The sequence below is a fragment of the Jaculus jaculus genome, chromosome 20 (genome assembly GCF_020740685.1).
Source record: "Jaculus jaculus isolate mJacJac1 chromosome 20, mJacJac1.mat.Y.cur, whole genome shotgun sequence".
NCBI classification, from domain to species: Eukaryota; Metazoa; Chordata; class Mammalia; order Rodentia; family Dipodidae; genus Jaculus; species Jaculus jaculus.
In genome coordinates, this window is record NC_059121.1 from 21,736,275 (window position 1) to 21,880,453 (window position 144,179).

Consider the following 144,179-nt stretch of genomic DNA (forward strand, 5'->3'; position numbering starts at 1 on the left):
CCTACACAAGACCATCGTAACAGGAGGAAAAGATCATGACATCAACATAAAAAAGAGAGGTTGATTGAGAGGCTTATGATGGAGAGTGGAGTTCAAAAGGGAAAGTGGGAGATGGAGGGAATTACCATGGTTTATTGTCTATAATTATGGAAATTATCAATTAGAAAAAGCTTTTTTAAAGTATGGGAATGTCTGAAACCATGAGCCAAAATAAATCTTCCCTCCTTATAGTTGTTTGCCTCAGATATTTTGTCACAGGGTCAGAAAGCTAATACCATCTCTATTGATCAAAAGTGTAATTCACAGCCAGTTGTGATGGCACACACCTTTAATCCCAGCACTCAGGAGGCAGAGGTAGGAGGAGGATCACTGTGAGTTCAAGGCCAGCCTGAGACTACATAGTGAATTCCAGGTCAGCCTGGGCTACAAGGAGACCCTACCTTGAAAAATAAACAAACAAAAAAGTGTAAATGAAACTATATATCATGAACCTCAATAACAAGTTTCTTTTATTGTGTGTGTGTGTGTGTGTGTGTGTGTGTGTGTGTGTGTATGGGTGTTAATATGCCACTGCACGCATGTGGACCTCAATGTGGCTGTCTTCTCCTGCCTTCTTTGAGACAGGTCCTCTTATTCTGCCACTGTGTGCTGCAGACTAGCTAGTCGTGAGCTCCTGGGTTCTATTGGATCTCCCAGAGGTGCACTGCGGTTACAGACATGTGCACAAATTCCATGTGGCTCTATGTGAGTGCTGGAGAGGATTGAATTCAGGCCAGCAAGCTCGTAACCAAGCGCTTTTAACCATTGGTTCATCTCCCCCGCCCCCATGACAAGTTTGAAATAAAGTCTCCACCAAGATATTTTGAGATTGCAAAGCACTAGTTAGCTATTAACCTTTGTTTAAACAGAGTTTAAATTACACACTTAGATCAAATATGTGTCAATTACCATACAATTTAAATTAAATATACATATCTTGGCCTTATAAAGTTGAGTGTGCTTAGTCAGGGGGTAAAATAATATATAGTATTAAAATTTTTGCTTTAATAGGTCCAAGATCTTGTGACTTTGTAACTTGATGTTCCTTCAAAAAATTTATAGATTTTGAAAGTTTGAAGGAGAGAACTATATTTGTTCACTTAAGTTGTAGCTATCTGTGTTATAAGAGGGGGTCTGTCTCTGAAATTTTATGAGTAATGTTAATTACCAATTGAGTTAATGTACTTTTAATTAACTCAACAAGAATAAGTTACTGCAAAGGCAGATCCTTCAAAAATAAGTAACCAATATAATTGTTTTCATTTTTTTTTCCAAATGGATAAGTGACTCCAGTCATTTTTTTAAACCATGAAGACATTTCAGTTTTCCATAATAGCACTTTATATATGTTATTGTCTTTTAAATCTCACAACCCTATGAGATGACCACTTTACACTCTATAATCACAGTAATTTATTTAGCATCACATAGATAGAAGTTTGCCACTTAAGCTTCACCACTGCCTATTCACTTTCCACCAGAGTGCTTGAATACAGTGCTCAGGAGGCCCTGGTCTATTCTGGATAAAATGTTGAGCTTTGGGGCTAGAGAGATGGCTTAGCAATCAAGGCACTCACTTGCAAAGTCTAATAACCTGAGTTCGATTCCCCAGTACCAAAGTAAAGCCAAATGCTCACAGTAGCACAGATATCTAGAGTTCTTTTGCAACAGCTAGAGGCCACAGAATGCCCATTCTCTCTCTTCTTCCCTCCTTCTCTTTCTCTCTCTACTTGCAAATAAACACTTTTTTTTTTTTGGCAGGGGGTTTTCAAGGTAGGGTCTTGCTCTAGTCCAGACTGACCAGGAATTCACTATGTAGTCTCAGGGTGGCCTTGAACTCACAGCTATTCTCCTTCCTCTGCCTCCCAAGTGCTGGAATTAAAGGCATGTTCCACCATGCCCGGCTTAATTTTTTGTTTTTTAAGAGTTGAGCTTCCTAAAAATCTGTCAGTTCATCTTTGGTTGACTTCACAATCAGAAAAAAAAATAATAAAAATATTAAAAATAAAGCATTGTACCTGAAATTCTCAAATGTATGATGTTCTCTTGCTTGTGTTGGAAAATTTCAAGGACTTCAGAAAGTTCTTGATGTAGAATTACTCCAAGGACCAATGGTTACTTGAGTACTAATGTCACTTGGTCAGCGAGCAAATTATCAGCTTAGGAACAGAAGGTCCCTGGGAGATGTTTCGCTCCTTTGTCATCTCCTTTGTGCCCCTATCTGTAATGAGCTGTAGGAACTTGGAATAGACACAAACGACAAGGTTCCTGCCTTGCTGACGCTTCCTCTCCAGTGGAGTTGTATGTGCGTTTGGGTGTAGCCGGAAGTGGATCTTGACTGAAGGATTCATTTAGTTATGGATGAAACAACTTGACGTTGCCACATCCTCCAATCCTGTGACTGCAGACTGGTCTCATTGCACATAGAATAGACCAGTTTGCACCTGGTCACACTGGTGTGAAAAGTCACATGCACACATACACACCAAACTAGTGTTAACTATGTCATATTTTAATGCCACTCCACTATAAACATGTAGTATAAATTATAAATATCTGAGTAAAGAAAGTAAGCATTTGTTCATTTTTAAAACCTGTTCATTTCCATCATTTCAACTTTTACGGTTTTATTGTTTATATTCAGGTTTATTGAAGTATGATTTGCATACATATGGCCTCTTTAAAAAATATTTTATAAATGTTTTTTATTCATTTATTTGAAAAATGAGGGAAATAGGGGTGGCAGGGCCTCTAGCCACTGCAAACAAACTTCAGATAGATGCACATGCCACTTTGTGCATCTGGCTTTACGTGGGTACTGGGGAACTGAAACTGGATCATTAGGTTTTGTAGGCAAGTGCCTTAACCACTGAGTAATCTCTCCAGCCCACCGTTCACAAGTACTGATGATCGGAACATAGGTGTATCTTTCTGTGGCCCATCCCACAAACCATGTAGCCTACTTGCTTCATAAAACATAGCTGGAAACTCCAGGCGATGAGTTGGAGAACCATCAGTCTAACCCCAGACATTACTCTTCTCACGGGTCTCTGACCTCTATTGCCTCTTGCATGTCAACAGCGTTTCAGCAATGCAGGAGGTCAATCCAGCCATTGCTATTCCAGCTCACTGGAGTGTGGACTGCCTTCCTGTCTTGCCCACACCTGTGTGTTCAGTGCCTCTGGAAATGACCAGAGCTCAGTCGACCACATTGATGAATGCGAGGTCAGATCGTCGGGAGGGAAACTCACCTGAAACCTTCATTGTTCTCTCGTTTGGGTTAAGTGACAGCCTCTCCTGTCAGTCGAGTGGGCTCAAGCCATCTCTCCTTAGCTGAGGATCTGCTACTAAAATTAAACGATTTCTTCCCCATTCTGCTCTCAGCCCCCTCCTCTCAGTTTGACGTCCATGGCTGATGCAAGAATCTCGTGCTGGGAAAATTAATAGATTTACCGAAGGAGTAGATTTTGAGTTGTGATTCACGAGACACATGTTCTGCATTTGTTTTTAAATAAAATGAACGCAGAAGATTTTGAAGGAAGGGATAATGTGGGAAAGGAGCATGAGTAATAGCATTCTTGAATTATGAACTATTAGTGGGTAGTGATACCCAAATACTTGAGCCTTGAAACACCATTGAGTGTGGCAGTTTTGTACAGCAAGCAACAGTATTGTTCAGTGAGACCAGTGGGAAATAAATGATGCACACCTAGAATATATGAGATAAGGGATAAGAAGAGAATTCTTTTATAGAAGGACCCAAAAGTCTAAATCAAATCATTCCAGGTCAAAAATAAACGTAGGTGGTAGGAATGTAGCAAGGTGGAGGAGCACGTCCTATCATATATGAAGCCCTGGGTTCAATCCCACCACCTCCCCCCAAAAGAAACGTAGCTTTATGCAGATAAAGTGTTTCACACATTTATGTCCACACTCATACCGTTAAAAAGACAGCAGTTTTACTATTACCGGTAACATTTATGATAGCATCTACTATATGCCTTTTGGATGCATAGCCAAAAGACTTCTTGGAGTTGTAATGTCGAGCTTGGCTTATTTGAATTGAACAATAAGAGTTTTATTATAAATATAAAATAATTGATACTTGTTATGATAAGCCCACCCCCCCACTGCAGAGATTAATAAGAAAGAAGTCACAAATCTCCTATTGTACTTGCAATTTCGTGAGAGGAATAAGTACAAGCATTTAGATTTACAGAACTGCCTGCAGTTCCAATAAAAATGCGAATGAAATGCGTAAGATGTTCCATTTTGCAGCAGACCAGTGCCATCCCCTCCCGAGACATGTGTAGAGGCTTATTTCCCTCAGGTTTTTAAACCTAGAATAGCAGGTTCCTACCATTTATTCAGCCAACTCTCACGTGATACATTTTTCAGGTTTGGGGACACTTCACACAATACACTTGAGCCTTGAAACGCAGCTGTCAAATGCCACCATCCCCCCACCCCTCACTCCAGCCTCCCAGTCAGGAGAGAAGCCCGATGACGAGACAGAGTGGCAAAAGCGCATAATGACTCCACAGGGCACCTGGCCCGCAGCGTCCTGCTATGATTTTTACCGTCGAGGTGGCACTCTGCTCACATGACCTTAAATGCAGTTCTCACTCCCCCAAGAGCACAGTGAACAGCGATCTGCATTGGCAGTTTCGCACATGCTCCGTGTGGTCCTGTGAATCCTCACTTGCCCATTGAGATCTCCCCGGGTCTAAAGCGCCCTTCCAAAGCTGCCGAAGCTTCCTGACCTGCAGCGCTGCCCTGGCCCCGATCCAAAGCAAGCACCCTAGCAGCGCTGTTTGTGAAGGCTTGGGCTGTTTTGTCCCTCTGTTTGGGGTTGGAGGGTATGTAATACACACGAGAGAGGATGCTGAATGGGGCTGTGACAGTGACCCCCACCTCACAGGTGTCCCTACGGGAAGGCTGTCTCCCCTTGTCCGTCAGTGGCCTTCACAGCAACCTGCAGATGGTAAACGATGAGACAGGCTAACATGGATTTCAACGCCTCTTCTGTGTTTGATCAGCAAAAAGGTAAAATTCTGCTTTAAAAATCTGTCCTTTGGGCTCTGAGCATTGTTTGTCCAACAGAAGAGATGTACAGTTGTAAGGAGGCGTGTATATGTGTGTGTGTGCATGCGTGTGTGTGTGTGTGTGTGTGTGTGTGTGTGTGTGTGTGTGTGTGTAGGAAGTGGAAACAAACCTAGAAGACAAATCTTTTCTGAATGTTCACTTCAAATTTGATAAGCTTTTGGAAAAAAATAAGCTTATGGCTTCCTGCCTTGTTGAAGTATTTCTACTCCCATAAATGTTAAAATTGAGCTTAAAGCGCATTGGTTACTTTAACTGCAATCATCTTTATTCTGTTTTGTGGGTTTTTTTTTTTTTAGAAAATATATATTAGAGGCAGTAATACACAAAGAATATATCCTGTGTGTCTTTTTCAGTCTGTAAATCCAATATTTCATTGCTATGGCTTCACAAGTGGCTCAGACTTCCCTTCAGAGAGAGCAAGAGAGACGTTGCCCATATATATGTCTGCCTGACATCATATCTCATTCACAATTGTGCAGTGACTTAGTGCTACATTATTATTCACAATGACAGAGGATTATCTTTCTCATACATCATTTCCAAAATGGAAGGAATTTTCTAGATGTCGAGTCTGCTGTAAAATGAACTTACACTTATGATAATAAGCAAGTCCACAGCCTGGCCATCTAGGCATGCACATTTTTGCATATGCAGTGTGGGCACTACCTGTGTTTGGAATCTGTATAGATTATACATTCATCTATGCATGGACAGGAAGCTTCCATTCTTTAAATGTCAAAAGTAGCTTTCGAATATTAAAACAAAACCCTCCTGTTTTCTACTACGTTAAGATTCTTCAGCACCGTGCGTTCCTCTAGTGATTTCACTTGTTTTGGTTACCGCATGAAATGGTGGCTTGTAAAAACCTCATTATGAAAATACATTTCTCCTTTCTTTTTCCCTTTTCTGCTTAAGGCTGGTGTTTGCTTCCCCTGGGTCTACATCTGGCTGCCTGGCCAGATGATTCTCTAGTCCCATGGGATTCTCAAATGATAACTTAGAATTGAGAGTTCCAAGCTAGCTAATGTGCACAGGTAGAGAGTGTTGTCTTCTGATCTCTATTCATTTTGAACTGTGTGTGTGTGTGTGTGTGTGTGTGTGTGTGTGTGTGTGTGTGTATGCCTCTGGAACCTGCTAGTTCATATTGCATCCTGGTACACACACCATAGGAAAGAGGTCTAGTACATCTCCACCCACCCACTTTTCTCTCTGTGCATTTTGTACCACTGAAGGCAACCAGCAAAAGTAAAAAAGAAAAAGAAAAAAAATCTGCTTACAACCAAAGCTCTCACACTGGCTTAAAACACACACACACACACACACACACATACACCCCACTGTGAGCCATGTAATCAGAGAGAGGCACAATGGATTTATTTAGTTTTGAGGATGAACTTGAAGGAATAAGGGCTAATTGCAGAGGAACCAGCCCTTTGAAACAAAGTCATCTCTCCCAACAGGACATCTTCTAACAGGAATAGTAAGTTCAAAACATAGGTAAAACATCAATTCAGAATATTTCTTTATTTTAGTTTTTCGAGGTAGGGTCTCACTCTAGCCTAGGCTGACCTGGAATTCATTATATAGCCTCAAACTCCCAGCGATCCTCCTACCTTTGCTTCCCAAGGAATATTTAGTTTTACACGCCCTCTATGGGAGCAATTCCTCCACCCTCAGCCAGATTCTCCCCATAAATATGAACCCTCTCATTACTTTCCTTACATTTCTCACCCCTTTCTTTCTGGAGGTGCTGACATGATGGAATTAGCAGTGCTTTTAAATCTTACTGGCATAGCTCAGAACGGCCAGTTGGCCACTTGGTTAGCTGTGTGATTGTGGCAAGATACCTAACTGCTCTGGGCCTTCGTGGCCTCTGCAGTAAAGTGAAGAAAATAATACTACTCTAGAGCTGGGTGACTGTTGAATACCTAAAATAACATATAGGAAGTAACTGCCCCATTGTCTGATGTGCAATAAATGTGTTCAGTCTGTGACTGCTGCTGTTATCATTACCACCTTGGGCTGGGAATCACTCAAGAGCAAAAGATTACTTACCTCTGAGTCTCCAGGTTCAACTTAGTAGTCATTGGGTCAAGAGGGAGCTTAGTGACTACTGGGCCACTACTTATTTTATTCAGAACCCTAGAGTACTGTTCAGAGCTTTCTCTGGAGTGATAATTAACAAAACGATACTTGGATACTTATAGTAGCCTATTAATCCTTGATATTTCTTTTTCTTTCTTGCTTTCTTTTTCTTTTCTTTCTTTTTTTGTTTCTGAGATAGGGTCTCACTCCAGCCCAGGCTGACTTGACACTCAATCCTGTAGTCCCAGGATGGTTTTGAACTCACAGTGATCCTCCTACCCCCTACCTCCCAAGTGCTGGAATTAAAGGTGTACGCCACCAAGCTCAGCTCCTATTTCTTTTTTTTAAAGCTTTTTTATTATTTTTATTTGAGAGAGACAGAATGAATGAATGAATGAGTGAATGAATTTGGGCATGCCAGGGCCTCCTGCCACTGCAAAAGAGCTCCATTCACGAGCCACTTTGTGCATTTGGCTTTATGTGGGGCCTAGGGAATCAAACCCAGGCCATCAGGCTTTGTGAGAAAGCACCTTTAACGACTGAGCCATCTCTCCAGCCCTTTCCTGTTTCTTAAATGCACAGAAGATTGTGCGTTTTAAAAGCGTAATAGATTTCAAGGATTGCGTAGTTCGGTAGACCACGGGGAAAATGATGCTTTCTGGAAAAGCTGCTGGAGGCTCTTCCAGAGCCAGTGGTACAGGGCCGCAGGCAGATGTCGAGAGAGACATTGCTTCTGGAAGAGGCTTACATGTCAGGCTGGCCAGTGGTTCTAGAACTTGACCACTCAAGGAATTGGCTGGAGGGATTTTGGACATACTGGGGCCTTGATAGCAACCATGGAGATTCCAATTTGATAGACATGTCGTATGGCCTGGCAAAGGCCGCCCGCCCCCCCCCCCCCCAGGATACCAGAATGTTCCAGTTTGAAGAAAAATTGAAAACCAGGTCTTCAGCTTATCCTCTCCACCAACATGGCAAGTGGATTAACTAAGGCAGTGGGGTTCCAGGGCAGCCGTGTTAATAATCTCACTCCATGAGTCACTAGCAGAAGGCATCAAGACCTGGGTGTGCTCTACCCAGACCACAGGACAGTTGGAAACTCCCTGCTTATGGGGAATCTCTGGCCTTATGCTCAGGGTGTGTAAAGGCTAGAACTGGGCTCATGGTTGTCTCCAGAATGGGATTGCAATGTTGATGCAGGATGACCTACCCGGTCCTAACAAGGTCGACCCTTCCCACTGCACTTTTCTGCATTTCTCTTTAGCTAGAAGTATCAAGACATCCACCCACCAGGGTCCTGCTGACAGGTGGATGTTTGCCCAAGTCATATGTCAGCCCTCCGTGGCTGCCTGAGCATGGACCGGCTGATCGGCCTCTTCTAGCTTCCATCTCCTTTCTGGTCCTCTGTGGATGATCTTGTATATCCACAGGGTCACTGGGGTGCTTTAGGATCAGGTTATGGGACTGACCCAGGCTCTGGCTTGCTCCATACACTTAGGAGGGAGGAGAAGCAGCTCAGCAGCGTTCTCTTTCCCCTGTCTTGTGCTTTCGGCTCTCACCATAGCAACAGCTCTCTGGTCCCACGTGCCCCTCCTGGCTGTCTTTCTCCTCTCAAAGCCCACACGCAGGAAAAGAGCCGTAGTAAAACCATTCACTACAGAACACCCAGGTTCCCGCTCAAGTCGACATGTTACATAACGGAAGGGATTTGCATCTCCAGCACTGCCACAAAGTTGTGAGAAGAAAAGGTTTGCTGAGGGCTGGAGAGCTGGCTTAGCGGCTAAGGCACTTGCCTGCCAAGCCTAAGGACCCAGGTTCGATTCTCCAGGTCCCACGTAGCCCAGTTGCACATGGTGGCGCCTGCATCTGGAGTCCAACTGCAGTGGCTAGAGGCCCTGGCGCACCCATTTTCACTCTCTCCCTCCCTCTAATAAGTAAATAAATAAATAGAAAAAATAAGAAAAAGTTTGCTGAATCTGAAGGAATTTCGGGCCTGAGAGAGAACCAAGCTGGCCCCCCTGGGGTCTCTCTCAGGACTCTATGTAGTGAAGAGTGAGGACCCCAGGCCACTTCTGTGAGGAAATGGGTCGAGCGAGTGTGGGCAGTGTTTTTCTGGCACCCAGAAGACCACCATCTCCTCACACCTCCTCCTTGGGGAGTAAAGTCATTGCCAGGAGAATGGGAGGGAAAGCTAGGGGTCTTTCTGCCCACGTTAGTACAGGGTTCTAATGTCACAGGGCTGCCGTAGCAAATCACCACCAGCCTAAAAATAACAGGAAGGTACTCCCTCGAAGTTGTTCAGGCCAGAAGGCGAAAGACAAGATGTCAGCAGTAGTGTGCTTCTTCTAGAACATTTGGGGAAGAACCATTCTCTCTCCTTCCAGTTTCAGAGACCCATGGCCCCATCACTCCTCTCTCTTCCTCCCTCTGTACCATGTGCACGTGCTTAGGCTGTATGCACATCTCACACGCCTCTGCCCGAAGCACATCAGGGTAAACACCTCAGGAACTTTGGTTTAACCCTAGCTCTTCCTGTATTCTTCTTTTTTTTTTTCCCCCGGTGGGTCTATAAATCCAGAGTCACAAGTTCTAGGAGTCAGGACATGAACATATCTTTAGGTCTACCACTCAATCCACTATATGAAATGGGAAGTTAAGTCTTTGGAAGCATATAACCTCACGACAAGATTTCTGGTTAAAAAAAAAAAAATCCACTTTCATTCAAGCTACAAGGAAAGTTGGCATACAAGGGCAGGGACATCTATTTAATGCCAACTCTGAGCAAGTTTTGTACACAGAAAACCATAAACCGTGATGAGGGGGCTGGAGAGATGGCTTTCTGGTTAAGACACTTGCCTGCGAAGTCTCAGGACGGGTGTTTGACTCTCCAGATCCCACATGAGCCAGAAGCACAAAGGTGAGGCAAACGCAAGGTCATACATGCCCACTAAGTGGTGCAAGTGTCTGGAGGTCGATTGCAGTGGCTGAGGCTCTGGCGTGTCCAATTCTCTCTCTCTAAAATAAAGAAAAAACATAAACATTTAAAAAAAAAAACATAATGAGAAGAGTTAGTGACTACTGGGCAGTCAGTGGAGCCAACCTCTTATGCTAAGAATAATATTTAGACTAACTCACAGACTCCTAACATCAACCCCAGTATTATTATTATTATTATCTCATTTTTCACAGACGTTCAGAAAGTACATGGCTTACTCAGCATGGCCACAAAGTAATATGGCAAAGCTAAGATCCCAGTCTAACTCAGTGTGGCTTCAAACTACATGTTTCTTCTGTCTTCTTCTTCTTTCTTGAACAACTATAACATTGAATGAAAAATTAAGGCGTGGAAGCTTGAGAGATGACTCAGCAGTGAGGGCACCCTGCCTGCAAAGCATAATGCCTGACCTGGGTTCAGTTCCCCAGCATCCATGTAAAGACAGATGCACAAAGTGGCCCATGCATCTGGAGTTGGTTTACAGTGGTTGGAGGCTCTGATGCACCCATTCATTCCCTCCCTCTTCTCCCCCCCCTCCTTATAAATAAATAAAACTAGTTTTAAAGAAAATCAAATTGATCTGGGGCTGAGGAGATGGCTTAGTCAGAAAAGGGCTTGCTGTGTAAAGCATGATGACCCAGAGTTCAGATTTCCAAGCGTGGTGGTCAGCTTGTGACCCCAGCACACTGGAGGTAGAATAAATGGATCACCTGACATCAACCTCTGGCCTCCACATGCATGTGTGAACATGTCTGCACACACACACACACATGCACATCAAATTAATAAACACTTTTGTTCACAATCAAGCTGTTATCCCACTGTGCTTTTAGATTAAAAAGATAGTTTTAGGACTGGAGAAATGGCTTAGTGGTTAAGGTGTTTGCCTGTGAATCCAAAGGATCCAGGTTCAATTCCCCAGGACCCATGTAAGTCAGATGCATCAGGTGGCACATGCATCTGGAGTTCACTTGCAGTGGCTAAAGACTCTGGTGTGCCCTTTCTCTCTCTGTGTCTTTCTTCTCTCCCTCTCTCTCTCTCTCTCTCTCTCTCTCTCTCTCTCTCTCTCTCTTTCTCTCTCCTTGCAAATAAAGAAACTTAAAAACATATTTTATGTATTTATTAGAGAGGGAGAGAGACAGAATGAAGCAGACAGCAAAAGAGAGACTATGTGCCCACCAGGGCCTCCAGCAACTGCAAACGAGTTCAAGATGCTTGGGCCACTTTGTGCATCTGGCTTAACTGGGTACCGGGGAGCCAAACCCAGGCCATCAGGTTTTGTAGGCAAGGGCCTTTAACTGCTGAGCCATCTCTCCATCTCATGTTTTTAGATTTTTTTTTTTTTCTCCTAGCTTCCCCACACAGATGTGCTGGTTCTCGTTTTAAATGAGAATGCTAAGCAGATTCGTACTTTGCTGGAAAAGCAAAGTTAAAATGGCAGGATAACAACCCAGGCATCTTCAGAAGTGGGATAAGCACATTCGAAAGGGGTTGTAGGACAAGAGTGAGGGACAGATTGGCAGAGGAGACAGGAAGGAAAGGGGCTGATGTGGGCTCTGTCAGGGCTTTGAATGGGAGTCAGCAATAAAACCCGACCGCAGAGAATCCCGAAACTGGTTTTCAGGCTGACAATGCAGCTGAGCAAACGCAAATCCACTGGATTAATCTTTGTACTGGTGTTCTCTGAGGAGGTGCTCAACCTTTCTCTTCTTTTGGTTAAGAAGGAAGAGGGGGTGCCGGAGAGATGGCTTAGAGGTTAAGCCCTTGCCGGTGAAGCCTAAGGACCCTGGTTCGAGGCCCCAGAACCCATGTTAGCCAGATGCACAAGGGGGCACAAGCATCTGGAGTTCGTTTGCAGTGGCTGGAGGCCCTGGCGCTCCCATTCTCTCTCTCATTCTCTCTCTTTCTCTCTCTCTCTCTCTCTGCCTCTTTCTCTCTCTGTCGCTCTCAAATAAATAAATAAAAATAAACCAAAAAAAATTTTTTTTAAAAAGGAAAAGGGGTCAGCTGTGGTGGATGATGCCTTTAATCCCATCAATGGTGAGGTAGAGGTAGGAGGATCACCGTGAGTTCGAGGCCAGCCTAAGACTACACAGTGAATTCCAGGTCAGCCTGAGCTACAGAGTGAGACCCTACCTGGGGGCAAACAGTTGCGATCTGTTACCTCTCTTAGTCTCAGCCTGTTCTAGGACCAAGATGGTTCTATTGTTATCCATAGTGCATGGTGTCCCAACTGCAACAGCCCAGCCAAGACTCTCCACTTGTATTAATAGTTACAAGGAAAACTCACCTTGGTTCATTACCAGCCACTGTGGCAAGCTCTACATTCCGGTGACCTCACTCAGTCCTTTCCACAACCTCAGACTGGGTAAGACTCCAGTTTTGGTTTGTGTGAAGGTTGTAAGGCTTGCTCAAGTCACCCAGGGTAAGGGGCAAAGCTGCCACATGAACCCAGACTTCGAGTCCCCCCGTGTCTCCTCACAAGTTACTCTTTCTCTATTCTAGTTTATCAAGCCTTTCTTCCATGACAAGGAAGAGAAAAGATGAGGCAGCTAGAGTTCTTAGCTGAGATTCCCTGATTCCCTCTGTCGTTTACTGGAACTGAGCCCAGGCCTGGGGAATCTCTGTGCAAGGACTAAAGGCAAAAGAGATGTCAGCTCCCCCGAGACAGCCTGACCCCTTCCAGGGTGCCAGTGGTTGGTTTCCAAGGCAGCCTGCCTGAGGAACAAAAGAATTGGCTAGTCCTCGGAGCAGGGGAGAGGCAGCGGGACTCAAAGGGTGAGATGGTTCTGGAATGTGACCTGTGCAGCTGATGTGGTGGGAACCAGGGAGTTGCAAGGCCCAGGGTTTGGCTTCCATCACAGAAGCCTCTGAGGGCCCTTTCTGATCATCCTCCTAACTTGGTCCATTTGTTCTGTGTAGGAACAAGTTTATGCCCCCCTCACCACCACCAGAGGCAGTTCAGAGTTCTGATGCAGTCAACAAGTCCTCAAGAAACAGCAGCAGATAAAAATAAAATAAAATAAAATAAAACAAAACAAAATAAAATAAAATAAAGCCGGGTGTGGTGGCGCACGTCTTTAAATCCCAGCACTCGGGAGGCAGAGGTAGAAGGATCGCTGTGAGTTCGAGGCCACACCCTCCTTCTTTACATGTAAGGACTGGAAAATAGAGGGGTTCCCCCTGGCAGGGTGCCGTGGACTGTAGGGCTCCTGGGACTAAACCAAAGGCTCCAATTCCAGCGGTGCGCCCCACTGTGTGACGAGTTATTTAACATCTCTGTTCCTTGTTTTCCTCACCTCGTAAGTGAAGACTGACTTGATTAATACGTGCAACCTACCTGGAACTGAACCTGGTTCACACAGAAAGTGCTGGTGTGGGTTACAGGCAGTTATAAGGATTGCTGTCATAGCCTTGTAAGCTTTTTAGAAAGATTTGATAAGGTAATAATGCATGCTAACTGCCTGGAGGCAGGCTGGCCCATAGTAACGACTTCAACAGTGCTAGTGACCTACCAGGGACTTACCTAAGGTCATTTGAGCAAACCCTCTCCCCAGGTCATGGGGAATCACCTCCCTTTCTTGTTTATATTTATTTTTATTTATTTATTTCAGAGCGACAGAGAGAGAAAGAGGCAAAGAGAGAGAGAGAGAGAGAGAGAATGGGCACACAAGGGCCTCCAGCCACTGCAAACGAACTCCAGATGCATGCGCCCCCTTGTGCATCTGGCTAACATGGGTCCTGGGGAATGGAGCCTCGAACCGGGGTCCTTAGGCTTCACAGGCAAGCCCTTAACCACTAAGCCATCTCTCCCGCCCTCACCTCCCTTTCTTCAAAACCATCTCTTCCTCTGTAATAGGTTCACAACAGAGCTCCCCTTTCCACTTAGAAGAAGCAGAAACCCACAGCAGAAGGAACTCAATCTTCCAGGGGAGCCCACAGACCTTGGGGTGTCAGGCATTCCTGTTCTAGCCCTGGTCTTCTCTCTCCGAGTCAAAAATGCCTTCTGAATAGCAAGCTTCCCTCTTCTCGGAAGTTCACCTCGCTCGTGGCTTCAACCTTCCGTGTGGCTGTCACCCAGCACTCTTGTTTCTATGCTGCCCTGACAATGTTTGTTTTTGCTCTTGAGATGGTAACATAGTCATGCCCTTGAAAAAAATTTATTTATTTATTTATTTATCTATTTATTTATTTTGAGAGAGAGTGAGAGCGCAAGAGAGGCAGATAGAGAGAAAGAGAATGGGCATGTCAGGGCCTCCAGCCATTGCAAATGAACTCCAGACACATGCGCCCCCTTATGCATCTGGCTTGGGTGGGTCCTGGGGAACTGAACCAGAGTCCTTAGGCTTTGCAGGCAAATGCCTTAACTGCTAAGCCATTTCCCCAGCTCCGCTTTTAATATATAAAAATAATGTATATTCCCCTCACTTTAGCCATATAGTTCCCGATTTCTGAAAAGGAACCAGACCCTGACCCACCCTTTCAAAATGATTTTAAATATAGATATGCAAATACTAAAATATACATTTTTCTTCATTAAAACATATAGTTATCCATTTATTTTTACAAAGGAAAATTAGCAACTTCTTCCCACAAATTTTAGAAACTTGACTGAAATGATATTAAACATAAATGGAGCTGGTAACAATTAACATTTCCTTCTACAATTTGGTCTTCCTCTCTCAGAATAAAGTGTATGTTCCTATAAATTCAACTCTTCTGATATATCCCCCAATAATGTTCAATAGTCTTTCTCATTTGTATCATGAATACTGTAATGTATTATTTCTGAGTTTTTATTGTAATGAGTTATATTATTTAATCTACTTTTATACTTTTATTTTTATTTATTTATTTATTTATTTTGGTTTTTCGAGGTAAGAGGTAGGGTCTCACTCTGGCTCAGGCTGACCTGGAATTCACTATGTAGTCTCAGGGTGCCCTCAAACTCATAGCGATCCTCCTACCTCTGCCTCCCGAGTGCTGGGATTAAAGGCATGCACCACCACGCCCGGCTTACTTTTATACTTTTAAAGAATATTTTATTAATTTATTTATTTGCAAGGAGAGGTGAGGGTGTGGAGAGAGTGGGTACACCAAGGCCTCCAGCCTCTGCAAACAAACTTCCAATGCATGCATCACTTTGTGCATCTGGTTTTACGTGGGTGCTGGGGAATTGAACCTGGGTTGTTAGGCTTTTACAGGCAGGCGCCTTAAGCACTGAGTCATCTCTCCAGCCCCACTTTTATATTTTAGAAATTTGCTGAGATTAGATTGTATACATCCTGTGGGTTTCGTAGTTAATTCCCTCTGACTGCCTGATGGACTGATGCAGTGGCCCTTCCTGCTCCCTAGGGTGTTGGCTGCAGGTGCTCAATGGAACCCCAGAATCTTGGCGTCCTTGTACATGCTGTTTCCTCCTACATGCGCATGCACACCTCTGACCAGGTTTAGTTTATAAAGTGGGTACAGCAAGGGATACCAACAATAACCAAGGATAAAAGAGAACAATAATTATAACATGCTGTAAGCTGGGCACGGCGGCTTATGCCTGTAATCCTAGCACTTGGGAGTCTGAAGCAGGAGGACTGTGAGTTTGAAGCCAGCCTGTGCTATATAGTAAGTTCCAGGTCAGCCTGGGATGCATAGTGAAGCCCTGTCTCAAAAACAAAAACAAGGGCTGGAGAGATGGCTTAGCGGTTAAGCGCTTGCCTGTGAAGCCTAAGGACCCCGGTTCGAGGCTCGGTTCCCCAGGTCCCACGTTAGCCAGATGCACAAGGGGGCGCATGCGTCTGGAGTTCGTTTGCAGAGGCTGGAGGCCCTGGCGCGCCCATTCTCTCTCTCTCCCTCTATCTGTCTTTCTCTCTGTGCCTGTCGCTCTCAAATAAATAAATAAAAACAACAACAAAAACAAAAACTACATATGTGTGTGTGTGTGTGTGTGTGTGTGTGTGTGTGTGTGTATGTGTATGTATAGGTATAGATATAGATGATATAAATATAGATATAGATATAGATATAGATATAGATGTAGATGTAGATGTAGATGTAGATGTAGATGTAGATGTAGATGTAGATGTAGATGTAGATCTAGATATAGACATAGACATAGACATAGACATAGACATAGATATAGATATAGATATAGATATAGACATAGACATAGACATAGACATAGGTATAGACGTAGACGTAGACGTAGGCATAGGCGTAGGCGTAGGCGTAGACGTAGACGTAGACGTAGACATAAGTATAGGTATAGGTATAGATATAGTTATAGACATAGACATAGATATAGATATAGGTATAGGTATAGGTGTAGATGTAGATGTAGATGTAGATGTAGATGTAGATGTAGATGTAGATATAGACATAGACATAGACATAGACATAGACATAGACATAGACATAGACATAGACATAGATAGATATAGATATAGATAGATATAGATAGATATAGATATAGACATAGACATAGACATAGGTATAGATATAGATATAGATATAGATATAGATATAGACATAGACATAGACATAGACATAGGTATAGATATAGATATAGATATAGATATAGACATAGACATAGGTATAGATATAGATATAGATATAGATATAGATATAGATATAGATATAGATATAGATATAGATATAGATATAGATATAGACATAGATATAGTAATGATGTAGAACCTTTATGCTACGGCCGCAAGCTTTAAACTCCGTGCTTGGCATGATCAACTCTCTACAGTTTTGCTTCCAACTGTGGGCTAATATACGAAGTATACTTTCGCTGCAGTGAGTACAAACACTAGTAATCGCAGTGAAGTCCCTTGTGGAAGGAGAGATTCATCCAGGGGAGGGACACGAGGTGGGGAGATGAGGCAGGGACGAGAGATCTGATGACGACACCAGTGTGAGCTAGACTCATACTGGGCCTCGGAGGGAGATTCCAGTCCCTTTCCTCGGCGTCTGTAATGACATTTCAATCCCCAGAAGGAACACGGAGCGTGGGAAATTTGGGATTTGCATCACTAGCTTGGTCAATTGGCCTGGCCCCGCTGTCAGGTGCCACCCCAAGCTTCAAGCTGCAGACCCGAGGCCACTGTCCTAGCTCCTGAATGTTCCGCCCACCACCGGCAGTTGCTTTTGTCAGGTACTTTGTTACAGTGACAAAGGAAAACAAAAACAGTAGTTACCTTCTCATCGCTGGGGCAAAACACTCAACCAGAAGCAGCTTATGGGAGGAAAGGGTTTGTTTTGGCTTACCGTCACAAACGGAAGTTTAACCGTGGTGGGGAAGGTTCAGCAGGAGCAGACAGCTGGGCACCGCATCTTGTCATATCAGCAGGGAGGAAGCAGTACAGTGAGCTATGAACAGGCAGAGTCTGGACATAGAAACCTCCAAGCCTGGGCGCGGTGACACACACCCCAAAGGCTCCACCCACTGGGGATTAAATACAAGGCTTAATCAGAAGCACCTGAGGATATAGGGGGGCACTCCACATTCGAACCATCCCAGTGACTTGCACAGCATCTTCAGGAGAGCACCCTTCTCCAAGACTGTCCACGCCCGTGTCATTGTTCATGTCCAACAAGTGATTCATAATTTGGCTCTCCACGTATTTTAGGTAGACGCCTAACATATCAATCAGAAAAGGAAACTTAGGGGATCCGCATTCTACTCAATGCAAGGGTCTCTTCCAGAGCACACTCAGTGGAGTTAGAGAGGTGGTTCAGTGGATAAAGTGCTTGCCACACATGTTTGAGGACATGAGTTCAAATCCCCAGCTGCGCTGGCCTGCCCGTAATGCCAAACCTTTGGAGATGGAGAGAGGGGATCTCTAGGACAAGGGGTTAGCAAGACTCATCACATCAGAGCGATCTGGGGTCAAGTGAGAGACCCTGCTCCCGTCCATAAAGAGGAGGGCGATTGAGGAACATCAACCTCTGCCTTCATGTACATGTGACCGTACACGTGGGCACCTACCCACACACCCATACACACACGTACATACACATGTAATTAATTTTTTTATGAGAGAGAGAGAGAGAATGGGCACTCCAGGGTCTCTAGCCACTACAAACAAACTCCAGACCCATGCATCACCTTGTGCATCTGGCTTACATGGGATCTGGGGAATTGATCCTGGGTCCTTAGGCTTTTCAGGGAAGAGCCTGAACCCCTAAGCTCTAACTCCAGCACACACCCAAAAATTTTTTTAAATCAGATCAGCAAGATAAGGGCTGGAGAGATGGCTTATCAGTTAAGGGTTTGCCTGTGAAGCCTAAGGACCCTGGTTCGAGACTCAGTTCCCCAGCACCCACGTAAGCCAGATGCACAAGGGGGTGCACGCATCTGGAGTTAGTATGCAGTGGTTGAGGCCCTGGCGTGCCCATTTTCTCTCTATCTATCTCCCTCTTTCTCTCTTGGTCTGTTACTTTCAAATAAATAAATAAAAATTACCAAAAAAAAAAAACAATTAAAAAAAAAAAACCAGCAAGATAAGCTTGGTGAGAACGTGCTGAAGCAAGGGCAGTGGTGGAGCTTACGAGCTCACAAGGCAGTCTCTCCCACTTCCACACTAAAATCTTATGTAAGACACACAAGTTAGTTCTGGGCTTACAGCAAACAATCCCAAACTCTTCAGTTTCCCCCAAATTTGAAAGCAACTGCCAAGTTTTTTTTTTAAATTTTTATTAACATTTTCCATGATTATAAAATATATCCCATGGTAATTCCCTCCCTCCCCACCCCCACACTTTCCCATTTGAAATTCCATTCTCCATCATATTACCTCCCCATTACAATCATTGTAATTACATATATGCAATATCAACCTATTAAGGATCCTCCTCCCTTCCTTTCTCTACCCTTTATGTCTCCTTTTTAACTTACTGGCCTCTGCTACTAAGTATTTTCCTTCTCACGCAGAAGCCCAATCATCTGTAGCTAAGATCCACATATGAGAGAGAACATGTGGCGCTTGGCTTTCTGGGCCTGGGTTACCTCACTTAGTATAATCCTTTCCAGGGCCATCCATTTTTCTGCAAATTTCATAACTTCATTTTTCTTTACCGCTGAGTAGAACTCCATTGTATAAATGTGCCACATCTTCATTATCCACTCATCAGTTGAGGGACATCTAGGCTGGTTCCATTTCCCAGCTATTATAAATTGAGCAGCAATAAACATGGTTGAGCACGTACTTCTAAGGAAATGAGATGAATCCTCGGATATATGCCTAGGAGTGCTATAGCTGGGTCATATGATAGATCAATCTTTAGCTGTTTTAGGAACCTCCACACTGTTTTCCACAATGGCTGGACCAGATTGCATTCCCACCAGCAGTATAGAAGGGTTCCTCTTTTTCCACATCTCTGTCAACATTTATGATCATTTGTTTTCATGATGGTGGCCAATCTGACAGGAGTGAGATGGAATCTCAATGTAGTTTTAATCTGCATTTCCCTGATGACTAGCAACTGCCAAGTTTAACAGAGTCTGCTCCTTGGCAGATGAGCCACGCCCTGCTTCTTTGTCCACATCTCAGAGTGGACCTTCACAGAGTCCCCAAATACCAAATCCCTGGTTCTCTCGCCTGTCACTTCCAAAAAGTAAAAGGGTAAGAATAGTCATAGAGTTAATTCAGAATAAAGTTAAGGGGTTGGAGGAGGATGGTTGAAAGAATACTTGGTCTACTTATCAGTTTCCAAAACTACCTAGTTCAATCCTTCTTAAATTTATGTATTTACTTATTTACTTGAGAGAAAGAGGCAAATTACTTCGTTAAAATATTTTTTTTAATGTTAGCAATAAACTTCTTTGGATGTGAACTGTCACTTTACCAAACATTGTTAAAGTCATGGGCAAGGCCCCCTGAGGGACTGCAGGAGAAAATGAAAAACTACACATTATCTTGGCTCGCAAAATTTCTACAGTCAGTAAGGCATCCCCAGGGAAGGAAGACCCCGGTGCCTATCCTGTCTATGTGGAAGTAGAGACGTGAGTGACGGCAGTGACGATTATCACCCCCCCGCCAGTCACGGTCACTGTCATCACAACATCAACACATACTGTCAGGTGAAGCTTTCAGCACCTTTCGTGAATCTAATCACCTCTCCCTCAGAACTATGAGAGAGGCTCCATCCTTATCACACTTGAAAAGTGCATGGGCACAGAGAGACGAGGTACTTGGTCTAAGGTCTCCTAGTCAATAGGTAAGTGGCAATGCCAGGATTCACTCGAAACTGGGTCCTAGAGCCCACACGCCTATCATTTATCTACATTGCATTCATATGCCTGTGCCATATGCTTTGTTGATCAAAGTCACACAAGACTGGTTTTGTTTCGCTGCCAGGGATACAGTCAAACTTGCTCCTGCGTGGGCAGAGCCTCAGACTGGCTCTTTTCCTAAATTTTATTTTTATTTATTTATTTGAGGCAGAGAAAGAGAGAGGCAGCTAGAGAACGGGCACGCCAGGGCTTCCAGCCGCTGCAAACAAACTCCAGACACACGCGCCACCTTGTGCATCTGGCTTACGTGGGTCCTGGGGAATGGAACCTGGATCCTTTGGCTTTGCAGGCAAGCGCCTTAACTGCTAAGCCATCTCACCTCTCCAGCCCCCAGACTGGCTCTTAATTTTCCTCAGCAGAACTGGCACCTTCCTGGTTCAAAGCCCAGGTGGAGGGCCGCAGGGATTCTACATCACCAGTGGGTGGCAATGTTGTCACATGGAGCTGTTGTCAGGGTATAATGTAAACTTGGCACTTCCTGTAATATAAAGGGCTCATTTTCTTAAGGATGGATAGCACATTCTGGGTTTTCCCAGGAATGTGATTTCTTTTCTGTCCCACACAATTCAACGTAATTCAATTTGCCTTCCCACTAGGTCATGTTATTCTAAAGGACAGATCCTCCTTTGTGCCCACACTTTTGCCAGTCTATCATAGATGCTGAATAAGTGAGATGACCAGGTACATTTAAGTCCCTCAGGGGGCAGTCAATTCCCCCAGCGAACAATCTAATAAGATCTACAGAGCCCTCTAGAGTTGCCCCGAAAATGAATCCCAACTTCCTGGGTGACCCTGGGATGCATTCAGTCACCCAGGGATCCTCAGAATAGAACCCACCTAAGAAAGTCTTGCCAATCATCTGGCATGAACTTGAAACGGCAATATTCAACATGCTCTTACGCTGACTTGGCCCTTGCACAGAAGGGGCACAGTTCATGCAGAGCACATGTCAAGCTGACTTCTAGGCACCTTCAACAAAAGATGGGTGTGGTCATGGGTGCGGTCAAGGGCTTTCCAGAGAACTCTGCAGTGGCCCAGCAGCACAGCCACGTTTGGAGCTCTGGGAAAGGACCCCACCTGTGTGTAAAATCTGAGAAACTTGATCATCCATACCTTGCTAACATACCTGAAGCCCAGGGTCCACATGAGGCCCTGAGACTTGTCAGACAAGTTATGATACATCCAGAAACCACTTAGCATGGGGCTCATGAAAAATAGAGATGATTTCCAAAATGTCTACCTGTTCTTCCAGTTTTTTAGATTGAAAAAAAAATTAGTGATTCTGGGCTGGAGAGATGGCTTAGCAGTTAAGGTGCTTACCTGTGAAGCCTAAGGACCTAATTCAATTCTATGGAACCCACATAAGCCAGATACACAAGATGGGCACGTGCATCTAGAGTTCATTTGCGGTGGCTAAAGGCCCTGGTGCACCCATCTCTTGTTATCTGCCTCTTCCTCTCTCTGTCTCTGTCTCTCTCTCCCTCTCAAATAAATGAATACAGTTTTTTTAAACTACTAATTTAAGGGCTAGAGAGATGGCTCAGTGGTTAAGGCACTTGCCTGCAAAACCTAAGAACCCAGGTTCAATTCTCCAGGTCCTGTGTAAGCCAGATATGCAAAATGGTGCAAGAGTTCATTTGCAGTGGCTGGAGGCATTGGTGTGCCTATTCTCTCTCTCCTTCTCTCTCCCTGCCTATCTATTTTTCTCTCATAAAGAAATAAATAAGTATGAAGTAGTAATTTAAATTACTTACCTTTTTCTGTCTACTACAATATTTACAAAGACCAGAAATTTTATTGTCATTGATATATGGGGGGGAAGACAGAAAGGGAATGAGTATTGGAGCTCCAGGATCTCCTGCCACTGTAAGTAAACTCCAGATGCATGCACCACTTTGTGCACCTGGCTTTATGTGGGCACTAGGAAATCAAACTCAGGCCATCAGGCTTTGCAAGCAAGCACCTTTAAACTGCTGAGCCATCTCTCCAGCCCCCAAATCAGAATTTGACAACCAATACATTTTTGTGTGTTTTTTTTCCACAATACTACCATATATCAAGTTGTTTTTTTCCTGTTGTATTAGTTTTTAATTTTAATTTTTAATTTTAATTGTATTAGTTTTTAATTTTGCATAGCTATGATGAAATACCTAAAAAGCAAGTTGAAGGGGGGCGGGTTTATTTCGGCTCACACTATCAGAGCGTTCAGCCCCTCGTGGCAGGGAAGGTATGGGGAAGCAGAGACGTTCACATCACATCGGTTAGGTAGCAAGGAAAAGGGACAGGAAGGAATCAGGAACAAGATACCCCAAGGACACACCCCTAGGGATGATGTTCTCCAGGTAGAACCTACCTCCTAAAGTTCTCAGAGCCTCCCACAGTACCCCGACCCACTGGGGCGGGCAAGCCCGCAACACAAGAGCATCTTAAGGAGACATTTAATATCGAAACCAGGGAACCCCAGAGAAGGTCTTGCAAACCATCGTGACAATGATGGAACCATACCGCTCTGGTGCCGTCCTTCAGTACGCTAACGCTCCGCGTGTAGTGAGCCACACACGCCATTCTCAACATTTAAGGGAAAAATAGCTTGGTTAATTAACTCTGATGAGCATGAACAGATATCAATTCATTTTAAAGAATTTGGAAGACATAGAAAGCTCGGGATACTATCCAAAAGATTTGGCTTTATTTTATTTTATTTTTAATGTGTTTATGAGAGAGAAAGAAATGTGCATCTGGTTTACATGGGTCCTGGGGAATTGAACATGGGTCCTTAGGCTTTGCAGGCATGTGCCTTAATGGGTAAGCCATGTCTCCAGCCCTAGATTCGACTCTTCCAAACAAGTTCTGTCCCTTTTCCTTGCTACCTAACCGAGGTGATGTGAACCTCTCTGCTTCCCCATACCCCCCCCTGCTACGAGGGGCCGAACACTCTGATACTGTGAGCCGAAATAAGCCCGCCCCGCTTCAACTTGCTTTTCAGGCATTTCATCGTGTGTGTGTGTGTGTGTGTGTGTGTGTGTGTGTGTGTGTGTGTATTTGCACAAAATACAATCAGCATCTCTTCACATACTCCTTTCCCCCTTTTTCTTTATGTCTCTTTCATTTCTCTACCATCAGTTTCTCTCTCACGACGCGCATGCTCGGTTTTCCTTTTCTGCACCTACCAGGACTCTCTGTTCCACTTTCAGACAGTGTCAGGGCACAGTCAAAACATGCTCAATGGCAACATAAACATAAGACGAGTGTGTGATGACAGATGATAGATAAGAGATGAGAGAAGAGAGTATGCGTGAGTTGTTTATTTAAGCGTTCTGGATGCTCCTGTCTCCATTTTAGACTCTATAAGGACTATCCACCATTCTTTTCTTTGCAACTATTATTTCTTCATCATCTTTTATCATTTCTGCCAAAATTCTCTCTACTTACTTGCTCCAAGGCTACTTGTCCTGATCAGTTCAGGTTGGCCATTTCTACATGACCACTCAGGAAGCCGGCTCATTTCCTGGCGCATTATTTGGCTTAGTAGTGTGTCCCAGGCCGAAAGAACTCAAATTCATTCTAATTAGCCTTGTTGGTCTCCCCCATCTCTTGTGCTTTCCTCTGGGTCGGAATTTCTCCTAAGCACGTTTCCTGAAAGGTCTGCTAGCCAAGACTGGCCATCTTCAATAACAGGATATTCCTTACCTCCAGATGTCCTGGGACATTTTCACAAAGCCCTGCCAATTACTCTCTCCCTCCCTCTCTCTCTCTCTTTCTCTCTTCCTCTCTCCCCCCCCTCATTTACAACTGTTGCAGCTTCACTGAACAATGTAGCCCCAAACATCGCATAAAAGCCCTTTGAAAAACATTTGCATTTAATATAGCAGCAAAAAGAATAGGGAATGAACCAAACCAAGGAAGAAAAAGACTTATTCGAATGAATTTCAGAATTCTTTTTGCCTGGGAGGTTCTTTACTACTAAACCAAAGAATGATTTTGAAACAGGAAATGAAGGCACTTCCTTAGAGGTTGTGTAGAAATGGCCAATCTAAACTGTTGTCAGAGTAAATCACGAGTACATGGAAACTACATTGTTGAACTGAATTGAGATTCCAATAAACAACCACAAAAAAAAAAAAAAAAACACCTGAGGTACCAGAGTTTGAAGACATAATACTATTAAGACATCAATTGCTTCCCAAAGCAGACTACAGATTCAATACAACCACTATCAAAATTCCAATGATGTGGGCTGGAGGGATGGCTTAGCGGTTAAGGCGTTTGCTTGCAAAACCAAAGGACCCAAGTTCAATTCCCCAGGACCCACGTTAGCCAGATGCACAAGGGAGGGCATGTGTCTGGAGTTTGTCTGCAGTGGCTGGAGGCCCTGACATGCCCATTCCCCCACCTCAAGTGAATAAAAATATATTTTAAAAAATGGCTAAAATGGGCTGGAGAGATGGTTCAGTGGTTAAGACGCTTGCCTGCAAAGCCTAATGACCCGGGTTTGATTCCCCAGTACCATGTTAAGCCAGATGCACAGTGGCAAATGCATCTGTAGTTTGTTTGCAGTGGCTGGAGGCCCTAGTGCGTCCATCTCCCCTCCCCACATCTCTTTCTTTCTCTCTCTCTCTCTCTCTCTCTTCTCTGTCTCCCTCTGCTTGCGAATGAATTTAAAAAATGGCTAAAGTGGTAACTTTTTGTTTTGTGTATTTACCATGGTTTTTCTTTTTAAAACCTCTCCCAATGTCTGAAGACTGCTGTTGTGACCTCATGGTGTTAATCTCCAGAGCAAACACATCTGTTCCCTTAAGTTTCTCATGAGACACGAATAAGTCCAGAGATGCCTTACGCTGGTACTGTCAAAATCTTCTCTGGCCCCATATTTACCCATTTATTCCAGAGGCTACAGATCTCAATCTGACATTGATGGTTAGGAGCGGAAGGACCTAGCCCTCCTTCAGTATGGTTGGGAGACAATCCATTGATAATGCAGCCAGAGTTTCCTCTTAGCTTATTAAAATGCCACTAATTCATACAGAGCCAAGGGCCCAGCTAAAACCGTAACTTCTTTCTTAATGTGCCACTGCTAAACCCTGTCAGCAGGGCTCTTTCGCCGACTAAAAGGAAAACCCAACAAACCCACAAGATCACACGCACTGACTGGAGCAAATAAAGGGATTTATCAGCACTTGTCAATGTTCTAGGCATGTGCTGCTGTTCTGGGGGTGTGGCTTGATTCGGTAGTTTATGTGATGTCCGAGGCTCTCAACTATTTCCTTCTCTTCTCCCAGCTCAGTCTTTCCCTCCTTTCTCACACCTCCCCGCTGCTCAGCCAGTCTCTCCACCCAGAAGCTATCAGCCCTGCGCCCAGGTTCATGGGCGGTGGTACTGTTGTCAAGATTTTAAAGGACTTTTTAATTTTTATTTATTTATTTGAGACAGAGAGTGGGAGGGAGAGAGAGAGATTGAGTGAGAATGGGAACTCCAGGGCCTCCAGCCACTGCAAATGAACTGCAGATGCGTGTGCCCCCTTGCACATCTGGCTGACCTGGGGCCTGGAGAATTGAACCAGGGTCCTTAAGCTTTGCAGGCAAGCGCCTTAACTGCTAAGCCGTCTCTCCAGCCCCAAAGTGTTTGTTTTCATTATGGGCTGTAATCGGGTCACAGCCCTGTCTTGGTCGCCTTGGCGAGGATGATGCTAAATGCTGAATCTTTTCATTCTATGTCCCATGTTGCTAAGTGCTCTGGACAGAATCAGTGGCGGCATGAGCCCTTAGGCTGAAGGTAGAGCAGAGATACTTCCCAGGGAAAGACCAGATTGCGTGTAACAGCTGGTTGAGGGGATGTTGCACAACAGAAAGACAGTTTCAGTCACTTCTTGGGGCTCATCCGGGTCTTTCATGGACTCAGATATGTTGTCCTTGGTTTAGTCACTAAGTTCTTGAGATGGAAGAGTTTAGGGCTCCCCATTCTATTGAGTAGTGCAGCGCCCCAGTGTGTGTGCATATTTTATTGCACTCAGTCATGAAGGAAGGAAGGGAGAGATGGAGGGAAGAAGGGAGGGAATCTTCTTTCTAAGGTGCCAACCCCAGCATCACAAAGAACTAGATACCAGGCATATCTTTAAGTCTGGGCCCTGTGTCTTATACCCTGGGGTATTGTGACCAACTTAGCAAAGAGTCCAGGCTCCTGGGAAGGCTTCAGATGGCCCGTGTATTGTGCCTTCTTGGTCTATGTATGCACTGATATGTATAAGTGTATGTCTTCTTTATCATAACCTACTGTAGAGTTTTTACTAGCATCATCAACATCAGCCATTTCTTCTGCATGCCTCAGGATTTGCAATGTTGTCTAAATAAGCTAAAAATTTTTAAAGGAGAAGTCGCAGTAGCAAAATATGTACAGCTTTCACTAAACACCGGGTGTTTCTCATCTCCCCCATAGCAACCCTCTATGATAGATAGTTGTCAGTGCCACCTCCATTTTAATATTTGGTTATTTATTTATTTATTTATTTATGAGAGAGAGAGCAGGGGTGGGTGAGAGAATGGATGTATCAGTGCCTCCAGCCTCTGCAAACCAACTCCAGACACGTGCACCACCTTGTGCATGTGGCTAACGTGAATGCTGGGGAATCAAACCTGGGTCCTTAGGCTTCACAGGCTAGCATCTTTAACTGCTAAGACCTCTCTATGTCCCATCACCTTCATTTTAAAGACAAGGAAACCAAGGCCAGCGAGGGTGTGTTCCACAGTCACACAGCTGCTAAATACAAGCACAGCTTGTCCCTATGTCCACGTCATCTTGCTTGCTCCAGAGTCCTCAAGCTGAGCACACAAGTGGCATTTGACCCGGACACCCCTCACCCCCTGTTCAAATGCACAAGTGAGTCTGCTTTATAACCAGGCACAACAATCGTGGACAACCACTCACTTCAAAAAAAAGCAGCTCTGCCATGAGTGAATCACTTCCAATCAATAAGTGAATCACACAAGTTCATCCTGTAACTCGTTGAACTGGTTAAAAATCATTACTGACTTCTCAGAAATACTGGAACAGAGAAACCAAACTAAAGGGTTAGGACTCATACCAACAAAAGATCAAAGAACTAAGGGGGGTGGGGAACAACTTAGGCATAATGTACACATTAGTGGCAAAACACAAGTTTCCAAAACATCTTACTTATTTTCCCTGAATATTGATTACACTTAGGGGGAGAAAACATGCCTGGGAGAAACGATGCACTCACATGCATGGGGTCACCTGAGTGGCTTCCCAGCTTTCTAGAGCGTCCCTGGAGTCACCTGACCCGCCGTTCAGTTGTCAGCCTTGACAGTGCTATCAGCTGGCCCAATTTGTACACAGAGGTAGCTTCCTAATCCAAAGGCGTGGCACACAGGCGGCTGCCTAACTCAAAGGTGTTGCACATAGTCCTGTTCCTTCTAGAAATACCATCTATGAAGCCCCAGGTGGCTGGAAAGGGAGCACTCTTTCACGAAAGGACAACTTGGAGAGATGAAGCTGGGTTCCAGGAACGAACACCACAGATGAACACTGGTGAAAAGCTCACACCCAGTCCACAGCTAAAGGATAATGGCAGGGACCACTCTCAGGGGAACAGAAGGGTCCTCGACGGAAGAAGGGAGGCTAGACATATCTCCCTACCAGGTCTGCCAGGGCCTCCCATGGGCAGCAAGAGGTCAAGGGTATCCTGGAACACAGATGCTGGCAGACAGAGTTGAGGAGCACAAGGCCTCTTTCGAAAGTGGGTAGACCGAGTCACTGAGAAGTTAAGTACCGTGTTTCAGATCAAAAAGGGAAGAACAGAGCCAGGCGTGGTGGCACACGCCCTTAACCTCAGCCCTCAGGAGGCAGAGGTAACAGGATCGCCATGAGTTTGAGGCCACCCCTAAGACTACATAGTGAATTCTAGGTCAGCCTGGGCCAGAGTGAGACCCCCGCCTCAAACAACCTTTAATCCCTGTCAGTCGGGAAACAGGGGTGGGAGGATCACCATGAGTTCAAGGCCAGCCTGAGACTCCATAGTGAATTCCACATCAGCCTGGGCGATAGCGATACCCTACCTCAAAGAAACAAAAATAAAAGAGTAATAAAATAAAAGGGTAAGGGGGAGGTGGGGCTCAAAATTAAGAGGGGTGCTCTCCTTCCCTTTAACTCTAGTTAATTTTGCAAAACCTGAATGCCTGTAGATAGTAAAGTTTCAAAGGACATCTAATTCCCTGAGACTCCGTTTTTAACCTGTGGTAGCATTTCAAATGGCCCACAGCGGCCTGTCTTTCTCTGGAAGTGGTGAGGGAGCATGCCATGGGGATGCCACCCCCTTCCGCCCGGACCAGCTAGCCAGGGCAGTGTGGGTGGCACTGTTCCTTGGGCCAGATACCCGCACTGACGAGGGTCTGTTTGATTCATGGAGATGACTCATCGGAAGAAGTTGACCTGGCCATGGTTTACCACGCAGCGTCGAACGGGGATGTCGGTGCACTGACTGCCGTGATTCGAGAAGACCCCTCCATCCTGGAATGCTGCGACAGTGAAGGTGACCTCCTTGTGCATGTCCAAACTGTACGCTTTGCCCTTTTACAGGCGGCCTTCTGAGACTGCATAGAGAGATGTATAGACAGTGCAGATATTAATATATATAGATCATATAGGTAGATAGATGATAGATAGGTAGATAGATAAATAAAAATATATGTTATATATATATTTTTTTTTCCACCATGAACAAGTAGAGTTTGCTCTAGGGATATAATTAGTCTGGGTCAATTTTTTTTTGTATATTTATTCTTTTATTTGAGAGCTACAGACAGAAAGAGGCAGGTAGAGAGAGACAGAGAGAGAGAGGGAGAGAATGGGTGCACCAGGGCTTCTAGCCACTGCAAATGTCCAGACACATGCACCCCCTCATGCATCTGGCTAACGTGGGTACTGGGGAATCAAGCCTCGAGCCATGGCCCTTAGGCTTCACAGGCAAGTGCTTAACCACTAAGCCATCTCTCCAGCCCATGGGTCAGTTTTTGAAAGCCAGGATAAGCTACTAAAATTAGCCAGCTAAAGAAGAAATATCATATATTTACATCACTTGGTACTGAAGTAAGCTTTTGATGAATTTTAATATACATGCACAATTTAAAATTCTCAGAAAACAACAATGGATAGAAACTTTCTTTTATAAAATTTTTATTTATTTATTTAATGGAGAGACAGAAAGAGGCAGATAGAGTGAGAGAGAGAATGGGTGTGCCTAGGCTTCGAGCCACTGCACACAAACTCCAGATGCATGCATCATGTGCATCTGGCTTTACATGGGTACTGGGGAATTGAACCCAAGTCATCACACTTTGCAGACAAGTACCTTCAATGCTAAACCATTTTCCAGCCTGAGGAACTTTCTCAATATTATAAGAATATAAAGTCAGATACGATGCTGTGAGCCTGAAGTTACAGCTACCCAGGAGGTTAAGGCAGAAGAGTCACAAGTTCAAGGCTAGGCTGGACAATAGGAACCCTCTTATGTAAAAAATAATACAGGGTTGGCGGGATGGCCAACCCTGGGTTAAGGGTTAAGGTGCTTGCCTGCAAAGCCAAAGGATTTCGGTTCGATTCCCCAGGACCCACGTTAGCCAGACGCATAAGGTGGCACATGTGTCTGGAGCTCGTTTGCAGCGGCATACCCATTCTCTCTGTCTCTCGCCTCCCTCTCTCTGACTATAATAAATAAATATATAAATAAAAAAGATAATGTAAGGATTATCCTTAAAAATGCTGCAGCTAGGAGCTGGGGAGATGGTTCAGTAGGCAAAGTGCTTGCCACACAAGCATGATGGCACACACCTGTAATCCCAGCACTATGGAAGCAGAGACTGGTGAGCCCTAGGTTCACTGAGAGACTTTGGATCAAAAAAATAAATAAATAAATAAATAATCAGGTGGCGAGCCATTGTGGAAGACCTCCAGTGTCAACCTCTGCCCTTCTGATGCCTGCGCACATATATGCATGGGAACCTCTACCACATGCTCCCACACATGCACATGGACGTACATGGACGCACGTGGACACAGGCCGCACACACACATGCATGCAGCTCCCGAGACAGCATGGTACTTAATGAAGAAAGACCGAATGCTTTGACCCTTAGATAAGGAAAAAGACATGACTACCTACGCTCAGTATGGTGCAATGTAAACTCAAGAAACCAAAGGGCAGGGGGAGGCAAGGAAAGCAACACCAAAACAACAACAACAACAAAAAAACCAAACAAACAAAAACCAACTCTGTTCCTCTTTCCATAGCATGATTGTCATCACCAGAACGTGTTCAGCATTTCCTAGAATCAGTGAGGGGTTCAGCAAGGTCACATGGTACAAGATCAACACCAAATCTAAAATACAATACCACTTAAATAAGATAAATAAACTGTATTTACCTGCACTTATCATTCTGTTATTTGTAAAATCTACATATGTAATCTTGCAATTCTTTTCAATCGGCTTCCTTCACTCAAATTTATGTTAAGACATGTGCGCTCACATTCACATAGGAACATGTATGCACTCCCCCACCACACACGTGCTCACGAAAAAAAAAAATGTTGAGATTTATTTAGGTAGGCACAAGTTAGTTTACTTTGGACATTTTAACTGCTCTGTGTACATATGTATTTCCTCGTGTAAATATGACCCAGCTTATGCCTTTCTGTACTGGTATTTACTTACTTCATTTCCTGATAGCTAATTCTTTTTTTTTTTAATACTTTTTTCTACTTTTATTTATTTATTTGAGAGAGAAAGGGAGAAAGAGAGAAAATGGGTATGCCAAGGCCTTCAGCCACTGCAAACAAACTCCAGACACACCTGCTCTTTTGTGCATGTGGCTTATGTGGGTCTTGGGGAACTGAACCTGAGTCCTTTGGCTTTTCAGGCAAGTGCCTTAACCACTAAGCCATCTCTCCTGCTCCCTGGTAGTTTAATTCTTTGTTAATCACCTTTGCATCATTTTGTTCATCAATGTGAAAGTTTCTGAATGACTTGGCCATAGGTAGGAACATCTTGAATTTTGTCAAATGTTGCCAAAATGGTTGTCCTAATTTATACTTCAATACCTCAACCAAAAGTAAAAGACTTTCCTAATACTCAAGGGGCTAAGTTAAGAGCATCAAGGGTTAAAAGTCAGCCAAGGCTTTCGACAGCCCCACAAGGGCATTTCTGTTTCACTCTGGAAGAAAGCACGCTTGAAAACCAAAAAAAAAAAAAAGTGGCACGTGCGTCTGGGGTTCCTCTGCAGCGGATGGAGGCCCCTGGCCTGCCCATTCTCTCTGTCTGTCTCTCTCTGCTTGCAAATAAAATAAAGAAAAATAAAGAAACAACAACAACAAAAATTCAAAGGCTGTGGACTGCACTGATTATGAAAGCAGACAGGTGACTCTTTCGAGTGAGAATCTGTGTACAGCCCAAGGCCAGCAACACCCCCAGCTCTGTCCCCTCCAATAAAAGCATGCTCAATCTGTTGGCCTGGCTGGAGCGCTTTCCAAAGGCAATTCCAGACTCTTTATTTCTCCAGCCAGATCAGGATAAACCTACCTGTTAAGTCCCAAATTATCCATACCCCTGAGGCAGTATTAACGATTCTGAGCATCTGCCCAAAATGTTTTAGTCAACTGACTATTGCAAAATGACAGATAACTGGGAAAATGCCAGAAGAAAGGAGTACATGGCTTTACATAAACACAGCAGCAGTTGCCGTCATCCCTCTTCAGTCCAGCGCAGTTGAACAGGTGGGCTTATGCTGCAAAAAAGGCAAATAATAATAATAATATAATAAATGAGCAGGCAAAAAAATCTGCCCATAAATTTTATAAGTCAAACATTTTAAAGTATTTTATTTTTATTTGTTTATTTGAGAGAGAGAGAAAGGCACACAGAGATAGAGAGAGAGAATGGGCATGGTAGGGCTTCTAGCCACTTGTGAACCCCAGACTCATGTGCCACCTTGTGCATCTGGCTTATGTGGGTCCTGGGGTGTTGAACCTGGGTCCTTTGGCTTTGCAGGCAAACGCCTTAACCGCTAAGCTATCTCTCCAGCCCAGTGAAACATCTTTAAAGGCTGTTGAAATGTCTCATTACAGGATGTACACCCTTGATGCACGCAGTTTCTGGACGCCAAGTGGACACCGTGAAGCTCCTATTAAAGATGGGCGCCAACATTAACACCCAGGATGCATGTGGCCGCACAAGTTTATGCCTGGCAACCTACCTGGTACAAATTTGTGTCTGATAAAGGGGCTCTGGAGCAGGAGGGTGAGAGGCATTATGTGGGTTCCATTCTTAGAAGAGTGTCCTTAGATTAACACCATAAGCCAGGGAGAATAGGATGTGGAGTCTTCACGCAGTCAGCATCAAGGTTTAGCTCACTGCTTAGAGGTGATTTCATGGCTCTCAGCCCATTTTGGGTGCTTTCCAATTTAAGATAGAGGTCCTGTCACCATTAGAGAAACATTCTTTTCTATCTGAATGCCATCAGAATTTCCCTTGGGACATTTTGGACCATTCTGGGTGCTACTGAGAACAGCCTCCATAAATAACTCCGAGGCACAATGCTTTGAGGATCTCGTCAACATCTGCACATTGGGATGAACGGAGTGGAAACTCCATGCTGAGGAATGGCAGGAATGATAGAGCTAGGAAGTTGGGGGAGGGGATATGGGGGGGGCAGAGAATGGGGCCATGCCAGGCCCTTTGGGGCAGAACCAGGCCATGGACTCATGCACTGGTAGTGCTCAAATTAGAAAGTGTCATGTCATTCCTAGAGATTTCAGTTCAATATTACCCAACTTGAGAGCAAGCTTGGTTAAGACTCACTGAAAATCCTCAAACCCTCTTTCTCCTAAACCTTCCTTGTGATGGTCTGGAAAGTCCTAGAGCTTTCTTGAGACCGTATGGAGTAATTCCTAACCACCATGGGGCAGGAGGCTGGGGGTCATTCTTCCTCTCCTGCTACCTGGACCCCACCTCTTCATATTGGATTTTTTTTTTTTTTTTTGCATTTGCTAGTTGACTGTGGCAGATGTGACCAGAAAAGCCCCAACTCAAAGTGCCCCTCTGAAGTAAAACATTTCCTTCCCCAAACATGCCACCCCTTCCTGTAATGATCTACAGAGACTGCAATGGTGTATTGCCCAATTCCCGCAGAGATTCGATTTAGATTTTCACTTTGCCTGCCTTCTTTCTCTAGGACCTAAAGTCAAATGTAGGAAGAACTTTAAAAATATATATTCTTACTTATTCATGTACTTATTTATTTGCAAGCAGAGAGAAAGAGAGAAGTTAGAAAAAATTGGGTGCATCAGGGCTTCCAGCCACTAAAAACAAACTCCAGATGCACGGGCCACTTGGTGCATCTGGCTTCATGTGGGTACTGGGGAATCAAACCCCTGGTCATTAGGCTTTGTGTGCAAGTGCTTTAACCACTGAGAAATTTCTCTAGCCCAAGAAAGAACTTTTTTTTTTTGTGTGTGAGGTAGGGTCTCACTCTAGCCCAGGATGATCTGGGATTCACTATGTAATCTCAGGGTGGCCTCGAACTCACCGCGATCCTCCTACCTCTACCTCCTGGGTGCTGGGATTAAAGGCGTGCGCCACCATGGCTGGCTCCAAAAAAGAACTTTTGAAGTGTGATCCCACAGATGTCCTGTGTCAATATCTCCTACCCTATTTGAAAGACAGGTCCTGAGATATATTTTTCAGACCTCCAAAGTCGGGTACGCTGGAGACTGGATGAAAATGGAGGAGGATGGGGGTTCTTCAGGTTAAAGATACATCCCAAGTAATTTTTGTTGTGGTCTTCAAGTTTGCAGAACGCTGTGTATTAGTTGAGTGCCCATAGCTCAGGCAGATCCTAAGTGCCCGCTGGGTCTCCTTCCTTCTGGGACATCTTCTGATGACTGCTCTCAGTACAGCTTTATTTAGAGTCTGAACTGAGAAAAGAAAATTTGGATGAAGGTGTGGAGGAAGAGTCACTAGACTCTAGAATTTGGTGAAAACAAATTATGCATCTTTGGAAATTCTACAACTCCAATTTTCATTTCTCCTCCTGTGGACTTCTGCTGTGAGAGGGACTGGCCCACGCTGAGTTACAGAGCCGCAACTTGGAGCCTAGAATGTAATATGCTTTTACAGGTAACTCTTGCTGGGAATGCGTTGTCAAGAACTAAGTGAGGGATGTAGCCGAGGTGATGCTTTAAATGAGGTCACCTTTTCCCCCTGTGCCTGGCCTCTCTGTGAGTCCCTAAGGCAGGAGCTCCCCAGGGCTGGACTGAGGATCCCTGGGAGGAGGAGGTGTTCTCGAGATTGCTGTAGGGTCAAAGCAACAAGGACAGAGACACTGGAGAAGAAAAAATAAGTAAGAGGATGGGCTGGAGAGACAGTTTAGCGGTTAAGCACTTGCCTGTGAAGCCTAAGGATCCCAGCTCGAGGTTCGATTCCCCAGGACCCACGTTAGCCAGATGCAAAAGGGGGCGCACGCGTCTGGAGTTCCTTTGCAGTGGCTGGAGGCCCTGGGGGACTCTCTCTCTCTCTCTCTCTCTCTCTCTCTCTCTCTCTCTGTCTGTCTCTCTCTCTCTCTCTGCTTCTCTGTCTGTTGCTCTCAAGTAAATAAATAAAAAATAAACAAAAAAAAATTAAAAAAAAAACAAAACACTTAGAAGCAGTAGCTGGACCCAGTGAAGCCAGATGCACAGTCACACATCTGAAGTTTGTTTGCAGTGCCTGGAGGGCCTGGCACACTCATTTCTCTCCCTCTCTCTCTCTCTCTCTCTCTCTCTCTCTCTCTCTCTCTCTCTATCTTTCTCTCTGTGTCGCTCTCAAATAAATAAACAACCAAACATTTTTAAAAAAAATAAGAGGATGTGCAGCTGGATATGTGATAGCCAAGCCAGGCCAGATGAGGACGGGGCTCTGGGAAAAACAGCAAAGACAAATCTTGAACCGACTCCACCTCCGCCCCAGGAACATGAGCCAGGCCACCGTGGCCCTGTCACATATTCTTGCATCGAATGCTTTCAAATGACAGCAGATTAGATTCTGGGTAGAAACGGAGCCTAAGAAAGTCTCTACCTATTCCAGGAAGGCGACCCGGTCTAACCGAGGAACACTGCAGTTGCATTTCGGTAGCCCTGCCTCTGAGTGGTCAGCCTGCCCTTTTGTGGTTAAACATCCTTAAAGCTGCCATTGCTGATGTTCCCACTGTGTTGGAAACTGAGGCACTGAGGCATTCTCCCACACATACACACACTGGCAAAGGATTTGCATCCTCAAAGGACCTGACATCATCACAATGTCACTTACATTGTATAAGTTTGCCTTCTCTCCCCTCATTGAAGGAAACGCCCTCAAAGGAAGATCCAGTCCACTACGATTTGGAACAGAGAATCACCTTGCCTCATGAATATGCCACTCGGCTCATAAATATTCATAAGCACAAATTCATAAATATTCATAAGCATCCTTCAAAAATCCACAATGCGGAACCAGCTCTACGCTGCTCCTCTGCCTTCCACCTTGGGGCAGCCACACCCATCTTTCTTTTTTGGTACTCTTTCTTTGCTCAGATGTTTTTAATTTTCTAAAACACACACACACACACACTCACGTATATTTATTTATTGACAACTTCTATACTTACAGAGAATAAACCATGATATTTCCCTCCCCGCCCCCACTTTCTCCTTCACAGCTCTGCTCTCCATCATATCCTCTCCCGCTCTGCATTCGGCTCTCTTTCAATTTGATGTCACCGTCTTTTCCTCCTGTTATGAGGTTCTTGTGTAGGTCTTTGCTCGATTTTGCTTCTGCTCAGTCCTGCTTAGATTATGTCTCTTCACTGAATTTATTCCTTCAAGAAGGCAAGGGAGATGGGCGTGGTGGCGCACGCCTTTAATCCCAGCCCTCCCGAGGCAGAGGTAGGAGGATCACCGTGAGTTCAAGGCCAGCCTGAGACTCCATAGTGAATTCCAGGTCAGCCTGGGCTAGAGTAAGACCCTACCTCGAAATACCAAAATAAATAAATAACAAGAAAGATGTTTGCAGCATCCTCAGTATTACTTCCTAACAATGTTTGCATTCCAGTATGACTGAGAAACTTGGCACAAGAGGCACTTAGAAATTAGGGCTCAACTCAGCAGAGCAAATCACTTCACCTCTGAACTTCTCTCCTGTGTGAGGTGTAGTTAAAATAATAACCTACATTTCTCATAAGTGGAGGAGAAACATGTGGCATTAGTTTGCACAGAGTACAACTAAATAACTCATTTGTTGGCTCTGAATGGTGATAAGGATTTCCAATATCTTCAGTAACAGTATTTTTTAAACAATCACAAGTTTATTTATTTGAGAGAGAGAGAGGCAGAAAGAGAGAAAATGGGCACACCAGGGCCTCTATCCGCTGCAAAACAAACTCCAAATGCATGTATCACCTTGTGCATCTGGCTTGCGTGGGCACTGGGTAATCAAACTGGGGACTTTAGGCTTCTCAGGCATAACCATGAACTATCTCTCCCACCCCAGCATGGTTTTGATTTATTTTCTGAAGAAAACAAAATGAAAGCCACACACATACACAGAGTTCCAAGAAATGTTGCAAATTAAAAAAAAAAATGTTTCAAACCTTCCCCCATTAAAAGATCTGCTTCTCAAAAACTGTAAATCTTGGGCAACTCTAAAATTTGGCCAGCATGCCTTTCTTTGGGACTCCAAGTCATATTTTCTCCTTTTAAGCAGAAAACTTGATGAGTTAGACATTGGCAACTAGAACCAGATTTAGTGCATCAACAGACTATGAGTCAACATTGACAAATGCCAAAAAATGCTCCTACTTAGGACTTAGATATTCCTGGCCAATTCCATAGAACCTTACTTGATATTATGGAGTTTGGGGTTTTAGGGTTTTTTTTGGTTATGATTTATTTTGTTTTGTTTGAGACAGAGTCTCATGGAGTCCAGGCTAGCCTTGAACTCACTGCATTGCTGAGGATGCCTTTGCATTCCTGTTCATCCTTCTTCCACCTCCCAATGCTGGGACTACAGGCATGAGTCACAATGCTAGGCTTAACCAATGATTTTCTTTTAAAAAAATGCCAGACATTTTTTAAAAGTCTATTTATATTGTATGTGTGCATGTGTGTGTATGTGTGTGTGAGAGAGAGAGAGAGGGCGGGGAGGGGGCTGATGGAGAGAGGATAAGCATACCAGGGCCTCCAGCCATTGCTAATGAAAATGAACTCCAGAAGCATGTGCCACCTTGTGCATCTGGCTTACGTGGGTACTGGGGAACTGAACCCCGGTCTTTGGGCTTCACATGTTAAGCACCTTAACTGCTAAACCATCTATCCAGCCCTAAAATGTGACACATTTTAAAATTTATTTATTTCTTTATTTGGAAGAAGAGGAAGATAGAGAGATGAGAGGCAGAGAGAAAGGAGACAGAATGGGGCACACCAGGGCCTCCAGCTGCTGCAAACAAACTCCAGATGCGTACACCACTTTGTGCATCTGACTTTACATGGGTACTAGAGAATCAAACCCAGGTTGTTAGCCTTTGCAGACAAGCATCTTAACCACTGAGAAATCTCTCCAGCCCTGAATTTGTTATAACATTTTATTTGTTTATTTGCAAACAGAGAGAGAGAGAGAGAGAGAGAGAGAGAGAGAGAGAGAGAGAGAGGGAGAATGGGCGTGCCAGCACCTCCTGACACTGCAAACAACTGCGAACAAACTCCAGATACATGTGCCACTTTGTGCATTCAGCTTTACATGTGTAGTGGGGAATCGAACCCATGATTTTTTTTTTCAAGTTAGGGTCTCACTCTAACCCAGACTGACCTGAAATTCACTATGTAGTCTCAGGGTGGTCTCAAACTCATGACAATCCTCCTGCGTCTGCCCCACCCACCCAGTGCTGGGATAAAAGACGTGCGCCACCATGCCCGGCTTGGTGTGCTTTTGTTGATAGTTATTTGTTGGCCTCTTTGAAACCAAAGGCTTTATTTTAAAAATACATATTTTGTTTATTTATTTGAGAGAGAGAGAGACAGAGAGCAGAGGAAGAGAAAATGGACCCAGCAGGGCCTCCAGCCACTGCAAACGAACTCCAGGCATCATACGAACATGAACCTAGATGCCGTCTTGTGCATCTGGCTTTACGTGGGATCTGGGGAATCAGCCCCACGTCCTTTGGCCTTGCCAGCAAGCACCTCAACCACTCAGCCATCTCCCCAGCCCTAAGGGTTCTTTTCTTATCATTGTCTTCCTTCCTCAATGCCCGGTGTTAACACTTTGGTTTTTAGTGCATCTAGTATGTCAGACCAGGGAAGGAAGCCTCGCGTCCTCTTTACAGTGGAAAACCTTGAAGCTTAACTCTGTACAAGCAACGCAAGGCAGGAAACAGAGCTCGAAAGTAAACGAGCACCCTCACAATCTTGTTATTAATAGTTTCATGTATTTATTAGTCTAGTTATCGATGGATGAATGACCCATGGGTTTTAAACGGATGTAGGAGGCCTGCTCCATAGCATATGAGCCAAAATTGGGGTTATCATCCACTTTGCGGCAGCTAAAGAGATCTGAAACAGAGAGAGACCTACTGTGACACTTCTCCTCACCTTTACAATTGGGGGAACCAGGGGAATGATGTAGCTGGAGCTGCCGATGAGGGGTTCTGGCGCCTGTGGAATATGGTAATAGCACAAGCAGGATATCAGGGAGGTCACCCAGCTTCGCAATACATCCGTAAGGGCGTGTAGCTTTGCTCTGGGCAGCTTTAGGAAGGTGCAGGTGATACCCACATGTTAGGGATCCAGACTGTCAGCATTGGGATCCTGGTGTTGGATTGGGACACAGGCTATGTGCCTTGGCACAGGGAGCGGGGGGATGACCCTGAGCAGAGTAAACCAGATGCTTTTACCTTTACGGTTCTTAGAACAGGACTTGGAGAAGAGAAGCAGGCCCACTTCTTAGACATAGGGAACAGGCTAAGAATGGGGGTGCTGGGGCTCAGGAACAGCACAGGAACCCAGTTTTTAGAATTAGACCTTGACACCCAAACCAGAGAAGCATGATTTGGAGCTAAGCCACAGACTGAGAGGCCGGAGCTGGTCAACCACCCGTCTAAAGAGAGAAAGAGAGCTACCTCTGGCCCTGGTGCAGTCTGAACATATTGGTCAAATTCCAGTGATTGGTCCTAATATGGGAGGGGGAGGCAAAAGAGACAGTCTGTGTCCAATCTGCATTGGAAGGGTAAAGATCCTCCAGAAAACTTGGGAACTTCAAGCTCCAGAACTTCAGCCCTTGGGCTGGAAAGATGGCTCAACAGTTAAGGTACTTGCTTGCAAAGCCTGATAGCCTGGATTCGATTCCCCAGTACACACATAAAAACAAACACACAATGTGGCACGTGTGTTCCTAGCAGCAGCAAGAGACCCTGGCATACCCTCCCTCTCTTTCTCCCTCCCTCACTCCCCTTGCAAATAAATAGAAATATTTTAAAAATTAAAAAAAGAACGTCAGCTCTTTGGTGGAATGCCTAAGTTGGAGCTATGGTTCTTAACTTAAGTCAAATAAAACTGGCTTTTAGGGCTGGAGAGATGGCTTCGCAGTTAAAGCACTTGTCTGTGAAGACTAAGGACCAAGGTTCTATTCCCCAGGACCCATGTAAGTCAGATACACAAGGTGGTGCATGTGTCTGGAGTTCATTTGCAATGGCTGGAGGGCCTGGTATGCAGTTCTCTCTCTCTCTCTCTCAAATAAAGGAATAAATTTTTTTAAAAAACACAGGCTTTTAGCTAAGCCAATGAAGCAGGGTGAGGGGTGGGGGTTAAAGAAAGCTAATGGGCCTGGGTTAGGTGAGTTTGCGTTATGTAACCATGCGGCTGCTCCTGCCTTTCAGGGCTGGCTCGAAGGCTGTGTGAGCCTGCTCAGAAACGGCGCCAAGCACAATATCCCGGACAAAAACGGTCGTCTGCCACTGCATGCTGCCACTGCAGAGCCGGATGTGAGGTGAGGTTCCTGAGGCTCAATGTGGAAGGGATCCAACTTGCATGAGAAGGGCATCCAACACAGATAAAAACAAAACTTGCTCATTTTGCCTAGCCCACAACCGAATACCCTGAAATAATCTTAAACTCGAATGTTACTATCTTCCTACTTCAGTTTTACCTCCTTTTCTCCTAGTCCTTGATAGAGCAAAGGCAACTCGGAATGCATATATTCATCCAGCCAGTGATTAACTATTTATTGAGTCTTTAACATAGGCCCAGCCGGGGTCTAGTCCCTGGCTGGACCACGGTAAGCAAGACAGAGTCCTTGGGCTTCATAGGTAGATGCCATAGCCGCTGAGCCATCTCTCCACCCCAAGACAGAGACTCTGGTGTACTCGAGCTGGCATCCCAGTGAAAGAGTCAAGTGGTAGTAAACCAAGGAATGAGGTACTTTCCAATAATGGAAAGTGCTCTGCAGGAAATCAAACAGGCTGAAACAATCCCCACTGTTAAGGAAGATTAATGTCTAAACCAGGGGTCTAACTCCTGTCTAAGAGTTGAGAAGAGGCTGAGGTAGAAATCAAATCTCTCTCTCTTTATTTATTTATTTTATTTTGGTTTGTCGAGGTAGGGTTTCACACTAGCCCAGGCTGACCTGGAATTCACTATGTAGTCTCAGGGTGGCCTTGAACTCACGGCGATCCTCCTACCTCTGCCTCCCGAGGGCTGGGATTAAAGGCCTGCGCCACAACGCCCGGCTCTCAAATCTCTCTCTATCTGCCGCTCCCTCGCTTGCTCTCAAATAAATAAAATAAAAAAATCAAGGGAAAAGGAAAAATCAAACATGTGGACGCAGGCAAACTACAGGAAGAAATGTACTCAAAGTGGATGACCAAGGTCCTATGTTTGTAAAACAATTAAGAAACTAAAGAAAACAACTTGCCAAGACCAAGGGCGGCTTCCTCATTCCTTCATCTCCTTTCTTGGAAGGCCTCTTACAGCAGCATTTCCTGCTGTGCACACCGGTGCCTCTTCCTTGGGCCTGTTAAGTCTGCTTTCCATAGCATGCCTCTGGTCAGAACTCAGCATCCCCAGCCCCAGGGGCTGTACATTACCGAGGGCCAGAAGGAAGGTCTATATCCTGTGAAACTGAGGAGAGAAGGCCATAGTCTTTCGGGCTAGGGGGCAACAAGATTTCTTCGTTTTCATCATTTTTATAGAAAGTAAAAGATTTGGGGAATTCCAAGACTGACTGTTCCCCAGGCCTGCCACTGATCATCTTGGACTATATCCAGAAATAACAGAAAAATGGTTCTTAATCAAATCCCAACAAAGCAAGGAAATTGAGAGATAAAACAAGCAGGCTAGACTATTAGAAATCTGTAAACATCGTATGTTAAGGGAATTAGGGAGAGCAAGGATGGAGGAGAGGAGAGGGGAGGAGAGGAGAGAGACTTCATTGGACAACCTTCACAAATATTAGTCACAAAAGCATCCTGGGTTTTTTTTTTCCCAAGAATGGAAGTTTAGAAACCTATATTTAAGAATATTCTGCTTTTATTTATTGTACTTAACTGGCTATATCTGCCTTGCTCAAATCATCTTACAGTCTACTGATTCTTATAGATCAATCTGCTTAAGATATGGTGATTATAGCTGCCGTAGTAAACAAAAACCAAAGCCTCATGTTAAACATTGGAAGTTTTTACTTCTCAGACTTGTCACAGTCTGATGGGCGTAGATGGTCCTGAATGGTGGCTGGGTCCCCCCCACTTGGTGACCATGAGACCCCACCTTCTCCCATCATCCTCTGGGGTCACAGAATACTCCTCCTTCCACTTGCACAGAGGAGTAGAGAGGATGCCCCACTGAGTCCTGCGGAGCCTAAGCCTAACTGCCGCCATTTGCCTCAGTTCTTACTCCACTGATAAGGACCAGTCATTCAACAGATCTGAATAGAATGAATCACGGGAAATACAGTGTCTTGCCAGGAATATATCGGCAGTCAGCGATCCTGATCTGTGAAGAGAAGGTTTGGGTTTTGGTGAGATGATAACTGTCCTTGCCACTAGCCCTTCCTCGGCCCCTGCCAAGTGAATGAAACTTTGACAGACAAAGTCACACTCAAGGCAATCCAACTAAGGAAATGGATGAGGTTCCTCCTCAGAAAGTCTCCCCAGAAATGGGTTGAAAACCAATCCAAATGTTCATCTTTTTCTGTGGACTGACATGCATGTTTCTTTCTTTCTTCCTTCCTCCCTCTCTCCCTCCCTTCCATCCTTCCTTTCTTCCCTTCTTTGTTTCTTTTTTTAAATTTATTTGAGAGCAACAGACAGAAAGAAAAAGAGGCAGAGAGAGAGAAAGAGAGAGAGAGAGAGAATGGGCGTGCCAGGGCCTCCAGCCACTGCAAACGAATTCCAGATGTGTGCGCCCCCTTGTGCATCTGGCTTATGTGGGTCCTGGTGAGTTGAGCCTCAAACCAGGGTCCTTAGACTTCACAGGCAACTGCTTAACCACTAAGCCATCTCTCTAGCCCTATTTTTAAAAATTATTTATTTCAAAGGAGAGAGAGAGAGAGAAAGAGAGAATGGGTGCACCAGGGCCTCTAGCAACTGCAAATGAACTCCAGAACCATGCGCCACTTTGTGCATCTGGCTTTACGCGGGTACCGGGGATTGAACCTGGGTTGTTAGGCTTTACAGGCGAGTGCCTTAACCACTGAGCCATCTCTCCAGCCTGGGCATGCCTATTTTTTATGATGTCCAGCAGAGATCCTGGACACTCTACAATGCTGTCACTGGAACAGCAGAGAGCTGTGGCTTCCTCTCCTCTGGATATTGTACCTAGCGACTCTGTCACCATCCTCTGACAGGTTGAAGTGAGAAAAGGAGATATCCCTCTGCGTGTTAATGACAGTTTTATTAGCTTCAAAGGATACTTGATGTGAAACCATAAAACCCTGCATTAGGTATGACAAAACTACCTTCTTTTAAGGCTCTCAAGCTGCAATTAACTACTCTAAAACTAAATTTATTATTTCTACTGAATGTTCTTCAAAATGAATCCAATTAGGGTTGGAGAGATGGCTTAGTGGTTAAGCGCTTGCCTGTGAAGCCTAAGGATCCCGGTTCGAGGCTCGATTCCCCAGGACCCACGTTAGCCAGATGCACAAGGGGGTGCACGTGTCTGGAATTCATTGCAGTGGCTGGAGGCCCTGGTGCACCCATTCTCTCTCTCTCTCCCTCTCTGCCTCTTTCTCTCTCTGTCTGTCGCTCTCAAATAAATAATGGACAAAAAGATTAATCCCTTAACAGCTCATGTAACAAATAGTTTAATTACTTACAGAGCATCTGGGCAGCAGCCTGCCTTAAAGGATTCCCTATGGGACTATGTTGCCAAATAAAAAAAAAAAAGATATTTTGCAGCTGTTTGATTGCAAAGAAAAAAAAGTATGACCATGGCAGAGTTACATCTGCATGAAATGTTGAAAGCCATGCTCCACCTCAGACTTGGGCTGCAACCATCCGTTTGTTTATCAGACCATGCTTAGAATTGTTTTCTGAGGAGGATAAAAGATGTGGTGTAGCTTATAGGCACTTCCTCATAATGCAGCCATAAAATGGGGAAGGCAGAGACACTCTTTCAATTAGCCATAGGAGCTTGTCTGACCACTCAGCTTTCCCTGTACCCGTTTAGTCTACTTTGAACTTACACTGGCACCGAAGATGACGTTGGTTATGAACATGCCTCTAGCAAAGCCCCAAATGCTTTTTCAGGCATCGCCCTGTTTAATCCCTACCTCTTTTCTATGCAGTGGGTTATACTTTAATCCTCAGTTCATACACGGGGAAACAGGCACAGGGAAAGCCAAGAACAACCTACTACTACATTCATGAAGACAAACTGTCTAATGGATCTGCTGTCTCCCTGAGACCCAATGTGGTGGGCCCTGTAGGAGTTATTTTAATGGTCATATTTTAGCAACAAGCCCTTGGCCTGTGCTGAGAGGCCTTGTGAGAAAAAGCAGCACAAAACTTACTGGCTCACAGTCAAGACATATTTTATTCATTACAGCATCTTAAAAAAAAAATTCTATATAAGAAACCACAGGGAAAAAATTCTACTGAGGGAGAAAATTGCTGTGCTTCTCCTGAGAAAATACCTTGTCTCTTTATGATATGAACGCTGTTATTTGTGTCTGTGTTTCTCATCTTGCGTGCTTAGAAAATTCAAAAACCTAGCAGGAAGCCCACCTCCGACATTCACACAGGACGGACGCTCCCTACGTGTTTTCTTCTTCCTGGTTTTGCTCTTTGGCTCATTTCTTCACTAGCCCTGTTTTAATTGATGTAACCCAAACCCACTGAAATCCTTGTTGGGTCGCCCTCAAGGTGGCCGCAGACAGAATGAACCCGAGTCTGGCTTCACGTGCTACCCAACCTCTTTGTCTTGGGCAAGTTGATAGGACAGGGCTCAGAGAGTTTTCTTTTGTAGAAGGAAGGAGGACATTCAGTAGCCACCTGATAAGAAAACGAGGGGAAGTAGATGAAGAGAATGTCTAGAAAATACTGAACATTGCACTTAATACGTTGTGTTCACAAAGTGAAAGCAGTGATGATAGGAGTAACATTAATGATGGTGGAAGGAAGGAAGAAAGGAAGGAAGGAAGGAAGGAAGGAAGGAAGGAAGGAAGGAAGGAAGGAAGGAAGGAAGGAAGGAAGGAAAGAAAGAAAGAAAGAAAGAAAGAAAGAAAGAAAGAAAGAAAGAAAGAAAGAAAAGAAGGAAGGGAAGGAAGGAAGAAAGGCAGAAGGAAGAAAAGAAGGAAGGGAAGGAGGGAAGAGAAGATAGAAACAAATGCTATGCAGATCACCATTGAAGACTGACACCCTCTTACTGCCATGTCCTCAGTCCCTACGATAGTCTTCACCTTGACCCACGCGGGACAGCACACATCACACACAAACATCTGCAGCCCTGGGCCCACGCAGGCCCTCCATCCCAGCAGCACGCGGTCCCCACTGACTGCAAAGGCCACTGGCTATGAACACCTGTCTGCGAAGACCCAGGGGACTGGGTCGCTTCGAGGCTTCAGACACCGGCAGACGTCCAGCTCCGCCGTCCAGTGCCCCGCCAACTCCCCCGTGTGTTTCTCCTAGTGAGGCAACATCTGGAGGTTCTCTGCCATTCTTCAGCGGCATGCCCAGGCCACCTGGCAGACTTGCGAAAGGAAGTCTGTACCGCCCAAGAAACCTGCTGAACCTTCGGTATCCAAACCAGCTCTGTCCACATGGTGCTGCTGGGTGGAGATTTTGTGGAAGGAAACTGTATAGAAACAAGCCCAGAGAGACCCTGGTATTCACCCTGCAGAAGGTGTAAGGGTTCTCCAGTCAGTTCCCACTGGCATCCTCCATGCAGGGGAACAGAGGCAGATACAGGGGTATGTGGGTGATCCTCATGACCTCGAGGGCTCATGGGTTGACAAAGCCCAGGTTTCATGTCACTAGTCCCCACGCTGCTGTTAAGTCCACTGCTTCTCAGCAAGTTCAAATTGTGCCCTTACCCTTTCGGTTCCCTTTCTTGCACCCTTGCCGGGACACCCAGTGGGCACCCAAATGAAAGAGGGGCCTTGGTAATCAGGACTCCAGGGAGAGACACAGTTCTGTTAGTGTGTGCACTGTGCTTGCTGGTGGCCAGAAGACAAGGGACAGTTTCTCTGACAGCAGCCACAGAGCTCTCAGAAGGCCTTTTGCATGGTCTCCATGGTAACTGGCAGGTATTTTATTATTATTATTATTATCACTATTATTAAATATGGTTTTCTCTTACCAACAACTGCATCTTTTCATCACTTAAGATTTTCCCAGTTTATTTCCTTGGGGCCCCGTTCTCCACTTACTACGGTTCCAATATGAGGCAGACGTTTCCTCATATAGAAAACGCACCCGCATCCTGGCAGTTTCAGTGAATGGAGGGGCACCTGGGGGAATCTTTCTGAGCATCGGGCTAGGAGCCTAAGGGGACCACAAAACAGAGAAGGTTACAGGAATAAGTTGTTCCCAGGATGTTTCTAGCTGAGCCCCATCGCCACCTAAGTTATCCAATAGAGACCAGGGAAGACCCAGGAAAGATAGTAGCATTTTTAAAAAACTAAACATTTTTATAAAAGCTGTTCTATTCTCTTTTTTCTCTCTCCCTCTCCTGCAAACAAATACTCTACTTGCAAATAAATAAATAATTTTAAAAAAATAAGGCTGGAGAACAAAAAATTTTTAAAAAATGAAACAAAAAAAAAGAGAAAATGGGAAAGTGTGGGGGTGGGGAGGGAGGGAATTACCATGGGATATATTTTATAATCATGGAAAATGTTAATAAAAATCAAAAAAAAATAAAAAAGAGAGAGAGAGAGAAATCGAGCTGGAGGGATGGCTCAGTGATTAAGGCACTTGTCTGCAAAGCCTAATGACCTGTGTTTGATTCCCCAGTACTCATGTAAAGACAGATGCACAAAGTGGCACGTGTAGTTTGTTTTCAGTGGCTAGGAGCCCTTGCATGCCCATTTATAGTCTCTCTCTCTTTCTCTCTCTCTCCTTCTCCTTGCAAATAATACATAATTTTTGAAAGAAAAGCTATTCCAAGTGTTTCGTAATGCACAGACCCACTTAAACGTCACAGTAAATCTTTGGGTATTAGGAAGTAGTCAATCAATGAAGGCAAGTGATCTGGCCTCACCCCTCCTCCCTCAGATACGCCCAGTAGGAAGGGAAGGGGGTCCAGCTAATGGCCCCAAAAGATTGCCCTCAAAGCAAAATTTCACAGAGCAGAGAACCATCCAGGTTCACCTAGGTACCCACGATGTGATGTGATCGCCCCATTATAAAACCTGTCCACAGCCCTACTTTGTCTTGGCAGTGGATCGCTGGGGAAGGTCCTGTCTGGCTTACCAGGTGTGTGTGTGTGGGGGGGGGCTCTTTCTGCTCCAGGCTGACAGACTAGAGCCTCAGATCCCACAGCTCACTTCCCATCTTGCCTCCTAACACCCCTTCCGCCTTGAGCCACAGACACCAAAGGGCCCTGGAGATTGAAAGTGGCTACTACTGAGAGTTTGTGACAGAGAGAGAGAGAGAGAGAGAGAGAGAGAGAGGGAGAGAGAAAGTTATTAGCAGCTAAGCCTAGCCCCCATTCACGAGGCAGTCAAAAGGACAATATATCCAGGGGTAAAAATAACTACAAAAACAGGGACAGTGTCGCCCAAATCCAATTATTTTTCATAACAGCTTCCTACCAGACAGATGGATGAGTCTAGAATTCAGAAAGTGTGAAAGAGACACGCTGCTTGCATTCGTAGCCCATGACTTGTAAGCTTGGGAGCCAGGAACTCGCCGCGTTCTCTAACAGTGGGTGCTGCACGCTGCTGCCCGTGTGCCCGGGGCGGCGCAGAAGCTCAGTGAGGTCATAGCAGCGAGGTCTGAATTAAGCCCCAAGCGGAGGTCTGGCTCCCCAAAAGAGAGTGGACAGTTTGGATTTAGACCAGGGCTTCCCAGGTACGTAACACCCACGGCAAATAAGCAGAATTCCATCCCTGGTTAAGCACTCCTTGCACGGCATTTACTCCTGAGCCAATAAGCTTATCCATCTTCGATGCTTAGTGGCAATTTAATACTCCCGGTTCTGGATGCCATCTAAGCCTAGTCACGGTGAAAACTGGATTGGAGGGTGGAACCAAACAATTTGGTTGTTCAAACAATTTTTTTTCCCCAACACTAACCTTTTGCATGTATATGTGCATGTGAAACGTATGTGTGCTGTCTGCATGTATAGACAATCATGTGTGGGTGCGTGCATGGGGGACACGTGTGGGTGCCTGCACGCAGGTGGGGAGGCCAGAGGTCAATGCCAGGTTTCTCCCTCAGTCACTTTCCACCTAGATCTTTCCTTTTATCTTTATTCATTATTTATTTATTTGGTTTTTCGAGGTAGGGTTTCACTCTAGCCCAGGTTCCATCTTATTTTTTGAGATATTGTTTCTCACAGAACATAGAATCCAGCAATTCAGCTAGACTACCAAGCCAGTGAGCTCCAGGCATCTGTGGTATCTTCTCCCCCCCCACCCCCCGCAGATCTGGGATCTCAGCTGTGTGTAATGCCACACCTGACATGTTATGTGGCTACCGGGATTGTGAATTAGGTCCTCCTGCTTGAATAGCAAGCATGACACCCACCGAGCCATCTTCCCAGCTTCCCCCAAATAATTCTGAACTTCCTTCCTGCCTGTGCACACAGAGCGCTCCTCCCACTCTTGATAGAGACCCACTGGCCTCTCATCATACACAGCAATTGTCCGACTCTTGTTTTAATTTTTTTGTTCATTTTTATTTATTTATTTGAGAGTGACAGACAGAGAGAGAAAGAGGCAGATCGAGAGAACAAAAGACAGAGAAAGAGGCAGATAGATAGAGAGAGAGAGAATGGGCGCGCCAGGGCCTCCAGCCACTGCAAACGAACTCCAGATGCGTGCACCCCCTTGTGCATCTGGCTAACATGGGTTCTGGGGAGTCGAGCCTCGAACCAGGGTCCTCAGGCTTCACAGGCAAGCGCTTAACCGCTAAGCCATCTCTCCAGCCTTGTCCTACTCTTGATAGAGACCCACTGATCTCTCACAGTGTTCTTCCTACTCTTTTCATTTTTAATTTTTTTAATTTATTTTTTAATTTACTTATTTGCAAGCAGAGAGAGAGAGAGAGAGAGAGACAGAGAGAGAATGGGCGTGCCAGGGCTTCCAGCCACTGCAAATGAACTCCAGATGCGTGCGCCCACTGTGCATCTGGCTAAAGTGGGTAATGGGGAGTCAAGCCTTGAACCGGGTTCTTTAGGCTTCACAGGCAAGCGCTTAACCTCTAATCTCTCCAGCCCATCTTTCTACTCTTGATTGAGACCCACTGATCTCTCATCAGCACCTTCTCAAGGCTTTCCGAGAACCATTATTTACCTGAAGAAATGCTTTTTGTTATAATGGATTTTTTTCAAATATTTATTTTTATTTACGTATTTATTTGAGGGGTGGGGAAATATAGAGAGACAGAGAATGAGCACTCCAGGGCCTCCAGCCTCTTCAAATGAGCTTCTGACGTATGTGCCACCTTGTGCATCTGCCTTACATGGGTGCCGGGAAATCAAACCTGGGTCCTTTGGCTTTGTTGGCAAGTGCCTTGACCACTAAGCAATCTCTCCAGCCCACAAATGTTTTGTTTTTGTTTTTTTTTAAACTGTAGGAAATGAGTATCTCTCAGATCTGTGGGGGCTGGAGGCACTGCATACGATGCAGTCTCTTGTAGCTTTGAGAATCTCCGTGGTGATTCAGACGCAAAGATCGGACTCAGACTTCTGGGGTTAAGTGTTCTGGAAATAAAACTGTACTTATTCCTAATCTAGCTGTATTGTGCATGATAACTCACTCAGTGCTTCCACTAAGCTGCAATGCAGAACCTTAATCATCCCGTGTCACAGGGAGGGCCGGTGACTTGTCTCGGGCCACACAGCTTGTCAGGGGTAGGGCTAGGGTGTGAACCCATGAAATCTAGCTTCAGAGTCTGAGCCTGGAAATCACTCCTCACACAGTGGGTACTGTTGACCACAGCCACCCGAGTGTGAGACCTTGAGCTTGAGAATCGCTTGTTTCGGTTTCACACTGATTAGTGTCGTCTTACACTTGGGCCATTTGTCAGTTTTACCCAAGAGTGAACAAACCTGTCGACCCTGGCTGTGGTCCATGCGTTCAGAAGGGTTTGAGCGATTGTTGCGTTATCTTCTCATCGGTGGGACAAAGAAACCCAACCAAAACCCCCCGAGAGTAGGAACATTTTCATTTTGGCTTACAGTTTCAAGGGGGAAGCTTCACGACGGAAGGGGACAGCGTGGCACGAGCAGAGACTGGGCACCACCTCTGCCACAGCAGGTAGAAAACAGCAGCAGGAGAGCCAGCCAAACTCTGGCAAGGGGGTGCTGCCTGTACCGCCTCTAGGGCCATCCCCAACAACACACCTCCTCCAGCCCGGCTCCGCCTCCCAGATTGCCACCGGCTGGGGACCAAGCCTTCCAAACACACCTGATTCAAACCACCACGCTCATGTCCCTACAAGGGAGGTGATGTGCATGCACTCTGTAGGTTTTGGCGAAGTAAGTTAAGGACAAACAGAAGGTGACTTTGGTTCTTGAAGAACGTACATAAACTATGGAAATTGAGGGTCTCTCCTTTCTCCTCAGTCCCTCCAGGGGCACTAAGAAGACGAGAAGGTGGGAAAATTAAACATCTGTCCACAGATCTTTCTCTCGGATATATGAAAATGGCCTCATCTTCATTGGGGCCCCTTCAAACGAAGTTGTGTGTTTTTTTAAAAATCTTTTAACATGTATTTTATTTATTTATTTGAGAGAGAGAGGGGGGGGAGAGAGAGAGACAGAGAATGGGCATACCAGGGCCTCCAGCCACTGCAAACCAACTCCAGACACATGTGTCCCCTTGTGCATCTGGCTAACATGGTTGGGAATCGAACCAGGGCCCTTTAGCTTTGCAGGCAAATGCCTTAACCAGTAAGCCATCTCTCCAGCCCCTTTAAAAGTTTATTTATTTATTTAAAAGACAGAGAGAGAGATGGGGCTGGAGAGATGGATTAGTGGTTAAGCGCTTGCCTGTGAAGCCTAAGGTCTCCAGTTAGAGGCTCAATTCCCCAAGACCCACGTTAGCCAGATGCACAAGGGGGCACATGCATCTGGAGATCATTTGCAGTGGCTGGAGGCCCTGGCGTGCCCATGCTCTCTCTCTCTCTATCTTCCTCTTTCTCTCTGTCTGTCGCTCTCAAATAAATAAATAAAAATGAACAAAAGAATTTAAAAAGGGAGAGAGAGCATGGGCACGCCAGGGTCTTCAGCCATTGCCAAGGAACTAATTTATTTATTTATTTGAGAGAGAGAAAGAGAGGAGGAGGTAGAGAGAATGGGAGCCCCAAGGCCTCCAGCCACCGCCAACGAACTCCAGACGCGTGCGCCCCCTTGTGCATCTGGCCTACGTGGGTCCTGGGGAATCGAACCAGGGTCCTTAGCCTTCGTCGGCAAACACCGTAACCACTAAGCCATCTGCCCATCCCTAAGCTGTGATTTTGTATCGATTCCAAGAGCCCGTAACTAGGTGTGCTGTCTCCCTCTCGCCCCTGCCCGCAGGCTCCTCACGGTCCTGCTGCAGCAATCCAACCTGGGCGAGGTGAACCACCAGGACGCCGAGGTGAGTCTGCCTTCCCCAGCCCCGGGGCGGCGGCGCCGCGCACTTGAGGGTGGAAGGGGCATGTGCACACACCATCGTGTCTCCTCTCCACCGAGGAGGAAGCAGAGCATGTATCCGCGTCCCTACCTCCAAAGGGAGGTCCATGTCTCCTCTGTCCATCTCAGGCAGAAATGTGTCCCTCATCATGGGTGTGGGTAGCATCTAAGAGGGAAGGGCTCCGTTGCATTAAGTACTTAAGCGTTGATCATTAAGACTGACACTCTGTGATTTCCCTCTGGATCTTGAGAAATAAATACTGCTCTCTCCTGTCTTCTCAGCTCGCCAAAACTTAGATGAGAAGTGAGGGCTCCAGATGTTCTCTCTCCCTCCCTCCCTCTCTCTCTCTCTCTCTCTCTCTCTCTCTCTAGAAAGAGAACAAAGAGAATAATGCCAGGGTAACTGCTCCAGAGGCCACATTACTAATGACAGCCATCATAATTGTCATTTCCTTCATGTTGCAAAGGCAATAGGAAAGCTTCTAAATTTCAGTCCCCACTCTCATATATATATACATATATATATATATATATATATGTATGTATATATATACACAATTTACTTATTTGTTTATTTGAGAGAGAGAGGAAAACAGTGAGAGAGAGAGAGAATGGGCATACCAAGGCCTCCAGACACTGCAAATGAGCTCCGGATGTATATGCCACTTTGTGCATCTGGCTTTGTTTGGGTACTGGGGAATGGAACCCAGGTCCTTAGGCTTTGCAGGCAAGTACCTTAAGTGCTAAGCCACCTCTCCAGCCCTCAGTCCCCACTTATGAACTTTGTTCCCAAGGGAGGGCAGGTTGGATATTACAGAACTGTCCAGGAGTAGTTTAAGGCCTTGTTATAGCCTCATCCAGCCTTTTTAAATACTGGCTTTGGCCGGGCATGGTGGCACACGCCTTTAATCCCAGCACTCGGGAGGCAGAGGTAGGAGGATCACCGTGAGTTCGAGGCCACCCTGAGACTCCATAGTGAATTCCAGGTCAGCCTGGGCTACAGTGAGACCCTACCTCGAAAAACTAAAAAAAAAAAAAAAAAAATACTAGCTTTCGTTAGCCAACTCGATTTCTATAATGGGCTTCTTAAAACCAATTGAAAGACCTGGGTTTTAATTAAGTTTTCTAAGTATGTGCCTGGCCTGGCCGTACTTCACTAAGACGTGATGTTGAGAAAAACCTAGTGACAGTAAAATCACACTTTCAAAACAAGGCGCTGTGTTCAGGCAATCCACAGGCAGCGGGGCGTGGGTTAGCCCCTTCAAGCTTCCTCCTGGGCTGTGCCCCCTACACTTACCACAGAAGCTTCCTCCTGACCAGAATTTTGACCACACCAAAAAGCCCTTGCTTGACAGGCTGGGTGTGAGATTAGACCGTTCTCAGACTCGGGGGTCATGTGCTGCACCCACTCCCTCACCTTGGGTGGTTGAAAGCCAAACCTCAGAAGACAGGGGATTTCACCGTCTTAAGACTTCTGCTTTCAGAGATGGGGCAGGCACACTGATCACTCTCCGCCCACGTCTGCCCCGAGGAGCAGGGCACTAGAAGTGGCTGCACTTAGGTTGGCAGACTGGCAACGTCTAGACTGCAGGAAAGTTCCCCACCACTTCCTCCACCTCAGCCCCAGCCTCAGGCCCCAAGTGGGCCTTATTTGGACAGCTGGTGATTTGCAGTCCTCCAGCTCTGACTACTCAAAGCTGAACTAACCTCCCCCAGCAAAGGCATCGCTCTCCATGCCTCCCTCCCCAGAAGGCCTAAGGTGGATGAAAGCGAACATTTGAGAGCTGCCATCATATTACCTTCCAGACAATATGCGAGAAATAGTTTTTAAGTTCTTAGCTCTTGCTCGTGGAAACAAAGTGACTTCTGGGAAAAAAATTCTTGCGATCCCATCAACATTTGGACCAACTGAGTTCCAAGCTCAGAGATCAAGGGCTTGGAAAAGTACTTTTGGGGCTGGGAAGATGGCTTAGCGAAGGCGCTTGCCTTCGAAGTCTGAGGACCCATGTTCGACTCTCTAGGTCCCATGTAAGCAAGGTGCACAAAGGTGAGGCAAGCGCAAGGTTGCATATGCCCAATTGGTAGTGCAAGCATCTGGTGTTTGATTGCAGTGGCTGCGGCCTCTCTCTCTCTAAAAGAAAAACAAACAAACAAAAATAAAAAGGTACTTTCCCTGGCCTGGAAAGATGGCTCAGCAGTTAAGGTGCTTGCCTGCATAGCCCGATGACTCAGGTTCACTTCCCCAGAACTCATATAAAGCCAGATGTATAAAGTGGCACATGAATTTGGAGTTTGTTTGCAGTGACTGGAGGCCTTGGCACACCCATTCTTTCTTTGCCTGTTTCTCTCTCTCTCTCTTTTTCTCTCTCTGCTTGCAAATAAATAAATAAAATATTAATTTTAAAAAAGGACCCTTTCTACCCAATGTCACATCTGCTGTCTATTTTACTGTGGGATGTGTCTGTCTATCTAAAGTCACCACCTAATGTTTGCCTATGATTTTTCGCACTGTATACAAATATACACATATATATGGATATATTTATTATTATCATATTATTAATATCTTCATTTTAGTTCAGCATGGTAGTGCACATCTTTAATCGCAGCATTAGGGAGGCAGAGGTAGGAGGATTGCCATGAGTTCAAGGCCAGCCTGAGACTACAGAGTGAATTCCAGGTCAGCCTGGGCTACAGTGAGAACCTACCTGGAAAAACCAGAAAAAAAAAAAAACACCCAGACATATTAATATTGAATAGTCATTCTTTAGTATGCATAGAGATTTGGTTTCAAGAAGCCTCTTGGATACTAAGGTCTAAAGATTCTCAAGTCCCTTATATAAAATGGTTTAGTGTTTGCCAATAACCTGTATTTATCTTCTTGTGCACTTTAAATCATCTCTGAGTGTTATATTACTAGTACTGCATAAGGACTGTGAAAACAGATGTTATACTGCATTGTTGAAAGAACAATGCCAAAATGCCTGCATGTGTTTAGTCTCTCTCTATATATTTTTTCTAAATATTTTCAACTCACTCTGGGTTGAATCTGGAAGCCATAGACATGGGAAGCATGGAAGGAGGAGGGAAATAGAAACACAAAATTTAAAACCCATCTTAGAACTCCTCATAGAAAGTGGACATGATGCTCTTTTACGTCAAGGAAGTGGATGTCACGGTGGAAACTGCCCTGATCGGAGCTCAGTGACATCAGGCAATTCTTCCATACTGTTGGGTCCCATGTAATTCAAATTTGATATCCAACAATTTAAATGTTACAGGTAATGCTAGAAAGTGCTTGACTGCTCCCACCACAGCACCTTTGCCCCCAGGTAACTACTGCCTGATGTGACACAGTCTCAATCTTTCCATATATATTCTTAGAAACCATGAGATATTACATAGAGATGTTGTACTCTATGGATTTTCTTCAACATTCCCTTTTCTGAACTGAAGAATAGATCTTGGGGCTAGAGAGATGGTTCAGCAGCTAAAGCACTTGCCTGCAAAGCCCAATATTCCTAGGTTCAATGCCCCAGTACCCACATAAAGCCAGATGCACCAGGTGGCACATGCATCTGAAGTTCATTTGTAGTGGCTAGAGGCCCTGGCATACCCATTCTCTCCCACCTTCTCTCTAGCTTTCTCTCTCTTCTCTCTCCTCGTAAATAAATAATTGAGTAAAATATATTTTAAAAAGGTCTTGGAACTGTGCCCGTGTTCATAGATATAAATCTGGCTTATTCCATTTACTTATGAGAGAGATTCAGAGAGAAAGAGAGAGAGAGAATGGGTGCGCCAGGGCCTCTAGCTACTGCAAATGAACTCCAGATGCATGTGCCACCTTGTGCATCTGGCTTTATGTGGGTCCTGGGGAATCGAACCTTTGGCTTTACCGGGAAGTGCCTTAGCTGCTAAGCCATATCTTCAGTCCTGACTCATTCCTTTGAATGGCTTCATAGCATTTATTCCACGCTGTGAAAATATCTCATTCCATTTAGTCACTCCCCTCTGAATGAATCATCCGATTGCCGCCCATGTTTTCACTTTCACAAAGATTGATGCTAAGAGCAGTCTTGGACAAGTCCTCTTGAGTATCTTATGCAAGAATTCCTCCTGAAGAATTTCTGGGTAGTAGAGTGTACATTTCTAATATGTGCTGTTCCCTAAAATTACCTACGCCGAGAGGCTAAGTGGTCTTCTCTTCCCACTGTGGCCGGATTGCTTAGTTGCATTCTCCAGTAAATGACATTGTGAGCAGTTCATCCTCTCAAGACCTTTGTCTATCTTCATCATTGTATGTTTTTATTTTTTTAGGTCTTAGGTTTTATTTTTTAGTTGGTGTACCTATTTATTTAGCTATCATTTATCCCAACATTTTAAAATACAATTTGTTTTTGTTGACTACCATTCCCCCTCCTTCCTCCGACCCCCAATCTCCTCCTTAATTCCACCCCTCAGTGTCTTCCCCCTTCTGTTCTTCTTTAAACTTTTTTTTTTTAATTTTCAGGGAGGGAGAGAGAGAGAGAATGGGGGGCACCAGGGCCTCTAGCTGCTGCAAACAAACTCCAGAACCAGGTGCCACTTTGTGCATCTGGCTTTATGTGGGTACTAGGGAATTGAACTAGGGTTGTTAGGCTTTGCAGGCAAGTGCCTCAACCACTGAGCCAGCTCTCCAGCCCCTACTTCTGTTCTTTATGTTTGTTTTTGGTTCTATCCTTATAGTTTCTGTTCACATTTAGCCTCCTGTATAGACATACTTACTATAGAGATTGCAAGCTAAGACCTGCATATCAGAGAGAACATGCAATTTTAGTTTTTCCGAGTTTGAGTCACTTTACTTAATATGATTTCCCCCCTGACATCTTTTGTCCATGAAGTTATTGGGTTATTTGTCATCTTCTTACTGATTTGTAAGAGTTTGTTTTATATTCAGAACAGGGATCCTTTGTTGCTGGACTTTAAATACTTTTTCACAGTTGGTTATTTCTTTTCGAGCTGGTCATGGTGACTGGCACAGAAATTTTTAAGGAGGATGCACTCAAAATCATCACCCTTGGGCTGGAGAGATGGCTTAGCGGTTAAGCACTTGCCAGTGAAGCGTAAGGATCCCGGTTCGAGGCTCAATTTCTCAGGACCCACGTTAGCCAAGGACCCACGTTAGCCAGATGCACAAGGGGACACACTTGTCTGGAGTTCGTTTGCAGTGGCCAGAAGCCCTGGAGCATGTCCATTTTCCTCTCTCTCTCTGTCACTCTCAAATAAATAAATGAAAATAAACCAAAAAAAAAAAAAAAATCATCACCCTTTCCCGCGACTGCTTTTGCTTTTGGTATCTTTATAAAGCATGCTTTCCCTGGCCCCAGAAGTTTAATCACAATATGCTAAATGGTCTCTTAGTTTGCTACATCGTTTTTTAGCTTGTAGTTTCATTTCGGAACTCTTTGTTTTGTTCCAGTGATCTCTGGTTTTCCTGCTCATTTTTACAACCCAGTTTAATTATAAAGCAGTTGACTACCCACTGTCGGAGCGTCCCAGCATGGGGAAGACGGCAGGGGCCAGATGCTCTTTGTCCTTTTATTTTTCAAACCAAGACCTCAGAAGGATCATTGGCAGTAGAGAGAGGTCTGTGTATTGCAGCGACAGGGAGTTGACAAGTTGCTAACATCTGGACTCTCACCTCCTCTGCTCTCATTTTAGCATGGACTCTGGAAGAGCGTAAATCAGAATGTTGGCATCTGGATTCAAACCTTCAGTGCATTTGTGCAGAGAAGCATGATTTTGCATGTTTTTTTTTTTTTTTCTTTTTAGGAGGCATTGCTGGTCCTATGCACATTTTTATATTAGAAAAATTTTATAAGCAGCTGGACCGTCCAAACTCCCATTGTAACAGCTCTCTTAGCCATTAAATACACGTTGCAAAAACAGATGGGAACATTTGGGCAGGAACTCTAGGACCCATTCCACCCGGCCACATTCCTCAGGTAACCAGACAGTGTGCATTGTAAAGGCAAGATCAGAAGAACGCTCCTGACTAAAAATCTTCTCACTTTACACAGAACAAGAGGTACAATAACCAAGTGATTTCATCGTGCATCAGAATTTTATACTAAAACTGAACGTCTTTAAAAAATAAAGTATGGAGACTGGAGAGTTAAGGCCTGCAAAGCCCAATGACCAGGGTTCAATTCCCCAGTTCCCACGTAAAGCCAGATGCATGCATCTGGAGTTGGTTTGCAGTGGCTGGAAACCCTGGTGTGCCCATTCTCTCTCTCTCTCTTTCTCTCCCTCCCGCTCTCTCTCTGCTTGCAAATAAATAAAAAATGAAAAATTAGAATAAGGCAAGGACTGCTTAAGAGCACACATCTCTGTCTCTCCCTCACCCCATAAGTCAGTAAATGCCTCATTCATCTTGACATTCCTGGTGTCTGTCTCAGTAATGGGAACACAGTGAGTAGCAGAAAAGTGTGTACAGATATAAATCATTTCTTTCATTGTCTAGGATGTATATATGTATATATCATATATGCACATGTATGTACACCCATTATAGAGACAGAGAAAATTTAAATTCAAGAAAAAAATCATGTTTGGCTTTTTTTTTTTTTTTTTTTTTTTTTGAGGTAGGGTCTCGCTCTAGCCCAGGCTGACCTGGAATTCACTATGTTGTCTCAGGGTGGCCTCGAACTCACGGCGATCTTCCTACCTCTGTGTCCCGAGTGCTGGGGTTAAAGGCGTGTACCACCATGCCAGGCTTATGTTTGGCTTTTTAGAAAAAGATGTCATATAGGCTCTAAAACAGGAATCCTTACCCATCTGTGTGACATAAACAGTTCCATGTGCTGGCAAAGCCTAAGGCCCTTCTCTCAAAAGTCTATCTGAGGTTATATAAAACAAAGTATATAGGATAACAAAAGAGACCAATTATTATGAAATATAGTTATCAAAATATTTTAAAGGGGCAGAAGAGATTGCTTAGTGGTTAAGGCACTTGCCTGCAAAGCCTAAGGATCCAGGTTCTATTCCCTAGGGCCCACATAAGCCAGATGCACATACATCTGGAATTTGTTTGCAGTTGCTAGGGGCCTTGATGTGTCCATTCTCTGTCTCTGTCTGTCTCATCTCTGTCTCTTTGTCTCTCTCGCTCTCATAAATAAATACATAAATTTTTTAATAAAAGATTACACATTTAAAGAAATTATTTTTAAAATTTTATTTATTTATTTGAAAGCGACAGACACAGAGAGAGAGACAGATAGAGGAAGAGAGAGAGAATGGGCGCGCCAGGGCTTCCACCCTCTGCAAACGAACTCCAGACGCGTGCGCCCCCTTTTGCATCTGGCTAACGTGGGACCTGGGGAACCGAGCCTCGAACCGGGGTCCTTAGGCTTCACAGGCAAGCGCTTAACTGCTAAGCCATCTCTCCAGCCCTAAAGAAATATTTTAAAGAACAATTGTAATAGTAAAATACATGCTTCGTTTATATAGTAAATTAGTTTTGTGGCATTGGGAATTGAGCCTGATCCAAGCAGTCACTCTGCTGAAGAGCTGTCTTCCCTGGGTTGCTTTCAACTTTTATTTTGACACAGAATCTCGCCAAGGTGCTGAGGCTGGCTTTGGTCTAGACTGATCTTGACTTTGCAGTCCTCCTACCTCTACCTCCCACGTATCTGAGATCGCAGGTATTCACCACCAGTGTTAGCATATATAACTTTTTTTAAGTTTTGTTTTAAATTTTATTTATTTATTAGTAAGCACAAAGAGAGATGTAGAGAAAAGAGAGAAGAGAGACAGACCAGTGCCTCTGGCCACTGCAAACGAACTCTAGATGCATGTGCCCCTTGTGCATCTGGCTTATGTGGGTCCTGGGGAATCAAACCTAGGTCCTTTGGCTCTGTAGGCAAATGCCTTAACCTCTAAGCCATCTCTCCAGCCCCATTAAAATTTTTTTATTATTATTAATCAGTTAGTGGGACCAAAAAGTCCTACAATTTCAAAGTAGTGACACATGTGAATAAAAGATTAAAATATCTATAGCCCCTGCTAACGCTGCTAGCAACTCTATCTCGTAACTGAGAAGACAGGCAATGTTTTCAACTAGAAGTGAGTGAAAAACAAAGATCGTAGCTTATTTTTCTGATGCAAGTTCACATGCTTTACAGTTATGTGTGATTGGGGGATGAATCCCATGTAATGTGTTTTTATTTGCAGGGAAAGAGAGAGAGAGAGAGAAACAGAGCCTCTAGCCACTGCAAACAAACTCCAGATGCACGCATCTGTCTTTACGTGGGTCCTGGGGACAGGAACCCAGGTTGTGAGGCTGTGCAGGCACCTCCCCCCGCCCCCCACGCACACACCATGTGAATTTTTGAACGTCACAGGGACAAGCCGAGCATCGGTGAAATCTGACGCTTCAAGAGGGGCGAGGAGCCGTTTTGCCGACCTCCCAGCCACCTGCCATCTCTCTGCCCCTGGTTGTACCCTGACAAACACTACTGTGGCAGCCACATCAATAGTCCCCTCTGTGCCCTTTCATGTCACCTAGAGCTATTTAAGCAGCAATTGTGCAACATGAAAATTGCCTCACACACACACAAAATTGATTTCTGGCTCAGAAAACAAAAAAGTTAACAGTGGGGATTTTTTTTTTTTTTTGGAGGGGGGGAAAGTTCTAAGAAGCTGATAGAACCTGTAAATCGAGCAGAAATCGCAGTGGTACGAGCTTGAGGCTCTGAGTTACTCATCTACGCATTTCCAAAGCAGCCCAGCCATGCACCCGATAGGTATCATGTGCATCGAGTTCTCTTCTGTTTGTTTGCTTGTTTTTTTGTTTTTTTTTCTTTTGGTTTTTTGAGGTAGGGTGGCGCTAGCCTATGCTAACCGGGGATTCACTCTGTAGTCTCAGGACGGCCTTGAACTCATGGTGATCCTCCTTAGTTTGTCCTCCCAAGAGCTGGGATTAAAGGCACGTGCCACCATGCCACCTCATTCTTGAGCAACCTTACAAACACATCTGAAGTCAGTGGAGAGACAGCACTTCCCTTCAGAACATTCTGGAGAGCTTATCTTTCTCACATCGTGGGAATTGCTAGCCACTCTTTGAACCAGTGCTTTTTATGTTTCTTAGAATAAATTTCCATCTGGGTATTTACTGCAACATGTCTGTGATTCCTAGATTTTTTTAGTCCCTAGGCACTTCAAGGGTGACCTGACTAAATACTCAGTGTGACCCAGCTAGCTGCTGGCAGCAAAGACAGACAGATGTCTGTCTCGCATTTAACAAATTCAATACCCCATGTGTTTGTGGGAGCCTTGACAAGCTGCAATTCAGGACTTCTGGTAAACATTTCTTGAACCCGTACTGTGTGCTCAGCGCAATGGGCACCCCACGGTGAATATGACACACACGGTGAACATGCCTGGCTGTGTCTCACAGGTACATTGTGATTCCTGTCACTGCCTAACACAGATTAAAGCTATCAGACCTAAAGCCATCCCTGTACATGGTCACCAGAGTCCCACAGGATTGTCATGCCCACCCACAGGCTCTGCCCAAGCTGGAGGAAGGGGAAAGAAGGCATTGTAGGAAGATGGACTTCAACAGAGCGTTGTGCGAGAAGACCAACTGCTGCCCTTGAGCTGATGTCGAAAGTTTCGGTTTTCATATTAGTAACACTACAGGGGTTTATTTTTATTTCTCATTGGCTCAACTGGAACAAAAACAAACAAACAGCAGGGGATTTCTCTTAATTGAATCTTCACAAGTTGTTTACATGCCAGTACTATTCACAGAAGGTAAGTCAAGTCTTTATATGGGGCCATGAAGAAGATGGTCAATCATTCTAAAGATGCCACCAGCCACACTTTTATGAGGAGCTTAGGGTCATTGTCAAATGCAACAACCAACAATATAAGGTGGCAACCCTTACCCTGGTTGAAAGGCGTCATTCCACACAGTGACACCACCTTCAACATGGCTAACGTCACAAAGAAAATCAGTTTCCAACACCATGAGCTCATTTCCAAATGTAAAGTCGACCAGCATAGTATGTGAGGGAAACATTTTTCCCCAGAACCATAGAAATCTGGATTTGAATCTCAGGCCCACTAAGTACTCAGCCAGTGGCATTAGACAAATCACTTTACCTGCTTATTGGTTTCCTCACCTACAAAATGGTCCTAAAAACTTACCCCTTGGGCTCATTGCAAAGACTCAGAGATAAAATGTATATAAAGTAGAGTTTGTCTTGTCCCACTCCTTTTACTAACGCATGCAAGGATTGGGTTTTCAGGTTGGTGTTTTAGAAGATACAGAAATATTAATTAATTATTAATTTATTATTAATAATTATTCAGAAGATACAGAAGACAAGAATTACCAGTGCATGGGCTGGAGAGATGGCTTAGCGGTTAAGCGCTTGCCTGTGAAGCCTAAGGACCCCGGTTCGAGGCTCGGTTCCCCAGGTCCCACATTAGCCAGATGCACAAGGGGGCGCACGCGTCTGGAGTTCGTTTGCAGAGGCTGGAAACCCTGGCGCGCCCATTCTCTCTCTCTCCCTCTATCTGTCTTTCTCTCTGTGTCTGTCGCTCTCAAATAAATAAATAAAAATTTTTAAAAAAAAATTAAAATTAAAAAAAAAAAAGAATTACCAGTGCATAACCACAGTTTACTCCACAACCACATCTCCACACTGAATTTTCACATCCTCATTTCATGCCTCTACGTATCCCCTGCCATCCACTTCACCTTGGAGTACTAAAGGCAAGGTCCCTAGGAATGCTAACCAACAATTCTATCAGGTGTCAGTTGATGAGTTAGTAATGGCACTCATATTAGACAAGCTCATTTTCTGTAGAGGAGAAGCTATTCTCTGCCTTTTCCTCTCATGTGTATATGAAAAAAGCAAAGACATATTTTTTTTATAAAAGCCAGAAATGCCATCAAGAACAGTGAGACACCATCCGTTCCCTTAATAAGTAATAGTTATGTCCCCTCTACAATGTGCCCGGTGCTGTTCCAGGCAAAAGCCTGTGCTTGTGAAGCTTCTACTCCCACAAGTGAAAAACTGACTCAGGGCCTTTAGCCCTAAATACTGAAATAATGACTGAAACAAATGTGATTGGGAGCTGGAAAAGAAGTAATCAGTATGAAGTGCAACACTTTAAAAAAGAAGAAGAGAAAGAAGAATCTGGACTGGAGAGATGGTTCAGCAGTTAAGGCACTTGCCTGTAAGGCCTGAGGACCCATGTTCGACTCTCCAGATCCCACATAAGCCAGATGCACAAAGGTGAGGCAATCACAAGGTCGCACATGCCCACTAGGTGGTACAACTGGCTGAAACTCAGGAATGCCAATTCTATCTCTAAAATAAAAAATAAAATAATTAAAAAGAAGAATCTGTTTCCTTTGGATTTGTATTTCTGATCTCAGTGGGCCCAGTTGAAAAATGAAGAGAGCCCATTGAAACACATTAAGCTATTCTGTATTTCAAGTAAAAATTCAACTGTTGAAATAAGAGTAATACATTCCAACTCCTAGACCAGTATTGTTTTTTCCCATATGGAACCAATTTTTCAAAATAGCCTCAAGAATATCCCTTGAGACTCAGTGTTATATAGCACATGAAACTTGAACTCTGAAAGCATGCCATAAATTACAGATTTAAGGTACAGAACTTGGGCTAGCAACCCAGGTTCGATTTCCCAGCGCCCACCTAAAGCCAGAAGCACAAGGTGGCGCATATATATATACATGTCTGGAATTTGTTTGCGATGGCCAGAGGCCCTGGCGTGCCTGTTTTCTTTCTCTCTCTCTCTCTATTTGCAAATAAACAAATAATAAAATGTGGAACTGCTTGAGGGAATTTGACATGCTAATCCCAGGGCCCCACAAATCTCACACCCTATGGCGCATACATCTGGAGTTTGTTTGCAGTGGCTGGAGTCTGCGGTGTGCCCATTCTCTCTCTTTCTCTCTCTCTGCAAATAAATCAATCAATAAAAGTATTAGATATAAGAACTCATCTGGCTCTCTGTGTCCATAACTGTTAGCTTTGGCCTGACTAGGCCAAAGCCTGTCTCCTCCACTCAGCTTGTCCCATGCAGCAGAGGTGGCCAAGGCAGCGTCACTTATCCTTATGTCACCTGCAGGGATGGCTGGCGAAAAGTGAAGCTTCAACGCTACACTCTGCAGGTACCTTCATCTCAACTTAATTTGGGTACATTTAAGGTAGAGAGGACTGAGCAAGGAGGAGAGGCCATCTTTCATGAAATGTTCCTGAATACTAACCAGTCCTTTTGGGCCACCATTTCCCAACCCCAAATCACTGACCATTAAATTATACCTTAACTCTATGACCTTAAATTCACAAAGCAACTGGGCTTCATCTGATAGACTCACACAACTCCGTTCTTTCAGCTGTTTAAAATCCTCTCCTGTCAGGCTGGAAAGGTGGTTTAGTAGTTAAGGTGCTTGCTTATGAAGTCTAAGGACTCATGTTTGACTCTCCAGGTCCCACGTAATCAGATGCACAGTGACACAAGCTCGCAAGGTCACACGTGCGTGCAAGGAGGTGCACACATCTGGAGTTCGACTGCAGTGGTTGGGGCACCAATTTTATCTCCCCCTCCCTCTCTCTCTCTCATAAAAGAAAAACAAGGGTAATCTGTTGGGCTTGCCTCAAAAAAAAAAAAAAAAAAATCCTGCACTGTCTTTCCATTGAGTTTAGAATAAAATCTAAATGGTCTATGTAAGGTCAGTAACCTCCCTCATATCTCCAAGATCAGCGGCCATCTCCTTTTGTTTGTTTGTTTGTTTGTTTGTTGAGGTAGGGTTTCACTCTGGCCCACGCTGACCTGGAATTCACTATGTAGTCTCAGGGTGGCCTCGAACTCACAGTGATCCTCCTACCTCTGCCTTCCAAGTGCGCCACCACGCCTGGCCTGTCTCCTTCTTGAACCTTTCCTCCTCTCTTTCTTCACTCATTCAGCTATGCCCACAGTCTTCTTTTGTTCCAGGCACTGGAACAATAGCCGTCAGACCATGTCCCTCCCTTGGTGGGAATTTGCATCCTGCCACGACTCCAATCTCAGAAGCCTTCCTTGGGCGCACTATGGTCTCTGTGGCCTGGTGTTAGCTATCTGCTTCCCCTCAGTCCTTCTCACAAAGAGCCTGTTTAGAACAAGCCTCGCCCCCTTTGTTACTCTCTAACACGGCCGTCTTGTGTACATGACATAGCGTGGAAACCCCTCTGGCTATTCCATGTGTATTACCTCTCTGTTCCTCTACCATGGCGCAGCTCCCATGAGATCACGCTTCTCTTACTCACGTTTATAACCTTCACAAAATTTCACGATATTTATTACTAACCTGACAAAATGGATGGCTTAATGAATGAGCTGCTAAGCAACAAGCAAGCAATGCGGTGACAGCCCCTGGGCTTGGGGAGGACAGGTGTGTCTCATTTTCCTTCCTGGAAGCCTGTGTTCATCCCTGTCCCCCTCTGATCATTATGTTGCAGGGAATGACGCCGCTGCACTGGGCAGCATTCCACAACCGGCCTCAACACACCCAGATGCTGCTGAAGAAAGGGGCAGACCCTACCCTCGTGGACAAGGACTTTAAAACAGCTCTCCACTGGGCAGTGCAAGTGAGTCACTGTCCCTTGACCTGTCTCAAGCTTAAGTGATATAAAGTGGCCTTTATTTATTTTTTTTCTGAGGAGGTCGGCCTCAAAAGATAAAGTTGCCATAGGCATAAGTCTTGATGTTGGTAAGAAAGCTGCATGGTAGGGCTCAGCGATTAAAGACAATTGCTTGCAAAGCCTGGTGGCCTGTACTTGATTCCTGAGTGCCCATGTAAAGCCAGACGCACAAAGTGGTGCATGCATCTAGAGTTTGTTTGCAGTGGCAAGAGGCCCTAGTGCGCCCATTCTCTTTCTCTTTCAAATAAATAAGTAAATAAATATTTTAAAAAGAACTCCAGGGGCTAGAGAGTTGTCTCAGAGGTTAAGATCCCTGCCTGCAAAAGCCTAATGACCCTGGTTGAATCCCTGGTGCCCACATAAAGCCAGATACACAAAGTGGCGCATGCATCTGGAGTTCTTTTGCAGTGGCTAGAGGTCCTGGCGCACCCATTCTTCCCCTCTCTCTTTCCTGCCTCTCTCTGCTTGCAAGTAAACAAGTAAAGAAAAAGAAAAAGAAATCCAGGCTGGAGAGATAGCTTAACAGTGAAGGAGTTTACCTACGAAGACTAAGGACCCAGATTCGATTCCCCAGGACCCACGTAGGCCAGATACACAGACGTCTAGAGTTTGTTTGCAGTGCCTAGAAGACTGGGCATACTCATCCTCTCCCTGCCCGCTCTCTCTCATAAAGAAATGAAATAAAAAATTTTTTTTTAAAGATATCTATGTGACAGAGCAAGTAAGATTGTTTCTGGTCCTCTTCCCTATCCAGAGGAGCCAGTGATGGCAAATCTATCAGTTTGGAGCCGTTGACTTAACACACACATACGCCTGACTCTCGGGGCATTTCAGTGCTTCCTAACTGGCCTACAGTGACCTCCAAGGGTTACTCGGAAAATCCCTTCCAAGTCTTTGAACCTCAACTGTTTGCCTCTTCTATCCTCATCCTCTACTGCACGTTATTGCAGATGCTCCCTGAAAAGAGGGACTTGTGTTCCTCCTTCATCCTCCCAGGAGTTAGTGCAAGGGTTGGTCCACAAAATCAAAGATATCACATAGAGGCCTATTCACTCCGGTGTCCAAGAAAGGTCAAACTGAGAACGAGGTGAGAGACCACAAGCTAACGGGTCTGAAGTGAATTCTGTTTCCAAGGGGGGAAGGGTATGGCTGGCAGATTAACAGAGGGGGTCCCCTAAATTCCATCCCCTAAGGAGAGAAGTAGCAAGCCTCTTAGCGTAGGCTGGCAAGATCAGTCAGGCCTTGAATGCCTACACACAGAACCCCCGCTGTTTATTACCACTGGCCCAGGCTGGACACCCTCTGGAGCCACTGCCAGTACCTTGGTGATGTACCTCTGCCACCCCCAACTGTGGTTTCACCCAGTGTCTTCTTGTGCCCGGCGACGCAGGGGAGGGCACCTGGGGCTTTCAGGGCTGACACAGGTGCCTGAAAACAGAAATGATGTGGAAACTGCTCTGTTTTTGTCCCTTTAAGCTTGGCTTCAACCTCTCTTTGCCAGAGACAATGGGAGAAAAACTTGTTTTTGTCATTTCCACCTGCCTGGGCATCCTCCTAACATACTTTCGGTATTTACTGGCACGGCCCTTCCCCTCCCTGCCATTCTCTGCCCAAGGCACCAAAAAAACTGCCCTCCAGCTAGTCAGGAGCCACCGTGGGGATCACTCCAGCAGCAGGGTCCGCACAAAGACCCTGGATTGGCACCCAGGAAGTGGCCCACGAGTCGTTGGTGCTCAGCTCAGTTGAAGATGGCATCAGGGTCATTTCCTGTATATTCCCCCACATACTTTGATTCCCTTGTTCTGGGATGCAAGTGCCCTTTAAAAACCTCCCCTGGGCATCCATAGACCTCCTATTCTCTGCCTTTCTCCATCCCAGCCCCCAAAAAAATATTAGCCCTTGCAATGGGATCTCCAGCAATGCCTGTAAACTGGCACATCTCCGGACTCCATGCCTGAACTTCTGAGCGTGTGACTCCATGGGGCTGTGACCTCTGTTCTCACCCTCTAAGAGGCAGTTTGGCAAAACCAGAATGAAGGCATTCTCTGGGCTTCACTAACAGACTTGGATTTGAACTAAGGGGAGTCTCCCAGACATGTGTGGCTTTGGGGGACTGAATGATCCACACTGCGCCAGGTCACACAGGCTGAGAAAGACCGATGCAGCACGTTCTCCCTCATACATGGTTGCTATTGATCAGTCCCTTGTACACCACCTAACTCTATCTGGACCTGTAATAAATTATAAAGAACTCATTTGGGCCCCATTATAAAAGCAAAGGGGGTGGGGGGTTGGAGGGATGGCTTAGCGGTTAAGACGTTTGCCTGCAAAGTCAAAGGACCCTGGTTTGATTCCCTAGGACCCACGTTAGCCAGATGCACAAGAGGGCACATGCAACTGAAGTTCGTTTGCAGTGGATGGAGACCCTGATGTGCCCATTATCACTCTCTCCTCTCTCTCTCTCTCTCTCTCTCTCCCTCTTTCTATGTCAAATAAATTAAAGTTAAAAAATAAAGAAAATAAAACAAAGGGGGAGTTGTCAGGCACTGTCAGGCACAGGCTGGAGCCTTCAGGAGAAGGGCCTGAGCTGCCAGGCGTGGCTAAGCCCCCACCTACAGGAGACCACACCCTCTCCAAGCCCCAGACCTGAACATAGGTTTTGCCCAGAGCCCTGTGACCTTTGGCCAGTTGCCTAGGAAACTCCTTATCAGCCAGCACCTTCACACAGCCCAGGCCCCTGAGACCCTAGATCACCTGACCCCCACCTCCCACTCCATTGCCTACACGGTGGGAAGAATCTTCCTAGGCACAGGCTAGCAACATTCAATCCCCTTAGGATCCTCCCCACACACACACCCGCCCTCAAATGCTTATAAAACCCATTTCTCTGACAATAAACTGACAGAGCTCTTCACTGAAACTAAAACAACAACAATAACAACAACAAAAACTAATGGTAATTCCGTAGAACTCTTCCTCCTGGATAGCATTCTATTACTCAACAGGGGGGAGGGGAGACCCAAAGACAAGTAGAAGGTGGAGAAATTATAATCCTTAAACCATGGGCTTTGGCTGGTCAATCCCAGGGCCAGAATTGGGTTTTCCCTCCCGCACCCCACAAAGTAAGCTGTTGGTCCCTAACTTCTTCAGTGGAGGCTTGTCATACTCGTGTCTTGAATATTCTGTCTCTCTAAATAACCATGATGTCGGTCTAGAGCTTTCAATCTGTTGCCTGCAAGAGGATCCTCTGACACACTTTCAAGCAATACTGATGCCCAGGCCCCAACTCTTGGTTTCTCGTTTAGCTGTTCCAGGGTAGGGCTTAGGCATATTTTTTTTAAAAACTTCAAATAAATATTTATTTTTATTTATTTATTTATTTGAGAGAGAGGAAGAGGGAGAGACAGAATGGGCGCACCAAGACCTCCAGCCACTGCAAACAAACTCCAGAAGCATGCGCCACTTTGTGCATCTGGCTTATGTGGGTCCTGGGGAATTGAACCTGGGTCCTATGGCTTTGCAGGCAAGTGTTCTAACCACTAAGCTATCTCTCTAGTCCTAAATTATTTACTTTTATTTTTATTTGTTTATTTGAGAGAATGGGTAAAAGGGAGAGAGAATGGGTATGCCAGGGCCTCTAGCCTCTGCAAATGGACTGGGACCACATGTGCCACCTTGTGCATCTGGCTCATGTGGGTACTTGGGAATTGAACCTGGGTCCTTTAGCTTTGCAGGAAAATGCCTAAACCACTAAGCCATCTCTCCAGCCTAGGCATATTTTTTTTTAAGTTCCTTCCTTGTCACAGGAAATTATAATATACTGTAAGAGTTGAGAACCACTGTGATAAGAGAGGTTTTATTAATGTGTGCCAATACCTTAGCTACTCCTACTTACAATGTTTGCATGTTGGCCATGATGGTACATCAGGAAATGCCATTTATTTGCTCCATAGTTTAATGGCTATTTCTAGAGCATCTACTATGTGTTTTGCACTGGAGATAATGATTAAGGAAAAGTTCAAATCCAGGCTGGAGAGATGGCTTAGCAGTGAGGGAACTTGCCTGCAGAGCCTAAGCACCCAGGTTCGATTCCCAGCACTCCTGTAAGACAAGATGCACACGGTGGCGCATGTGTCTGGAGTTTATTTGCAGTGGCTAGAGGCCCTGGTGCTTCCATTCTCTCTCTCTCTCTCCTCTCTCTCTAATAAATAAATGAATAAAAAAATTTTAATTTAAATCCACAATTGTATCTAACATTGTATGTGTGCTGGTGGTATGTGTGCATTCATTTTTAAAAAATATTTTTATTTATTGTCTTGCAAGCAAAGAGAGATAGAGAGAAAAGAGACACACAGAGAGAAGGGGCACACTAGGGACTCACTCCAGATGCATGCACCACCTTGTGCATCTGGCTTTACAGGGACACTGGGGAATGGAACTCAGGCTGATAAACTTCGCAGGCAAGTGCCTTAGCCACTGAGCCATCTCTCTAGCCCTGGCATTAATTTTTTGTTTGTTTGTTTGTTTGTTTTGAGGAAGGAGACCACAGTTTTCTTCAGTTCCCCATGAGACTGAGTAACTACCCCAAAAGTAAGGTGCACAGGTCTAGAGAACCTTCGATCTTCCTTCCCTGTGGAGTAGTAAAATTCTCAATTTACATTCTTCCCTTTTTGCTGCAAAGAGCAAGGTCAGAAAATATCCCAAAGGTCAGCTGAAATCATCGTTGCCCTTGCCATTTTTAGTCTTCTTGCCCATTTATGTGACACAGAACTGGCATTGTGCTTTAAAGATTCTCACATGAATAAGTCTATTTCCCATTGTCATTTCTTCCTGTGACTCAACTTCCTGTTTTCTGTCTTGGACCATAGGAGATCCAACTGAAAGCTATAATGATTAGAAAGAATAAAGCCTGTGTATTTGATAGAAGCAACCAATGCAGTAATGATTTGAAATACTAGGCCTGAAAGTAAATGAAATCGAGTTTCTGCTCCCACGACCCAGGACCCGACAGACAGCGCATTGACGTTTTCTCACTCCCCCGCCTGCCCAGGGGATGGCATGGCCTGATGGACCAGAGCTGACGTAAGCAAGGGTCTGCACAGGTGTGTCCTCGCGCCTCCGCTGGACCAAAGTGTAGCCCAAGTTTTTCTTTCCAGTTCCTTCAGCTGGCATCCAGTGCAGAAGATTGCCAGATGAATAACTCCAGCTCTGACCTCTCCTAACTCTAAGCCCACATTTCCAGCACTACTGAGGATCTTCCCACAGTTTCCCATTCAAGCCTCTTTTTTTAAAAAATTTTTTATTTATTTATTTGAGAGCGACAGACACAGAGAGAAAGATAGATAGAGGGAGAGAGAGAGAGAGAATGGGCGCGCCAGGGCTTCCAGCCTCTGCAAACGAACTCCAGACGCGTGCGCCCCCTTGTGCATCTGGCCTACGTGGGACCTGGGGAACCGAGCCTCGAACCGGGGTCCTTAGGCTTCACAGGCAAGTGCTTAACCGCTAAGCCATCTCTCCAGCCCCCATTCAAGCCTCTTAACTCCACATGGCTAAGCTCATCTGCGGTGTCGTTTTTCTCTAACAGCTCATCCTCCTAGTAGCCCAAGTCAAAGGGCTTCTTGATCACCCTTCACACCGAGCTGCTCGTGACACCGCTCCATCCTGTCACTCCCAGTCCTGTCTCCCTAGGCCTCTCTCCTCTCTCCCATTCTTTCTCTTCTCACTGTCGAGGTCAGGGAACCCAACAGTGAGGAGGTGAAATCTTCAGATGGGAGTAACGGACATGAGAGTAATGAAGAGGCTATTTAAACACAACCCCAGGGAGAGTGAGAGTAAACTGACATGGAGATATATGAGCTTCAAAAGCCATGGGAGGGCTGCAAAGATGGATTAGTGGTCAAGACGATTGCCTGAGAAGCCTCAGGAACTAGGTTTGACTCTCCAGAACCCATGTAAGCCAGATATACATGGTGGCGCGTGCATCTGGAGTTTGTTTGCAGTGGCTAGAAGTCCTGACACACCCATTCCCTCTCTCATCTCAAGGAAACTAATAAATAAAATATTTTTTTTAAAAGACTAGATCCTTTTTCTACCATGCAGGAGAAGACATGGCGGCAGGAGGTTGCGGCAGCTGTTCACGTCATGTCCGCAGTCAGGAAGCAGAGGAAGATGGAGTCTAGTGCTCAGCTCACTTTCTTCTTTTGAGTCAGCCTGTGGGATGATGCTAAACTGCCCACATTCAGGGTGGGTCTTCCCACCTCAATTAAACACATAGACATACCCAGAGGTGGGCCTCCACAGTGATTCTAAATCCAGTTAACAATGAAATTTAACTATCTCAGTTCACCAGACATATATTAGTACCCAACTAGCTCTATGCTTCCCACTAAACCCCCATTAAAAGTCACTTAAGGGCTGGAGCGATGGCTTAGTGGTTAAGACGTTTCCCTGCAAAGCCAAAGGACCCAGGTTCAATTCCCCAGGACCCACATTAGCCAGATGCACAAGGGGGTGCATGCATCTGGAGTTCGTTTGCAGTGGCTGGAGGCCCTGGTGCACCCATTCTCTCTCTCTCTCTCTCTCTCTCTCTCTCTCTGTCAAATAAATAGATTAATTAAAATAAAATATATTTTAAGTCACTTAAAATAAAAAGGGTTTATAGGGGCTGGAAAGATGGCTTAGCAGCTAAGGTGCTTGCCTGTAAAGCCTGAGGACTTAGGTTCATTTCTCCAGGACCCACGTAAGCCAAATGCACAAGGTGGCACATGCATCTGAAGTTCATTTGCACTGGCTAGAGGCCCTGGTGTACCTATTTTCTCTCTTTCTCTCTCTGAGAAATAAATAAAATATTTTTAAAGGGTTTACAGTCACGAAATTGGAATTTTGTTTTTGATTTTTTTACCAATCTACCTGAAGCAAAATCCTGGGCAAGACTTTGAAGTCAGGCTCTTCCCCAACTCGCTCCCATCACCGGAGGTAAAGATAAAACAGCCAGGACCAGGTTTTTAGAATCCATGACGTCAACACGATGGACAAAAAGCAAGGAAAGTAAATAAAATACAATAAAGCAAAAAAACCGTGGTCCAGTAAGTCTACTGAGTGCAGTGCAGAATCTATCTGGGAGTTCCCCAAGGACAGAAAATATACAGTAGCACTTTTCTGATTTGGTAACAGTCCCACTGTTCTGCCTGTGGCCCATCTGGCCATGGGAATTTAGCAGGTTTCCACTTTCTTTTTCTCCTGTCGTTTCCAGGTCTCTGTGGTCCTCCCTGACCTCTGAGGCCGGAGCCTCCCTTGGCCTGAGACTCAGTACAGAGTGCTAAGAAGTGACCAGAGACCATCATCCCTGGCCTTGAGCTCCTGTTGGGCTCCTTGCATTCTCAGAAGGACACCTACAGCAACCTTCCTAGAAGAGGCCTTTAAGGTGTCTCCTGTATAACTAACTCCCAGAAGGCGGGGCTCCGTTGGCAAGGCTCATGTCGAAGGGTCCAGGCAGCAGTGACTATGAAAATGCAGGATCCTGTTCCTCCCAGACCAAAGCACAGGGCATCTACAGAGTCAATCCTGGCTCAGCAAAGTTCTTAGCTGTGAGCACCTTGGGCAAATTTCCATAGTTCCTCCTCCCCTTCATTCTCTGATCTCTCCACTCAGGAGACGGTCATAATCATTGCTTCCTGGGATGGGTTTATGGAGCGGCCCTCAATGAGGAGGGTCCCTTCGGAGTAGGGAGGACGGAGAGGAGGCTAATGAGGGTACCAACATAGCTGTTTACATGCTATGTATACAACTAATAAAATTTTAAAAAAAAGAAGTGACCAAGCAGGGAATATTCTATCCATCAATGCAACTATCACTATTATTTTGGGGGATGGTTTTGTTATAAAGACAAGGAAAACGTAAGTGTAATGAGCAGGAAAGGAATTGCCTGGAACATTCAAGACAAAAGGTGTTTTGGAAGAGAAGCATAGCATGCAGTGGAATTGTATTAGAGCTTCCAAGGGGCCCTGGGCTGCTGCTACTTCCAAGCGACGCCTGCCAAGGGTCAGGTGAGGAGAAGGGGCAGAGAGGTGAGGAGTAACTTTTTTTTTTCTGTTGTCGGTCATCTAGCCTTAAAGCTCCATCTTCCACAAAGAAGGGAAACAGTAATAGGGCGTTTCACTCCTTGAGTCACGTTGGCAACCTGAATTCCTTTACTCTTCCAGGAAACTGTAAATAAAATAAATATTCACTGAGCTGTCACTTGTTCCTGCTTTCAGTGGCTGGTGCTTTTCAGGAATAGTATGCTGACTGTTTCAGATGTATTTCAGACCCCTTCAAAATGCATTCAGTTATATCAACTGAAAGAATCTTTGAAAAATTGATGAAAGCTGCGGTACATTAACATATCTGACTTACGACAGGCGTGCATAGACCATGGCAATTGATCCAACTAGAAGAAAGTTCTTGTAGAACAAAGGATGGGTGGAGAAAGAGAAAGGATGTTAAGAGGGTATGTGAAAGAAAGAGAGAAAAAAAAGAATTTTGTAGACAAGGTCTGGCTTGCTCTCTGGTTATGTCATTGTATACCCGGTGTCTTGGAGGGCACAGGGTGCTTAGGGAAGAGTGCTCTGTGGTCACCACCTCAGAATTCTCAGTTTGTTTCCTAAGTGAAGTCTTACAGGACAGTGGAGAGTCTGATCACACTGTTTTTGCCTTTCAACCTCCCTAGAACTGATTCTGGGGAGCTTATTCCTCAGCCTCTGCCCATTTTCTGCTGCCTTCTGGCCTGGCAGGGGTCAGGACTTGCCTCTGAGAGAACCAAGCCCAGCAGGTGTCCTGTTGTGGGATCTGCCCGGGCCTGCAAGGTTCTGCGTTCATAGTCAGAATTCCTACCCCAAGGAGCACCAGGCTAAATAGATAATAAAAATCACAGTGTAATAAAATGAAAATTAAACACACACACACAGCAATAGGGACTGAAGAGGTGGCTTAGCAGTTAAGGCACTTGCCTGAAAAGCCTAAGGACCCAGCCAGGTTCAAGTCCCCAGAATCTACATGAGCCAGATGCACAAGGTGGCACATGTGCCTGGAGTTCGTTTGCAGTGGTGAGAGGCCCTAGGTTACCCCTTCATTCTCTCTGTCTCTGTCTCTGTCTCTCTCTCCCTCCATCCATCCCTCTTTGTCTCTGTCTCTAAAATAAAATAAAATAAATAAAATACTAGGACAGGTCGAGTGATCCACCATGATGTGAGGAACAACCATTTTTTTTTCTGCATCTTTGTGTCAGTAATCATCATAGTTAGTGTGTTAATATTAAAATTAGCTATGCCACCTTCTCCATGGTCAACCTTCCTAGCAAAATGGGGAGGCCAAATGAGCAGATAGAGTGAGCAAATTGTAGTCTAGGTAGCTCATCTGTCAGGCTAGCTTTGAGGTTAGTTAACATCTATAGCCAGCCCATCTTCAGCTCACTAGTTATGAAAGACGATTTGGCTCCAATGGGACATACACGCACAAAAAATACCTGCGTAGAATTAAGACAAGTGGAAATTTATTGGAATAATTAAATAAAATTATGGGAGGTCTTTTTTATTTTTCTTTCTTTTTTTTTTTTGGACTGGACTTTTACAACTGGGTCACAACAGAAGGGATTAGAAGTCAAAACAGAGTCATGACACTTAACTTCTACCTCACCAAAGCTAAGTTAAGTTGTTATCTAACCTTAGAAACCAGGAGAGAGAAACCACAGCCAAGTTTCTCACAGGCCAACCCACATGGTAATGAAGTTCTCCTTTAGTTCTTCATCCCTCAGTCTTTTCCAAACATAACCTGGCATATGCAAATAGACCAGTCATCTGTCTTCCCATTGTCTAGTCTCTTTCTCCTCCTTATAAGGAAATTAACTTTGAAATCACCAATCTGTTTCTTTTTTTTATATTTTTATTAATTTTTATTTAAGAGAGAGAGAATATGGGTGTGCCAGGGCCTCCTACCACTGCTAACAAACTCCAGATACATGCACCACTCTGTACATCTGGGTTTACATGGGTCCTCAGGATTTGAACATGGATCGTCAGGTTTTGGAAGCAAGTGCCTTTAATCACTGAGCCATCATCTCTCCAGCCCCACTATGCTTTTTTGTTCTGTGTTTTTGATTTTTTTTTTCCCATCCGTTATCTATCTTTAAAAACAACTTTAGGTTGAACATGAAGGTTCACACACCTATGGTACCAGCAGTCATAGAGGGCAAAGGCAAAGGATTGCCACAAGTTTGTAGCCAGCCTGGTCTACATGGTGAGTTCCAGATCAGCCAAAGCTAGAGTGAAATCCTATCTCAAAAATAAAACCCCCCAAAAAGAACCATTCTTTTTTCTCAGACCACTGAAATACTAATTATGGAATTTAGTGTTGCCTGTAGGATAAAAATACATAAAGCTAATTCAAAACTTTAGTCTGGGGCTGGAGAGATGGCTTAGTGGTTAAGGCGCACCTTCAAAGCCTAAGGACCCATGCTCGAATCTCCAGATCCCACATAAGCCAGACACACAAAGGTGAGGCAAGCACAAGGTCACGCATGCCCACTAGGTGGCGCAATTGTCTAGATCCAATTGCAGTGGCTGAGGCCCCTGTGCACTCTCTTTCCTCTCTTTTTCTCTAAAAATTAAATTAAATTAAATTTTTAAAAGTCTTGAATCTGGGTTTAGTTTGGTTGCATGGTGCTTGCCTAGCGTGTGTGAGACCTTGGCTTTTAATCCCCAGCTATGGGAGAAGAAAAAAATCTAAATTTTCATAACTTTGTCCTTTTAATGATGATTTGTTTAGAGTATGCCCTTCCGAAATCTCTCAACAGGCGTAGACAGGAAAAGCTCTGGAATGTTGGTGATGGACTTTCTCTGCCTCTTTTTCTCCAGAGTGGCAACAGAATGCTGTGTTCCATCATCCTGAGCCACCATCAGGGCCCATCCATAATCAACCAGGACGATGAGAGCGGGAAGACGTGTGTTCACGTCGCAGCAGCCGCAGGGTTCGGTGACATCATCAACGAACTGGCGAAGGTCCCCGAGTGTAACCTGCAGGCTCTGGATGTGGATGACAGGTATCCATGGCAACTGAGAAAATGCTGGGAATGACCCCGTCATCGTCCCCAGAATTTACCTTGAAATAAAGATGCTTAAGGGGCCAGCCTATCTGACTATATGCCTTTTGCTGGTAAAAGGTGTGCTTCACGATAAGAAACATTGCAGTATTTTAGTAAGAGAAGGAAAAGAAACGTTATGGAAAGAAACGCTGTTGACTGCAGGTTTTGTCAGATTTTCCACTGTTCAGTAAGTAGATGCCTCCAGTATTTGCAGAAGGCTTTTCCATAGAATAACTTCCTCCTATAGGCCTTTTTTTTTTTTTTGTTCCTAATGTAACTTCTGTTTTCTTCCTCATGGCTGGGTCAACAAGTTCTTATCAGACAAGGGTATGAGAGAGGTTTGTTGTTGTTGTTGAAAACTAATGGATCTTGTCAGACTTGTTTTGTTTTTGTTCAATGAAAGTGTACTGGCTGGAAAAGGAAGGCCGGGGTCACTAAGGCAGAAAGGCTTATGTCACAGAGCCAGTCAGCACCTCAGGGAAGGGTTGCTCCTACGTCTTCCTAGTTTAGAACTTGACTTTTGTACTGAGCCCAGGGAAATATAACACAAACATCACAACAAATGAAACTATTGAAAAGAAGTATAAGGCTTACACACTGTTTGGGGGTACATCTGTACTGCTTCTATTAACATGCAAAGTGAGCCACCCTGTTTATCATAATTTCAGATGTCTCACTAAAAGGCCCTGATATCTGAAATTCTTTTAACAGAAGGATAAAATTTCTTATGTTCCACCGAGTTCTCAGAAGCTGACGTTGGCTAACCTGATGATTTTGACTAAGTGTCTAAATCATTAAAACTCGATTTTTTTTTTTTCTGGGTTGGAGAGATGACTTAGTAGTTAAGGCACTTGCCTGTGAAGCCAATGGACCCAGGTTCTGTTCCCCAGAACCCAAGTAAGCCAGTTGCACAAGGTGGCACATACATCTGGAGTTTGTTTGCAGTGGCTGGAGGCCCTGACATGCACATTCTCTCTCTTGTTCTCTCTGCCTCTGTCTCTCTCAAATAAATAAATAATTTTTTTTTTAAAAAAATTATACTTTTCCTAAAAGCAAGTATCAAGCCTGAGAAGATAAAATAGGATGTGGGCTGGAGGGATGGCTTAGCAGTTAAGGCGTTTGCCTGCAAAGCCAAAGGACTCAGGTTCGATTCCCCAGGACCCATGTTAGCCAGATGTACAAGGGATTACACACGTCTTGAGTTTGTTTGCAGTGGCTGGAGGCCCTGGTGTGCCCATTCTCTCTCTCCCTCTTTTTCTGTCAAATGAATAAATATTTAAAAAACTGAAGAGAAAAAACAAAAAAGAAAAAAAAGTAGGATGTTAGTAACATGAAATGAAAAAAGATGAATGGTCCATAAGAAGGAGAAACTACCACATTTCAGAAAAGAAAGATGAAAGGAAGTTTCTCTCTCTCAAAATACTGTTAAGAGGGCTGGAGAGATGGCTTAGCCATTCATGAACTTGCCTGCAAACCCTGAGGACTCAGGTTTGTTTCCCCAGGACCCATGTAAGCCAGATGCACAGGTGGCGTATGCATGTGGAGTTCATTTGCAGTGGCAGAAGGCCCTGGCAAGCCCATTCTCTCGCACGCACTCTCTCTCTCATAAATAACAATATAAAAATAAATTTAAAATACAAAATCCTACTAGAAGTATCTCAAAACAAGGGTATTTTCCCACTGTACAGTACCCCATATTTAGCAAAGAATATCAGCTTTCCTGGGCTTCTGGGAAGAAAGCAAAGGTAGGACGCAAAACAATACAGCAAGATGAAATCAGATGAGAGTTTAGAGGGAGGCAGGATTTTAAGGAAGGCTTAGCTCCTGCTCCAAAGCTCACCCCAAGGGTCTCATGCACCAGCCAATTCATTTTGGTGTCGCCATCTTGGTCGATATTTTCTGCCATGGGACATAAAACTATGCTTCCTTCTGGAAACTTTAAGTTTCTGTTCATAATTGAATTGCTCAGAGTTTTCATCGGCTTGAGGCTTGTGCAATCACTCTGACTTCTCTTCCTTTCTTTCCCTCCTTCCTAGATAACTAGTTTTCAAAAGCAAGTTTTTTTGTGGGGAAGAAAGAAAAGTGAAACTGTGATGAGGGAGAGAGAGACTATTACGGCACTGAGCACACCGTGCCGAACAGATGGCCCAGCCGTTAGAGGGACTTGTCAAAGAATATCACAAAGCCAGGCATGGCGGTTCATGCCCATAATCCCCAGCACTTGGAAAGCTGAGGCAGGAGGATTGCTGCAAGGTTGAGGCCAGCCTGGGTAACATAGTTTCAGGCTAGCATGGGCTACAATATGGACTTTATCAAACCAGTCAAAACCGTACCATAGCCAGGCACGGTGGCTCACACTTTTAATCCCAGCACTAGGGAGGGGGGCAGAGGTAGGAAGAACCCTGTGAGTTTGAGACCACCCTGAGACTACATAGTGAATTCCAGGTCAGCCTGGGCCAGAGCAAGACCCTACCTTGAAAATTAAAGATAAAGGCACATCATAAATCTATGACAGTTAAGATCTTGTGGCACTCACCTAAGATTTGTGGCACAAAAATTGCCTAACTCAAAAAACAGCCTGTGTGTTTTACACGGCCCAGATTTCATCATCCGCGAGGTCATAATTCACTTCAATGAGCAGTTCATTTGTCTCCAGGGAAGACAGCCTTTTATCAGGTTCCCCTCCGTGCATGTTTCTGGGAAATCTCTGGGGGATGTTTACATGTTTCATAAACTATTCCTTGGCTAGAGATCACTTGGACGGGTGCTGCGCCCTTGCATCAAATGCCACGTCATCCAGAGACCCCCCCCCCCACGCTGCCCGCTCTTGTCTCTGTGCCATTCCCTGTGCCTCGCAGATCCCAGTCCTCACCTTCAGCTCCCCCACTGTGACAGCTGAGACCCGCGAGCCGTGTTTTCGGAACCATCCCGCCGCTTTGAGATAAGAGAGGCCCTGCCGCTCAGACAGCGTGGAATGGGTGCCCCGTGTTAGTCTTGGTTCCACGCATCAGAGGTTATCTACGTGCGCTTCTTTCATGGCAGAAAAACTGATGTCTTCCACCTATGCTTCTAGACCTCTTCCATAGTGGTAGAGGAATTAAAAGCACTGGTCTGAACACGTATAAGGAAGGATTGATTTCCCAAACCTTCAAAGTGAATTGTCACGTGTTGGTAAGCTCAACTGAAGCAATGCCCAACCCTCCTCCATCGACTGAATGTATTGGCGATATATCTTCTAAACGGGGAAGCATGATCCGCTGTTGCCTCGTCTTGTTTAGAAATAAATATTGTCTGGAGACCTCTCTCCCATAGAACGGAGCACATCGTGTCTGTCCCATTCAGATAGATCGTTGTACTGAAAAAAATAGATGGCCAATCATAAGTCACAAAATCGCTGCCCCACAGCAGCAACATGAGGAGGGTGTGTTTACAGAGGATGCAGTCTGTCACACACAAGGACCAGCAGGCCACACTGAATGTGTGGATACTCTGCACACACTCATGTCCAAGCCCCTTTACAGATGACCCTGACCAAGCTTTCTCTGACCACCCTCAGGTGCTTCCATATCGAACACTGTGGTTCTCTCCAGAGCACCCTTCTCCCCAGGCCTCAGGCTCTATCATAAGGCCTTGCCTACCATGTCCTCCTTACCTCCTCCTGGGCTCACCCACTTCCACACTGAGTCATACGACTGTCATCTTGCTCTTTGTCTTTCTGACCCTACTCACCAGAAGGAAGTCAGGGCCACACAGTGTGATGGGACATTGGCCAAAATGTGACCTATTCAACCTCGAATAAATCCGTAACTAGAATCAAATTCCAGTCCCTTTCTGATCTAGTAGCAATTTCTTTTTTAAAACTTTATTTATTTATTTATTTTATTTATTTGAGAGAGAGATAAAGATGCAGATAGAGGGAGAATGAGTGCACCAGGGCCTTCAAGCCACTGCAAACGAACTCCAGAAGCATGCACCACCTTGTGCATCTGGCTTACGTGGGTCCTGGGAAATCAAACCTGGATCTCGTGGCTTTGCAGGCAAGTGTCTTAACTGCTAAGCTATCCCTCCAGCCATCTAGTAGCAATTTCTAAGCAATTACAAGTCTATACCTTCCAAAAGAAAATAGGCACAGAACAGCATAGATCTATACTTAATGAAGAAGAATTTCTTTAAAGATACTCTGAAACATGCTGGAGAGATGGCTTAGTGGTTAAGGCGCATGCCTGAGAAGCCTAAGGACCAAGGTTCAATTCCCCAGTACCCACGTAAGCCAGATTCACATGGTGGCACATGAGTCTGGAGTTCGTTTGTAGTGGCTAGAGGCCCTGATGCGCCCAATCTCACTATCTCTTTCTCCCTTTCTCTGTCTCTAATAAATAAATAAAAATAAATATTTTTAAAAGATACTCTGAAAAGATGTAGCATGTTAACTCAATATATGTTTCATCTGTGCCTTTGCTTCTCAGACTTATTGCAAAACAAAGGTTTTTTAATTTAATTTAATTTAACTTATTTATTTATTGTTTTTTTGAGGTCAGGTCTACACTAGTTCAGGCTGACCTGGAATTCACTATTTAGTCTCAGGCCGGCCTCAAACTCAAGGCGATCCTCCTACCTATGCCTCCCTAGTGCTGGGATTAAAGGTGTGCACCACCACATCTGGCTAATTTGATTTTCTTTTTATTTTAGAGAGAGTAAGAGAGAAAGAGAGAGAGAGAGAGGGAGAGAATTGATTGGTGCATCAAGGCCTCAGCCACTGCAATTGAACTCCAGACAATTGCATCGCCTAGTGGGCATGTACAACCTTGCACTGTGTGTCTGGCTTACATGGGATCTGTAGAGTCGAACATGGGTCCTTAGGCTTCGCAGGCAAGTACCTTAACAACTAAGCCATCTCTCCAGCCCCAGAACAAAGTTTTGATGTACAGTGGAGTACTTAAGGACGTACTCAGACAGGTTACCAAAATGAGTTGCCCAAATTCACATTTCTACTCACAGAGCTTTAAAAGGTCAGAGTATGCTAGTGCACAGAATTACTTTGTCAGTGGTATGATAAGGAAAGCAACTTCACAAAAAGCAGCCTTCTAGGAATAGTGCTCAGTACTTGGTAGGAGCCATAGATGACCCACGGACTGAAATGCTCTCATTTCCTTCATACATGGACAATAAAAGTGTATCCAAGGGAAAAGGAAAGGTTATTCACAAGGCCAAGAATGAATGTTATGCCACAACCCCGATTTTTGAACATTATAAGTTTTATATTATCTAACCTAATTGCTATTTTTTTTATTTTTTAAATATTTTATTTTTAGTTATTTATTTGAGAGAGAGAAAGAGGAAGTGAGAGAGAGAGAATAGGTGCACCAGGTCCTACAGGCACTGCAAAAGAACTCTGGAAAGGTGCACTTTCCACCATGTGCTTATGTGGGTACTAGGGAATCGAACCTGGGGTCCTTACGCTTCACAAGCAAGCAAGCGCCTTAACTGCTAAGCCACCTCTACAGCTCATTTACTTTAATTTTTAAAATATTTATTTATTTAATTATGTGCAAGGAAAAAGAGAGAATCGACATGCCAGGGCCTCTGACTTGTGCCAACAAACTCCAGATGCATGCACCAAATCAAATCTGGGTCATTAGGCTTTGCATGCAAGCACCTCTCCGGCCCCCCTAATTTCTATTTTAATCATCTCAATAGATTAGTGAGACATTTAAGCCCGGCCCTCTTTGAGCCTCTCCCTCCCACACATTCACTTCCCTTCTCAGTTCTGGAATTTTGACAATACCAAGATATGCAAGATAGACATGTGAATGGCCATCTTATCTTTTCTCTTTGTCATCTCGGGTTTGTGGATGCACAGATGTTCCCATTCTGTGCTTGGGAGCATGGATATCCTGGGCTCCAGGGAGGCCCACCGGCTGGACACACCACACAGGTAGGCCCGGGTTCTCGGTAACGCCACTAAGGAAGATGAACTCTGGTCTCCATTGCTCTTCAGGCCAGTTCTTTTCTTTCTCGTTATTTTATTTATTTAAGAGAGAGGGAGAGAGAATGGGCACTTCAGAGCTTCAGCCACTGCAAATGAACTCCAGACGCATGTGCCACCATGTGCATCTGGCTTACGTGGATCCACGGAATAGAACCTGGGACCTTAGGCTTCCTAGGCAAGTGCCTTAGCCACTAAACTATCTCTTTAGCCCAGTCCAGTTCTTTGTGCACTAACCAACCTCAATTTTCTAAGGGCACCGGGGATCAAAGCCAGGGCCTTGCACATGCTAGGCAATGCTCTACCACCCAGCTACATCTCCAACCCTTGTATCAACCTCATTCACATCCGCCCTGACAGCTGAGGGAAAAATCTCTGTCTAGTTTGGAGAACCAACTCCCTTTATAAGATCAGCTCAATATATATATATATATATATATATATATATATATATATATATATATATATATATATATATATATAAATTTGCTTCTGGTCTGCTCTAAAGTTTGTACTTCGCTTTGCAGGCGAAAAATATTATTTCTCTTATCTACCCTGCCACACCCTAAAGTTGTGTAAAAATCAACTATTGCATTAAAGAGAAGACAGAGATGTAGAAATATATATATATATATATATATATATAGGTCATGATTGCCAAATATTATAGTCATACTAATAAATGGTGTTGGAAAAAGTTTGTCATGTATTAGATTCATACCCCACCCCACTGCACATAAAAAATATGCTTAGACGCATGCACTGGTTTTCTTTTCATTTCTTTATTTAGAGACAGAGGAGCTCATTATGTAGTCCAGGCTGGCCTCAGACTTGCAATCCTGCTGCCTTGGTGTCCTGAATGCTAGCATGACAGTATTAGCCAACACACAGGCCAAGTCTATTTATTTATTTTTTCAACCCAAATAAATCTTGAAGAAAATACTGGTTTTCTTGTTACTTATATCTACTTGAATTTATTTTTGGGGTGTACAAGTCTGTGAGTTTAACAGGCATAGCCTTGCTCAACCAAGTACAGAAATATTCCACTAACTCCACCATTAACTATAGCCAAGCATGTTAAGGCCGGAAACCACTGGTTAGTTCGTCTTTATAGTTTTTTCTTCTCAAGAAGGTCATGCCATTAGGAAGACAGGTTAACTGTCCCTTAACCAAAGAGCTTAGGGTCAGAAGTGTTTTGGATTTCTGAATTTGGGAAGATTCACATATAGGCAATAAGAAATCTTGGAATAAAACCCAGGTTTAAACTCTAAATTTGTTTATTCACACGGCCTGGACATAACTTTGCATGATATTTTTAGTGCACTTGTGTTTTGATTCTGTTCTGTCAAATGGGGGTCAGGCGTCGAGATTTCCACATGTGACATGATGCCAGGGCGCAGAGAGTTTCAGATTGTGGGGCAGTTCAGAGTTTCAGATGAGGGAAACCCCACCTGTGTACACTTTGGAACCTTCTGAGATTGACTTATGTCACTGAGCAGAATGCATTTGAGATTCCGTATTGTTGCGCACGTTGGTAACTTGTTCTTTATGTCACTATATAGACGGACCACGACATAGCCGTTGACCAGTTGAAGGACGCTGGGCTGGTTCCCACTGTGGAGAATTACAGTGGTTCTGCAGTAGACATTTCAGAAAAGATGCTTATGTGATCGTGAGCTTTCCCTTCTCTAAGTACCAAGGGGATTTCTGGCTCAGACAGTTGGGATATGGTTAACTTTAGAAGAGGCCCTCAGGCTGCTTTCCAGACTGGCTGTTCCCATTCTACATTCCCACCAGGGCCGTAGGAGAGTTCTGATCGCCCTCTCTAGCCGTACTGACCTTGAATGTGCTGGATCTCATCCAATCTCGGGAGCTAAGCATGGTTGGGCCTGATTTAGTCCTTGGATGGGAGATCATCTGGGAATACTGGGTGCTGTAGGAAAGTTCTAATTACTCCTTATTTTCACCATCATCTACCACTCTCTTCATTTGCTGTTCTTTTTCTCCTTATTTTGATCATTTTCATAGGCATGCAGGGGTAGCTCCTTGTTTTAATTTGCATTTCCCCACTGAGAATTAAGGTCTCATTCTATAGACAAGTTAGACTGGAACTCACTATGTAGTCGAGTCTGGCCTCAAATTCATAGCAATCCTCCTGCCTCGGGCTCCTGAGTGCTGAGATTATAGGCATATAATTCCCCCGTGCCGGGCTTGACAGGTGCTACTGAACAAATGCCCCTTCATATGTTTCTTTACCGTCTATGCATTTTCTTTGACAATGTGCCTATCTTTATCTTTTGTTATTATTTTTTTCTTTTTTGTATTTTTTTTAAATTTTATTTATTTATTTGAGAGCGACAGACACAGAGAGAAAGACAGATAGAGGGAGAGAGAGAGAATGGGCATGCCAGGGCTTCCAGCCTCTGCAAACGAACTCCAGATGCATGCGCCCCCTTGTGCATCTGGCTAACGTGGGACCTGGGGAACCGAGCCTCGAACCCGGGTCCTTAGGCTTCACAGGCAAGCGCTTAACCACTAGGCCATCTCTCCAGCCCATCTTTGTTGTATTTTTTATGAGAGAGAGAGAGAAAAAAAAATTAGCACACCAGGGCCTTCAGCCACTGCAATTGAACTCCAACTGCGTGCACAATCTTGTGTGCATGTGTGACCTTGCACTTGCATTACTTTGCGTGTCTGGTTTCCATGTGATCTGGAGAGTTGAACATGGGTCCTTGGGCTTCACAAGCAAGTGCCTTAACTGCTAAGGCATCTCTCCAGCCCTCTTGTTATTTAAAAAAAAAATTTTTTGCTTTCTTATTTTTCAACTCCATGAGATTTTATATAATTACAAACCTTTTGCTAGATATATGACTTGCAAGTGTTTATGTTTTCTCCTGGTTTCTGACTTCTGTCTTTTTTTCTTTTTCTATTTATTTTTTTAGGAGACAGGGTATTACTCTAGCCCAGGCTAACCTAGAACCCACTCTATAGTCCCCCGACTGGTATCAAACTCACAGCGATCCTCCTACCTCAGTCTACTAAAATGGGTCAAAAGGTGTGTGTCACCATGCCTGGCTCTGTTTTTAATTTTCTTTAAAAAACACTGGCTTTACAGTTTAACAGGTGTTGAAGTACTGGTGGATATCTGTCTTCTAGTTCATAAGGGACTTTCTACATATAACATCATGAAAGATACAAAAATGAAATGCAATTAAATGATATTGCTTCATATGTATAAATTTGTGAGTTCAAGAAGGCCAGTCTGGGTTACACAATGAGACTCCCCCACACATACACACACACAGAGAGACACACATACACATACACACACAAGATTAAAGGGGGGAAATGGCCAAAGGACTTTAAGAGTAATTTAATTTCAATGGAAAAAAAAATCAATGGCAAATAAAGAAGTCAAACCTTGCTATTTTTTATAATATTTTGTATTTATTTGCAAGCAGAGAAAGTGAAAGAGGAGAGAGAGAGAGAGAGAGAGAGAGAGAGAGAGAATGGGCATGCCAGGACCTTTGGCTGCTACAGAAGAGCTCCAGATGCTTGTGCCACTATGTATCTTATATGGCTTTCCATGGATACTGGGGAAATCTAACCCAGTCCTTAAGCTTTGCAGGGAAGCACCTTAACCGCTGAGCCATCTCTCCAGCCCCCAATCTTACTATTGAATAAAGAAATGCACAGGAAAGTGAGCAAAGTATCATTTTGCCTACCAATCTGGCAACGATTTCTAAAGAGTATTCAAGAGGGAATGGACTGCACTGTGGGAGGCTAGGTTGAGTCTATCTTCCCAGAAGGCAGCTGGGCACTAAGTATAAAGATATAAAACTATTGAAACTCCCCCTTCTAGGAGATTCTCAGGGAGGCCAGACAAGGTGGAAAACAGAGCCCAGAGAGGAAGAGGAAACCCTCCTGTGTATCCCCCATCCTCCCTAATCTGGATCCAAACAGAAAATTCCACGTTGTGAAGCTTCCCACCTCAGCCTGGCCTTGGGAGGGAGCTGGCCCTGGCTAAGCAGCCCCTTCCCACTAAGGAACTCGAAATTTCCCCCGTGTCGTTCCTCCAGGACACCCCTGCACTGGGCTGCAGCCGCAGGAAAGGCAGAATGTGTCCAGTCCCTGCTGGAACTGGGCATGGACAGCAACCTGCGGGACATCAACGAGAGCACGCCGCTGGCCTATGCCCTGTACTGCGGTCACACAGCCTGCGTCAAGCTCCTCTCCCAAGAGAGCAGGTGAGTCTGCCACGAGCCCTGCCTTGCTGTCTTCCCTTCACAGATGTAAATAATTGAATGAGGTCTGGAGGGATGGCTTAGCGGTTAAGCGCTTGCCTGTGAAGCCTAAGGACCCCGGTTTGAGGCTTGGTTCCCCAGGTCCCACGTTAGCCAGATGCACAAGGGGGCGCACGTGTCTGGAGTTCGTTTGCAGAGGCTGGAAGCCCTGGCGCGCCCATTCTCTCTCTCTCCCTCTATCTGTCTTTCTCTCTGTGTCTGTCGCTCTCAAAAAAAAATAAATTAATTAATTTAAAAAAAAAATTGAATGACACTTGCTAAACCACCAGTAGGCAAAAGCCAGCAATAACTTAGTATTATTAGAATCACATGATATAGGCTGAGTTAGATCATTATACAGGTCATTATGTGCTCTCTCTGTCGTCTAACAGAGAATGAAATGGGTCTCCATTACATGGAACAAAAGAACAGCAATAAACAGACTCCGTCTGCCTGTTGCTTGGTGAACATCCATCTCCTTTCCTTTTCTTTCTTCCCTTCATATCATGTCTATTTGATCACCCCTTTTTTTGCCTGAATCAGCAATTCTCAATTTTTTTTCCCCAAACATTGGCCAAAGGACTTTTGACTATGTGAGTTGCATTTGTCAATATTTATGGCATTAAAAATCCTAAATCAAAATTTTTAAAAATAAAATATTTATTTGCTCATTTGTTTCAAGTACTAATAGACCCGTGGCATGCACTTATTAACATAAATACCATATTTTAATTAAAAAATAAATGAGGGGGCTGGAGGGGGATGGCTTAGTGGTTAAGGTGTTTGCCTGCAAAGCCAAAGGACCCAGGTTCAATTCCCCAGGACCCACATAAGCCAGATGCACAAGGGGACACATATGTCTGGAGTTCATTTGCAGTAGCTGGAGGCCCTGGTGCACCCATTCTCTTTCTCTCTCTTTCCCTCTTTCTCTGTCAAATAAAAATAAATAAATAAATAGGGCTTTACCTTCTCTTTAAGCCCATGGGCAAGAGTTCTTCAAGCTTTTCTCTTTCCTCCTCTTGATCAAATAAAGTCTCTTTAAACTTTAAAAAATGAAATACAGCAGAAGTGTTTTTTTGGGGTGGAAGCAGGAGTATTGGGTTTCACATTCAAGTTATCCTTGGCTATGTAGAAAATTTGAGGCCACCCTGGGCTACATGAAATCCTGTCTCAAAAGACTGAACCAAAAACATTAAATAAAAAATAAGTTACTTGAAATCCCAGCACTTGGGAGGCTGAGGGATCATGTATTTGAAACCAGCCTAGATCACATCCATAGAGATACCACCTCAAAAATAAATAAATTAATTGAATGCTTCTATTGCCCAAACAAAAAACTAAATGTAACTTTTTTTTTTTTTTTACATTTTTAGCAAGTCACTTTGGTTATTTGTTTATTTATTTATTTATTTATTTTTGGTTTTTTGAGGTAGGGTCTCACTTTAGCTCAGGCTGACCTGGAATTCTCTATGTTGTCTCAAGGTGGCCTCAATCTCACTGTGATTCTCCTACCTCTGCCTCCTGAGTGCTGGGATTAAAGGTATGCACCACCACGCCCAGCTTATTTATTTATTTTTAAGAAAGAAGAGGAGAGAGAGAGAGAATGGGCATGCCAGGGCCTCCAGCCACTGCAAATGAACTCCAGATGTATGTGCCACCTTGTGCATCTGGCTTACATGAGTCCTAGGGAATCGAACCATGGTCCTTGGCTTTTCAGGCAAGTGCCTTAACCGCTAACCCATCTCTCCAGCACGATCACTCTGATTTTTTTTTTTAGTAAGAGCCTTATAGGTACAGCTAGCTTCCTACATCCTCTTCTGCATTCAACTTGATGTAAAATGATGTTTTGTTGAAGGATTTGAGGACAACCTTCCTTACATAGCTATGTAATTGAAAAAGAGAGGGACATTGCCATAGCCTTTTCAGATCATTGTACTTTAATATAATAGAGTTTTCACCTAGTGAAGTTTTAGCCTCATGAAGCCCCTGCGTGAGCCTTGGAGACACCTCCCCTGGGTTTCAGTGGACCCTGAAGCCTAAGTCACAACCTGCCCCAGGAGGACAGGGCTGTAGAAGACACTGAAGTGGCAGTTAGTAGACAGACACATATTCTGTGCGAAGGAATTTGAGGAAAAGCCAGAAGTTCCCTGGGGTTCTCTCTGAGAGTATTAGAAGCACAGAAGCTGTGTTCCATATTTCGGAAAGTGTACTAAAAGGTGGAAGAATAAAGATGTAACATGTTTAGCAGGGCGTGGTGGTGCAGGCCTTTAACCCCAGCACTCCGGAGGCAGAGGTAGGAGTATTGCCATGAGTTCGAGGCCAGCCTGAGACTCCATAATGAATTCCAGGTCAGCCTGGGCTAGAGTGAAGCCCTACCTCAAAAAACAAAAAACAAAAAAAGAAGATGTAAGATGTTTATTTAAAATATTATTCATGGGCTGGAGAAGCAGCTCAGTGGTTAAGGCGCATATCTGCGAAGCCTAAGGACTCCGGTTCGACACTCCAGGTCCCACATAAGCCAGATGCACAAGGTGGTACATGTGTCTGGAGTTTGTTTGCAGTGGCTGGAGGCCCTGGAGCACCCATTCTCACTCTCCCTCTCTCTGTCTCAAATAAATAAACAAACAAATAAATATAAAATCTTTAAAATAATATTCATAATAATATAGTCATGGAACAAAGACTCCATTACACATGAGGTAATCTATAGAAAAAGAAAAGTTCATTATATGCAACCAAAACCACTGATGATGTTTTTCCAAATCACAGATTGCAATATCTCACTCCAAAAGGCAGGCTCACTCATAGGGCTCCCTGGACATGGGTCAGGCTTCGTCCTTAATGCAGACTGCAGAGAGCGTGAACTCCATTGTGGCCTCAAAAGAGTTCAGTGCTGGGCTGGAGAGATGGCTTAGCAGTTAAGAGCTTGACTGTGAAGCCTAAGGACCCCGGTTTGAGGCTCGGTTCCCCAGGTCCCACGTTAGCCAGATGCACAAGGGGGCGCATGTGTCTGGAGTTTGTTTGCAGAGGCTGGAAGCCCTGGCGCGCCCATTCTCTCTCTCTCCCTCTATCTGTCTTTCTCTCTGTGTCTGTCGCTCTCAAATAAATAAATAAATAAAAAATTAAAAAAAAAAAAAAGAGTTCAGTGCTGCCTTCCAGAGAAGCATGCTAGGAACAGTGCCAGGGGCAAATTCAGGATGAGCCAGCTAGCCAAGCAGCTGCTGACTGACACTGTCCCCTAGAATCTGCTGCCCAGGGCATGACTTCCGCTGCCACACCCAACCTCTGGAACATACACTTCCTTTTCAGCTGGAGACCACACTAAGGCTTCACTCCCTGTTTCCTTTAGTATTATTATTTTTCATTGGCAAATCTAGTAAAGAGTGAAAGAAAAAGAACAGACAGTGGAAAGGAAAGAAATGTAAGAACTCTGGGATCTCACTGAGAGAAAGGCTGAGCCCACGCTCACCACGGTAGCTTCCACTCTTGCCGCCAGCTCCCACCCGTAGACTCCGCCTCTTCACCTGACACCTGTGCCCCATGGGCTGTCACTGGGAAGAGAGAGCAGCCAGTTATTTCTGCTTAATTAATCTCCACGTGAAACTAGATAACCAGGGGGTCAAATAGGAAAGACTCAATTGTAAGCGGGAGTCTTGGGGTTCCTTGCCAATATGCCATTATATATGCCAACGCATCAATAAATTTGGGCTGTCTCCAGATGCTTGCCTTACGAATTGAAATAATTAAAACCCATAGACCAGAGGGTGAGACTTAGACATCATCGGATGGAGAGAAGGAAAGAGAAGAAAGTGCAGACAGCTCCTGCTGTGTGGAGTGCAGGGGGTGTGGTGGAGCCCATGGGAGAATAGGCGTCCTCTCACCCTATCATCCCCAGGCCACTGGGCTGAGTCGAGGGTGTGGGGGAAGGGCTGATGCCTGATGGTTCAGGGGAGAGGTAAGCAGCTACTCATACATTTTTTTAAAAAGACTCCCTTTTTTTTTCTTTTTTTTTTTAAAGGTGTGCACCACCACTACCAGCTGTCAATTTTTTAATATATTTTATTTATTTATTTATTTGAGACAGAGAAAGAGGAAGAGAGAAAGAAAGAGAGAGGGAGAGAACGGGCACGCCAGGGCCTTCAGCCATTGCAAATGAACTTCAGATGCACGTGCCCCCTTGTGCATCTGGTTTACGTGGGTTCTGGAGAATCGAACCAGGATCCTTTGGCTTTGCAGGCAAATGCCTTAACCACTAAGCCATCTCTCCAGCCCTCTTCCTACTTTTCAAAACAAAACTTTAGAGGCTGGAGTGATGGCTTAGTGGTTAAGCACTTGCCTGCGAAGCCTAAGGACCCCAGTTTGAGGCTCAGTTCCCCAGGACCCACGTAAGCCAGATGCACAAGGTGACGCATGCATCTGGAGTTTGCTTGCAGTGGCTGGAGGCCCTGGTGTGCCCATTCTCTCTATATATGCCTCTTTCTCTCTCTATCTGTCACTCTCAAATAAATAAATAAATAAATAAATAAATAAATAAATAAAAATAAACATATTCTTAGAAAAAAAATTATTTATGACAGAGAGAGAGAAAGAGATAGAGAATGGGCACCAGGGCCTCCAGCCACTGAACAAACTCCAGATTCATGCACTAGTTTGGGCATCTGGCTTACATGGGTACTGGGGAATTGAACCTGGGTCCTTACGCTTTGAAAGCAAGCACCTTAACCACTAAGCCATCTCTCCAGGCTCAGATGAGTCAGAGAGAGAGAGTTGATTGATTTGGACTAAGAAGGCTGGCTCAGGAAGAGGCCAGCACACCTGAGTAGGGGTGAGAGAGAACTGGTTGGATTGGCTGGGTCAGGTTCTGCCAAAGCAGCCAGACAGTGTGACATCTCTTCTGGTTCCCTCTTGGGGCCCTCTCCTGAGGAAAATAAAACCACCAGACCGATTCCCCCTCAGACTGATGGAACTGTGCAAAGTGGAGCCAGGAAGTGGTAATGTCAGCCTACAATCATACCACATAGGAGGCGGAGCTGAGGCAGGAAGATTGTGAGCTTCAGGCCAACCTGAGCTAAATAGTGAGACCCTACCTCAAAAGAATAATAATAGTAAGAGCCCAAAAAGCTGTGCTAAGTGAGTGGGGACCTGACCATTGAAAATGCCTCTGCAAGGCAATAATGAAGGGTGGAAGTTCTTGAGAAATAACCTTCACTTGAGAGGACTGTGGGAATACCTACGGATGTTCCCAGACAAGCAAATCAAGTGGGTGGAATAGAGGAGCTGGTGTTTTAATACCATTTCCTTCCGCTTCCTATCCTCATGAAAACATCCTCACTCTTTTCTTTTCCCACAGAGCAGAGCCCACTGGATCCTTTCCTTCCCAAACCAGTCGACTGCCAAAGAAGGAAGGGAGGTTCAACATGCTCAACCAAATCCTCTGTAAAAACAAGAGAGAAGAGCAGAAAGCCCATCCGAAGGATCACGACAGGGACAAAGCCAGTGCGGAGGATGCCTCGGAAGTTGATGACATCATCACCACCCTTGACAGCATCGTGGATACCAAATGCCAAGAACAGCCTGGTAACCAGGTGACTGTGGTTGGCTTTAAGAAGAGGACCTCCGAGAATTCAAAGTATCTCTTGCCAGAAAAGAAACCCTTGGCTCGGAAAGGGCTTCCGCCAATCAGAACCCAGAGCCTCCCACCCATCACCCTAGGCAATAACTTCCTGACGGCCTCCCATGGGACCACTTCCCACGCCAGCTTGAGCCCTAACACTCAACATACTGCCCAGCGATCGCAGAAAAGTCGAAGTGAACAGGATCTGTTAAATAACAGGACTGGCTATCAAATGTCACTAGATAATCCCTGGAAGGGTGACGCTAGTCAGGTGTTCTCCTGCAAAGCTTGGACTGTGTCTTCTTCTGAAAAGCTGCTGGACAGGCTGCTCCCTGGCCGGCCTGGTCACCAAGAGCTCTCGGGGCCACCACATCTTCCTCATCTACACAACCCCTCACCAGGTAATGGCCCTCATTCCTCCTCCTTCATTCCTCATGATCACATTCAGGAAACAGTTCATGCAGGTCTAATATAATAATTGGAAGGTGAGTAGCCTACACAGCAGGGCAATGAAGTGAGTAACTAGGGCCACTTGTTTTTTTGTTTGTTTGTTTGTTTTTTGTCCTGGACTTCACTAGATTGGAGATTTCCAGGCTATGACAGCTCTCTTTTTCCACCTGAGAACATCCGGGTCAGTGTGCTAAATGCCTTCTCATTGTCCCAACAAGTGTCTGTGGTATCTGCCAGCTTGGAACTGGAACCTTAGTAATTCTTCTAATAAGGATTCATAGAACCAAAGTCATGTGGCCAAATCACTATTGAAGAGTTGATTGGTTTGTGTGATTGTCTGTTTTGAAGTCAGCATTCGGGCCCCACCGCAAACCTATTGAACCAAAATCTCGCAGAGGAAGATGGCAGTACTTTGTATCTGTGTAGAAAGATATCACATGTGTGTCTTTATGGGTGAGGTCTCAACATATACCAAAGGATAACATGGAAATCATCCCTCTTGCCTCTTTCTTTATACAAAACTACCAATGTCATTAAGTTTTTGCTCATCCTTCCAATTATATTTTACATACACACACCCCTACATGTTTAACATGAAATCTGTATATGTCCCCAAACTTTATATGCAGATAAACAGACATACATAAATATTCCCTTTTTTATAATTAAATAAATCATGCCAAGTAATTTATTTTTACTTTTTTTAATGTTTTAGTTATTTATTTGAGAGAGAGAATGAGGCAGATGAGAGAGAAAGAGAAAGAGAGAGAATGGGTATGCCAGGGCTTCCAGCTGCTGCAAACAAACTCCAGACGCATGTGCCACCTTGTGCATCTTGCTTATGTGGGGCCTGAGGAATTGAACCTGAGCACTTTGGCTTTGCAGGCAATGGCCTGCTAGGCCATCTCTCCAGCCCTATCTTTTTTTTCTTGGTTTGTTTTTTTAAAACAGGATCTCAGAAGCTTAGACTGGCCTTGAACTTATGTAGCTAAGGATGACCATGAACTCTTTCTGATCCCCCTACCTCCAAGTTCTGGGGCTACAGGAATGTGCCCAGCTTGTAGTTTTACTTTTAAAAATGTGTTTCATAAGTGGTAAGTCCCTCTGGGACTTCAAAACTACTTCCAACATCTATTTAATCAAGTACGGCCTTGGTTTGTTTTTAAATGAACTAATTGTCAATATTTCAAACATATGACATTTTACATAAAAGTTCTGGTATCTCTTGAGAAATTGAGACCCAGATGCTCATGTGACAATACTTGGATGGATCTGAACAATGGTTGTGTCCTTCGATACCACTGTCCCTAGCTCAAAATAATCTAAGCAACTGCTAATCATTGTGACACGACATCAGAGATGGTTTCCACAGCAGAGCTAGGGGAAAGTAAAACTATATTACTCAGCTGTGTGACCTCCAGAATTGGTGATTTTGTTTTTGTTTTGTTCTTTGAAAGACGCTCTCTCCCCCCAACTCTCTCTCTCTCTCTCTCTCTCTCTCTCTCTCTCTCTCTCTCTCTCTCTCTCTCTCACTCTCTCTCTCTCTGTGTGTGTGTGTGTGTGTGTGTGTGTGTATGGCCTTGGAATTCCCTATGTCGTTCAGGAAGGCCTTAAACATAGAAGGAAGGTCTTTCTCTCCTGCCTTGACCTCCTGAGTGCTGGGATTAAATGCATGAGCCACCACACCCGACACAAAATTTGTAAGTTTTAATGCCATTTAAAAGCAAACAAAGGGCTGGAGAGATGGCTCAGTGATTAAGGCGCTTGCCTGTGGAGCCTAAAGGACCCAAGTTTGATTCCCCAATACCCACATAAGCCAGATGCACAAGGTAGCTCAGGCATCTGGAATTTGTTGCAGTGGCTGGAGGCCCTGGCTCACCCATTCTCTCTCCCTCTCTGTTTTTCACTCTCTCTCTTTTCTTCTCCCTGTCTCATAAATAAATAAATAATTTAAAATACTTTAAAAATATTAAAAGCAAAGCCAGGCACGGTGGCACACGCCTTTAATCCCAGTACTTGGGAGGCAGAGGTAGGAGGATCGCCATGAGTTCGAGGCCACCCTGAGACTACATAGTGAATTCCAGGTCACTCTGAGCCAGAGAGAAACCCTACCACGAAAAAGCAATATACATATCAAATAAATCGTTGGGTATGGTAGCATATGCCCACAATCCCAGTGCTCCAAGGTTCAGGGAATTTTGTAGAATAGGGACTGAAGCTCATAAGAGCCATAGGACGGGAGGAGCGCTTCGAAACCCTGTGCTCTGGACGCAAAGTAACCACTGCACTTATGACCTTGCGGTGACGGATAGCCTGCACAAGCTCCGCACCGAAATGCACCTATTAACATTGCGTCATGTGTGACGAAGGAGGGAAAACAAGGGTATCAACATAGAAGAGGGTGCTGGAAAGGTGGTTTACTGGTTAGGGCGTTTGCCTGCAAAGCCTAAGGACCCAGGTTCGATTCCCCAGGACCCACGCAAGCCAGATGCACAAGTGGGCACATGCTTCTGGAGTTCGTTTGCAGTGGCTGGAGGCCCTGACACACCTGTTCTCTCTCTCTCTATCTGCCTCTCTCACAATAAAAATTATAAAACTAAAAATTATTTTTAAAATAGAAGAGGGACTAGTTGGGGGGAAAGAAAAGGGTTTAGTGGATGAGGGACAGAGGAGAGGAGACAAAGGAAGGTTATTGGAGGGGAGTCTGACCAAAATACAGTATGGACATGTATAATTGTCAACAGACACGTTTTAAAGAAATTCAAGAGCCAGTCTCTGTTACATAGTAAGTTCAAGGCCAGCAATAACTACAGGAGCTTGGTGGCTCAGCAAAGTAAAAAAGCACACACAAAGGGCTGGTTAATGTGCATGAGATCGAAGCCAGCTCAGTTTGCTGAATGGTAGTTAGTTATGACGGAAGCCAGGGTTCCATCTGCCCTGGAGACTGAGGTCTTATTCTTTGGATGGTTATGCTCCAGGCCATGGCTCTGAGGTGCTCCAGAGATTAAAACTACATACATGCAAATCAAATCTCCTCTTTTCGCAATGGACCAGCAGGCGTGGTGGCCTTTCAAGCAGGGTTTGCCCTTATTCTTCTCCATGAAAGAGGTCGAGGCATTTGTTCCCCAGACGCGTAGTTACCCCGAGACGTGCCGGCCTGTCTACATGCATGCTGCACAGCCTGGCCTCTGGCTCTGTCTCTGACTCTGTCAATGGCCATCGCAGCAGGAAGAAGGAAGCAGAGGGAGGATGGCTTCCCAACCCCCCTGAATTAGCTCCCAGTAGCAAGTCTGCATCCACAGAGCCCACACTTCTGCCTCCCTGTCATTGGCTAGAACCTTTGCCACATGGTCAGACCACCTGTCCTCAAAGAAGACTGGGAAGGTGGGGAATTGTGGTCTCAACGCTGTGGACATTGCTATGGCCTCAATATTGAATTTACACTTTAAAAAAAAATTATTTAGGACTGGAGAGCTGGCTTAGCAGTTAAGACGCTTGCCTGCGAAGCCTAAGGAGTTGACTCCCCAGGCCCCATGTAAGCCAGATGCACATGGTGACGCATGCGTCTGGAGTTCTTTTTAGTTGCTGGAGGCCCTGATGTACCCATTCTCCCTATATGCCTCTCTCTCTCTCTTTCTTTCTCTTGCTCTCAAGTAAATTTATTTATAAGACAGAAAGACGGAGGGGAGGGACGGAAGGAGTGAGAGAGAATGGGCATACCAGGGCCTCTAGCCACTGCCAATGAACTCCAGATACATACGACAACTTGTGTATCTAACCTTACATGGGCACTGGGAATCGAACCCAGGGCTTAGGCTTTAGAGGCAAGTGCCTTAATTGCTGAGCCATCTCTCCAGCCCTGTATTTCCACTTGTAAGGGAGCAGAAAGTAGAAAACTAGTAGATTGCTGTTGATGGACCATCCCAAATTTTCTTTGTCATTTGAAATAAAAGGACACTTAATACAATTGCACTTTTACTTAGTCCCAAGAAAGTATCCAGAAAAGTCCTGGGACAGCAGAACAGCAGAAAAGAGAAGTGAGAGACTCTAAGGGATTCTTGAGAAATTAAAATGCTTCTATAAAGACATTTATTTTTCAACCAAAACCCACTTCGTGCTAATTGTAGCTAGAGGAGCCATTCAAGGAAACTGAGTCATGGCAACACCAAGAGTCTTAGTCTAAAAATGAGCTTTAAGGAAGATGGACTTCCTGAAATGATTACACAGCTGATTATTTTTAGTGCTGAGGATCAAACTCAGAACCTTGCGACATCTTAAACAAACACTCTACCCATGAGCTGTAGCCCCAGCCACAAACTGGCTTGTAGTCGACTTTCTCCTCATGTTTGGTCTCTTCAAATACAAGGGACCCTTGTTGTCCACTCACCCCTTAAGTGATTGTTGAAGGCTCAGTCACCCTATCCCAGTTCAACTGTGCCAACCGCATGGCTTCCCTCCACTCCACTCTCTCGGAAACTGCACTGCCCACTTTCCTCCTGTGGACCCGGAGGTAGTTTCAGCTGATAGGAAGCGATAAGGCAAGAAGGCAGGAGCAGAAGAACAAAAGGAGGAGAAAACCAGTACTTCTCCATAGCACCCAAGCTTCCTATGGAAAGTAGTAGGCTCCCTCTCCCCCAGCCCTCCCTCCACGGAGCTGAGTCTGCCCAAGTTCTGGGACCTGGTAATATCATCTGGCTTGCTCTTCACCCTGCCTTCTGTTGGGGTTACTCACTTTTCTATAACTCATTTTTCTTTCTTATGTTTATTTGTTTAAGAGAGAGACGGAGAGAGAGAGAAAATGGGCACACCAGGGCCTCCAGCCACTGCAAACAAACTCCAGGGGCATGTGCCACCTGTGCAGCTGACGTACATGGGTCCTGGGGAATTGAACCGGGGTCCTTTGGCTTTGCAGGCACTAATGCCTTAACTGTTAAGTCACCTCACCAGCCCATAACTCAAGTTTATGAATGAAATTTCCCTGGCTTGGAAGACCTAGAGTTCTGTTTTCTTGGACTCTGACTGACAAGGCAAGAAATGTCATCATCTTTCTGGGCCATCATGTTCGTCCCCTCTAGACGTAGTGTTGGGGAATGTTTTGTCTCATTTGGCCCCTTTCTGCTCATAATTCACAAGTTCTGGGGGGGAGGGAATAGTTAAATGATTTAGTCAAAGACTTTAGACCCAGTTGGGGATGTAGTCTGAACTTGAACCCCGAGATGCTACATAGAAAGGTGTCCCCATGGTTTGGCGATCCTCTTTATAAGTACTAAAGCCCAATGTCTTGGTGTATTCCTTACTCTGCAGAATGCTATGCCCACACCCACCCCAGAGCAACCCAAGGAAGGAAAGATTGTATTCCGCTACAGACTTTTTTGTTTTGTTTTGTCTTGGTTTTGGTTTTTTGAGGTAGGGTCTCAGGCTAGCCCAGGCTGACCTGGAATTCACTATGGAGTCTCAGGGTGGCCTTGAACTCACGGTCGCAGGGAAGGCATGGCAACAGGAGCAGGAAGCCTACTGTTCACGCTGTAGCCAGAGTCAGGAAGCAGAGGGCAAACAGGAAGTGGGGCTATAAGCACTCGAGACCCACCTCCAGCCCCCGGGCTGCGCCTCCTGAAGGTCCTACAACCTTCTCAAATAGCACTGCCCACTGGGAACCAAGTGTTCAAACACGTGAGTCCATGGAGACGTGGGACACTTTATACTCAAGCCACGACATTTGGTATGCTTGCTAATTCTTTTGTTTGTTTGTTTTTAAATATTTATTTTTATTTATTTATTTAGAAGAGAGAGAGAGAGAGAGAGAGAGACGGTGGGTGCGCCAAGGCCTCCAGCCACTGTAAACAAACTCCAGACACATGCACCGCCTTCTGCATCTGGTTAACGTGGGTCCTGGGGAATCGAACCTGGGTCCTTTGGCTTTGTAGGCAAGCGCCTTAACCTCTAAGCCATCCCTCCAGCCCACGTTTGCTAATTCTATATCATACATTTTTAAGTCAATTACATAGTCATCTGTCCAATAAACAATTATCCCTACCTTATGGACTTCATTTTTGTGATTTTTTTTTGGGGGGGGGAAGATGAGCTAGGGTCTTACTGTATCCTGGCTGACCTGTAATTCACTATGTAATCTCAGGGTGGCCTCAAACTCAGCAATTCTCCTACCTCTGCCTCCTGAGTGCTGGGATTAAAGGCATGCGCCACCACGCCCAACCAATGATTTTTAAAATTTATTTATTTATTTATTTATTTGAGACAGGGAAAGAGGCAGAGTGAGAGAGAGGGAGAATGGGCACACCAGGGCTTCCAGCCACTACAAATGAACTCCAGATGCATGCGCCACCTTGTGCATCTGGCTAACGTGGGTCCTGGGGAATCGAACCGAGGTCCTTTGGCTTTGCAGACAAGCGCCTTATTAACTGCTAAGCCATCTCTCCAGCCCTGATTTTTTTTTTTTAACTCCATTTGACATGGTTGTTTGCAGAATGACTGAGACTTGTGGGTTATAATGAAAAGGATTTTCAGAAATGGTTAAGGTTGTTCATCTGGGCAGGTTTACATTTATCAGATTTCTACACCGAGCTTCCAGATTTTATCTGCAAAACCTTACTGTGGTGAAGCCATTGGATACACCGTCATCATCTATTGCACCACATCCTTTAACTTGGATGGTCCCTTTATCTTTGGATCTTTCTCCTTTCCTTGCTTGGGTTCGGTAGAAAGGATATGAGCCAAGAGCACTGCTGTGTGAATTCCGGGCAGCTGCTCTCCTATGCTTACTCAGCAGCCCTGCACATGTCATGGGCACAGTGATTACTTAACATTTATTGAAAGCTGTCAGTGAGCTGGATGAGAGATGAGGATGAGGCACTTATCCTAATGAGCTAGAGTTTGGAGGACTTCGTGCAGCACAAGCAGCTTTTAGAGAAGATGGAACACGGGAAGTGCTGCGGCGTTTATTGCTAGCCTGGTTACTTAAAGCCATCAGAGGGGAAAGAAAGAAAGTCCTCTTACTTCCTTTCTCCCTCAAGGAAGAACTTCCTCCTCCTGAACCTTTTAACCGATCCCAGCAACAAGGCGCTCTTTTGGCTTGGTAGGTCGGATCCTGTGACCTCCTTGATTTAAAACCATCAGCAGGGCTGGAGAGATGGCTGAGCAGTTAAGGCGCTTGCCTGCAAAGCCAAAGCATCCAGGTCTGATTCCCTAGTACCCCCACATAAAGCCAGATGCATGAGGTGGCACATGTGTCTGGAGTTCATTTGCAGTGGCTAGAAGCCCTGGCGCACCCATATTTTCTCTCTCTCTCCTTCCCACTCTGCCTCTTTCTCTCTCCCTATCTAAATAAATGAATGAATGAATAAATAAATAAATAAAATATTGAGAAAAAAATCCCAGCAGCTTCACAGCTTCTAGGACAAAATCCAAATTCCTCACAGTGTGGACCAGCCTGCATCAACACTTCTCATCTCGAATCGTTACGTCCCACCCTTCAGCAGTCCCTTGAATGACTCTCAGTTCCTTGAAAGCCTGTTATCATTTCATTGTGTGACATCTTTCCCTGGGTTATTATTTTTGTCTTCTCTTCACTGAGTGTGTGATAGGTTTCTACAATATTTTAAGAGCCAGATCAAGCCAGGCATGCTAGCAGACACCCTGAGCCCAAGCATTTGGAAGGCTGTTACAGTAGTGTCACGTATTGGAGGCCACCCTGGGCTACATAGGAACACCCTGTTTTTAAAAAAGACTCATTTGGGCTGGAGAGATGGCTTAGTGGTTAAGTGCCTGCCTGTAAAGCCTAAGGACCCCGGTTCAAGGCTCGACTCCCAGGATCCACATTAGCCAGATGCACAAGGGGGCGCATGCGTCTGGAGTTCGTTTGCAGTGGCTGGAGGCCCTGGCACGCCCATTCTCTCTCCCTCTCCCTATCTGCCTCTTTCTGTCTCTCTCAAATAAATAAACAAAAATAACAAAAAAAAAATTTTTTTTAAAGACTCATTTATTTATAAGAGTGAGGGAGAGAGATATAGATAGAGAGAGAGAGAGAATGAGAATGGGTGCTCCAAGGGCCTCTAGCTACTGCAAACAAACTCCAGATGGATGTGCCACCATGTGCATCTGGCTTATGTGGGCCCTGGAGAATCGAACCTGGGTCCTTTTGCTTTGCAGGCAAGCATCTTAGCCACTAAGCCATTTCTCCAGCCCGGGAGATCAATAAGGGAAATCCAGGTCAAAACTCACCTTCCTTGTAAAGTCACCATGATACGTGTATGACACGTGGCTTCTCCTTCCTCTTCATTATAATGAGAGTTCATCTTCTCTGGTGTTTCCCATCCAGGTGTACCACAGGAAAGATTGTATCTCCATTATTTATTTATTTATTTATTTATTTATTTATTTAAGAGAGAGAGAGGCAGGTGGAGAGAATAGGCATGCCAGGGCCTCTAGACACTGCAAAGGAATTCCAGGCACACTTACCACCTTATGCATCTGGCTACATGTGGGTCCTAGGGAATTGAACCTGGGTCCTTAGGCTTCACAGGCAAGCACCTTAACCACTAAGCCACCACTGCAGCCCTGTATCGCTATTTTAAGAGATGGAGAGACCAAGGCTCACAGAGGTTAGTTCACCTGCCTAAGGTCACACAGCTAACTGGGAAGTGGTAGAGAAGACGGGCAAGCTAGATCATTGAGACTCAAGACCAGCTCTACCTTCATGGACCCCTGGTTAGAGCAACGAACCTGAAATGACCTCCACAAACTCACATGTTGACGCTGTGTTCCCCATCTTGGAGCACTATTTGGAGAGACCATGAAACGTTTAGGAAATGGAACCTGGCTGGAAGAATGAGTCATGGAGGAGCAGGCCTTTGAAATTTACACCTGGCTCTCTCTTTCCTGGTCCACCATGATGGGTCCAGTCCATGTTCCTGCTGCTATGAATGGAGCTATCCCGCCATGCCCTTCCTACCATGATGGTCAGAAACCTGCAACCAAGAGCCTTTTATATATGTTTTTAAATTTTTATTTATTTATTTGAGAGCAAAAGAGAGAGATAATGGGCATGCCAGGGCCTCTAACCACTGCAAACAAACTCCAGATACATACACCACCTTGTGCATCTGGCTTATGTGTGTCCTGGGAAATTGAACTGTGGTCCTTTGGCTTTGTAAGCAAGCATCTTAACCACTAAGCCACTCCTCCAGCCCCCTTAAGTTTTTTTTTTTTTTTCAGGCATTATAATCACAGCAATACAAACACATCTAACACAAGCCCTTGTTCCCAAGACACCTTCACGTACTAACACGGCACATAATTGTATGGGGACAGAATCAAAAGCGTACCTGTCTTGTCTCCTGTGTAAGTGATAAAGAGCTTCCATGAACACTTTGCCATAGCCTGGACTTGTGGGGTGACAGAATCACGAGTGTACCTGCCTTGTATATGTTAAAGAGCATCTATGAACACTTGCCATATAATGGATCTCAATAGAGTTCTCTGTGGAGAACTGAATTTATTTAATTTGTTATTTGAAATCCCCTCTTCACCTCTGGCCTCTCTCCTACAACCCCCAAACCCTTTCCTTTATTCTAGGGCAGGATCCTTGAGTCTCTACCCACACGAGAGATGGTCACTGGAGGTGCCTGAGACACCCACTAGCTTTGGTTCGTGTACACAGCTCTATCCTGTCCTTCAAACAGAGCAAAGCGTCAGCACAGAATCTTCCAAGTTATTGGACATTTCTCTAATCCTAACAATATCGCTTTGATACCTAGGGAGGCAGGACAGTATGGGTGGTTTTTTTAATTTAATTTTCAGTTAGTTATTTGAGAGAGAACGAATGGGCACGTCAGGGCCTCCAGCCACTGCAAACGAACTCCAGACACATATACCACCTTGTGCATCTGGCTTATATGCGTCCTGGCGAATTGAACCTGGGTCCTTTGGCTTTGCAGCAAGTGTCTTAGCTGCTAAGCCACCCCTCCAGCCTGACAGTATGGGCAGTAAGTTAATGCAGACCAGGCACCTGAAGTCTAGTCTCTGCCATTTCCCAGACTGTAACCTTGAGCATACCTCCAAACCACAGGGTGCTCATTTGTAAAACAGGGAACATAATAAACAGTGTGTGACTCACAAGGAGAGGTGGCTATCAGCATTAAATAAGATTATGCCTACAGCGCTTAGCCTGATCCCTGATACTAGTAAGCACTTAATAAATATATAAGCCTGTTCCCTGATAATAGTAAGCACTTAATAAACATTCATAACTAGCAAGATCTCATTCCTTGGTCTTGTAAGTTTCTTACATAAGCATTGGTAGATAATGAAGATCTGAGCAGCCTTGGGGTTTAATGTAATTCTGACCAAGAATGTTTCTAATTAATGACTTCTGCAGTTACTTAACTTTCAAAGTAAAGGAATAAAATATGATGGTAAAACAGCAACCAGAGAAGCAATGTGTGTGTTTATTTTTTCTGTCTCCATTAAACGACACTACTGAAGTGACTGCCCTTACATAACTCAACATTAGAGTCGCTTAGGTGAATAGAATCTATTTAAATGGTAGTGCTTCCCCACCCCACCCCTGCTAAGGACTACCTTCCTCAAATAACAGACTGGAACTCTGGGCTGGAGAGATGGCTGGGAGGTTAAGGCTGACACTACTTCAGTGCCCCAGGACCCACGTAAAGCTAGATGCACCAAGCGGTGCAGACATCTGGAGCTTGTTTGCGTGGCTGGAGGCCCTGGCAAGTCCATTCTGTCTGTCTGTATCACTTCTCTCTATGTCACTCTGCTTGCACAAAATAAATAAATACAATATTTATTCAAAAAACGTCAAGGACTTGAACTCAAGCATCTCTGTAGTGATTCAGGATTCAGGTTCCTTTGTACAAGTTTATTAGGAAAAAAGACAAAACTGGGGCTTTTTTGTTTTGTTTTTTCTGAGCTAGGGTCTCACTCTAGCCCAGGCTGACCTGGAATTCACTATGGAGTCTCAGGGTGGCCTTGAACTCATGGTGATCCTCCTACCTCTGCCTCCCAAGTCCTGGGATTAAAAGCGTGCACCACCATGCCTGGCAAAATTGTGTCTTTTTTTTTTAACTAAAGATGATTGACTGCCCTACCCTATAAGCTAAATGTTTTGCCCTTATTCATCCAACTTAATCTTTATGTCAACTAGAAAAGCCAGATGTAATCATTGTGTGTGCTAGGAAACTGGGCCTTCGAGAGGTTCAGTCACTTAAGCAGGCTCATACAGTCAGAGCACGGTGAAGAAAGATGCACGCTGCGTGTCCTCCGGGCTGGAGTTCCTTGCCATTATTCTGTGTGGTCAGCTTCTAAAATGGATTTAAAGGCCCTTTGTGTACTTCAACTTTCAGATGTCTGGAGCATCCACCTCCTGTGATCAGTTGTGTGTTGAGTTGTTAATAACTGGCTTTACAAGAGAAAAAAAGAAAACAGCACTTGCTTATTTCACTGGCCACAAACAAAAACACTGGGGTGCCAGCGACCAGGTCACAAAAGTGACAACAGCCATGTGTTCTCTAGGGGACGTTTCCCATGGACTCTCACAGCTACACCCCCTGCCTGCCTCCAGACAAAATGAGAAGACAGAAAACCACCGAGTGCTTCACCCAGGCGCCTTCAAAGTCAGTGATTCACAGTCTTCGTTGTACATCGAAGTCACCCAGGAGCTGATGAAAATATGATGCCCCACACCCAGAGATTCTGGTTTAACTGCCTTGGGACGTGACCAAGACTGAAGTTATGTTACCAAAGCTCAGATCATTTCCATGTGCAGCCAGAATTTCAAAACCCTGCTCTAAGAACAAAAAATAAATCCTATCCATCACTTACACCCAGCCAAGATACCATAAAGAGGTACTGGATGGCTCAGCAGTTAGAGGCACTTGCTTGCAGAGCCTGCTGTTACACATTCAATTCCCCAGTAGCTACACAAAACCAGACATGTAAATTGGTACATGTGTTTGGAATTCATGTGCAGTGGCAAGAGGCCCTGGTGCGCTCTCTCTCTCTGTGTGTGAGTCTCAAATCAATAAAAATATTTTTGAGGGCTGGAGAGATTGTTTACTGGTTAAGGCATTTGCCTGCAAAGCCAAAGGACTCCAGTTTGATTTTCCAGGACCCACATGAGCCAGATGCACAAGGGGGCACATGCATCTGGAGTTTTTTTTTTTTTTTTTCTTGTTCTGCAATTCTTTTTTTTTTTTTAATTTTTATTAACATTTTCCATGATTATAAAATATATCCCATGGTAATTCCCTCCCTCCCCACCCCCACACTTTCCCGTTTGAAATTCCATTCTCAATCATATTACCTCCCCATTACAATCATTGTAATTACATATATACAATATCAACCTATTAAGTATCCTCCTCCCTTCCTTTCTCCACCCTTTATGTCTCCTTTTCAACTTACTGGCCTCTGCTACTAAGTATTTTCATTCTCACACAGAAGCCCAGTCATCTGTAGCTAGGATCCCCATATGAGGGAGAACATGCGGCGCTTGGCTTTCTGGGCCTGGGTTACCTGACTTAGTATAATACTTTCCAGGTCCATCCATTTTTCTGCAAATTTCATAACTTCATTTTTCTTTACCGCTGAGTAGAACTCCATTGTATAAATGTACCACATCTTCATTATCCACTCATCTGTTGAGGGACATCTAGGCTGGTTCCATTTCCCAGCTATTATAAATTGAGCAGCAATAAACATGGTTGAGCATGTACTTCTAAGGAAATGAGATGAGTCCTTTGGATATATGCCTAGGAGTGCTATAGCTGGGTCATATGGTAGATCAATCTCTAGCTGCTTTAGGAACCTCCACACTGTTTTCCACAATGGCTGGACCAGATTGCATTCCCACCAGCAGTGCAGAAGGGTTCCTTTTTTTCCACATCCCCGCCAACATTTATGATCATTTGTTTTCATGATGGTGGCCAATCTGACAGGAGTGAGATGGAATCTCAATGTAGTTTTAATCTGCATTTCCCTGATGACTAGTGACGTAGAACATTTTTTTAGGTGCTTATATGCCATTCGTATTTCTTCCTTTGAGAACTCTCTATTTAGCTCCTTAGCCCATTTTTTGATTGGCTTGTTTGATTCCTTATTAGTTAACTTTTTGAGTTCTTTGTATATCCTAGATATTAATCCTCTATCAGATATATAGCTGGCGAAGATTTTTTCCCATTCTGTAGGTTGCCTCTTTGCTTTTTTCACTGTGTCCTTTGCGGTGCAAAATCTTTGTAATTTCATTAGGTCCCAGTGGTTAATCTGTGGTTTTATTGCCTGAGCAATTGGGGTTGTATTCAGAAAGTCTTTGCCAAGACCAATATGTTGAAGGGTTTCCCCTACTTTTTCCTCTAGCAGTTTCAAAGTTTCCGGTCTGATGTTAAGGTCTTTAATCCATTTGGACTTAATTCTTGTGCATGGCGAGAGAGAAGAATCTATTTTCATCCTTCTGCAGATATTTATCCAGTTTTCAAAACACCATTTGCTGAAGAGGCTGTCTCTTCTCCAATGAGTATTTTTGGCATTTTTATCGAATATCAGGTGGCTATAGCTACTTGGGCTTACATCTGGGTCCTCTATTCTGTTCCACTGATCTACATGTCTGTTTTTGTGCCAGTACCATGCTGTTTTTGTTACTATGGCTCTGTAGTATAGGTTAAAATCAGGTATGGTGATACCACCAGCCTCTTTTTTGTTGCTCAGTATTATTTTAGATATTCGAGGTTTTTTATGGTTCCAAATGAATTTTTGGATTGTTTTTTCTATTTCCATGAAGAAAGCCTTTGGAATTTTGATAGGGATTGCATTAAATGTGTAGATTGCTTTAGGTAAGATTGCCATTTTCACGATATTGATTCTTCCAAGCCAGGAACAAGGGATGTTTCTCCACTTTCTAGTGTCTTCTGCAATTTCTCGCTTGAGTGTCTTAAAGTTCTCATTGTATAGATTCTTTACTTCCTTAGTTAGGTTTATTCCAAGGTATTTTATTTTTTTTGATGCAATTGTGAATGGGAGTGATTCTCTGATTTCATCCTCTGTGTGTTTGTTGTTAGCATATACGAAGGCTACTGATTTCTGTGTATTTATTTTGTATCCTGCTACATTGCTGTAGGTTTTGATCAGCTCTAACAGCTTGCTAGTAGAGTCTTTAGGGTCCTTTATGTATAGAATCATGTCATCTGCAAATAATGATAACTTGATTTCTTCCTTTCCAATTTGTATCCCTTTTATGTGTGTCTCTTGCCTTATTGCTATGGCTAAGACTTCCAAAACTATATTAAATAGAAGTGGAGACAGTGGACACCCTTGTCTTGTTCCTGATTTTAGTGGAAAAGCTTCCAGTTTTTCCCCATTTAGTAATATGTTGGCTGTAGGCTTGTCATAAATAGCCTTTATTATATTGAGATATGTTCCTTCTATTCCCAGTCTCTGTAGGACTTTTATCATGAAGGGATGTTGGATTTTGTCAAATGCTTTCTCTGCATCTAATGAGATGATCATGTGATTTTTGTCCTTCAACCCATTTATGTAATGTATTACATTTATAGATTTGCGTATGTTGAACCATCCCTGCATCTCTGGGATAAAGCCTACTTGGTCAGGGTGAATGATCTTTTTGATATACTCTTGTATTCTGTTTGCCAATATTTTGTTGAGAATTTTTGCATCTATGTTCATGAGGGAGATTGGTCTGTAATTTTCTTTTTTTGTTCTATCTTTGCCTGGTTTTGGTATCAGGGTGATGCTGGCCTCATAGAAGGAGTTTGGTAGGATTCCTTCTTTTTCTATTTCCTGGAAAAGCTTAAGAAGCAATGGTGTTAGCTCTTCCTTAAAAGTCTGGTAAAATTCAGCAGTGAATCCATCCGGGCCTGGGCTTTTTTTAGTTGGGAGATTATTGATAACTGCTCGGATCTCCATGTTTGTTATAGGTCTATTTAAGTGATTAATCTCATTTTGATTTAATTTAGGTAGGTCATATAGATCAAGGAAATCATCCATTTCTTTCAGATTTTCATACTTTGTGGAGTATATGCTTTTATAGTATGTCCCTATAATTTTTTGAATTTCTCTGGAATCTGTTGTGATGTTACCTTGTTCATCTCTGATTTTATTAATTTGTGTCTCTTCTCTCTTTCTTTTGGTCAGATTTGCTAAGGGTTTATCAATCTTGTTTATCCTTTCAAAGAACCAACTCTTTGTTTCATTAATTCTTTGGATTGTTCTTTTTGTTTCTATTTCATTAATTTCTGCCCTAATCTTTATTATTTCTTCCCGTCTACTACTTTTTGGTTTGCCTTGTTCTTCTTTTTCCAAGGCTTTAAGGCGAAGCATTAGGTCGTTTACTTGCGACCTTTCTAATTTCTTAATATAGGCACTTAAGGCTATAAATTTACCTCTTAGAACTGCCTTCATTGTGTCCCAGAGATTTTGGTATGTTGTGTTCTCATTATCATTTGACTCTATAAATTTTTTTATTTCCTTTTTGATTTCTTCATTGACCCACTCATCATTTAGTAGTGTATTGTTTAGTTTCCATGATTTTGTGTATGCTCTATAGCCTTTCTTGCTACTGATTTGTAGTTTAATTCCATTGTGGTCAGATAGAATGCAAGGAATTATTTCAATTTTCCTGAATTTGTTAAGATTTGCTTTGTGTCCTAATATATGGTCTATTTTAGAGAATGTTCCATGTGCTGCTGAAAAGAATGTATATTCTGCAGCCTTTGGATGAAATGTCCTGTATATATCTGTTAGGTCCATTCCTTCTATGACCTCATTTAGTCCAGATGCCTCTCTGTTTATTCTTTCCCTGGATGACCTGTCAATTGATGAGAGTGGGGTGTTAAAGTCACCCACCACCACCGTGTTTGGTGTTATCTGTGACCTTAGTTCTAATAGTGTTTGTTTGACGAATTTGGGAGCCCCCATGTTAGGTGCATATATGTTTAGGATTGTAATGTCCTCCTGTTGTAGTGTGCCCTTAATCAATATAAAGTGACCTTCCTTATCTTTTTTGACTAACTTCGGACTAAAGTCCACCCTGTCTGATATTAGGATAGCAACCCCTGCTTGTTTTCTAGGCCCATTTGCTTGAAACACCGTCTTCCAACCTTTCACCCTAAGATAATGTCTATCCTTTGTAGAAAGGTGAGTTTCTTGAAGACAACAAATTATAGGATCCTGCTTTTTAACCCAGTCTGCAAATCTATGTCTTTTCGTTGGGGCATTGAGACCGTTGATATTAAGAGATATTATTGAAAGGTGTGTATTTATGTTTGCCATTTGTGTGTGTGTGTGTGTGTTACTTGTTCTACCTGTGCTCTCTTCTGTTAACTGGTATTTGAGTATGGCTGGTTTTTTCTAGGTTCCTTATATGTGTGCTTTTCCTTTTGTTCAGCATGGAGGATTCTATCAAGTATTTTCTGTAGAGCTGATTTTGTCTTCAGATATTCCTTTAACCTGCTTTTGTCATGGAATGTCTTTATTTCTCCATCTATTTGGATGGATAACTTTGCAGGATAAAGTAACCTTGGTTGACAGTTGTTATCTTTCAGAACTTGGAATATATCACTCCAGGCCCTTCTGGCTTTAAAAGTTTGTGTTGAATAATCTGCTGTAATCCTGATGGGCTTGCTTTTGTAGGTAACTTGATTTTTCTCTCTAACTGCTTTCAATATTTTTTCTTTGGTTTGTGTGTTTGGAAGTTTGAGTATAATGTGGCGAGGAGAGTTTCTTTCTGGGTTTTGTCTGGCTGGGGTTCTAAAAGCTTCCTGTATCTGTATTGGCACCTCTTTCCCAATTTGGGGAAAATTTTCCTCTATGATTTTGTTGAAGATGCCTACTATGCCTCCGGAGTGGAATTCTTCTCCTTCTACTATGCCCTGAATTCTTATATTGGATCTTTTCATAGTGTCCCGAATATCTTGAAATTCCCACTCATACTTTTCTATAAGTTTGTCTTTCTCTTTGTTGGACTGCATTAGGTCTGCCACCTGATCTTCTAGCTTAGATATTCTGTCCTCTCCCTCATCCATCCTACTGGTGAGATTTTCTACAGAGTTTTTTATTTCATTAACTGTGTTCTTCATTGCTAGTAATTCTGACTGGTTTTTCTTTATTATTTCTATTTCTCTATTTATGTCTTGTATTGCCTTCTTTATTTTATTAAATTGGTGTCCTGCCTCTTCTTTGATTCCTTTGATTTCCTCTTTGATTTCCTCTTTGATTTCTTCTTTGATTGTTTTCATGTGTTCTTTGACCTCTTTGAACATATTTATAATTATTCTTTTGAACTCTTTCTCAGGCATTTCCTCTAACTCTTTCTCACTGGAGGACATTTCTGATGCATTAATACTTTTAGGTGGATTTATATCGTCTTGCTTTCTAGTGTTTCGTGTGTTATAATGTATATATTTTTGCATCTTGGATTAAGTTAATGCTTGGATTTTCTAGCTAGCTGTGTATTCTTAGCTGTATCAATTGATTTGATGTAATATATTTTCAGGGTAGGGCCTTAAGGTATTAGGTGTGGCTCTTAAGACTCTCAGAGTATCTACAAAGATGTTCTTAGGGGTTGAGTTTCCCTGCTATAGGAGTATTCAAGCAGGCTGAGTGGAATAATATACTGGTAGATTCTAAAATTTAACTAAACACTGTACCCATTCCATCAAAAACAGCCCTGAGTATGTATGCAAGAGTAGTTATTATAATGACCAGATCCTCTATCAACAAAGAGGTTTAGATTTCTGGTCTGTTGAGGTATCCAAGTCAGCTTGTGACCAAGTGAGACCCTTCCCTGGTGCAATCCCAGTTACCTTGGGTGATTGTGGTCTCAGTCAAGTTGCTGCCTGGGTCATCGGGCTGCTGTTCTGATTTCTGGAGCTGGGCACTTGCTTTTCTTATGGGGCAAACTGAGCCGCTGCTGCCGCCTCTGCAGCTGTTGTAGCTGCCACCCCCGGAGCCCCCACCGCTGCTGAAGCTGCCGTTGCCGTGTCCACCGCTGCTGCTCACCCCGAAGCCGCTGCTGCGGGATCTGCCACCGCTGCCGGTCCTGGGTCCACTGCTGCTGGGGCCACTGGTACCGGTGCTGGAGCCGCTGAAGTTGCTTCCGAATTCTGCTCCTGCTTGGGTCCCGCCGTCAGCCCAAGTTGGCGTGGCCGGGTCCCGGGCCGCTGCTGTGTTCGCTGGAGCTGGGTTCAGGCGGCGGGGGAGGGGAGGGAGCCGCGGCTGCTCTGGTTGTATCGTGTGCTTTTACCTCGCGGTCTGCTCCTCCCTCCGTTGCTCGCTGCCGCTCTCCCCTCACGTTTCCCGAGTTGCGGAGAGCGCGGTGTGAGGGGAAAATCCCGCACCTGGCTTGTCCCGCGGCTCGAGCCGAGAGTCCGGCGGCTTTCTGCCGCTCTGTGGTTGCGGCGGGTAGCCGAGCCGCCCCGGAGCCGCTGTTCCCGCCTGTGCAGGCTCTGGATGCTCTATAACTCTTCCACTTCTCCGCTGCCGCCTCAACTTCCTATACACCTCACTTTTTAGTAAAAGTGTGTATTTTGCTGAGTTTTTTTTGGTCTTTCCCCCCCCAGGCTGCTTTGGCGTGGTACCTACGCCGCCATCTTAACCGGAAGTCCATCTGGAGTTTTATTTGCAGTGGCTGGAGGCCCTGGCATGCCCATTCCCCCCCCCCCGCCTCTCTCCCTCTCTCTCTGTCTTTCCCTCTCCCTCTTTCACTCTCTTAAATAAAATACATAAATAAATAAATGTTTAAAAAAAGAGTTTAAAAATATTTTTGAAAAAAGATGCCACAGGGAGATGATAAGCCCAACTTACATTGCTTCTCTTATTTCCCAGCTTGAAATTTTATAGTCACCTATTGTGCCTATTTACGAAGTTTTATTTAAATTGGTTCATTTAAGAAATGACTTTTGAGGGGCTGGAGAGATGGCTCAGTGGTAATGCACTTCCCTGCAAAGGCCTAAGGATTCTGCGCCTGATTCTGCCGTACCCATGGAAAGCCACAAGCATAAAGTGGCACATGCGTCTGAAGTTCATTTCCAACAGCTAGAGGGCCCGTGGAGCCCATTCTCTGTCTCTCTGTCTCTCTATCTCTCTCTCATTGTAAATAAATAGATAAGTAAATAAATAAATAAATATTTTTTAAGAAAAATAAATGACTTTTGGCACCTTTTTAAAAAATGTTTTTTGAGCCGGGCGTGGTGGCGCATGCCTTTCATCCCAGCACTCGGGAGGCAGAGGTAGGAGGATCACCATGAGTTCGAGGCCACCCTGAGACTCCATAGTGAATTCCAGGTCAGCCTGGGCTAGAGTGAGACCCTACCTCGAAAAATCAAAAAAAAAAAAAAACACCAAAAAACAAAAAATGTTTTTTGTTTATTTTTATTTATTTATTTGAAAGCGACAGACAGAGAAAGAGACAGAGAGAGAGAGAGAATGGGCTTGCCAGGGCCTCCAGCCACTGCAAACGAACTCCAGACACATGCGCCCCCTTGTGCATCTGGCTAACGTGGGTCCTGAGGCACCGAGCCTCGAACCGGGTCCTTAGGCTTCACAGGTAAGCGCTTAACCGCTGAGCCAACTGCTGAGCCATCTATCTAGCCCAGACTTTCAGCACCTTTTCATTGAAGTGGAATGTGGCGGTTAGTGTTTACAATGTTTCTTTTACCTTAAATATAGTGACCACCAACAGCTTTTGTGATTCTTCTCTCCTCTTGCCCATTGGATTGTATAATTTTCTCTTTGTTGATTGTCAAAGAACTGAAGCACATGTGTTTCTTCCCAGGACAAAATCTTCAGCATCTCTCCCCAAACAGACCCAAAATCAAGGATCTTCCTTTTGCTCGGAACAGCCTTGCTCCCCTGCCAGACCAGAAATGTAAGTGCTCTGGGTCAGCCCGCGCGTCTTCTGTAAGTGTTGCATGTCTAGACAGCGCTGAGCTTTCTCTTGTTTGCATTTTTAAAAGGATATCAGACGCTAACATTTTAAAATAGAGAGACTATCTTTTTAAAGGGTTTTTGAAAGCCCATAATGTTCATTTTTGTTTTTTTGAGGCAAGCCCAGCAGACTGCCCATATTTATCTATCTATGAGAGAGAGAGTGAGTGAGAGAGAGAGAATTGGTGCACAAGGGCCTCCAGCCACTGTAAGTGAACTCCAGACGTGTGCGCCTCCTAGTGATCATGGGCGACCTTGTGCTTGCCTCACTTTTGTGTGTCTGGCTTACATGGGATTTGGAGAGTCAAACATGTGTCCTGAGGCTTCACAGGCCCAGTACCATCACCACTAAGCCATCTCTCCAGCCCAGTAATGCTCATTTTTTAAGAACAAAATTAAAAAAGAATATTCTCTCCTTTCATGAATTTTTGTGTTTGGACTGTAAAAAAAAAAAAACAGAATTTTTTAATTTAAATTTTTTATTCAATTTTTATTTATCATTAGACAGAGACAGACACAGAGAGAAAGAGGCAGAGAGAGAGAGACAGAGATACATAGAATGGGAGAGCCAGGGCCTCCAGCCACTGCAAACGAACTCCAGATGCATGCACCCCCCTGTTCATCTGGCTTAAGTGGATCCTGGGTAATCGAGCCTCGAATTGGGCTCCTTAGGCTTCACAGGCAAGCGCTTAGCTGCTAAGCCATCTCTCCAGCCCCAAACACAGAATTTTATCTAGCTGTGTACTACTTAATGTCCTTTAGAACGTATTTTAAACTAGGTGTGGTGGTACATGCCCATAATTTCAGCATTTGAGAGGCTACACAAAAAAAAAAAAAGGAAGAGGATGGCAAATCCCAGGCCAGCCTGGGATGCATAGAGATAGCCTGACTCAATGAATATAATGAATAAATATTTTTTTGAAATAAAAAGGTTCTAAAATATTATTCTCTTGTTAGGTATGATGGCTCATGCTATAATCCCAGCTCTTGGAAAGCAGGAGGGTCAGAAGTTCATGGTCAGCCCAGGCTACATAAAACTGTCCCAAAACACACACACACACACACACACACACGGTTCCTCTACGTACTCTTACCTGTAATTATATGATTTAGGAGCTAACATAACTATTTCAGACACATACCTTAACCTTTCTGGAATTTACTTCACCCACTGTGGCTGTAATCTCTGTGTGATGATACTATAGGGAGGATTGAATGAGTTTAAATGTTAAGATGCTTGGCACATGACTTTTTCAATGAAGTGGAATTTGGCAGTTAGTGTTTTCATTGTCTTTTTACCTTAAATTTAATGACCACCAACAGCTTTTGTGATTTTTCTCTTGCCCATTGGATTTTATAATTTTCTCTTTGTTGAGTCCCAAATAACTGAAGCAAATGTGTCTTGAATTCTGGTGGGGGGAGGGGGGTTGGAGAAGCCAGCGAGATCTTCCCAGTTAAGTTTCAGGTGACAAGACAGAGACCTTTGACCAGTTTTGTTAAGGAAAGCTCTCTTTCTACTATAAACCCCAAGAACCTTTGCACTCAAAACTCACTGCCGATGTGTCCGGGCTTGTCTCGAGCCTGGTGCTGGCATGACCACGCTCCGCTGCTCCACCCTGACCAAGGGTTCAGCCAGGTACTCACAGCCTTATCATGTTGTCATCAAAGCTGGCACCGCTGTGCGTCTGCATGCCTGAAATCCCTCCCTACATGTCGGAAGCCCAAACAGATACACTCAGAGCTTTGTCGTCCACCGCCAAACAAGCTTCTCAGAAACGCTTCCATTCCTCGAGAAATAACTCCATTCCGCACACGATTGCCCTCGAGCATCTGAGAGAGGCAAGTCTTGAAATGTCTCTCCTTCTGTCCCCCCCTAGTTCTTTCTGGAGAACCTCTAAGGACGAACCGAGTGCTTCCTGCTATTCCAAGTCAACGAGGACATGGCCCGCCAGCTGATGAGAGTGAACACCCTGCCAATCCCACCCGTGATGAAAACTAAGCGTGGGTCTGTCCCTGTGGAACGCTAGATGTCATATATGTTCACCTCTTAAAAGGGCAAGAGAACTCTAGTTTGTAAGATTAATTTAGTAAGCTGCATTCTATAAGCCATTCACAGTTTTATACCCTGATTCCTTATTCCAAATAAAGTTGCTTCATAAATTATCACTTAGAATCATTGAGTGTGCATACGCGATTCAAGCTGTGAGTGTCTGTGACCCCCACATATCATAATTTCAACACAAAATAATAGGGGGCTTAGGTATGTTTGGCTTGTAGCATGTTTCCTGTTTTGTGTATTTATTTGCTTGTTGATTGATTTTATATTTTTAATGCATGCTTTCCTGAAGGGGGGAAAAAAAAAAACAAGTCAGGTACATCCCAGACTTGTTTTATTGTAATTTATTGTAATTCTACCTTGGACTGACAAAGCTTAATTAAGATTAAGTAATAAATTCCTATAACCACTCAAAGTCTATGGCTTTTAAATAGACAAATCTTTTGCAAAATATTTTCCAATATTGTCAGTTCCCGACTAAAACCCAAGTAACTTGCCGGTGTTTGCGTCTCTTCATTGTTAATTGATTATGTCTACCTGCTGTTGTTGTTATTGTTGTTTTTTTTCAAATATATCTGATTGTCCCAAAATTGAGAGGAGGCCAAGAGAGTTGGCAAGGTATACATCCTGGCTTAACAGAATTAACTAGACTTTCCACACACATTCCTCAAATACTCTACATATTGAATGTCTTTTTTTTTTCTGTTTCAAAAATGTTTACTTCCCAACCCCAAGACCTAGCATACCACCAGCCACAGATCTTTTCACTGTATGCTGCTTGGACTGGTTTGGCTAGAGGTCTTGTGGACAGTTCAAGGCTTGACCACCTAAAGTGACGGTCACTCTGTGTTGTCTCGGAGTCTGCGTGCTTTGTGGCTGGGTCAAGCACAGCACTTACCACTTTGCATTAGGGTCACTCTTTAGACTATCATTAACTAGAAGATAGCCTCCTCCTTAGGCCCAAATTACAACTCTTCGGTTTTGGCGTTTCTGGAAATTCACACTGTGCCCAGGGACAAAGTAGGCACTGAAACATTTATTTTGGGGAAGGAAGCACTGAGGTAGAGAGTTACTTGGGAAGGATAGACGTGGGAAGCGATAATGAAGAAGTCACGTTCCCTTCTGCAGTGTTGTTGTTTTGTTTTCTGTTTATTGAGGTAGGTAGGATCTCACTTTAGCCCAGGCTGACCTGGAATTCACTATGCCGTCTCAGGGTGGCCTCGAACTCATGGCGATCCTCCCACCTCCGTCTCTCAAGTGCTGGGGCTAAAGGCAGCATGTGCCACCACGCCAGACTAGGGATTCCATTTTTTTTTTTAAATTACATTTTTATTTATTTATTTGAGATAGAGAGAGAGAGAGAGACAATGGGCACGCCAGGGCCTCCAGCCACTGCAAACGAACTTCAGATGCATGTGCTCCCTTGTGCATGTGGCTAACGTGGGTCCTAGGGAATTGAACCTAGGTCCTTTGGCTTTGCAGGCAAATGCCTTAACCGCTAAGCCATCCCTCCAGCCCGGGATTCCATTTTGACAGTGCTGGTGGTTCGAATCGGAGGTTTGTCCATCAAGCTTCATGGGGCTATGACCCCAGCTTGTCAGGCTTTGCAAGCAAGCGCCTTAACCACTGAGCCATCTCTCCAGCCCCTCGAAGCGTTTTCTTTCTCATTGCTCTAGCTTGTGGGATGCTTTTGTTTTTGAAGACTAAGTGTTTGTGAGTTTTGAAACTCTTCAGGGGGTCACCAGGCTACTTCCGAATCCAAGTCCATCCACAGATGCATGCTTGTCCCTACGCCACCTAGATTTGCCAGGAGAGGCCAGAGTCTGGGTTAGTAACAAACAATCCCAGCACCTCACTGGTCAACACAATTTGTTTCTTATCCACAGGGCATTGTAGCAAGGTTAGCAGATACACATGCCATCTTGACATAGGTTTCCTTGGTGATCAAAGCAGAGGAAACAAAGCATAACTCTCTGTTTCCTCTCACGGTTTGTTTGCCAATTCAAATGATGCGGGCACTGGGCTGGAGAGATGGCTCAGCGGTTAAGGCACTTTCCCTGCAAAGCCTAAGGACCCAGGTTTGATTCCCCAGCACCCACCATAAAGCCACATGCACAAGGTGCCACATGTGTCTGGAGGTTGTTTGCAGGAGTTAGGGGCCTTGGCTTGCCAATTCTCTCTTTCTATAAATAAATAAATAAATAAATAAATAAATAAATAAATAAATAAAAGATTTTTTTAAAAACATTATGTGGGCATGACTAACTTTAAGCAGGGAGGGGAACAGAAATGTAATCTCTGTGAATCTACAAAGTGGTGAACTGAAAAGTTACTCTTTATAAGTTGATTATCTGTCTTAAGTATTTTGTTACAGTAATGTGGCTGACTAATATATTAAGCATTCACCAAAGACTGGCTGAGTAGCGGGGTAGAGCTTAGAGGGAAAATGCCTGCTTCCGACGCATGGAACCATGTGTCCAACACTCAGTACCCCACCAATGAGCCTTTTTATTTATTTTTATTTTATTTTTGGCTTTTTGAGGTAGGGTCTCACTCTAGTCCAGGCTGACCTGGAATTCACTATGTAGTCTCAGGCTGGCCTCGAACTCACAGTGATCCTCCTTAGTGCCTCTGCCTCCTGAGTGCTGGGATTAAAGGCGTGCACCACCCCAATGAATACCTTTTAAAATTTCAAGCAATCCTTGCCTCCAGAATGGATTTTGGTTGTTTTATCATATGCATTTCCCTTACTGCTCAATGTATATCGTTTGATTACAGATGTAAAAAATAAAAAAGTAAATTGATTTTCATTTTGATAATTATATCAACTTTATAAGCTCTATCACCACCACTGCTCCATTTACAGAAAAGTAATTCATGATAGAAAGAAAAGTTAAGTAATTTGCCCCAAATTATATGGCTAAAAAAACTGGCAGGACAGAGCTTAGAAGAAAGGTTTATTTAGCCTCTCAGTCTACATTCAGAATGACCAAGCCATTATTTTCCTGTTCAGAAAACTTGTTCTCATTTTATATATAGTGCCATACCCTCTTCAAAGTCGATTTCTGGTTTTTAGTCACCCTGACCACCTGCCCAGGCGATGGTGGAGCCGGCATCATTGTTCACAGGAAGTGGGCAGCAACCTAAACCTTTGTGCTAAAACAGGCTTGTTGGAAGAGAGGGTTAATTTATTTTCCCCATATTTCTTAGTCGCCTTTGGAAATCACCTGACTTAACACGGGTGTCATTTCTCCCAGTAAACATGAGAGTCCATTGTTCTCATCTTCTTGGAATTGAGCCAGTATAAATAAATGCTGTGACTCCAGCTTATTAGCCCTTTCAACTCACTCTACCAGAGAATAGTTTGACATTTAATATGATTTTAGAAAACCCCATCAAGTAACTGATTAGAAAGACCATGCCTTCCAGGAAGGCAAACAATGATCTTGTTTTGCCTCCTTTCTTTGAAATTTATCAATGCATGTCTCCAAGCAAGTGTTTCCTGGCACTTTAAAGGTAGTCTTGAAAACAGCCCCCTTGGAATCCACCATAGGTGTAAAAGAGGTTACAAAGAAAAACCATATTTAACCTTAGTATAGCATTTAATACCCAAGTAAAAAACGAAATTAACAAAGAAATGCACAACAGTGCTCACATATAGTAGTTATATTCTCTTATTGTATCTAGGAGAAGAAGAACATGTAAGATCAAGAAAGTCAATCAGGGCCTGAAGAGATGGCTTAGAGGTTAAGGCACCTGACAGCAAAGCCAAAGGACCCAGGTTCAGTTCCCCAGTAACCATGTAAACCCTCAAACACAGGGTGGCGCACACATCTGGAGTTCATTTGCAATGGCTAGAGGCTCTGGCTTGCCTATTCTCTCTCTCTGTCTCTCTCTCCATCTTTCTCTATCTCTCTCTCTCTCAAATAAATAAATAAATAAAATATTTTTTTTTAAAAGAAAGTCAGACAGAATTAGATATTTCCTAAGCGCTGGCACTGCCGATTGCAGTGGCACACTTGTGACGGGGAGGAGGGGAGGTAACGGTATTTTTTCACACTGAGCTATGAAAAACAGGAAGTGAGTTGGTGCTCGTTAAATCCCCTCAAACACTGGTGAGCGGCGAGACACTTTGCCGTCACTGGCAGTCCGCAGACGAGGAACAATGAGTCCACAAGACAGGCCCCTGAGGAAGATGAGGAGGATCGGATTGGTTGAGATTCAAGGCAAGGAAATCTGAAGATTTTAGAGACTGAGGTTTGCCAAGCAAGGCCCAGCTGCCCATCCAGACATGTCAGTTACAGAGAAAGTAATGGTGAAAGGCAGCAAAGAGCATAGGTAAAGGGGTCCAAGTCCACCTTCGAGAATGCTGACCGGAGATTTAGGTTTAATTTGAGGAAGAGCTGGTGCGTTGTGGCGCACGCCTTTAATTCCAGCGCTTGAAAGGCAGAGTTTGGAGGATCGCTGTGAGTTTGAGTTCAGTCTGGGACTACAGAGTGAGTTCCAGGTCAGCCTAGGCTAGGATGAGACTTTACCTTGAAAAATCAAAAATTAGTAATGATAATAATAATCCAGCATGGTGCTGCACACCTTTAATCCTAGCACTCAGGGAGTCACAGGGAGGAGGATTGCCATGGGTTTGAGGCCAGTCTGGGACTTCAGAATGAGTGCCAGTTCAGCCTGGGCTAGAGTGAGACCCTGCCTCAAAATAATAAGTAAATAAATAGGGAAAGAAGTGGGGCGAGGGGCAAACAGTAGGCCTAAGTAATTAGTTCTAATCAAGGTGTAGTCTTGCTCATTGTACCAGGTCCTAGGCTATAAAGTGGTCTAAAGGTGTCTTTATTACCTGAAACAGTGAAGTCCTTGTTGCTGGGGGGAGCAGGGTGGAGGAAGAGGTCCTTGTGGCTTTAGGGGGATCAAGGAGTCACTCCTGCTCCACAGTTCAGCCTTGCCCTCATGATAATGGCATCATCTGGAAGGAAGGTTGTCTGTCCTGATAGCTTTTGTTCTCCTTGGAATCCAAGGTGACTGAGGCTTGGGACAATGATTTCAGCCTTGAAAGGGAATGGGTTAGATGACACAGACATTCCTGGAGTGGTGGAAGTGCCAACCTCTAGAGATTTAAGCGGGTGACTCAGAAGTGAAGGGGGCAGACACTGCAGGCTTTTACCCCGAGAAGGAATCAAGGCTTTTCGGCAAAGGCAGATCCAATTGGTAGAGAAGAATGAGGGAAATGATTTCCATGGCTTCTATTCATGTGACATCAAACCAGCCCAGGAAGGCTTTTAAGAGAAGCCAGTTACACTTAGTGAATGCTTGGACACTGATAATAAAATGTTAAGTTACGAGAGCTGGAGAGATGGCTTAGCGATTAAGCGCTTGCCTGTGAAGCCTAAGGACCCCAGTTAGAGGCTTGATTCTCCAGGACCCACGTTAGCCAGATGCTGGAGTTCGTTTGCAGTGGCTGTGTAAGACCCCCAAAATGAGGACCCCACGCTCTGCCCGGATATGGCGACACCCCAAATCACTCACGAGAAGCGGTCTTGATGCAAACTGCAAGAGGATTTTATTTCAAGCGCGCTGGGGCCCACAGTCGTACACCGCACAGGGGTAGAGGACTGCAGAGCCCCGAATGCAGGAACGGGACAGGTTTTATAGGGTTTCTAACAAAGCCTGTGCATTAGACCAATCATTTTTTTAACATCAGGAGCCCGCAGGGTGCAAGCCAGTCAGTTTGTGCCATTCCATAGTTTCTAAGCCAATTAGTTTAATTTGTTCAAGCTCCTCATGGACCAATCAGTCTCTTATGACCTTGGAGGTCAGCATTTGCGCAGATCCTTGGGTGGGGGTAGCAGAGTGTGGTATCAGCCTCCTATGACCTTGGTGGTCTGAGGCAGGCTGCTACAGCTTATGGTGCAGGCTACTAAGGCTTACAGTGTGGGCTATTAAGGCTTATGGTGCAGGCTATTTACAGAAACCAAATAAGTGGTTCACTTCATTACTCATTTCCCATCCTTGAGAGCTATCTCATGCCCTTTTTACCTAGTTTTATATTAGGAGCGGGCTCTCATATAATGAGAAAAGGGATTCTTTACTTGCTTTCAACAGAGAGTAAAGCCTGGAGTCTGAGGTATGCAGGGGCCCGCTTAAGCTCCCTTTGGAGCTTGATAGTATTTCTGGGCTTCTGAATTCTTGGGCCTTTCAGCTGGAGGCCCTGGCGTGCCCATTCTTTCTCTCTCTCTCTCTCTCTCTCTCTCTCTCTGCATCTTGCTCTCTCTGTCACTCTCAAATAAATAAAAATAAACAACAATAACAAAATGTTCAGTTATGAGGAAGCCAGGCTGTAACTGTCCCTTGCAATGAGCAAGCCAAGGCCTGGCCTCAACTCGGGAGGAATTCCACTTCCCTAACACGTCAGGTTACAAGAACTTCCCCCAGACCTTGGCTTCTCCCCCACCTTCCTATCTCCCCACACGGAGACTCCAGCCCTAGCAGAGCCATTAATGACACTGAGAACATTCAGACAGAGTGACTAGTTTATTCAGCAGCCAATGTAAGGAAGAAGTGGGAATCTCTTGGCTCTCAAATCATGTGCCCTCCCCCTAGATAGTAAGGGTGGAAAGGGGCCAGAGGGCATATAAATGAGATAAAATATTCATGACTTTTTTGGGGGGGAAGTAGCCACTTGGTCTCCAATATTGGTTTCTTCTACCTCCCAGCCCTTCACACTTTGCCCAGTTCTAGGGATTGTCATAGAAATTTTAAATAATCATGGTGCTAGTGGGCAGGAAATTCACTATGAAAAGTATTATAATGAGAGGAAATGAAGTAAGACTGCAAAGGCCAAACAAGATGGTGTCCAAACTGGTTCAAACCAGTCTGACCCTGAAGGGTCAGATATCCTGTTTTGCAGAACCCCTCCCCCTCAGTCATAGGACAATGGTGACTTTTGTTTTGTTTTGTTTTCTTTTCTTTTGGCTTTTTGAGATAGCCTCTCGTGGAATTCACTGTTTAGTCTCAAGCTGGCCTTGAACTCACAGGGGATACTCCTACCTCTGCCTCCTGAGGGCAGGGATTAAAGACATGCGCCACCCTGCTTGGCAGAGAGACTGAAGGAATTGGGCACCCCAGGGCCTCAAACAGCTGCAAAGGACCTCCAGATGCACGTGCCACTCTGTGCATCTGGATTTACATGGGTACCAAGGAATTGAATTCTGGCCATTAGGTTTTGCACCAGGGAGCAATAATCTGATCACAGCAATGGAGAAATACAGGGCTACGAGCATTATGTTCCTTTATCAGGTTAGGAGAGCTTGGGGTCCTGAAAACGGACATAGAGGTTACCGCTAGGTCAAACACTAACTGTATTTGAAAACATTCGCTGTAGTTGCTAAACTAGTTGAGAAGAGCTGTTTCAGACAGTACAAAAGAAATCAACAATAGGGGCTGGAGAGATGGCTTAGTGGTTAAGGCGCTTGCCTGCAAAGCCAAAGGACCTCGGTTCGATTCCCCAGGGCCCACGCAAGCCAGATGCACAAGGGAGCACATCAGTCTGGAGTTCATTTGCAGTGGCTTGAGGCCCTGGTGCTCCCATTCTCTCTCTCTCTCTCTCACTCTGCCTCTGTCCCTCTCTCAAGTAAATAAATAAATAAAAGTAAAAATAAAGGAAACAGCAATAAGCAGAAGATGGAGCTGACCGGTGTTCTACATTTAGAGTAAAGTGCCCAGGGGGAGAAGCCCTTAGACACGCATGGGTCAGTGGAGTCAAGCTAAAGACCCAGGCGCTGCTCTCGTGGGCCTGTCCACGTGACTCGCTACGAGTCATCTGTCCCAGCATTCTCTGAGCAAGTGATGTGATGGAGGGGGGGAGAGGGGGAAAAAAACCATAAATACAGAGGAAACAAGCTAATGGCAAATAAGCAAATCTCCCCTCCCTGGCATCTCCAGCCCCTGAGAGCCTCCCTCACAGGACCTTTAGAAAGCATTTTTTTTTTAAGATGTTTGTAGGCCATCTGTATTTCTTCTTTTGAGAACTCTATTTAGTTCCACAGCCCATTTTTTTTGTTTATTTTTATTTATTTATTTGAGAGCAGCAGACAAAGAGGCAGATAGAGAGAGAGAGAAAGGAGAGAATGGGTGCGCCAGGACCTCCAGCCACTACAAAGGAACTCCAGATGTGTATGTCCCCTTGTGCATCTGGCTTATGTGGGTCCTGGGGATTCCAGCCTTGAACCAGGGTCCTCAGGCTTCAAGGCAAGTGCTTGACCACTCAGCCATCTCTCCAGCCCCCAAGACCCAATTTTTAATTTGATTTCTTATTTAGTTTTTTGAGTTCTTTGTATATCCTGGATATTAATCCTCTGTCAGGTGTATGGCTGGCAAAGATTTTCTCCCATTCTGTAGTTTGCCTCTTTATTCTATTCACAGTGTCCTTTGCTGTACAAAAAGCTTTGTAATTTCATGAGGTCCCAGCAGTTGATCAGTGGTTCTATTTCCTGAGCAACTGGGGTTATATTCAGAAAGTCACTGCCTATGCCAATATGGTGAAGAGTTTCCCCTGCTTTTTCCTCTAGCAGTTTCAGAGTTTGGGGTCTGATATTAAGGTCTTTGATCCATTTGGACTTAATTCTTGTGCAGAGAGAGAGAAATATCTATTTTAGAAAGCATACCCCCGTATAAACACAGTCTTGCCAGCTACAGTCCATCTTCATCAGATAGGGACTTGAACTTCCATCACATCCTTTGTATTGGTATAATAAGCACATACAAAAAGAGTAAGTGTGGGGCTGGAGAGATGGCTTAGCGGTTAAGCGCTTGCCTGTGAAGCCTAAGGACCCTGGTTTGAGGCTCGATTCCCCAGGACCCACGTTAGCCAAATGCACAAGGGGGCGCACGCATCTGGAAATTGTCTGCAGTGGCTGGAAGCCCTGGTGTGCCCATTCTCTCTCTCTCTCTCTCTCTCTTTCTCTCTCTCTCTCTCTCTCTTTCTCTCACTCTCTGCCTCTTTCTCTGTCTGTCACTCTCAAATAAATAAATAAAAATAAACCAAAAAATAAAAATTAAAAAAAAAAGAGTAAGTGTGTGGGCCGGGAGTGTTGGCACACACCTATAATCCCAACACTCAGGCAGAGGTAGGAGGATCACTATGAGTTTGAAGCCACTCTGTTAGAGCCTTTTCCTTATTGTTTTGCTTGCTTAGGTACTGTTTTGCTTGAGGCTAATTGTCACAGGCCTTGGTTTAACTGTATTGAATTATAATGTTTTGTGGGATGTATTCGAGTTCAGAGGTTAAAAGATCCCAAATCATATGTGCACGTATGAGTCAGCACTGCACTTAGAATGGGATTTCCCCCAAGAGCTTATCATGAGGCATACACCTTAAAGAGTGTTCATGGTTGGGCTGGAGGAATGGCTTAGCAGTTAAGGCATTTGCCTGCAAAGCCAAAGGACTCAGGTTCCATTCCCCAGGACCCACATTAGCCAAATGCACAAGGGGGCGCATGAATCTGGAGTTCGTCTGTAATGGCTGGAGGCCCTGGAGTGCCCATATTCTCTCTCTCTCTCTCTCTCTCTCTCTCTCTCTCTGTGTGTCTCTCCTTCTCTGTTAAATAAATAAAAATAATTTTTAAAAAAAGAGTGTTCATGGATGGTCACTGTTTCCCCCTGTTACCCTGTGAGCCTAGGAACAGGTGAAATTTAGTTTAATTTGTTTTTTGTTGTTGTTGTTTTTGTTGTTTTAGGTTTTTTATAGTTTTAATTTTTTTCTATTCAAGATAGGCTGCTTGTTTTTTTTCTTTTCTTTTCTTTTTTATTTTTTAGGTAGGCTCTCACTCTAGCCCAGGCTGACCTGGAATTCACTTTGCAATCTCAGGCTAGCCTTGAACTCATAGCGATCCTCCTACCTCTGCCTCTTGAGGCATTAAAGGCGTGTGACATCATGCCCGGCCTAGCCTGGTCTTAATATAGACACTTCAATGGCTCATGTCTGATCTTGTCAACCCACAGCCCATTAACATCTAGGAAGTGGATATGTGCTCCTCTCCAGTGCCTCTTGCAGGTAGGGAATAAACAGCAAACCCAGTAAGGAGTTCAAGAAATGTATGTGTCAGTGCCTTAAGTGAAGGCAGCTATTCCAGAATGAAGGGAATTGCTCTGGTTTCAGTATGACTTGAGCCACCTTCTTGGGCCCATAAAATGAAATTCAGTCTCTGGTGTGAGATACGAATAGAGTGGAAATAATTCAATGTCTGTTTAGAGGTGGGGCCTTGGGGAGGTGATTAGGGTTAGATAAGGTCCACAGGGTGGAGCACCCATGGTTGAATATGGTTGGCTTTTTAATTTTTATTTTATTTATTTATTTGCAAGCCAAGAGATTGATAGGGAGAAGAGAGACAAACAGAGAATGGGTGCGCCAGGGCCTCTAGCCACTCCAGACACTTGTGCCCCCTTGTGCATCTGGCTTATGTGGGTACTGGGAAATCCAGCCTGGGTCCTGTGGCTTTGCAGGCAAGTGCCTTAACTGCTAAGCCATCTCTCCAGCCTCCCATTGTTGGCATTTAAAAAATATATTTTTTTATATTTTATTTATTTGAGAGAGAAAGAGGTAGACAGAGAGAGAGATAATGTGTGTGCCAAGGCCTCTAGCCACTGCAAATGAACTCCAGATGCATGTGCCACCGTGTGCATCTGGCTTTACCTGAGTCCTGGTGAGTAGAACCTGAGTCCTCAGGCTTTGCAGGCAAGCACCCTAACCACTAAACCATCTCTTCAGCCCTATTTTTGGCTTTTTAAGAAGAGGGAGGGGGCTGGAGAGATGGTTTAGGAGTTAAGGCATTTGCCTGCAAAGCCAAAGGACCCCAGTTCAATTCCCACGTAATCCAGATGCACAAGGTGGCACATGTGTCTGGAATTCATTTGCAGTAGCTGGAGGCCCTGGCGCACCCCCCCCCCTCTCTCTCTGCCTCTCTCTCTTGATGTCTAAAAAATAAATCTTTTTTTTTAAAAAAAATAAGGGAGGGATGGGCACACACACACATGTACACACACATGCACATAGACACACACATGCACCCTCACTCTGTCTCCTGCTATGTGCTGCTCAAGACTCCGCCAATGAGAAAGCCATCAATGAGATGTGGCTCCTCCACCTGGAACTTCTAGAACTGGGAGACAAAATTAACCTCTTTATATACTTATCCAGTCTGCAGTTGTGTTGTTGGCAATAGAAAATGGTCTAAGACAGGTAGAAACAAAGATTCTACATGTAACCAGGCACAGTCTAGATCTCCAGTGCAGGAATGGATCTATATAGATCTGGGCTACTAATTGGCCTAGCCAATCAGTCTTGTTAGCAAGGAGAATCATTGGTTTGCACTGCATGACCTCAAAAGTCAGAGATGGGATGGAAAGATGGATCAGTGGTTAAAAGTGCTTGCTTTCAAAGCTTCACAGCCTGGGTTCAATTCCCCAGTACCCACATAGGGCCAGGTGTAAATGTGGCGCATGTGTCTGAAGTCTGTTTGCAAAGGCAGGAGGCTCTGGTGTGCCCATGCTCATTGTCTGTCTCTCTGTCTCTCTCTGTCTCAAATAAATAAAAGGCAGAGATGACTCAAGAGGCAGGAAGGCCCCACAGGATTTGGTCCTAATGTCAAGATCTGGAAATTTTTCATTTTGACTCTCTAGCTAGCATCTCACTCCACAGCCTATACTGGCCTGACCTTGCTCCCTGCCTTACATTCCCCAGGGCTGGGATTACAGGTGAGTACCACCACACTCAGCAGGGTCTGGTATGTCTCTCTTTATATTTTGGCCACCTGTGTTTTGGACTGGGCTGAGCCTGCTCTGGATAAAAGCAGATAATTTTAATGTGTTTTCTTATATTGAGTCATCCTTTCCAGAAATATTTACGGACATCTTGGGGCTGTGATAGGGTCTCTGGGGAAAAAAGAATGTGTGAAACTAGAAAAGGGTGGAACAAATTTATGACATTAAGTGATAATAGATTTATTTATTGGAGAGTAACCTGTGAGTTCTGCTTGGATTTTTTTTCATCATGGTTGGAGATCTATAAATTACCTTTTAATAAAAGCAAATATTAGGGGTTGGAGAGAAAGCTCAATTAGTAAAGTGGTTGTCTGGCAAGCATGAAGGCTTGAATTCAGTCTCTCCCTAGTACCCGAATAAATGCCAAGCATGCTGGTACATGTCTGTAATCTCAGCTCTGTGCAGGCAGAGAAAGGCAGGCTCCTGGAGTTTACTAAACAGCCAGTCTAGTCTATTTAGAAAGTTCCATGGGCTGGAGAGATGGCTTAGCAGTTAGGCGCTTGCCTGTGAAGCCTAAGGACCCCGGTTCGAGGCTCGGTTCCCCAGGACCCACGTTAGCCAGATGCACAAGGGGGCGCACGCGTCTGGAGTTTGTTTACAGTGGCTGGAGGCCCTGGCGCGCCCATTCTCTCTCTCCCTCTACCTCTTCTCTTTCTGTCTGTCACTCTCAAATAAATAAATAAATGAACAAAAACACTATTTAAAAAAGAAAGTTCCAGACTGATGGGAAGCCCTGCCTCAAAAGAGTGGGCAGCAAACCTGAGGACGAAACCTGAGACTGCCCTCTGGCCTCCACAGCACGCATGCACACGCATGAACATACATGCACACATGCACGCATACACACACGCTCAAAAATAAAGATGCAGCACGAAACCATTAAATGTCAAAACATTAAATATGAAAACTATTCCTCTGCTTTTATTCTTTTCTGGAAGCATAGAATCCCAGGGTCAGTCTCTGAGCACCTTAAAAAGTTTGTACAGGGCTGCAGGGATGGCTTAGTGGTGAAGGCACTTGCCTGCAAAGCCTAAGGACCCAGTTTCGATTCCCCAGGACCCACATAAGCCAGATGCACAAGGGGGCGCATGCATCTGGAGTTCGTTTGCAGTAGCTAGAGGCTCTGGTGCACCCATTCTCTCTCTCTGTCTTCCAAATAAATAAATAAAATATTTTTTTAAATTTTTTGAGGTAGTGTCTCACTCTTGTCCAGGCTGATCTGGAACTCACTATGCAGTCTCAGGGTGGCCTTGAACTCACAGTGATACACCTACCTCTGCCTCCGGAGTGCTGGGATTAAGGGTGTGCACCACCAGACCCAGCTCTAAAGTATTTTTTTAAAAGCTGGACATAGTGATGGCACACACTTGTAATCTCAGTGCTTGAGAGGCGGGGACGGCAGGGTCCGGCATTGAAGCTCATCCTCAGCAACATAGTGAGTTCAGCCTGAACTATGTGAGACTGTCTCAAAAGAAAATAAAGTGCTATATAAGCCGGGCTTGGTGCCACATCCTGGTAATCCCAGTACCCTGGTGGTCTCAGGACAACTAAGAGTTTGAGGGCAGATTGGGCTGCTTAGCAAGTTCCAGGTCAGTCAGAGCCACATGGCAAGACTATGTAGAAAAATATGAAAATTGACATGATGGTTCAAGATGTTCACATTATACCTCTTTGAGATTCGGAAGTTCCATGGGAAAGTCTTCCTCAGCTCTTACATGATCAGGCTGTCAGAAAGTCTGGCCCGTTCTTACAAGTGACCTTACCATTAGAAGCAAGTAAATATGAGTATAATACAAAGCTCTCTCCAGTCTCATAAGTGTCAACAACCCTGACCATCTCAAAATGACACTTCAGGTCAACATGACCTCATCTCTGCGCCAGTGGGTCTATGGGAAATAAGACCTAAGTTTCAAGACCATAGAGCATGGGGAGGAGCAAGGACTAAAAGGGATTGTGAGAATGAGTCCTTTGGGCTGGAGAGATGGTGCAGCGGTTAAAGCCCTTGCCTGCAGTGCCTAACGACCTGGGTTCAGTTCCCTGGTACCCACGTAAAGCCAGATGCATAAAGTGGTGCATGCATCTGGAGTTTGCGGTGGCTAGAGGCCCTGGAGTGTTCATTCCCGATCTCTCTCTCTCCCTCTCTCCCTCTCTCTCCCTCTCTCTCTCTCTCTCTCTCTCTGTGTGTGTGTGTGTGTGTGTGTGTGTGTGTGTGTGTGTGTGTTTGTGTCTCACTGTTTGTAAGTAAAATAAAGAATTAATCCTTTTACCAGTCAACCCCACACCAGATCAGGGCCATTCACTCAGTCTAATGTGAGTTCGTTTCTCTGCATGGAGTAGCTGGGCATCAGAAGGCAGCAACTTCCATTTGTGGTAATGACTCCAAAATAAAATGGAAAGACAGTTGATTATACTTCTGTAAGGCTCCAGGTATTAGTCAGCTATCCACTATACTTTCTTTTTCTTCACTCAAGCCCTTGAACACACTGCTTTTAAGAAGGAGAACAGGGGGCTGGAGAGATGGCTTAGCAGTTAAGCGCTTGCCTGTGAAGCCTAAGGACCCCGGTTCAAGGCTCGGTTCCCCAGGTCCCACGTTAGCCAGATGCACAAGGGGGCGCACGCGTCTGGAGTTCGTTTGCAGAGGCTGGAAGCCCTGGCGCGCCCATTCTCTCTCTCTCCCTCTATCTGTCTTTCTCTCGGTGTCTGTCGCTCTCAAATAAATAAATAAATAAATAACAAAAAAAAAAAAAAAAAAAAGAAGGAGAACAGGCCAGGCGTGGTGGCGCGTGCCTTCAATCCCAGCACTTGGGAGGCAGAGGTAGGAGGATCGCCGTGAGTTCGAGGCCACCCTGAGACCACATAGTGAGTTCCAGGTTAGCCTCAAAAAATCCACCCCCCCCCCCCAAAAAAAAAGGAGAAGAAGAAGGAAAACAGCCTGGTTTTTCATTTCTCCCAGCCACGTATATAGTGTATGAGCTCTGGAAGGCAAATGAGGAAGCTGGGAAGAGCTGTCACCTTTTAACCCAGGCCTCTGGCACTGGAGAACCAGATATGTGCTCAATATACACCCAAATGACTGTGTGTACAAAGATGAGCATGGGTAAAAAAACAATCACTTTTCAAGCTGGAGAGGTGGCTCAGCACTTAAGGCACTTGTCTGTAAAACCTAAGGACGTGGGTTTGATTCCACAGTACCCATATAAAGCCAGATGCACAAAGAGGTGTGTCTGGAGTTTATTTGAAGCGGTTGGAGGCCCTGGTGTGCCCATCCTCTCTGTCTGTCTCTCAGCTCTCTGCTTACAAATACATTATTCTTTTAAAAAAGATCACTTTCCGGGGCTGGAGAGATGGCTTACCAGTTAAGCCCTTGCCTGTAAAGCCTAAGGACCCCGGTTCGAGGCTCGATTCTCCAGGACCCACATAAGCCAGATGCACAAGGTGGCGCATGCATCTGGAGTTCATATGCCGTGGCTGGAGGCCCTGGAGTACCCATTCTCTATCTGTCTCTTTCTCTCCCTGTCATTCTCAAATAAATAAATAAAAATAAACAAATTTTTTTTAAAAAAAAAAAACACTTTTCGACTGTAATTCAAGCATACAGCTGGTTCTAAGAAAAAAAGAATTAATACATTCTAGAAGCTTCTCAAATGAGTTTTAGTTTTAGTTTTTGAAAGTTAGCTTTACAAACCTCTTAAGAATCAGGACTAACTTACTATAGTCCATTATTTTACTCTGTTCTTTTGTGACTTTAAAGTTTTACCCACGTGAACATATTAGAACACATGTTTCCAATTAAACTTAATTTGGAGAATGTGACTTGTTGACAGTCTTTGAAGAAAAGAAAATGAATAAGATGGTGAGGAAAGAATGACCATTTATATCCTAAAGACATGCATTTTTTAGAAAATGTGCTAGCCCTTGTGAATGATTACTTTAATCTTTTAGTTTAAAAATACTGTAAAAACAGGGTTGTAGACATCAGGAGAAGTCATGTTGTCTTTAATAAGTTTGTTCCCTTGTTCTCATTCACTAGTTTTTATTTCTTCCTAACTAATCCCTTTTCTTCAAATAAGGACTGATTAAGCAAACAGAATTCTGAACACCTACTATGGTCACTGCTCCAGGTAGCAGAAAGTGACAGTTATGAATGAAACCAGATGCCTATTTGTTTTTTGTTAATATTTATTTATTTGAAAGCAGAGAGAGAGAGAGAATGAGAATGGGTGTTCCAGGACCTAGTGCCACAACAAATAACCTCCAGACACACGCACCATTCTGTGCATCCGGTTGGGCAGGCACTGAGGAATTGAACTCAGGCCACCAGGCTTTGCAAGCAAGTGCCTTTAACCCCTGAGTTATCTCTCTAGCCCAGATGCTTGCTCTTTTAAAGTCCCTTGTCACAGGGATCCCAGTTAGAATTCTCCAGGCCAGTTATACAATTATAAAATCTGTTAATTATCTTGGGTTCAACTTAGGACTCTGTCCCAGAGGATCCTGGTGACTCCATAAAAATTGATTCCCAGTTCCTGGGATAGCTGCTGGCCAATGGCCCCGACTCTCCTGGGCTGTATTTCCTGTGAGCATGGTACCATGTAGAGGAAGAAACATAAATCAGAGAGAAACATTCCACTTAATTTAGACAGGTTCTTTAATTGTGCAATAAAAGCCGGATTTCATTAAGAGGAAGTTTCCAGGAGGCATTTGATAGAGAAGGTGCGGGAGACCACAGGGAGGGGTAGAGAGATGAAAGGGACTTTTCCAGCCAGACTGCGTGTGCTAGAGGCGAGAGAAATGAAAATCAAGAACAGAAACAGGCGTCTAATCTTCCAGCAAAGAAGAGGGCGGGAAAGAAAAGAGAAGCACATAGAAAATAGTGGAAGGTCTCGAACGTTACAAAATACTTGTTTTAGTCAAACTCATAAATAAGGGGAAAGAGTAACAACAGCAGCTGTTACATAAAATATGTAGAGGGCCCTGGTTTGGACTGTAATAGGCCCAGCAGGTCAATCCAAAATGGAGTCACTCATGCTAAACAAAGAGATACTCGAAGAAAGTAGTCATAGGCTGGCTTTGCCTCACAAGACTGCTTTCCCCTTTACAAGGAAAGGAACTTGGGAGCAACTAACTTTTTTGTGTTGTTTCTGCTTTTCTGGGACTATACCTGTCTATAAAACTAGCTTTCTTCCCTCAGCTCTTCAAGAACCCTCCGTCCTGCATTCTAGGATGAAGTGTTGCACGATTCTAGGGCCACAAATTAAAATCAATTTACTACCCTCAAGCTAAGTTGCTAGCAATTTTCTTTTGCTCTTTTTGACAAAGCAGACATGGTCTGTTGTGTGTGTCGCATTCAGTACAAACAGTTAACATTTCTCAGCTCTTTGAAGTGGGCAGCCACTGTTCTGAGGTTGGCATGTATACCATGAGCCCTTCCTAAGTCCCCACAACCAGCCTGTGGTGTGCTGAGCCATTATTCTATCCAATTTACAGAGAAATCCACACAGCTGGGAAGGGATGGGCCAGGTTGTTCAGGCTGGCTAGCTCTGCACAACACCCTACCCCTGCCCCCGACTTCCTAACCATCACCCAGAGTGGTGTGGTCTCCTCTGCTTCCTGGTGTGTGGGAGAAGTGCCTTTCCTGGCCCTGAGGGGAGATGCACACAGGCTGATTATGCATGTGAGTCACTGTGATGTCCCCTCTTCCCTAGGTCCTCTGACCCCTCTCCAGGGGTCAGGTGCAGAGACCAGTGAAGGGCATTGAAGACCTCAAAGATCGAGGGGATGCTAGACAGAAGCTGGCCCAGTCCAGCTGCTAAACACTCAGTTAGTGTCTAATGTTTGCAAGAAATAACCTATCTAGGGCTGGAGAGATGGCTCAGAGGTTAAGGTGCTTGCCGGTGATGTCTAACAACCCAGGTTCAATTCCTCAAAACCCATGTAAAGCCAGATGCACGAAGTGGTACATGCATCTGGAGTTCATTTACAGTGGCTAGAGGCCTTGATGTCCCATTCGCATTCTCTCTCTCTCTGAAAATAAATAAATAGAATTTAAAAAAGAAACAGCCCATGTAGTATTATGGCACAAGGTGCAGGAGTTATTGCAATTGTCATTACTAACCCTTGTTCCCTGATTAATACATGGCTACATTCATTAAAGATTCTATTAGTGGGGCCGGAGAGATGGCTTAGTGGTTAAACGTTTGCCTGTGAGGTCTAAGGACCCTGGTTTGAGGCTGGATTCCCCAGGACCCACATAAACCAGATGCACAATGTGGCACATGCATCTGGAATTCATGTGCAGTGGCTGGAGGCCCTGGCATGCCCATTCTCTCTCTCTCTCTCTGTCTCACTCTGCCTCTTTCTCTCTCTCTCTCTGTCACTCTCAAATAAATAAATGAAAAATAAACAAAAAAATTTAAAAAAACCATTCTATTATCCAGGTATGGTGGTGCACACCTTTAATCCCAGCACTTGGGAGGCAGAGGTAGGAGGATTGTCGTCAGTTCAAGGCCACCCTGAGACATAGTGAATTCCAGATCAGCATGGGCTAGAGTGCGATCCTACCTTTAAAAAACACAACAAACAAAACAAAATGATTCTATTAGAAGGTGATTTTGCATTACTTAGAAAATTATTTATGGGGCTGGAAAGATGGCTTAGTGGTTAAGCACTTGCCTATGAAACCTAAGAACCCCCGTTTGAGGCTCGATTCCCCAGAACCCACGTAAGTCAGATGTACAAGGCAGTGCATGCATCTGGAGTTTGTTTACAGTGGCTGGAGGCCCTGGTGCACCCATTTTCTCCCTCTTCCCCCCATCTCTCCCTCCTTCTTTCTCTCTGTCACTCTCAAATAAATAAATAAAAATGAACAACAGCTGGGCGTGGTGGCGCACGCCTTTAATCCCAGCACTCAGGGAAGGGTGACGTAGGAGGATCACTGTGAGTTCAAGGTGAGCCTGAGACTACACAGTGAATTGCAGGTCAGCCTGGTCTAGAGTGAGACCATACCTATAAAAAGAAATTTTTAAAAAAATTCAGAAAAGTTTGGGAATGGTGCTCAATGATAGAGGACTTGCTTAGCATTAGCATGTGCGAGGTTTTGGTTTTCGTTCTCAGCAGCACACACACACACATAGAGGGAGAGAGAGAGAGAGAGAGAGTTGAAAACAATATCAAGATTCTACCCTTACTTGTGTCTGAACTTGTAGCTCAAGAACACATCTTTCTTCCTTCTTGTCCTTATTCAGCTTTCCTTCTAACTCCCTTGCAAATGTCTCCTGGACTTCTCAGGGGCACCCAGGGAGAACAGAACAAACAGGGTGCAACATGGGACTTGCTAAAGATCATCTCACTTAACCTTGCTGGCTTATGTGGGTTGTTCTTGACAAACACCAAAACTGCTGAGCCTGCAGGGCTTGGAGGAATGAGACTTCTTTTTTTTTTAATTTTTTTATTTATTTGTTTGAGAGTGACAGACACAGAGAGAAAGACAGATAGAGGAATAGAGAGAGAATGGGCGCGCCAGGGCTACCAGCCTCTGCCAACGAACTCCAGATGCGTGCGCCCCCTTGTGCATCTGGCTAACGTGGGACCTGGGGAACCGAGCCTCGAACCGGGGTCCTTAGGCTTCACAGGCAAGCGCTTAACCGCTAAGCCATCTCTCCAGCCCAAGACTTCTTAAATGTCATTTGTCTTCAGTTATAACCAGAGTTTCACGTGCAACAACTGCTTGGTTCAAGCTCTACTTAAAAAGCATTTCAGGGGCAGGAGGGATGGCTTAGTGGTTAAGCACTTGCCTATGAAGCCTAAGGACCCCGGTTCGAGGCTCGGTTCCCCAGGACCCATGTTAGCCAGACGCACAAGGGGGCGCACGCATCTGGAGTTCGTTTGCAGAGGCTGGAGGCCCTGGTGCACCCGTTCTCAATCTCTCTCTCTCTCAGTCTCTCTCTCTCTCTCTGTCACTCTCAAATAAATAAATAAAAAATGAACAAAAAAATTTTTTTAAAAAATCATTTCAGGGCTGGAGAGATGGCTTAGAGGTTAAGGCGCTTGCCTGCAAAGCCTAAGGACTCATGTTCAACTCCCTAGGTCCCACGTAAGCCAGACGCACAAAGTGGCACAAGATCGCACGTACGCACAAGGGGCACCTGCACCTGGAGGTCGATTGCAATGGCTGGAGACCCCAGCACGCCATTTCTCTCTCTCTCAAATAAAAAACATGGCCAGTCTGTTGGGCTTGCATAGAAATAAAAAAAGAAGAAGCACTTGAATTGTTTCAATTCAAGCAATTGTAGGGAAAAAATAAGTTTGATGATCCAATTCTAAGACTCATTGCACCAACTAAGTTTGTAAACTTCAGATAAAGAAGGAACCAAGGGGCTGGAGGGATGGCTTAGCAAGTTAAGGCACTTGCCTGCAAAGGCAAAGGACCCCGGTTCGACCCCAGGACCCACGTAAGCCAGATGCACAAGGTGGCACATGCTTCTGGAGTTCATTTGCAGGGATGAAGGCCCTAGTGCACCTATTCTCTTTCTCTCTCTCCTTCTCTCCCTCAAATAAATAAAATAAAAAAGAAAAAGGAACAAAGAGAACTAATATCTAGTAAATTAAAATAAAATCAAAAGCCTATGGTGATTTGGCTCAAAAACTTACTACTGTTTATTCAGTTTTCAGCTTATAACTTGATGCAGATTCTGACTGGGGCACTCATTTGCAACAGCTTTGCTCCTAGGGGTTTAAGGAAGCATAAGATGTCACAATGGCCTCCATGGGAAGGTGGAAATGGAATGGCTTCATCCAGGATCCTGAGCTACTTACTGTTAAGTCCCTGTAAGCGGATCTGTGGGTGACAAGTGTGGGGAAGTGCACGCCGCGTGGTGAACGCAAGGGTCAGATATGTGCGGCATTTATTACTGACAGCCTCTGCCAGATAGGCTCAGAATATCAGACACGTACATCTGTTTGTTCCAGGAAATCCTTGAGAATTCCACTAAGTCACAAATAATGATTCACTGTGCTTTACAATGACCTCCTTTTACCCAGCACATGTTACTAATTGCATTCCTAAAAAGCAACCCCCAAAAGTCAACGTATTTGGGTTTTTGTTTGTTTGTTTGATTTTTTTTTTTGGTTTTTTGAGGTAGGGTCTCACTCTGGCTCAGACCTACCTGGAATTCACTATGGAGTCTCAGGTGGCCTTGAACTCTCGGCGATCCTCCTACCTCTGCCTTCTGAGTGCTGGGATTAAAGGCATGTGCCACCATGCCCAGCATCATTTATTATTATTAATTTTTATTTATTTGAGAGCGACAGATAGAGAGAGAAAGAGGCAGATAGAGAGGAAGAATGGGCATGCCAGGGCCTCCAGCCACTGCAAACGAACTCCAGACGCGTGCACCCCCTTGTGCATCTGGCTAATGTGGGTCCTGGGGAATCAAGCCTCGAACCAGGGTCCGTAGGCTTCACAGGCAAGCGCTTAACTGCCAAGCCATCTCTCTAGCCCTATTTGTTTATTATTAATTTAATGATCAGACATGGGAAACAAGTGGTTCAGCTCAATAAGATTTGAAACAATCTTTAAAGGCTGGGTGAGGTGGTGCACACCTTTAATCCCAGCTGAGGCCAAGGTAAGGGCATGGCCCTAAGTTTGAAGCCAGCATGGGCTACAGAGTGAGTTCTAGGTCACACTGGGCTAGAGTGAGACCCTGCCTCAGAATAAAACAAAACCAAATGAAATGATTCTTGCACATTGTTACATGGTATTGTGTCACCATCGACGCTTCTAGGAACCTCATGAATGACCAGCTGAAAATATGAAGGAAAACTAAGAAAAGGATCACCTTGAGGTCAGCATTGCTCAAAGACATTCATTAGCCCTTGGGCTTTTATGCAACCATCCCTGCAATAGTGATCATGGGGATTTGTTTTATTTTATTTTTATTTATTTATTTGAAAGATGCAGGAGAGAGAGAGAGAAAGAAAGAGAAAGGGCACACCAGGGTCTCTGACCACTGGAAATGAACTCCAGACGCATGTACCACCTTGTGCATCTGGCTTACATGGGTCCTGGGGAATCGAACCTGGATCCTTTGGCTTTGTGGGCAAGCGCCTTACCCTCTAAGCCATCTCTCCAGCCCATGACCACAGTTTTAATCACGACTGAACTCAATGGAAAACAGTAAAAAGGACTTTATTTAAATACCATTTCCATGGGAGAAATAGGAATTGGTTTAGATTTCTCTCTATCCTTAGAAAATAGCATGACCCAGCCTAGGAGGCAGAAGTAGGAGGATCACTGTGAGTTGGAGGCCATCCCGAGACTACACAGTGAATTCCAGGTCAGCCTGGGTTATAGTGAGGCACCCCCCCACCTCGAAAATCCAAAAGTAAAAAAAAAAAAAAAAATTAAAGGAAGAGGGGCTGGAGAGATGGCTTAGTGGTTAAGGCGCATGCCTGCGAAGCCTGAGGAACCATGTTCAATTCTCCAGGCCCCTCGTAAACCAGATACACAAGGTGGCGAATTTGTCTGAAGTTTGTTTGCAGTGACTGGAGGCCCTAATGTATCCATTCTCTCTCTCTCTAATAAATAAATAAATCTTTAAAAAAAAAAAAAAGAAAGAAAAAAAAAAATAGCATGACCCACCATAAATGCTTAATACATTTACTCACCATCACTGGTTATAATCACAGTCATTTATTTGTGCCAGCACTGTGTACTATTTTGGAAGTGGCACAGTCTTGCACCCCTAGCCCTGCCCTGGGGCCCACAACTATTAGAGAATAAGCAAGTTCTCTTTGAAGTTTTCATTACCACTCTCTATTGTGTTAAGGGCATGGTAAACTTTTGGTGGGTATGCTGTTGGCTCCAGGGGCATCCCTAAAAGTCAAGAGAAGCTTCAAGAGAGAGAGTCATGTTCATAACTTGGTATCAAAGACGCGATCGTAAGTTAGCCAGAAAGAGAGAAGTTTCAGGACCCAATTCACACAAAGGCCGAAACACTAGAGGGATGGCTCGGGAGACGGCAACTAGTTCGGTAAGTTTGACGGAGTAGATGAGAGGGTGAGGGAAAACAGGCAAATGAACAACATGCAATGGAGATCCTTGAAGGTCACGTTTTGAAGTTGGGACTTTGTCCCGAGAGCTACCCTCCAGCGGAGGGTTTGTATAAGGGAAGGGCCAGGTGCCAAGCTCAGGTAAGGATGCTTAATAATGCTGGCTGAAGTATGAAGAATGAAAAGAAAGGGACAAAAATGGGGTGAGGAAGACAAGTTAAAAGGTTGCTGCTTTAACCATGTAAGAGTGATGATAAAGTCAAAATGACCCAGAAGTAGATGGGATTGGAGCTATTCAATGGGTAACAACGGTGGGTCCCAGCCATAGACAGGACATAGGGAATGCGGCAGAGGGCGGACGGCAGGCTGGTGTCTGGATTCTGACTTTACCAGCTGGAGGGTTGGTGGCACCATTCACTGAGGAAGGGATGGCAGGCTTGGGGATGGTAGGTATCAGCCCCACACAGGGGTGACCATCGGAATCTCTGGCAGGACTTGTGTGGAGATGATATGCAAGCGATTGAACTTGCATTTCTTCAGGCCGTGAGATAGGGTCTTATGTGGTAGCCCACGCTAACTTCTGAACTCTGTCCTCTTGCCTCGGCCTCCCAAGTGCTAGGACTATAGACATATGTCACCATATCTAGCCCAAATATGGAGTTTTTTTGTTTGTTTGTTTTATTTATTTATTTGAGAGCGACAGAGAAAGAAAGAGGCAGAGAGAGAGAGAGAATGGGTGCACCAGGGCCTCCAGCCACTGCAAAAGATCTCCAGATGCATGCACCCCCTTGTGCATCTGGCTAACGTGGGTCCTGTGGAATCGAGCCTCAAACCGGGGTCCTTAGGCTTCACAGGCAAGTGTTTAACCACTAAGCCATCTCTCTCAGCCCCCAAATATGGAGTTTTTAATGAACGTGATAGTAAACATTAATAGAAACAGAGCCCTCAACAGTTTTAGCCAAACTTTGGTGAAAAGACAGATGCCACCAAAGCCAAGGAAGGCAGTTGGAAGCCATAGCCACCAGGGTGACATGTTATTTAAAATCTCAAATCGGATAATGCTGGAGCATAGGAGACGTCTTGATTAAGCAAGGAGGTTATTGATTATTGGCAGAACCAGTATTGGAGGAATGTTGGCCCAGAAACCAGATTCCACGAAGTATTTCAGAGTGGAGGTTACGACAGTGGTGATAGTACTTTAATAAACGTGATGTACAAACAACAACAACAACAAAGTCAAAAGGAAGTTGATGGGTGAAGAAGGAAGGAAGCACAGTCTTCCAAGGATAGGAAAGGCCTGGATTTGCTTCAGTCAGTAGCAAGGGAAGGACAGAGAAGGAGCTTATAATGGGGTAAAGTCCATCGGGCTTCTTCAAGAGAGACTCGGGGCCTTAGAACTGGCACTGGCAAAGAGAAATCTCTAAAACTACGATGGAGGGGAAGGGGAAAATGCTGAATACTTCTGCAGGCAAGTTTGTGGCAAGAATCTGAGGAGTTCCTGTCTGGTGATTTTATGCTCTCATAAGTAGGAAAAAAAATTCTGTAATAGGGGCTGGAGAGGTGGCTTAGTGGTTAAGCACTTGCCTGTGAAGCCTAAGGACCCCGGTTCAAGGCTTAATTCCCCAGGACCCATGTTAGCGAGATGCACAAAGGGGCGCACACATCTGGAGTTCGTTTGCAGTGGCTGGAGGCCCTGGAGCACCCATTCTCTTTCTCTCTCTGACTCTTTGTCTATCACTCTCAACTAACTAAATAAAAATGAACAAAATTTTTTTTAAAAAAATTCTGTAACAGAAGATTGGTTAAAAGTGTGTGTGCGTGCATGTGTGTGTGTGTGTGTATGTGTGTAATAACTCTATCATCATACATCTTCCCTGATTGTAGTTTCATCTATGAGTAAAAATACAACTTATGCCAGGCATGGTGGCGCACGCCTTTAATTCCAGCACTCAGAGGCAGAAGTAGGAGGATCGCCTTGAGTTTGAGGTCACGCTGAAACTACATAGTGAATTCCAGGTCAGCCTGAGCTGCAATGAGACCCTACCTGGAAAAAACAAAAAGAAAAAGAAAACTACAATTTACCATTAGATCATTGCCTCTTCTTCTGTAAACAGGTAGGGTTTTTTTTTAACAATTATTTTTATTTATTTATTTGCCATCAGAGAGAGAGAGAGAGAGAGACTGGGTGCACCAGGGCCTATAATCATTGCAAAGGGACCACACATGCATGCGCCACTTTGTGCATCTAGCTTTATAGGGGTCTGGGAAACTGAACCCAGGTTGTCAGGCTTTACAGGCAAGCGCCTTAAGCATGGAGTCATGTCTCCAGCCCCAACAGGTAGGTTTTAACTCCGAGTCACCAGCTATGTCCCCAAGAAGTTCCTAAGCCAAGAGTCAGTGAGCAATGGGGGTACTGATAAATTCTGAGTACCACCCTAAGATCACAAGTGTGAAAGTTAAGGCTCAGCAAGCTTTCAGTCAATGAAGTTTGGAGGGGAAGGTGATGAGAGGAAGGTTCTCTGAATTCTAAGACAATCTGACGGGCCTCAGAAAGAACTCTGAAGAAGTGCTGATCTTAGATAAATAGTAGTGGCGCTGAGGAGATTGTTCAGTGGTTAAAGGCGCTTGCTTGCAAAGCCTGATGGTCTGGATTCAATTCCCTGGTACCCACATACTGCCAGCTACACGCAGTGGTACGTGTATCTAAAGTTCATTCGCAGTGGCAAGAGGCCCTAGCATACCCATTCCTTTTCTCTCTGTCTGCTTGCAAATATATAAACAGAAATAATTTCAAAAGAAAAGAAGCCAGGCATGGTGGTGCATGCCTTTAATCCCAGCACTTGGGACACAGTGGTAGGAAGATCTCAGCGAGTTCAAGGCCAGCATGAGTCTACAAAGTGAGTTCCAGGTCAGCCTGGGCTAGAATGAGACTCTATAACAAAGAAAGAAAGAAAGAAAGAAAGAAAGAAAGAAAGAAAGAAGGAAGGAAGGAAGGAAGGAAGGAAGGAAGGAAGGAAGGAAGGAAGGAAGGAAGGAAAGAAAGAAGGGGAGGGAGGGAGGGATGGGGGAGGGGGGAGGGGGAGGGAGGGGGAGGGGGAGGGGAAGGAAGGAAGGAAAAAGAGAAAGAAGAAAGAAAAAAGAAGGAAGAAAGAAAAAGGAGGTAAGGAGGGAGAGAGGGAGGGAGGGAGGGAGGGAGGGAGGGAGGGAAGAAGGGAGGAAGGAGGGAAGGAAGGAGGGAAGGAAGGAAAGGAAGGAGGGAGGCAGGGAGGGAAGAAAAGAAAAACAAATTCTTTACCAAGAATTTGGTTAGGCGTATAAAGTCCTCTCTTCCCCTTCCTTTCTTGATTGCAAGCATTTAACCATGTTCCCGGAAAATAAAATGTGATCTCCTACAATAAAATGTGTAGCTATTGGAGAGATTTTCCTCATAAAAAAAGAAGTCAGTAAATAACAAGCTCAAGTAGAGAGACAGGAAGCCAAGGTCCACACTTAGATACTCCACTGGAAAAAAAAAAAAAAAAATGTCTTTTTAGGGTTTCCGCCCATGCTGGCTCCACTCCTCTCTGTGCCTGCAATTTCCGTGCTCCCTGACAAACCCTGGTCCTGGCCTCTGAGGCAAACAAGTGGCATTTCACTCTTCCAGAGTCCCACCCCATCCCACCCGGAGGACAGAATAAAATGTGGATTCCATTCTTGCTGGCTGATTGCCTGGAGCATGTCAGCCAAGACAGTTCCCCATTGATGGTTCTTCTTCGCCAAAGCAATGGACACCCGCTCCCCAATCCCCAGGTGCAGCCATCAGTGTGATTTGTCTGTTCAGGGCCAGCCGTGGGTGTGGGTGGGGGGTGTTGCTTGCTTTTCTGGGATGAATTAAAGTTTATTAAGCTTGTGGAAGTCAGGGCAGAATTTTAACTTCGTGTGTGTGTGTGTGTGTGTGTGTGTGTGTGTGTGTGTAGTGTGGTATGTGAGGCATGTATGATATATAGTATATGCACATGCGTGTACAGATGCTTAAGTGCATGTGCAGATGCCTATGCCCCAAAGTGTGTGCCTGTGGTGGGCAGAGAATGTGGGGTGTCCTTCTCTTACTGGCTCATTTGCATAGTGCCTTGAGATAGGGTCTCTCCCTCAGCCCAGAATGTTACTGTCTTTCAGGGAACCCCAGCTATTCACTGGTCCCACACACCTATCTAGTGGTGCATGGGTAGGCCCAGCTCCTTTTCTATGTATAATAACAGGTTATAGTCTTTTATCCCCTTGCTCCCAGTTCCCATTTCCCTGGGTCCCCCCTCAGTGGGATTATGGGATGTACTGCAGCATCATGGAGGTGTCAGTCAGTCCCTATGGGTTAGCAGGGGGATCATGCCTCAGAATATTCTACCCACTCTGTGGTTCTTAGAATCTTTCCACCCCTCTTCTGTAATGTTCCCTGAGCCAAGTCAGGCCTGTTGGCAGTCTGATTTAGTGTTGAGCTCTCTGTAGCTTCTGGATTTCTGCTTTGATGGGTTTTGATTGCTCACTGTATCTGTCACCATTGCCCTGGAGCTGGTTGTCAGGCTAGCGGTAAGAGCAGTATTCTGGTCACTACTTCCTCTGCAATTTCTCATGGGCCCTGGCAGATGTGGTAGGGGTGGCACGTCCTGTGGTGAGCAGTTGGCTATCTTCCTGTCTTACTGGTGGATCTTAGTTCCCTTCCATTTTCGCTGCCACCTGTAAAAATAAAGCAGATTCTCCAACCAATACTGAGAGCAGCTTAGGTTAAAGGGGTTATGCAAAGTTATTTGAGAGCCCACTCTTCTTCTCCAGAGAGCAGTGGGGACTTCTTTTTGAGGTCTGAGTTTCCTGACCATGGGATTCTGACTTGGTTCCAAGTACCAGATATGAGTTCTCCCCCACTGAGTGGGCCTCATGTCCAATCAGAGAAAAGTTGGTTACCCAAAGAGTCTGCATGCCACTGTTACATGAGCGTGTACTTCTGGTCTGACTGGTTGATTTCGCAGTCTGCAGGGTGCCCAGGTTTTTTATGTGGGTTCTGGGGAGTGGAATTTGGTGGCCCCCGACACTACAGGCTATCATGCTTAAGCAGTACGAACTCTTGACCACTGAGGCATCTTTCCAGCCCACATTTCATTTTTAAAAAGTGGAGGTTACTATCCACAGAGGTTACTGTCCATAATGAAGCCTCAGAGCCCCAATTTTAGAGGCCTTTCCCAGCATGTGTTAAGGATACTGGGACTTTTGATAATCATTGCAGCAGCTGTGGTGAGAGCTGTGCAGGTCCTACTGCATTGGGAGGCTCACTTCGGATCACCACCAGGCCAGGAAAAGGGGGGGGGGGCACCCTGCCAGAAGATAGTGGGATCCAGGGCAAATGAATCTTTCATCTTTAGTGTCTGAGGACCTGCATTAGGATGATGGAGAACCGTAAAAATGGAACTTTCAACAGAATTGGGCTGATCTCTTCAGCAAATTAATAACATGGGTGGTGGTGGGGGGAAGCAGGAGAATTGGAGACATAACTAAAGGCCATATGTACTCAATGAGTAGGTTCTGGCTTGAATAAACTAGTTGCAAAAGACTTTCCGAGAACTATGGTGATATTTGGGAGTAATTATTTTTATAAAGTATGATAATACAATACAACATTATGTGTTATAATGACAGCATTATGGCTCTGTGAGATACTATTTTAATTTTTTGAGACTCATATATGAGCATTCAGTGAAATATCATTCTATCTTCAATTTACTTTGAAATTTTTTTTTATTTTTATGAGACTAGAGAGTGAGAGAATGAGAGAGTTACTTTGAAATATTTGAGTGACAAGAACAAGTAAAATAAAAAGCTGGGCGCGGAGGCGCACGCCTTTAATCCCAGAACTTGGGAGGCAAAGGTAGGAGGATCACCGTGAGTTCGAGGCCGCCCCAAGACTACATAGTTAATTCCAGGTTAGGCTGGGCCAGAGTGAAACCCTACCTCGAAAAACAAAAACAAAAAAAAAAAACAAAAACAACAACAACAACAACAAAAAAAAGCCAAGTAAAATAAATATGGCAAGAGGATAGTAATTAACTTTAATTGAAATATTAATTAGACTCTTTCCTATGCTTTTGGTTTATTTGAAAATATATAATTTTAAAAGTTGAAAACACAAACAAAACTGCCAAGGACAGTATAGGAAGATGGGAGGAGAAAATTGGCCCTGAAAATTAATTATTCCCAACACCCACTTGTTAGTCTGTGGGCCGAGTACAAAGCCAAGAACACAA

At 44.5% G+C, this 144,179-nt stretch overlaps 1 protein-coding gene across 3 annotated transcripts; it reads left to right on the forward strand.

Moving 5' to 3' along the window:
* The first annotated feature begins 4,683 nt into the window (after window positions 1-4,683).
* Ankrd55 (ankyrin repeat domain 55) lies at window positions 4,684-115,405 on the forward strand. 3 transcript variants are annotated; one of them, XM_004664928.2, is made up of 11 exons: window positions 4,684-5,085; window positions 28,942-29,064; window positions 32,654-32,784; window positions 40,465-40,574; window positions 51,770-51,830; window positions 65,386-65,514; window positions 76,458-76,642; window positions 86,750-86,917; window positions 92,304-92,968; window positions 112,834-112,926; window positions 114,863-115,405. In XM_004664928.2, the coding sequence occupies exons 1-11, from the start codon at window positions 5,031-5,033 to the stop codon at window positions 114,982-114,984; spliced, it is 1,842 nt and encodes a 613-aa protein (XP_004664985.2). In that variant the 5' UTR covers window positions 4,684-5,030; the 3' UTR covers window positions 114,985-115,405. The 3 variants fall into 3 exon arrangements, with proteins under 3 accessions (XP_004664985.2, XP_044994954.1, XP_044994955.1); XM_045139019.1 differs by lacking the exon at window positions 28,942-29,064; XM_045139020.1 differs by lacking the exons at window positions 4,684-5,085; window positions 28,942-29,064; window positions 32,654-32,784 and adding an exon at window positions 34,631-34,703.
* Window positions 115,406-144,179: the final 28,774 nt, after the last annotated feature.

Bases quoted from the DNA above. Each gene is read 5' to 3' on its own strand.
- Ankrd55 (XM_004664928.2), top strand. From the start codon at position 5,031: ATGAGACAGGCTAACATGGATTTCAACGCCTCTTCTGTGTTTGATCAG. The intron at 65,515-76,457 runs GTGAGTCACTGT...CTTTTTCTCCAG, and splicing joins CTCTCCACTGGGCAGTGCAA to AGTGGCAACAGAATGCTGTG. The intron at 92,969-112,833 runs GTAATGGCCCTC...GTTTCTTCCCAG, and splicing joins TCTACACAACCCCTCACCAG to GACAAAATCTTCAGCATCTC.